Genomic DNA, 144,179 nt, shown 5'->3' on the forward strand with positions numbered 1-144,179 from the left:
ATAGAGTCCACCGCTCATGTGTAGGAGTGGGGAATCAAACCTGGTTCCAAACCACCACTCTTAACCACTCACTACACCACACTGGCTCTCAGCTATGTAACAGCAAGAATGTCAGTGTTTCTTAATTTTCTCTTCCCCCCCCCCCCGAAACTAAGTGACTATTGTAGATGTAGGGAACAACTTGGTAATACTTTTTATCTTCAGGTACAACAGATTTCCCCCTCCTCCCATTTAATTTGGTTTACAGAGGTATTTGATGTGTGTAGCAGTTCTATTAGAATGCGCCAAAAAAGGCATTTTTATAGGAAAAATGAATAAAGCTACACATACTGAGACAGGAACGTCAGTAGCAGATTTCACACTAGGGGAAAACCCTTAACATATTTCTCAAGGTGAAAAAATTCTGCTCAGCTTGGACATATTCCTTTTGCCTGGCTACAAATTATAGAAGTTTTTACCATAACTTGATGCAAATGCTGAATACATATTAGATCATCTCGCAATGTAGCTTAAGCAAATATTTCCTTTGCTATTGCTCATATATGCAAGAGAGAACTTTATAAACCCAAATTTGTGTCTGTGCAAACCCCCCCCCAGTAGAGGAACTCAAAATTACAGCAGTAAAAACAGTTTCCTTTGGCTTAAAAGAACAGCACAAGCCTATCATTTTAGACTACAATTTAATAGGAACAAAACAAATGTTTAGTTTTTCTTTTAAAATTTCAGAGGCTGATGATCCTATATCACTGGTACTACAGAAGCTACTGTACAACAATCGTTTCACACATACTCCTCCAATAAAGTTTTTTAAACCAGGGATACAAAGTAAAGGCACTTTTAATGGAAAGGTAGAAAAATAATGAACAGGAAACCAGTTACATGACATTCTTAAAACATGTATCTCCCAATCTGGAAGAAAACAATCCTGCTTCAGTCACTTCTGTTCAGGAATGTGCTGTCCTACACCAAACCTATGGCCTCATGCACTTACTCAAACCTACCCACTCCCTGATCCACATCACATTAGAACTGAATTTTATTATAAATTGTTTCCCCTTTGTTTTTGCCCAGTGTCCAGGCTCATGCTACCTTTATATTCTACACAGTACTTTGCCCCAGGTATTGCTAGCATGCTTCAATATACCTGTAATTGGTTTGATACATATTTATCCCAAAATAATCATCCATGCAATGGTATACCAGTTGTGAGTTGGTGCTATGACCCTTTCTACTAAGATGCTAAAAGCTTCTTAAGAGATTTTGAGTCTCTTGCTGATAAGGTTAAAGCCTTTAGGGAAGGCAGGAGGCTACACACAGTCAAATCTGTAGTCTACTAAAAACAGTCCTAATTATGACACACTTATCCAGCTACTTACCTCACCTTTTCCCTTCTCAACAACTGTTTATAGCTGCAAGTGCACTGTTGCCCTCGGACCTCTGGACCCCTGCCACTCTGCAACCTAAGTATGGAACTGAAGCTGCACTTGTAGTCTGATAGAACATTTTCACTAGTTATCAATAAATGAACACCCCAATAAATGGGGCTTTTGGCCCCATTACAGATATTTCTGTGTGGGTTTAAACAAATATTTTTGACCACAGGGTGTTTGTGACAGCTATGAGACCTATCAAAACCCTTCTCAAATAGGTTAGACCAGGCCTCTCCAGCTCATGCTGGCTACTGCAGAGTAGCTTGTGCATCCCCTAGAAGACCTAGAAAATGATAATGAAAAGATCTGCTCTAGGCGTTTTCTTTGTGCCGCTTAGCTGACAACTTCATTCCTGGTGCTTTTCTTAGGCCATGCTCTGTTTCTAGGACAAAACAAAAATCGGTAGCATGCTGCAGGGGGTGGGTGGGAGGACATAGCCCTGGAAATTTTTCATTAGGCAGAAATAGCCCTCATTAACAAAAAGGTTGGTGTAACCCTGGGTTACATTTGTCCTAATGAAGAGGTCCCTCACAGATCTTTCAGATACATTTCTATAGGGCTCCTTTCAGTCCTGTCTTCTTCCTATATGAATTCGTAGCTCCTAAGACCATACTGATAATTGAAGAGAGATGCAGTCAGTTCACAGATAGTATAATTCATGTTTCAAGTGAAATTGTCAGAAGTTTCAGTAAGTACATCAAGTCTCCATTGCTAGAGACACTAACATCTGGGCCTCTTTCAAAGCACCCAACTACTGTTAATTTGGGCTGCTTTGGTGATCAGAATTTGGGTTTGTGGATGGTGGTGGATTTTTCCATTAAGCGATAATGTAAATGTCTACATTTTATCCCAAAACATAAGAATAAAGGGCTCATTAAACCCCTCCCATGGTAAGAATGTTCAAGTCTTTTGCAATACAAAATAAGTGTTGGAAAGGGCAGAATATAAAAATTATCAAAGAAAGCTAATTCCTTTAGAAATACTTTAATTATACACAATACTACACAAAAAAACCAAAGAAAAATGACAGCTAAAAATAGAAAAATACACTGTAAAACAATTATATTTTGTTCCTAGACATTTCATGAATATATTCAACAGATTCTTTTCTATTAACAACTTGTGGCATTTTATGGAAGAGGGAAACAGAGCTGGAAAAAAACTTTATTTTGGAATAGTTATTGCCTCACTTTATAATTAATCATGACAACAACAGGCTAAGAGCATTTTGCTTTAAACTCTCTACACGTTGCTGAATTGTAGCAACTGCTGGGAGTGTGGGGGAAAGGGTTCTATAAACTAGATTAGAAAATCAGTCGATATGCACAGAACAGTAGCCAGCTTTCATTATTGGAGACTTTGGGGTTGAAATTAATTCTCAAAATTAAGATAAATTTGGATGAATTTTTCATGGTGCCTAAGCAACTGGGTTAAGTTTTCTTATTCAATCATGTTATCAAAATAAGAAAATTATATTTGTCTAATAAATATTTCAGCAATAAAAACAGAATGCACACCCCACATATTGGTGGTGCAAGTAACTAAATCTCCCATGCCATCCTTTTTCTTCTCACCTGTACCATACAGAAACTGAAGTTTGGGATTCGGACAGTACTGCCATTGACCAGCAGGTGGTGCTGATCTAAAAGGAAATGACAGCCAACAATATCCATTTTCTACTCCACACTTAAAAAAATATAATACAAATCATTATTTGGTCAAAGGTTTGTATTTAAAAAATGTAAATGCAGCATCCCCTCAACACTACTGCCGGAGTACAAAGATTCTTTAGGCAGCCCTTTTCTGAATTAGGTGCAATATGGTCAATTTGCTGTGTAAACAAGCTAAAGAACAGTATCTAATGGCAGGCAATAAACCCTTGGAATTTTCGCACATTCAAGAGTAGTTTTTCCTACTAGACTCATTTATGAATGCCCATTCCAAACTATTGTTGTTATCATCACCAAAGTCACCACATACTTGTATGTATGCAGGGTAACCTTTATACATGTAGCAGATAGGCAGTTCAACTGTAATCTAGCCAAAGGGTTTTTGTAAGATTTTTTTTAAAACCCACAGTTTAGCACTCCACTCCCTCAATCTGGACCTGGAAGTTTTAAAAAATCATATTTACACTTTTTCATGAGTTGCAATAGGTCACACTTTTATGTGTACTTTTGAAACCATCCTTTTCTGGGCAGTAACATGTTTCACGCAAAGGTCCATGAGAATGAAGGTTCCCACTCTTCAACGTGTTGATAGGTTTGATCCAGTTGGCACGTCAGACTAAAGACATATGAATAACGCACTACAGTGTAATCACCGTCCCATCCTCCTCAATGCCACCTTTGGGGAGAACCAAGCTATGACGAGGATCCGTTTTTAAGGAACTTAGAATTTTGTGAATGTTGCCATTGCTTTCTCGTCCCAAGCTGTTGTTGAATACCAGGTCCCTCTGTAGTCTGTGACTAAGGCTGCTGCCGTTAATTCGGGAAAGGCTGCCGGAAGGAAGACTGTGTGATTTTGGAATGTGCTGCGGTTCCAGGCAACCCTCGATTACAATATCGGCCTCCTCATCGCTCTCCATTTCGTCGGGGTGGAAATTCTGCAAGACATGAGAGGAAGGCAAACTGTGGTGGCTCGCAGTGCTGTCTGTGGATTGGCCAGAGCTCCCAGACATCCGACTGCTTCGGATAATATTGTTCCTTTGGTTTGCTGGCTTGACGGTGATGATAAGATTATGGCTGTTTGCGATCATCATGTCTGTTACCTGGTCAAGAGTTTTCCCTGCCACTTCTATGCCATTCACCTCCAGGACTTCATCGTTGACAGCTAGCAAGCCGGTACTCTCTGCTAAGCCACCAGGAACCATCCGCGAGATGAAAATGCCCGGCACCTTTTCCAGCCCGTGAGGAGTTACTCTGACGCTCGTCCCATCACGAATGTAAAATCCTAGCGGCTTTTCGCATCCGTGTCGATATAATCTGACCCTCCTGTGAGTTTCAGGTAAAATGTCCACATCGATGATGGAAGACACTGGCCGGAAGTCGTGCGGCATGCTGATATTAACATGGGGGCGCCTGCGAAGATTGTCATTCCGGAGGGTCACCAGAGCTTTCTTTTTCCTGGTCAAGGTATTTGAACCAAAATTACCATAATCTGCTTCATCTGCAAAGAGAGACAAAAATTCCATTTAGTTCAACAAGACTACAGATTCTTAAGCCATTTCCAATAAGCAATGGAATCTTATCTCTAACTTTTTATGAAATGCAGGCATTCACTTATGCTAAAAACTTTTCTCACTTTTAACACCTCCTACATTTTGATCCAGATAATGCCGTAATAGGCCAGTCAAAGCTCTATTTTGACCAAGCCTCTTAAGAAGCATCTAGAACAGTGGTTGGCAACTGAATTGACTGGGAGACCAGCTGGAAGAACACCGAGCAAAAGGCTGTCAGGTTCCTTCTTTCCTGTACCCATTTGCTGCCAACAAACTTGTTGCTTATTAGAATGAATGATCTAGAATAATATGCTGTGAGGGCGAGAAGCAGAGTAGAGGAAAAGTAGATGCAGTCCACATATTTTTCCCTTTGAAAGCCAGTTGAAAAACTGTTGGCTTGGGAAAAAGCCACCCTATATCTTCCAGAAGGGCAGAGGAAAGTGATTGATCAAGAGGCAGGATCTTTAGGCTGGATTTGACTCAGGAGCTGCAAGTTGCCTTCAACTGGTCAATCATGTATGAATTCCCAGGCTGGACAGTTACTGATACATCTAACTAAACCACTGAATTTTCAACAGCCACTAGCATACCCTTCAAACAAGCATACAGCTGCCAAAGGGCACCTAAAGGGAGACCCATATTTTATTTATTCCTTGTTTTTGCTCTTAAAAATGGTGATTTATTCTCTAACCATCTTGACAGTCATCATTATACCTACCAATAATTTTCTTGTGTAACTCCTAAGAAACATGCAGACTTTATAATAATTGAAAAACCAACAACAGAAACAAGTATTTCTAGCATACACATTCTAGGGTTGCATCATATTTTAAGGGTATCCCTCTAAAGAGTTAATGTGTGCCTACGCAAAAGCATGGTCTTAGCATACTGCTGCTTGATTAAAATTGTGGAAATCACATCATTACTGCTGTGTTATGTGTGATGCAGTCCTTTACTCTGCTGTCTATGTGCCTTTCAGAATGGTGTTGGACAGGAACTGGATGATTCTTACTTTTTTTGGGAGGCAGGTATCACAATCTATTGCACAACTGAATTATTTCCAAACCCAAATCTAGTTCTATGGCATGATGGTGGGATGTTGAGTCATCTTGATGTGGTGCCGGTGGGGAACCTTTTCCTTTTAATAAATATTTTCCCCAAAAGGTAGCGGTTGGAGGCAATCATGGCACAGCAAGCCATGATGATGTATCTTCAAGGAAGCCCATGGCACTGCTTCCTGTGCTAACAGCAGGACTGGCAGAGAGGGCAGACAGGAGTAGGGTATACAAAGATAGGAAAATAGGGTGGAGATGGCGTTCTGTGCCCACGCCATTAACAGAGGGTAGGAGATCAAGTAGATATGCCTGGACCACTTGGAGTCCCAACCATACTAGCCATTCTACAGATGGGCAGTAGATTCAGGATAGACAAAAGGAAACAATTCTTTACACAACAAATGATTAAAATTTGGTATTTGCTGCCAGAGGATATAGTCATGGCCACAGGCACAGGCAACTTTAAAAGGGGATTGGACAGATTCATGGAGGGTAGGTCTATCAGTGGCTACTAGTAATGGCGATTAAAAGGAAGCCTCTGGAATACCAATGCCAAGGAGCAGCATCAGGGGAAGGCCTCGGCCTCTATGACCTGTTGTGAGACCCTCAGAGGAACTGATTGGCCACTGTTTTGAGACAGGATGCTAGACTAGATTGACCACCGGTCTGATCCAGCAGAGCTCTTCTTATGTTCTATTGTGGAAGCCATTTTTACCATAGAGTTTTTGCCCAAACACCACAGCGTACCCATGTCATCTGCAATATGATGACGCCATTTCCGGTGAGTGCCGGAAGTGACATCAATGCGTCACTGACGACAAGGGGGTGAGGCCGCAGTTCGCTGCTGGTAAGACCCCCGCCAGCCAACTGAACAGCGCCGGGGAGGGGGGTATGGCAACCCTATACACATATCATACATGCTTGTACGTAACAAGGGACTGTACCCTCTGTGAAAACTAGAACTGAGAAAGCTAGCTTCTCGTCCCGCAGAGGAGCTTATGATCAGGAAGTCTTTCAATCAGGAGATGGAAGCATGGCAGGGGCTTCTTGTGACTTCCTTTTCTGCCACAATGAGCCACAAGTGCCAGAACAAGCTTTAGCAACTGGTTGGGTGGGTGGGGATGACGAACTGACAACACGTTGCAAGGCTGAATTGATTTATGGCCCAAGTTACACAGCCATGAGGTTACGATGCATCTGTGTGTGGCCATAATGCTCTCTTGACCTCAGCTGCATTCTTCCCATCTCTTGAAACTTTCTTGGGTCTCTGTCTTTAAGACAGACAACTGTTTTAAGTAGCAAAAGAGTCCTTTTATCTATTCAGACCCTTCCCCAATTTCTCTAAACACAGATCAGACAAATGACATGTATTCCAAATTTTCCTGAAGACAACAAATAGTATATTACTTTGAAAACTTTTTTGTTAATTCCTAAAATTAAAATTCTGGTTTGTTGTGCAACAAAGCATTTTTGGGTACTTGTTTATATTGCTGGGGGGTGGGGATTAGATACACTGAATAACCTTAAATGTTCACTTTTATGGTAGCTCCTGAATGCCACCGTAATTCCTAGGACTCCAGTCATTTTCACAAGAGATAAATGAAACATAAACAAATAGATGTGAATAATAGTATCTGTTTTTTTTTGGGGGGGGGAAATACTTCAATAAATTACAAATCTTCAAAAACAACCCCTCCACAACCCAATACCAGAAGCATCGGTTCCTTTGCTTTAACAGCTGCTTTTCATAGGAATTGCCTGCCAGATGAAATACCAAAGTTTAGCCAGATAAGATTATGTAAACAAGCAGGATTCCAGACTGCCAGACTCCTATAGGAAGAATTCATTTTGGACTTTCCATTTTCAGTCTGCACAAACTCCTAGCATATTAATTCCTCTGGGAAACTGTGGAACATTAGTTGACAGCTCTGGAAACTACATCAAAGACAGAATTACTTCCACTAAAGAGAGCAGCACTTTTCAGGCAGCTTTGGGAATAAAGCCAATGACTCATTAAGAGCTATGGGATGCCCCCGAACCTAATAGGTCTCCATTACTGAATTCAAAAGTAAACAGGAAAAACTTCAAAAGTGGCAGGTTTTTAAGACTTCCAGGCCTAACCATGCATCACCTAAATACTATTCAGACCTTTCAGAAAAACTATGTGTTATCTGCATCACCCCCTTCCCTCACAGGGATAAAAACAAGTATATTTGTAAAATGATAAACTTTGGCAGGGGAACTGTTCCATCATTTGTTATGAAGTGATAGAACATTTAGAGACACAGAAAGATGGAAAGGAAGCAGATTAAGAATGAACTTTGACTGGGACCTCCTCCTTTGCCAAGCTCAAATTTGAGCGAGAGCTCAGAATAAGCAACGTCGAAAAACACAAAGTAATATCCATTTGGATTTGAAAATAAATGGAATTTGAAAATAAACTGCAAGTTTAAAGATAAAAATCTTAAACCCGTGGCTTGAAGGGTAGGTATGTTTTCAGTTTACAGCCATACACATAAAATTGCACTTTTGAGTTCAAATAAAAAAAGTTTAGCAAATCAAGTGTCCAAGAACAAAAGATAAACATGATTTTCATGGGAAATATAACAAACTCCCACTGGAAGTACATAAATGCATTTGTAAACAAGATGCACTTAAAACCTCAGAACATGTGTTATTCGAATGCAAACTGTACAATCATATATGCACAAGATCATTGATCCCGTTACTTGTAGATTGTCCTATAGCTTTGAGGAAACAATGTCTTCAGCTTTTATTATCAGATATAATAGATAATTTAACCAACAGAGTTGCCAGATTTGCTTGGCTAGCAATTAAAATAAGGCAGAGCTGGATGAAATCTATGCAATAGCTAAGGAAGCATGGGACTTTACTGCCCAGAACCTTTCAGACTAGTTTTATATTTATTTTATGAATATATATGACTGGATTATTTTTGTAATGTTTGTGTCATTTTTATTGTAATTTTAGCCATATTTTGTCTACATGCTCTACTATTCACTAAGTAATTTTATAATCCTGTTTTATTTGATGGTCTATGACCATAAATAAATATTATTCCTAGCCTAACCTGATTTTCCCAAGGGCAATATGCCAAAAGAATTTAGCAAAGAACAATGAAACTGTAGAGCAGAAGCTTCTCATTAAATCGATGCTGTGGCTCTCAAATGTCCTTGCATAACTTCTGCTTACTTCACCCTTTCCATCGTGCAGTTTCCACCACCAACGAACACCCCTCTCTAATTATTTAGCCCACTCTCCCAAGGAAATAGTCACTCCAGCTCTTCTTTATACCCTCCACGTGATACTTTAGGGGTGTGCACCAATTTTTTAATCAGTATTTTTCAGGTTTGGGTTTATCAAACCCAGAAATTTTCAAAATATCTGGAGACCCCGGATTTAAAAAAAAAAAAAATCAGGTTATTAAACCTGAACCCGAAAAATACAAAACCCAAAATCCATGCAGCCTCCCTTCTCTAGACTCCAGAGAAGATAGGAGGTGTGGATGTCTTTCAGGCGGCAAACATCAAGGATCTGGAAGCTCCAGCCTTCAGATCCTTACTGTTTGCTGCCTGAAAGAAATCTTTTTTGGCCCCCATTTCACCCCCGTAAAACAACAACAACAACAACCCGAAAGGATTTTTTGGGTTTTTTAAAATGTGGAATATTGATATGGACACCCCTAATCTAGTTCATGCTCTTGTGCAGATGAACATCTCTGGAGACAAAGAAGAGAATGGGCAGGTTTTACGTCCATTATAAATTCATCCTCTGCTCATCTGCCATCTTTCTGACTAGGGCACACCACATCAGTACTCTGATTCATACTCATTCCATGAATCTTCAAGTGCTGCTTCTCTACATTCGACACCTACTAAGGCCTAGCCCCACTGCTCCCCAATCATCACTCAACACTTAAGACCCTGGCTTCAATCCAGAGCAACACTTCAATGGACAGAAGGATTTTTACCTGCATAGTGTGACTTTCTCCCCCCCTGCCGCCACTGTAGCACAAAATGCCAAACCCCCCCCCCCCCAATTCTGCTCATGGGAGTATTTCAGACAGCATTTTGGGGGAAAACGGGACAGGGGAAGTGAGAAAGCTTTTGACTCCTTCAGTTACTGGAACTGAAATTATTAACACTGCTGTGTTTACCCCATTCTCATCACTTTTCTCCCCAGGCTATTCAACAATTTGAAAATTCTGTTTTCTCTCTATACTTCTCCCATGCTTTTATTTGACTTTGTCCCCTCCAGAGTCCTGGACTAGTCGCCATCTCTTTGATCATTAACCCTCCTTTCCTCCACATTGTAAACCTACCTCTCTTCACTACCTTTCTGTTGCATTCAAACATACCACTGTCTCAATCCCTCTTAACCCCCCCCCACACCTTGACCTATGGTCACTTCTAAAGGTTATCCAATCTAACCTTTGCCTCCAAACACCTGGACGATTTACTCCAGCAGCCTTAGCTTCCTTTCCTCTTTGACCTCTGCCCTCTGAACAGTGCTGAAAGAGCCCTCACCAAAACCACCAAAGACCTCCTCACTATGAAACCGAAAATGCCTCTAACTTCCTCCTCCTTGTTCCCTCTGCCACCTTGGATACAGTCCATCCTCTTCCCCTACCCAGCTCTCTTTATGTTCTATGTTTCTGTCACTCTGGGCTCAGCTGGTTCTCTTACAACAGTGGGCACTCACTCTGCGGATCATGCAGAGACACAACTGCAGTTTCCATCAACCAGAATAGTTATGTTTATGCCCTGCCCACTACCCCAAACATGCACAAACAATAACATGTTGACTCAGCCCCCCACCCCCACAAAACCCTACATCTGAAGAAGCTTTCTCTACCACTTAAGGGGGAATCAAACTGGCTTACAATCACCTTCCCTTCTGCGCTTGGAGAACTGGATAAGTTAGATAAAGTATTTGTTAGTGAAATACAAGATCTAAACATCTTAGTTCCTATCACAGCACATGACCACTTCACTCTCCCCACAACAGACACCCTGTGAAGTAGGTGGGGCTGAGAGAGCTCTAAGAGAGCATGACTTGCCCAAGGTCACCCAGCTGGCTTAGTATGTAGGAGTGGGGAAACAAATCCAGTTCACCAGATTAGCCTCCGCTGCTCATGTGGAGGAGCGGGGAATCAAACCCGGTTCTCCAGATCAGATTCCACCGCTCTTAACCACTACACCACATGGGCTCTCACACAGCCTTGATATAATCTTCATGGGCAAGTTGTTTTAAAACCATTTTATCGTGGACCCGTAGTAATAATGAAATTATTCCAATTCCTTAAAAAACTGCCCAATTTCCTGGAACCCAGGGTGGGTGCCATGGGGGACAGTGCTCAGAAAGGCCACATGTGGTATGTCAAAGAGCCACCCCTGAGTACCACTGTGTTACAACCTCTGTAATTGCTCTTCTTGAGGGTCCTCAGAGATCCATGCTCAGCCCTTTACTATTATGTCTGTACACACTGTTCTTGAGTAACCTTGTCCCAAAGCTTTTAATGCTGCCCATCTGCTGACGACACTCTGTTATACTTCTCTATCCCAGAACTTCCCACCTCCGTCCAATCCTGCATTTCCAGCTGCCTGCAGTATTTCCACATTTCATCACCGTTTCAAACTTATTAGGGTAGGGCTACGGGGCAAGTTATCGCTGAATATTTTGTTACTCGCACAGAATAGCTGGTTGAGCACAAAAGAACTTCTAGTCAGCAAACCAAGCTTGATAGACAGCATATGTTTGAACGAACAACTGAAATTTTCAACGTTCAGGACATCCCATGAATTCCACATCATGGAAGGACTGGAGCCACCAACTTTATAACTTACACCTGGTAGGTGTAAGTAATCTCATGCATCCTCTTTCATCCATTGAGAACGCCACCTTCAAGAGGCATAAAAGCCTTGGCATTGCCTCTGACTCTTCACATAATCTGTCACCAAGTCACCTGCAGTCCAACAGCAGAAGGTGCCGAAGGTTTCCCCAGCAGCCATCAGACCTGTGTGGAGGCTGCTGTGGTGAGAAGGAAGAGCTTGAAATTGCTGCCTCCTGCATGAGCAGATTTTCAAACATCAGCAAAGGTAGGTATTTCAGATTTGCGTTCAGTGTTTGTCTGATGACCACCAGAGGTCACTGCTCAGCTTGTATAAAGTTTCCTAGGACAGAAAGTTTTATATATCCCCCCCGCCCCCAGAACAGGCCTCTGTAGGGGGGTTTGTGGTTTTTAAATTCTCTTGCCTTCCCAAATATAAGCAAATCCATGTCTGTTTTGCCATGGAACGAGCTGCTGAATAAGGTGCTAATATTTTGGGAATTTTATTAAGGGTTGAAGCCTTGATTCAAATATTCAGAAAAGGTACACGGCCCGGTTTTCCTGGGACTGCCACTGCACAATGTGGAAAGGAAGCTGCATGCTTGGACGCTAGCCCATTCCACAAACTCTTTAAATGTGACAAGCCAAAGAGGTGAACTCTGGTTCCTGAGGCTCCCCCTGCTTGCTATCAAGGGAAGGCTCCTGGAGCCAGAGGAAAGAGCTGCCACTTGCTGAACAGATCAGAGGGCTCCAAAACTCTATATGGAATGGGGAGGCCTTTATTTGTCTATTGCATTCATGTCCCCCACCTTCCTCCCATCATGGAACTTGAAGAAGCACACACAGAGTTTCTAGGTGGTCTCCCACGAGGTGCTGAAGAGACCCAGACCTGCTAAGCTTTATCAAGACAGCTCTATCATGCTTCGTCCAACCCTGTCACACCAATAAACCACAATGTTTCTTTGAAGAAAGCTGCTTCTGCTGTGGGTCTCTCTTCTCCCCATCTCCAGCCCCCCTCCCTATCCCAATGTAGTTTTATGAAGAGACAGAGAAACTAAGAGGGTCACGCTGATGATACTATGGGAGTTGAGGGCGGTGACCCTTTCCCTGCCTGGATTCCAAGCCATCTTTCTTCTGCAACATGGCGTCAACCCACTAGAAAAGGACAAGCAGCAGGTGTTTTATCAGGAGGTGGCCATACAAGCCAAGATAGTCATGAGTGTGTGTGTTTTTTCCAGGAATTAACTATTTCCTTTTCCTGCCAGTTAAACAAAAGGTTCGAAAGCAGCCGTCATTCTTCCTGCTTCTCTGGCAACGGCTTTGGCATATTTGTCACTGTCTCCACAGTGAAAGTACAGCCAAAACAAGCAGGCTGCTGTCGGGGAACCCACAGTTCTGTCCGAGGGGGAGAAAGTCAAATTTCCTAAATTTGGTGGACATCTGACTGCTTCCCAAACAACTACAGCTGCAAGTAGTTTGCTACAGTTAATCAAAATCTGACTAAGGAACTTCCAAATCCTTTCGACTTGCATCATCAAAGCCCCCCCCCCCCAATATTCCCAAGGGTAGTGGCGAAGATTTATTATTGGGGAATTATTGGGAGGAATAATATTGCACCGTCCCTGCTACTGAAACCAAGGAGTGCTACATTTTGTGCACTCTCCATGTAGAAACAGAACATGGGTATTGAAGGTCCCTGGTATAAACCCAACAGAGTATTGTTTGCTTTTGAGAAAACAAATAATATCAATCCGCTTGGCTTGTACAGCACAAGACTAAAACTCTGGGTCAGTTTCCATTGATTTTTGACTTTCAATATAAAATCAAACAGCTTGCTGTCCAAAGGGGCTGTCAGTCACAGGGACCGAGAGAAGACCAAACACTCCTTGCAGACATGAGCATGGAACGAGGCTGCTGACTTCAACCACTGTGAGCTATCTTAGGAAGATGGATGGAGCTGAACTTAAAAATGAAACCATACACACATTGGGACTGAAGCCGCCAAGTTTAGAAAAGGCAATATTAGGTCCTATGAAAAAGTCCCACAACGAAGGGCAGAGAGAATATAACCAACCAAACCGAACAACTTTGGTTGTTTTCCACAGTCAAGATTGGGAAGCTTTCTAGTTTGCAGGTTCTGATGCAATGATAGCTACACACACACACACGTTGAGTGCCGTCAAGTCGCTTCCGACTCATAGTGACCCTATGAATCAATGTCCTCCAAAATGTCCTATCTTTGACTGCCTTGCTCAGCTCTTGCAAATTGAGGGCTGTGGCTTCCTTTATTGAGTCCATCCATCTCTTGTTGGGTCTTCCTCTTTTCCTGCTGCCCTCAACTTTTCCTAGCATGACTGTCTTTTCTAGTGACTCTTGCCTTCTCATAATGTGACCAAAATACGATAACCTCATTTAGTCATTTTAGCTTCTAGGGTCACTTCAGGCTTGATTTGATCTATAACCCACTGATTTGTTTTTTTGCCAGTCCATGGTATCCGTAACACTCTCCTCCAACACCACATTTCAAAGGAGTCTACTTTCTTCCTGTCAGCTTTCTTCATTGTCCAGCTTTCACACTCATACATAGTAATAGGGAATACAATGGCATGAATTAGCCTAATCTTGGTGGCCAGTGACACATCCTTACACTTCAGAATCTTTTCTATCTCCTTCATGGCTACCCTTTCCATATGCACACACACACACACACACACACACACACACACACACACATACACATACTTAAAAGAAAAAGCAATCCTCATGTACCTCAAGCAATTAAAACAGTAATATTATTTTAAGCATCTTTCAGCATCAATAGGTCTAAGTATAATTTCTTAAGTGTATCCTAGGTTTCCGCCTAACAGACCTTTACTAGCTGCATAACACTCATTAGCTAGTTAAGCATGGCTATTTTAACAGATTTTAAATACTATTACTTAAAAGAAAATGTCAAGGTACACATTTGTGCTCTACCAGACAGAAACAGTCTTTAAAGCAGTAGTTCTCTAACGTAAGTTGTACCTTAAGATGAAAATTACTGGAAAAAACACACACACACATATCTTTAGAGAATGAGCTCAACTTTGATGTAGTTATGAAAAAATCTAATCCTAGGCTTCAGGATGTGCACTTAACGCTAGTCACACAAAGAGGCACTAATACCCCGAGACAGATGCCTCTGGGGCTTCTTTTTGGGTCCCTTTTGGCAGTGGTTTCTTGGCCTGAGAGGAATAACACCCAATCTTTATAATTCTAAAACAGTTCCCCTTTGGAGGATAAATGGGCACCTTCTCCCCCCACCCCCGGTCCATACCGCAAAAGGATATCCCAGAACTGAACTGAAATCAGTAAGAAACCCCAGCAACTTTTCCAAGTCATGACCTTTGGGAGACACCCAAGTATCGCTGGATAAAGTTTAGTCAGCCAACAGATAAACACTTCTCAGGGGTCAGAACACAGCTGCAGCTTCTCTTTAATCGCCCCTACACAGTTGCCATCCAGGATACCTCAAGCCTTTCCGAACTGGCAAGCGAACCCGTCCGCCTGTACATCCAAAGGAACAACAGCTCCGTGCGGGCAGAAGGGCCAGTGTCTCATCTGTCTCACGATGGAACCAGGACACAATTCACACGCTTCTGTGCGTCGAGTTCAGTTTCCCAGTTATTTCACAGGGTTGCCGCACAGGCCGGTGGGAGTGCCGCGCAGAGCAACCCTGCAGGGCACAACAAGGAGTGGCGCGGAGTTCCACAGGAGAGTCAGAGGCAGACATCCAGCGTGAGGGAAACGACTGGCACAGCATAGAGTCTTTAAGGCAGGGTGTGTAGGACAGGAAATTAAGAGGGCATAAAAAAACTAGAAACCGCAAAGAGAAAATGGAAAGAGAAACACCAGCACTGATTATAGTACATGGACTCTAAAGTGAAAGCTGTAAGTTACCAAGAAAATTAGCCTTGCTCTACTGGATTGGAGCAGTTTTCTTCTTAAAACCCCCCCCAAAAAAAACTGTCTTTACCATCAATCTTTTCTTGCATTAAAACTGAAAAGCTGAGAGATCACGTGCCTGTTTCCTCTCAAGAGCAAATTCCCCCTTCATGTCAGAACCATTTCTTGCAGGTAAGACTAACTAGGATTCCCACTGGACCAAAACAGGTGCTGCTGGTCAGTGATAACGCTGCTCGAGGACTGAGAAGTCAGGCTGCCCTGGAGGAAGTTGCGCTGTGCCCGAAGGGACAAGCCCATAGCTCAGGAGTACTGTTGGAGCCGAGCCTGCAGTTGGAGGCCTAGGTGACTTTACCAGCTTTGGGTAATTTGCCAACTTCTGTCGTTCCTTGAAAAGAGCAATCTGGCCGCACTGATCCAAGTTCTGATTACATCCAGGTAAGATTACTGCAACGCACTTACATGTGGCTGCCTTTGAAAATGCTCCAGATGCTTCAGCTCATCCAAAATGTAGCAGCCAGGCTACTGGTTTGTGTGTGTGTGTGTATGGATTATATCTCCCCAGTGCTGAAAGTACTAACTGGCTGTCCATTTGTTTCCAGGCACAATGCAAAGTGTTGGTTTTACTGTTAAAGCCCTGAACAGCTTGGGGCCAGGGTACCTGAAGGACCACCTCCTTCCCTATCATTCAGCCCCACCAGTTAAGACCACCCTCACAAGCCCTGCTCGTGAGCCAGCGTGGTGTATTTGTTAAGAACAGTGCTGAGGAGTGGTGGACTCTAATCTGGAGAACCGAGTTTGATTCCCCGCTCCTCCACATGAAGCCAGCTGGGAGACCTAGGGCTAGCTACAGCTCTCTTAGAGCTCTCTCAGCCCAACCTACAACACAGGGTGTCTGTTGTGGGGAAGGGAAGGTGATTGTAAACGGGTTTGATTCTCCCTTAAGTGGTAGAGGAAGTCGGCATGTAAAAACCAACTCTGCTCCTCTTCCTCCTCCTCTGTGCCCTTCCATCACAAGCCCTACTCTCTGTGTTCCAGCCTTCAGGATGAAGCAGGTGGCAACCTGAGACAGGACTTTTTCAGTAGTGATACCTTGCTTATGGAATGCCGCTCCCCTCGAGGTTCACTTGTCATCTAGATTGCTTTCTTTTAGGTGCCAGGTCAAAACCTTTCAGTTCACCCAGGTTTTTAATTAAGAGGCTGCATCTTTTAAGACTACTTTGGTCTGGAAATTGTTTTAAGCGGGTAATGGTCTGTGTTTATCTTCTACGTTTTTATGCTGAGCTGGGCTGTTAATGCTGGATTTTAATTAATATCTTTTAAAGTTTTGTTTTTATTATTTTTGGTTTTGTAAGCTGCCTTGAGCAGGTTTCTGGAGAGGCAGTATTAAAAAGGTCAAAACAAATAAATAATACTATTAATTCTGCTATCTGAAAACCACTGCTGTGGGTGGGGGGAAGAGACAAGTCTTGGTCTTTAATCTCTCAAAACGTTTATACAAGTGTTTCCAGGCAAAGCACAGAACATAGATCTTTGTAGATCATTTGATATTAAATCCCTCCCGCCCCCACAGAAATATTAATCAAGAGGAACAATGAAACATTTTGTGACTCTAATGCCCAGGCAGCCTGGGCACCATTTTGTTTCTTTTGTAGTATTAAATGGTGGTTCTTTTGATCATCCTTAAGGGCGTTGTACATGCACTAGGATCAAGTACACAAAGATCCACATGTAATGCACTAATTTTGTATATCTTATTAATCCCAGCTTTTTTATCAATTTTTGTAATTTGTAACAGTTTTTACAGTTTTATCAAGTTGGACAATATGATAAACTAACTTCTGGCTGGTCAAATAGACCGTATTAATAAACTTGACTTGACAAAGATCCACAGGCAACTGCCCTTTAACCTCAGGAAAATGCCATCAGATGGCAGCCAAGCTGGATGCGATAAGAACAAATGGTCCGCTGACCATGATGGCTAATGCTATCAGTCTGCACATGTGAATGCATCTTGAAACACTACTCTTGTTAGATCTAAAAATAATCATGATGTATACCTACAAGGGATAAAGCTTGACATTAATTTATATTGCACTTTATCAGTGTGCTTTACAACTTCCATGATTCTCACAACCAACCAGATTCCTGGGTCAGTTACTCTATTTTTAAGGATAAATTGACTGTTCAATGTTAAAAACCCCTTCAGCCCACAGCAGAGCTACGTGTTGAAAGTTGTCCATCAAGCCCCAATGCTTTATCCAAACAGACCTTCTAAGTTCTTGAAGCAGGAAACAAAAATCTATTTCATTATAAAAGGTTCTAGAGCTAAGTGTTTTTATTCAATATTTTATTCTGTATCTATTACTTAAAGCAGGGGTGTCAAACTCATTCGTTATGAGGGCTAGATATGACATAAATGTCACTTGGTTGGTCCGGGTCATGACTCGCCAGCCCAGATTGGGATTCGGGAGTGGCTGCCTCGGGTGACTTGCGGGTTGGATAAGAGCTCTCAAGGGGCCATATCTGGCCCACTGGCCATATGTTTCAAACCCCTGACTTAAAGCATTCAAATCTACCATTTAGGGTTGAAGAATCACTGCATTGGAACCAACACCCAACCATCCTTATAGACAGAAAGCATTTGGAACTTCTTGCACAGCCAGATGAAGCTAAGAAAATAAAAGCAGAGACTCATGTCTACTACCTATAATCAAATTTACAAGACAAATTAAATCACTTCTAATTCTGGAAACTATCCGTCACCTCAAGACCCAAGTGCTCCCCCACAGATTTGACATCAAAGTGAGAATCACAACAGAGATAGAAACTGTCACAGTGTTTAAAAAAACCCACCTGATAAGCTGATCAAGGTTGATACAGTTCAAACATTCCTAGGTGGAAAGAGGAAAGCGACTATTGGGGAAACTAAGAAGTCTAGGACAATGAGAACTGACTTACAGAAGGAAGATTTGGGTTAAAAATTAAAGAGATCGCCCAATGGTGAGAAGATCTAGAACAATGGAAATAATGTAGCAGTTCTTCGTATGTTATTTTTTTAAAACAGGAAAAAGATGGGTTCGGAGAGTTTTAGAATAAACTTATCACCTGTCACTGCAGACAGATGCACCATGATTATTACTACAATTTTCACTAATAACATTTGGCCTTTTTGAAGCCCGTTGTCTGCTCTAGAGGTTTCCAACAGATTCCCTATGCTTTAAATACAGCATTTCTCAAATGGAGTCTGGAAATTCTTGGGAGTTCATGAGAGTCCTCTGTGTGTGAGTAAAGTGCTGTCAAGTAGCAGCTGACTTATGGCGAGCCCGTAGGGTTTTCAAGGTAAGAGATTTCAGAGGTGGCTTGCCGTAGCCTGCCTCTGGGTAGCAACTCTAGACTTCCTTGGTGGTCTCCCACCCAAGTACTAACCAGGGCTAACCCTGCTTAGCTTCTCAGATCTGACAAGACTAGGCCAATCTGGGCACCCAGGTAAAGGTATGAGGGTACTACAGGGGGTAAATTTCTCACACTCATCGGGCTAACATAAAAATGAAGCTCTCTGGGAATGGGGGTGAGCAAGGGACTCTAACTCAGGGGAATGTATTAACCAATAAAAGTGCCTTGCTCTTTCTAGTGTAAAATCTCTTCCAATCAAAAGACGAGAGAGTGAATTAGAACTTGGATCAGGGTCTTTTGAAATGTGGCCCTAAACTCTCGAGTATCATCTAAGACCTGATATTTGTAGGCCATGAAAATATTTCTCTCAACTTTGCTATTAAAAGTGTAGCTGACAGTCTCAGTGTATTTTTTTAAGGGTGAAAAGAAGAAGAGTTGGTTTTTATATGCTGACTTTCTCTACCACTCAAGGAAGAATCAAATTGGTTGACAATCTCATTCCCTTCCCCTCCCCACAACAGACACCCTGTGAGGTAGGTGCGGCTGAGAGTGTGTGACTAGCCCAAGGTCACCCAGCTGGCTTCATATGGAGGAGCGGGGAAACAAATCCAGTTCACCAGATTAGCCTCCGCTGCTCATCTGGAGGAGTGGAGAATCAAGCCCGGTTCTCCAGATCAGAGTTTACCACTCTAAACCACCACTCTTAACCACTACACCACACTGGCTCTCCACAGGGCAAACGTGGCTTGACTCATGGACTTTGGAAAGGAGCTGTCTGGCTGCAGTGTGCGCTGGCAAGGGAGAAGGACAGGGTTTGGGGCTCACGTCGCTTAAAAAATCAGAATGGGGGCTTTTGGATCCGTGAAATTTGAGAACTGCTTCTTTAATAGATCCCAGTATAGGGAGTGATCTCTGGATATTTGATTGTTCCCTTGGATGAAGGTAGTCCATGCTCCTGTACAGTATTACTAATCCTCAAACCAGTGTTGGCTCTACTCCCACACACCTCCCAAAGCCAGATGAACAAGCAATCCTACAGGATAGCTTAGCTCAGCACTCTTACGATTTAGCAGGGGAACAGTAGCCTGTATTTCTCTTGGGGGTAGTATTGCCCCAACAATTGTGATCCATCCCCTTTTTAATACACCCATTACATTAAAGAACTCAAAACTATTTTTCACCTGAAACAAGATCACCCATAAGCACACATAATAATAGATGGGAGGCACAGATATGGTTTTATCTGGGATGACGATTTATAAAACTAGCCAAGTATATTTCCAAAGAACACAGTGTACATGTAAGCGCTAGAAATACATGATTTCAACTGACTGGGATAGCCGCAAACTGATTTATACAGAGGAGATCTTCAAACAACCCCAAGAAATAAACTTCTCAGCTGCATTCATGAAAATATCTCTCACAGATAAGATGCTGTCCTGATTATACCATAAAAAGAGCTTCATGTGTTTCATGCTAGTTTTATGCTTGAAGAATCACACTCCCAAACATCTTTGCTACATAAAGGATGAACAGACATTTACAGCCTGATCCTAGGCATATTTACAGCTTAGGGGAGGGGCTGTGGCTCAGTGGTAGAGCATCTGCCTGGCATGCAGAAAGTCCCAGGTTCAATCCCCGGCATCTCCAGTTAAAGGGACTAGGCAAGTAGGTGATGTGAAAGACCTCGGCCTGAGACCCTGGAAAGCTGCTGCCGGTCTGAGAAGACAATACTGACTTTGATGGACCAAGGGTCTGATTCAGTATAAGGCAGCTTCATATGTTCAAAAAGAAAGCCCCACTGGGCTCAGGGGGATTTACTCCTAAGAAAGCAGGTATACGCTTGTGACTACAGTTATCTTCATAGCAGCACCTTTTGATTTTTTATATATCTAATCTGATCAGTCTTCTCTGCTTTATGGCCCTTGCTTCTTCTACTAGTACCCAAGTTTACTGACTAGATAAAACAATATTGCACTGCAAGCTCTCAAACTCACCCTTCCCACTGAGTTGAGTGAAGCTAGCACACTTTATGCATTAGGCTAATGGCTGCCTTCTCTTAGGGCCAAGGAGGCGAGTGCTAAACTCTAAAGTTACAGAAGTTACAGAATAAAGTAAAACTAAATGAAAAAAAGAAAGCATTTCACCATACTGGCTCTCTGGTTTCCCAATTATTGTTTAGACTTAATAAAAACTGCCAAGACATTAATAGACACTATGACCAATAACGTTGTAAGTGTCCGTTGTAGATGCCACACTGGCAGGCTGGCAATCTGCTGGCCTAATTAGACATGTTCTGTTTTTAAAGGAGTTTCACAAAACCCCAAAAGCATTGATGAATAATCATTAATGGCTCCATTCATTTTCTCTTTACAACGTTACTGTGTGTTCGCACCTGGGTTTTTCAAAACATCTTAATTTATACACAAATTTCTAACCATATTTTACATGTGCATCTATTGCAGTTTTAGGGTGTTTTTTTGTTTTGTTTTTTGCAAATGGGTCCAAAATGTTGTTTGCATCTTATAGCAAGTGTATACAATCTATCCGCACTTGAACAATGGGATGATCCAGCCAAAGTACAGCACTTTTAATTCCCATTTATTTCAGTGTCTTCACTAGGGTTGCCAACCTCCAGGTACTAGCTGGAGATCTCCTGCTATTATTACAACTGATCTCCAGCTTATAGAGATCAGTTCCTCTGGAGAAAATGGCTTCTTTGGCAATTGGACTCTATTGCACTGAAGTCCCTCCCCTCCCCAAACCTCACCATCTTCAGGCTCCACCCCAAAAACCTCCCACTGGTGGTGAAGAGGGACCTGGCAACCCTAGGCTTCACATCTGAAAGCTCTGAGCGTGGAAACCAGCATGGGAAGAAGGGTAAACACCCCTGCCCTGGACATCTTCTTTCACTCAGGATTATGTTTTGCACAATTTGGGGTTGGGGGAGAGAATGTATCTACCTGCAATCTGAAATCAAACAGGGCTTCCTGGACTGTACCGTAGGTTTGAATTGACAGTCACAGAGCTGCTGCCTCGGCAAGGGAGGTTGTAAAGCACTGTGCACGCTTTGTATACACACGTGACAAAGAACGATCAGGTTAAAATATACCAATCTGACCCAGTCTTCTAGGAGAACCACACTTAACACTCCTACTCCTCTTGCCCCAGAGAGGCTGAACAATCCTCCTTCAAACCCTTCAGAGGCTGACTCATTTGGCCCTTCCTTCTGACTGCTTTCTTCTCAGGCAATTTGGAAGGCTCCCTCAAACCTGTATAACCTGCCTCAATAAGTTACTCAGAATTGCTATTGACATGGCAATCAAAAACTTACCAAACTAAATTGTTGTAAAGAGTAATTCTGAAATATAAGGAGAAATTGTGTTTTTTGAGCACCATTTGGCAATGGGTACAATCCAGCTCAAAATGGTTGCCTATGAGGATGAGAGCTGATAAGTGGAAGCGTAATCCCATCAAAAGGGAGGTGTTCCTGGTGGTGTTTGTATATGTGTGTGGGTGGGGGAAGGTCTGGCCCAGAAACTGGGATACCTTCTGTTTTGGATGGGGCTTCACGCCCTCTAACAGAGCAGGTTTGTGGCTTGGGGGTGCAGCTGGAGCCAGGCCTCCTGTTGGATAAAAAGGCAGCCTACCAGCTGTGGCTCTTCCTTAAAAAAATGCCTGTGGTGCATGTCTTACAAAATGCCACTGTGGTGCATACCCTGGTAATGCTTAAGATTAGATTACTACAGTGTGGTCTATTTGGGGTTGCCTTTGAAGACTGTCTGGGAAGCTACAGTTGGTACAGAATGCTTACGCCAGAATGCTTCCAAATTCAGTTCCAAAACTGTCTCCAGGAACCGGTTTAGGGTTTCTAAAGCCTCCCTGGAATCTGCTGGAAGTGTGAGATAGAGCTGAGTGACATCCACACATTGGTGGCAACTCAGCCCAAGAAAAGAAGAAGAGTTGGTTTTTATATGCTGAATTTCTCTACTACTTTAGGAAGACTCAAACTGGCTTACAATCACCTCTCCTTCCCCTCCCAACAACAGACACCCTGTGAAGTAGGTGGGGCTGAGAGAGCTTGAAGAGAGCTGTGACTAGCCCAAACTCACCCAGCTGGCTTCATGCGCAGGAGTGGAGAAACCAACCCAGTTCAAAGATTAGCCTCCGCTGCTCATGTGATGGAGTAGGGAATCAAACCTGGTTCTCCAGATTAGAGTCCACCACTCCAAACCACAGCTCTTAACCACCACACCATGCTGGCGAAGCTTTGCATAGAGGTTGAAAAGCACGGAGGGCAAGACGGAACCTTGCGGAACCCCATAAGCCAGAGTCCAAGGGGCAGAGCTGCAGTCCCCCAGCACCACACTGAAGCCTACTTTCAAGGTAGAACTGTTACAGTTAGCAGGGCTGGGACGACCACAGAACAGTGACTTCCAGTGCCAACCCAGAAAGGAGGTCCAGAAGGATACCATGACTGATGGTATCGACAGCCCCTGAGTGGCCCACAACAATTAACAGGGTCACACTCCCTGTCCGTCTTCCAGCATATGTCATCCACCAGGGTGACCAAGGCTGTTCCAATCCCATAACCAGGCCTGAATGTTCATTTGATTTGTGTGCATGCATGTGCATATATATATATTAGTGAGCCCCGTGGTGCAGAGTGGCAAGCTGTAGTACTGCAGTCCAAGCTCTACATTTGATTTGTGTGCATGCATGTGCATATATATATTAGTGAGCCCCGTGGTGCAGAGTGGTAAGCTGTAGTACTGCAGTCCAATCTCTGCTCATGACCTGAGTTCGATCCCAACGGAAGTCAGTTTCAGGTAGCCGGCTCAAGGTTGACTCAGCCTTCTATCCTTCCAAGGTTGGTCAAATGAGTACCCAGCTTGCTGGGGGTAAAGGAAAGATGACTGGGGAAGGCACTGGCAAACCTCCCCGTAAACAAAGTTTGCCTCGTAAACTTCGGGATGTGACGTCACCCCATGGGTCAGGAATGATCCGGTGCTTGCACAGGGGACCTTTACCTTTTTTATGTGCATATATACATTTAAAATGCTCTGAAACATTTTCATCTTTGCTGCCTTGGTGGTGGAAAGTGGCATTAAGTCGCAGCCAACAAATGGTGACCCCGTAGGGTTTTCAAGGCAAGAGACGTTCAGATGTGGTTTGCCATCGCCTGCTTCTGTTGTGACGACCCTGGACTGACCCTGCTTAGCTTCCCAGATCCGATGAGATCAGGCTAGTCTGCTGCCTTGGGGACCATGAATTGGTTGCAAAGGTGGCATAGAAATGCATGAAATAATTTTGTAAAAGTAAGTAAATAAATAAATGCCCTTAGTTCAGCTTGTAGAGTCGCTGCAAGACAGTACGCATACAGGAGGACCTGCAAAAGCCACTTATTACACTGCAAAGATGGACCAAAGAAACGGGTAAATCAAGCATGGTTTGCTAAGTACAGATTTAACCATTACTCAGTTACCCATTAATGCAAAACGCTGCCCACGAAAGTAATAAATGAAACCATTTAGCGTTTAGATAGGGCTCTCAAGCATTCAAAGGCCTCCCAACGCACTGGGCTGGATCCAGAGGTCGTCTTGCAGGATTGCTCAAGAAGGGAGGATATCTGCAATTGCCATGGGTTTTCCAGCTCAGCCCAGGCTAGCTATTGGGTGGTGCACAAATAGGACTGTGGACAGAAAGAGGGGGAAAAAAATCCATTTTATGAGCTCTGGGTTATCTTACTGGAATGCTTACAAGAGCATTCCAGCTTAGCATTTTCTCCATATTGCAGAAAGAGGTGAGCGGGTACTGTCTATGATTGCCTTTCCAGTTAACAGCAGAGGTGAGATCTAAGTAAGATATATCCTGATTTCCAGTTTCTCCAGCCCATCTCCCATAGTTGCCATGCTACAAAACATAGAATCATAGAGTTGGAAGGGACCACCAGGGTCATCTAGCCCAACCCCCTGCCCAATGCAGGAAATTAACAACTACCTCCCCCCCCACATCACTAGTGACCCCAACCCTCCCCCCACCATGCAGGATCCCACAATCAAAGCACTCCCGACAGATGGCCATCCAGCCTCTGCTTAAAGACCTCCAAAGACGGGGACTCCACCACCCTCTGAGGCAGTGCATGGTTTATTGAAGAGGAAACAAATTGTTGTTGAGCATTACATTAGCAGAGCCTGCAACTACATACAAAAAGCATAGACTAGATCAGGAAACTACAACTTTTTATCTCATGGTAGGAAAAAGAGAGTACCTATAATTTTTATGAATAACGTCTAGGCTTCCTGCATCAGACACATCAGATTTATCTAACCCCCACCTCCAAAGTGTGAAGATAATCTACTTACTTGGGCAGAAACCTCTTCTGCCTTCCTGTGTGTGTGTGTTAAGTGCCGTCAAGTCACTTCCGACTCATGGCGACCCTATGAATCAATGTCCTCCAAAATGCCCTATCTTTGCCTTGCTCAGGTCTTGCAAACTGAGGGCTGTGGCTTCCTTTATTGAGTCAATCCATCTCTTGTTGGGTCTTCCTCTTTTCCTGCTGCCCTCAACTTTTCCTAGTCTGACTGTCTTCTCTAGTGACTCTTGCCTTCTCATAATGTGACCAAAGTACAATAGCCTCAGTTTAGTCATTTTAGCTTCTAGGGTCAGGCCAGGCCTGGTTTGATCTATAACCCACTGATTTGTTTTTTTGGCAGTCCATGGTATCCGTAACACTCTCCAACACTCTGCCTTTCTAGAAACTGATTTTTAAAAAGTTCTAGATGCAGGCCACATAAGTTTATGACACAGCCCAGTCATATTATTTCCCGGTAAAGTACACAATGTAAAATACACAGTGTAGTGCATTTCCTCCCCAAAAGAGATTGTGTGCATTTGGGGAAATCTTTGTGTTTGTTTTTATGCTTCTTCAGCCCATGTAATATAAACATCCCAGATGTCCCATTTACTCCTTTCCCCAGTAAATGTGACGGCCTACATGTTTATATTACATGGGCTGATGAAGCATAACAGCAAATATTTTCCCAAGTGCACATATCATACTGTCCTTATACAAATCTATGGTGAGGCCACACTTGGAATACTGCGTACTGGTCACCACACCGAAAAAAGGATATTGCAGAGGTTGAGAAGGTGTGGAAAAGAGCAACCAAAATGATCAGGGGACTAGAGCAACTGCCCTATGAGGAGCGGTTAAAACACTTAGGGCTGTTTAGCTTGGAAAGAAGCGGTTAAGGGGAGACATGACAGAGGTCTATAAAATTATGCATGGTATGGAGAGAGTGGACAGGGAGAAGATTTTCTCCTCTCATAATACCAGAATGTGGAGTCATCTCCTGAAGCTGGAGGGTGAGAGATTCAAAACAGATAAAAGGAAATATTCCTTTACATAATGCATAGTTCAATTGTGGAACTCCCTGCCCCAGGTGTGGTGATGGCTGCTAACTTGGAAGGCTTTTTTTATTTATTTATTTATTCATTTAGATTTGTATCCCACCCTCTAGCCCGGCCGAAGCCAGGCTCAGAGCGACTAACAGCCATTAAAACATAATACAATACGGACATGTTAATGGAGGATAAGGCTATTCATGGCTACTAGTCAAAATGAATACTAGTCATGATGCATAACTAACTCTCTACAGTCTCAGAAAAGCATGCCTATTATATTAGGTGCTCTGGAACACAGGCAGGATGCCGCTGCAGTCATCTTGATTGTGGGCTTCCTAGAGGCACCTGGTTGGCCACTGTGTGAACAGACTGCTGGACTTGATGGGCCTTGGGTCAGATCCAGCATGGCTTTTCTTATGTTCTTTCTTATGTTCGTACATCTCTTTCCAGGCATGTTACCTGAGCACTGCGCTTTATCTCTAATTTTGATCACGGGGTTAATTAAAAATTGTCCATATACTATGCAGTCCACAGGAAATGAGGAGATTCCTAGACTTTTAACAGCCTTAGTCATAGTGATTTGCTCTTGGCATAAGCAATAGCTACATACATTGTTAGTTTGACAAAACATGGGAGGAGGCCTGAGCAGGAGACAAATCAAATTATGCAGTCAACCAATTTGTCTTCATAAAAGAAGCCACCAACAAGTTTGACTTCCAGCACAAAATCACCAGATTAGCCTCTGCCGCTCATGTGGAGGAGTGGGGAATCAATCCCGGTTCTCCAGATCAGAGTCCACCGCTCCAGAGTCCACTGCTTTTAACCACTATACCACGCTGGCTCTCTGAAGCTGCCCAACTCAAGCACTATAATCCCCTCAGCATATGGAAAAGCGAGGCAGCGGTATCCAGTAAGACCACAGCCAAGTTACATGACGGATGACCTCCCAGCTCTCCATCACTAATGGAAACTTAGTAGAAAACTACTGGTGTGATTTCTGCAGCCTTTCAGTGTAATTACGACTACAGCTGAACCTTGTCATGGTGCAGCTGCTGTACCTGCCGGACTGGACCTAATCCCCAGGGAGAGGATGACACAAAGCACCTTTGGATCTAACCCCAAAAGATCAAGCGCATCACGATGGTAGATAGGCATGGCAAATCAAATTGTTCCGCAGTAATACTTCAGTCTCTCCCCCTCTGACCACTATGTTAATGTCCAAACTGATTTGTGTCCCCGATTATACTTTCCCTTTCAAGTCACTTCAGATATAATGATTGATTGATAATGCAGAAATAATACGCATGACATAGCTTGACTGCATACTTTGGGAGGCACTATTGTTCTAAGACAGGAATTGCAAGCATTAAAAGTGTATCTCATTTCCATTCCTCCATCACTGGCATGACACCTGATTTCTCAGGTAGAAGTTTCCCCCCTTCTCCTCTTGAGGTGGAGCCCTCAAACCTGAGGCACTGTAGCCAGTCGTGCCCTGGCATGCCCTAGCCATCTGTGCTTGAGCCGAGCCTGGCAAAGAAGCATCAAAAGTGGAATCAGCTCTATATTTTTCAGACAAACATGTGGGGGGGGGGTTCTTTGTACCAGCAGGAATCCTCCCTAGCACTTCTGCCCTATGCAGAGAAAGCAACTTCCCACATGTTCATGTCACAGTGAACACACATATATCCTTCCTGCACATGCATAAATATCTGTTTCTAAAAAAAGGCCAAAAGATGTTCACTTTACACATGAAACCAGGGACCAGTACCTGGATAACTGTGGGGTTTCAATCACATGTTCAACTGGACATGCATTGAAAGAAGAAGGAGGAGGAACAGGAGGAGGAGGAGTTTGTTTTTATATGCAAACTTTGTCTACCACTTAAGGAAGAATCAAACCGGCTTACAATCACCTTCACTTCTCCTCCCCACAACAGACACCCTCTGAGGTAGGTGAGGCTGAGAGAGCTCGAAGAGAGCTGTGACTAGCCCAAGGTCACCCAGCTGGCTTAATGTGGAGGAGTGGGGAAACCAAGCCGATTCACCCAGTTAGCGTCCGCCGCTCATGTGGAGGAGTGGGGAATCAAACCTGGTGCTCAAGATTAGTCCACTGCTCCAAACCACCGCTCTTAACCACTACACCACACTGGCTTTCCGTACTGTACTGAATTTCTCTCACATGTATGAAGAAAAACCAAGTGTACGCTGTGCACTTGCACTCATTGTAATTTGTGAACAGGGCCAGCGTGCCCTTCCACTCCATGTCCCGCAGACAAGACTGCTGTGGCAAAAGAGGTCAGTGAGGGGCCTTCTCCTGCAACAGAGAAACCAGAAAGAAGAACGCCCACCGGCACTAAGGGAAGACCATGACAGCTACACAGTTCCTAGCAGAGAGGTGGGAGCAGCCCCAGGGGCCCTCCGTTTTGCCATTCTTTGCAAGCTTGGGACAAAGACAGGAGTCATGCCTACTCCTGCCATTGAGGGCATGACAAAGCCATGCTCCTGCGCGAGCCCCTGACAAACCACGTCTGCAGATTCTGAAGCAAAGTTATTGGGCGGTGATAGATACAAGGAAAGCTTAAGAAGGAATTCTTAATTCAAATACAAAGAGCAGTATAAACTTCCAAGAGAAAGCTGGAAATTGTGTCAAAATGATGACTAAATACGTCACCGATTAAAAACATTTGAAGTGACACACACAATTAAAAGCGCTGCATAAAACATGCCCTGGTTTTCCATATTAAGACAGTTCTGTTCCTCCATATGTTAAAACTACTGTACTTATAAGAATCTTCATTTGCATGCAGAAAGAACTCCTAGTAAAATTAATTAATAGTTGTAAGGTCAATTCTGCACATTGCTGCAATTTGCCTCCTCGGCAATCTGTAACACACGAAGTTCAGCTTGAGTAGAAAGTTAGGGGTTTTGCTTTTGGACTTTTTGCAGCTGTAGCAAAAGAGACGCTGCTTTTGATAATAAAACGTTTCATAAAATGGTTGGTTTCTCTCTGTTAAAACTGTATTGAAAGAAGTGGATTTAAAAATATTTGGGGTAGAGGTTTAAAAGGTACTTTCCCCCACCTTTCTAAAGCTTGGGAACCTGTTGCCCCTCTGCACGTGATCCATTTTCATTTGGTTAAGGGCAGGGGGAGATTTTCTGCTTCCCTCTGTGAGGAAAGCTCACATTAACAAATGGCCCTTTTGTTTAAAAAAATGTCTGCAGCCACCACGTCATGCCAAAACATTTTTATGTTTCCCACCAGCAACACTGACCTGTGCCAGCAGAGCTCTGGGAAAATATGGTATATGAAAGAAGAAAAGCTCATTGTTGCTACAGAACCAGCTGAGAGTGCATAAAATGCTAGCTGACCGCACAAAACCCTGTAACTATCTGTACCAGCCGCAAGGAGTTGAAAGCTGGAATAACTTCCCTCTACCAAAACGCAGCATCATTCCAGAAAGAAAAAAGCAAAGAGAATCCAATCATAGCAGATCCTTTCAAGCAGGTCCAAATAAATAAGCCAGAGCTGAGCCTGCAGGCAACCAATGCATGCAGCTGTGAGAGATAACTGCAGATCGGCCCACGGACCCCTCATGGGCCATAAAAGCGTGTTGTAATGCACTGAGCCCGTATTTTTTAAAAATATTTTTTTATTTTAAAATTACAAAAAATAAGCATTAACATAACACACAACTTACACTACACAACATTTAACCCAGTGGTTCCCAAAGTGGGCAGTACCACCCCCTGGGGGTGGTGGGATTACCGGGGGGGCACTAAGAGGCAAGGGGGCAGCAGGGCGGCTGCTAGAGGTGGGCCCCTTCAACTGTGTTGTTCACTAATTTACAATAGATCAAGCTATGGCACCATACTGTCAAATTTGGTAGAAACTATCAGAATTTTTTTCCAGACTTTGAAGAGCTGGTACCACTGGATCAAGAGCTGGTACCACTGAATACATTTCAACTAAAAAGTTTTAATTTGATTTTGAATAGATGTGCAATTAATTGTTACTGTTTTGAAATTTTATTGTTATGATCTTTTTTAGTGAGTCAAGCCAACCCGTATTTTGAATAATGCTTTTATAGAATAAGAGGTGCTGGGGTTGAGTTTGTGGAACCAAGGGGGCAGTGGCCCAAAAAGTTTGGGAACCACTGATTTAACCTATTACCAAATGTGCCTTACTTTTATCTTAACTAACCGTCTGTTATGATTTCTACTTCTACCATCCATTTCACACTATATCTTGTTATCTCCAAGTTTTCTACTTATGATTGGACATTTAGCTTATGTTGTATCTACCTAAAAGTAAAAAAAGAACTTTTAATTATGGTATTCCTAGAGTTATTATATTTCTATATTAACTATCAATATTATTTCTACTTAATATTCACCTGTATATTTTTAACTTGTCTAAAATGAACTATTTATGTTTAACTTGTCTATTCGCTTAACATACATGTTTTTATGTCTACCATTCAAAAACAATAATCAAAGTAAGAAAGATACAAGCCATTCTATCAATTACATATTTGCATAATGCAAAGTCCATATTGATTCTCTAGGAAATATCGGAGCCCAGGAAACTAGAGGATTCCTGCTCCACACTTATTCTGATTTACACCCCCACCACTTTCCTCTGTGGAGAAGAAAATTTTGTTAGGCGCAGCAATGTGCCATGGTGGCGTACTTTCCTACAGAGCACTTCATGCGCATGGGAGCCTGCATTCCAAACACACTCTCTCCTAGAATGTAGGCGGTTCCTAAATTAGATAAGGTGGTCTTGAGACTTAATAGATCACGACGGGTAGCCTCGCTAGTCCGTCTGGAGCAGCCAGAAAAGAGCAAGAGTCCAGTAGCACCTTAAAGACTAACAGAATTTCTGGTAGGGTTGGAGATTTCGTGAGTCACAGCTCACTTCTTCAGATTGAGAATTAATGTTATGTAAGTGAATGGAGCCAGAAAACCATGCATGGGAAACACACACACACACACAAAATGCTTCAACCACTATGGCAACAGAAAATATTATTGTAACCCTTAACTGGGCAATCTGCAAGATCAGGGATCCGCAGCTGGCGATCCTCGGTGTCAAACAGCCTCTTGGAGGGGGCTAGCCTTCCAATTGCCAACCTGGAAGAAAAGAGGCATAACGGAGGGGATGGTAGCTGCAGCAACAGGAGCTGCCGAGGAGACTAGGATTTGGGATCTCAGCCCACCCACCCAGCATTCCTTGCTCAAAGCAGACCTCCAGAAACTCTAGGTGGTGACCAGGGTGTCACATCACAATGTTTATAAATAACCATTGCGCACCCATCAATTGCCTGGCATGAGAACCAATCACTTTGGCATCACCCCACTCCCCCAAAAGCAAGAGGGTCACATCTCACAATGAGTAGAAGGCAGAAGCAAGTGGACGTACAGAATATTTTGTTACCAAGAAAATTCTTCATGCTTTGAAATGCAAATAAATAAATAAATAAATAAATAAATAAATAAATAAAAAGAACAAAACATTTTTACACCTTGCTTTTCTCCCCATGGGGATCCAAAGACTCTTACATCAACTTTCTTCCCTCTATTTTATCCACACAACCACCACCTGTGAGGTAGGTCAGGCTGAGAGTATGGGACTAAGGTTGCCAGCAAACCTACACCAAGGGGAAATGGGGCAGCATCTGGAAGTGACATCAGTGTATTTTGGTGACCCCTCTAAGAACTTTTCTAGTCTCTATGGTTTTTAACCATACAGATGGGGGCGGGATCCTAAAAGATTGCTGTGCTGTGGCAACACCACTACGGAAGTGACGCATGAGTACTATGCAATCTCATTTTTACGTCTTTGCCGCCAAATGTTCCCATCACAGCTTGGAAGCAGGCTAGCAACCCTGTATGTGACTGGCCTAAGGTCACCCTACGAACCTTCATGGAGGAGTGAGGATTCAAACCTGGGCTTCCCACACCCTGCTCCAATATCTTTTATTTTCTTTGGGAAACTAGAAGAATAGCATTTGGCCTGCTGGCTTCACTGGAAAGATCGGTGGTTATTGTAATTGCTGCTTTTCTCTCTGTGAATTGGGTTTAACTTTGTTATTGTTTGCTGTTTCTTAGATTCTGTACCAGTTTCTCTTCTGTGAGCTGCCTTGAATACAGAGAACATGAGGTACAAATTCATTAAATGTTCACAGCAAAGCTGCTTTTCCCTCTCAAATAACCTCCCCCCCTTTTTGCAGCCATATCTATAAAAGAAGAATAAACATTTAGGGAATATTTCAGAAGAAAATGTGCAGGGAAGTACTGAATTCCCTTTGCTTTAATCTGGACTGAACAAGCTTCAACCACTTGGTCACAGAAACACGGGCTTCGGAAACTACTCAAGCCAGGTGTCCTGGTATAGCCGTTATCTAGAAATAAGAAGAGTTGGTTTTCATATGCCAACTTTATCTTTTAAGGAGAATCAAACCGGCTTACAGACACCTTTCCTTCCTCTCCCCACAACAGACACCTTGTGAGGTGGGTGAGACTGAGAGCGTTCAAAGAGAACTGTGACTAGCCCAAGGTCACCCAGCTGGCTTCATGTGTAGAAGTGGGGAAAACAACCCAGTTCACCAGATTAGAGTCCACCGCTCATGTGGAGGTGTGGGGAATCAAACCCGGTTCTCTGGATTAGAGTCCACCGCTCCTAACCACTACACCACACTGAAAAGGACACATGAAACTGAATCAGACCCTTGCTCCATCAGTCAGTATTGTCTACTCACACCGACAGCAGCTCTCCAGGGTCTCAGGTAGAGGTCTTTCACATCACCTACTTGCCTCGTCCCTTTCAGTGGAGATGCCGGGGATTGAACTTGGGACCTTCTGCATGCCAAGCAGACACTCTACCACTGAGCCACGGCCTAGTTCAGGAGTTCATGGCAGTGTGCAAAAGTCCCAAGACCCAGGACAAATGCAACATCCTAAAGCAGAGGTAGGTGAACTTTTTAGCCTGAGGGGCAAATAACTTCCAACAGCTTCTACCTATGGAGTTGTTCGTGTGCCAGCTATTTGGGGTGGGGAGAGAGACAAAGGTTATATTTGGCAAGACAGACCCACTAGAAGCAAGCTGAGCTCCAGTGGCATTGCCAATACATGAGAACATAAGAAAGGCCATGCTGGATCAGACCAAGGTCCATCAAGTCCAGCAGTCTGTTCACACAGTGGCCAACCAGGTGCCTCTAGGAAGCCCACAGACAAGATGACTGCAGCAGCATCCTGCCTGTGTTCCAGAGCACCTAATATAATAGGCATGCTTTTCTGAGACTGTAGAGAGTTAGGTATGCATCATGACTAGTATCCATTTTGACTAGTAGCCATGGATAGCCCTCCATGAACATGTCCACTCCCCTCTTAAAGCCTTCCAAGTTGGCAGCCATCACCACATCCTGGGGCAGGGAGTTCCACAATTGAACTAGGCGTTGTGTGAAGAAATACTTCCTTTTATCTGTTTTGAATCTCTCACCCTCCAGTTTCAGCAGATGACCCCACTTTTTATCATTATGAGAGAGGGTTCACCTTCGTTTCTTGGATGAAGAACTGCAAAAGGTTCCGGAGTGCTAGTGCTTGGCACACGTCAAAGGGGCTGTCTACCCTCTCCTTAGGTTACAGGTAGAGAAACTCTCTGAAGGCATTGTTTTCTGCTACTTCCATATATTTTGCACTTGCACTCAGCATTACACACCAAGACATCATAAATCAGTAACCCCTACCTCAGCAGAGCCAAGAAACTTACTGAGTACTGGAGGCCCCCCAAAGCCACGTTCAGGGCAAAGATTAATCCATAAATGAAGCCCCGAGCATCCTGCTAGGCAACACAACCCATAAAAAGAAAACTAGTAACATATGTTAGCGTAATTAAAACCCATTTTCCCTTAATGGATAAGATTTCAGCTTCCCAGCCTGACGTAAAGCAAATACCCAAGCGGGCAAGACTGTCATTGTGGTTTGCAAGCTGGAGTTGCAGGCTTAGAAGGGATGAAAACTTCACGTTTTCAAGAAAATTGGAGCTTTTGGTGCCAAACCCGGGGGAGGAGAAAAGAGCCACTCTTAGACCTCTGGGCCGCATTCCTGGCCTGGCTGGTGGTTCTTCACCTGGCCTGGCCCAGTAGCTTTTCAAGCCCTGATGGGTTCTCCTTCAGCAATTGCCTCACTAACATGTCCCCACCAACCAAATTCTCATTGCCGGGGCCTTTCACGGAACTGCTGTAGCTTCTTTGCCCTTCGTGCCCTGATATAAGACTTTTAGGGTTGCCAGCTTCAGGTTGGAAAATACCTGCAGATTTTAGGGTGGACCCAAAAATCTCCAGGTATTAATAGCAGGAGATCTCCAGGTAGTACCTGGGAGTTGGCAGCCCTACTCCCCCCCTTAACTATTCAAACCAGGGAGGCTATGTTGTTCTTAAGGAGGATCACAGAACAATCCTTTGGGGAGATTCACCAAAAGAGAACCTTCAGAGACAGTTTATTCCTCACATTAAGATCATCCAGGACGGCTACATCTGCATCAATATCTTGAGATCAGTTGTAATAGTGGGAGATCTCCAGCTACTACCTGGAGGTTGGCAAGCCTAAAGAGCGCCAGCTTGGTGTAGTGGTTAAGAGCGGTGGTTTGGAGCAGCGGACACTAATCTGGTGAACCGGGTTGGTTTCTCCACTCCTACACATGAAGCCAGCTGGGTGACCTTGGGCTAGTCACAATTCTCTTAGCTCTCTCTCAGCCTACCTTACAGGGTGTCTGTTGTGGGGAGGGGAAGGGAAGATGATTATAAGCCAGTTTGATTCTTCCTTAAGTGGTAGAGAAAGTCAGCATATAAAAACCAACTCTCCTCCTCCAGACTATGGTGGTCTCACACTTTCCTAAGACATCATAAACAGAACCAGAGGATATCACAAACAAGCTGGAGTACACCTGGAGAAAGAAGCCAGAATATTAGCAGAAGATAACCCCCCCACATCTTTATGGGGAAACTTGAGTCTCTGTGTGTGGGTTAAGTGCCTTCAAGTTGCTTCTGACTCACGGTGACCCTATGAATCAGTGACCTCCAAAATGTCCTGTTGTTAACAGCCTTGCTCAGGTCTTGCAAACCGAGGGCCGTGGCTTGCTTTACTGAGTCAAATCCACCTCATGTTGGGCCTTCCTCTTTTCCTGCTACCTTCAACTTTTCTAGCATTATTGTCTTTTTCAGTGACTCTTGTCTTCTCATGTGACCAAAGTACAATAGCCTCAGCTTGGTCATTTTAGATTCTAGGGAGAGTTCAGGCTTGATTTGATCTAGAACCCACTTTTTTTTGTTTGGCAGTCCACGGTATCCGTAAAACTCCAACACTACATGTAGCCCATGCTTTTCAATTCCTACAGAAAAAGGAACCCTGATTTTTTCCCAGTGGGCTTGTGGCCAAGAATATGTATCATTCTACTTCCAAATTAAATGGAAAAGCTTAAAGTATCACAAGAGCTTTTTAAAAAGCTGCCCCTGCAGTCCCAGTTGGAAAAATGAAAGCCAGCTTGCGTTGTATCTTGCTCCAAAAATAAGGACTATAAAGACCTTAAAATATCACTAGTTTGAAAAGCTCAATAAACTTGGTGTCTGTGCTCCAGAATAATAAAAAACACCCTTTCTTTAGATATGCAAAGGGTCATGAATTTGGAATGCTACTGTGGTGTTGTGGTCAGACCCTGGAGATCTAGGTTCAAATCCCTACTCTCTTAAGAGGTTCCTTGGAGGGGAGAGTCTGTAGCTCAGTTTGTAGAGTATCTGCTTGGCATGCAGAAGGTCCCAGGTTCAACCCCCAGCATCTCCAGTTAAAGGGACCAGGCAAGTAGGTGATGTGAAAGACAAGAGACCCTGGAGAGCCACTGCTGGTCCGAGTAGTCAATACTGACTTTGATGGACCTTGATGGTGTGATTCAGTGTAAGGCAGCTTCACGTGTTCATATGGATGGTCTTGGGCCAGTCACCTTTTCTAACCTACTTCACAGGATAACTGCAAGGGCAAACGACATAGGCATGAGCACTATCCTGAGCTCCTTAGCAGAATAAAAATTGATAGATAGAATGCTTGAGTAAAACAAGGTCATACTGTGCTGTGAATCAGACTCAATTAGACACAAGAACACTGATAATGTGGTTCCCTTGCACTTTGTTATATTAAGCTTAGCGCAAGCACAGGGAATACCAGACTGGACTGGGGGTATGGCATGAGGTGCTGGGGAGAACCCTTTCCACCCTGCTATTTCCCCCCATGCATCCAATGTTTTTCTTCAAGGGGCCCATAGCAGCTTGGGGGGAGATTTTGTGCCAGAAAGATAATGCTGTCAAAAGAGTTATACTTCTCTTCCCCTGGCATCACAGCCCCAAATCAGAACCCATCTCTTCCTCATGGATGCTTTTGACCCTCTCATGGAAAGCCCCTGCAGAGAGATCCAATCACCCTGTGGCTCAATCTAGTTTGACCCTTAGATAACAAATAAAGCTGGATAGCCAGTGGAAGCTGTAAGAAACCTTGCCCCAAATGAAGACACATGAGTTAGGACTGTTTTCATTGACACTACAATGCCAAAACCTGACTATAGTCTAGGGGTGTGCGTTCGGTAAATCCGAACCGGATTTATGTTCAGCTCTGCACCATTGTATTTTTCGAGTTCAGGTTTAATAAACCCGAAAATTTTCGATCTTTTCAAAAAAACTGATTGAAGTATAGTCGGCTTTTCAGATTTTTCAAAAACTTCTGGATTTATTAAACCCGAACCTGAAAAATACCGAAAATAGTCTTTCTGTATTTACCAAGAAAATATGACTTACAATCGCTTTTGTAGCCCTCTAGTTCTATTCCAAGCAAGTTAGTACTGTCAACCAAGGCAGAATGCCTCAGTAATTCACTTGGGTGGTTCAGTTCAGGAAAAAAAAAAAAGACAGAGCTTTACAAACTATTAGCCCACACAAACGCCTACCAGTCTGCCCATCCACACACACTTGCAAGAGTCATTCGACACACATTACAGGTCTGTAATTAAAACCAAACATATCCTGACTGGCTGTTGGGAGGGGAGAGACCCCACACACTATCAGGCAAGTGGCAGTTCTACAAGCCTATCCTAACATATGTAAAATGTTGGTATTTTTTAAAAAATGAAGCAGGCTATTTTTGTTTGTTGTTGATCAATACAAAACTATTAAGGCAGTGGTACTCATTCGCGGGTCACAAAGAGCCACATTTGCAATTATCAACCAAAAGAACCCCAGTTACTTCCATCCCTGGCATGAGGCCTACACCTCAGGGAGGCCTGCAGCTTTTCTGTTCCTATGGCAGCAGCTGCTTCAAGCTGGGAACTGTTTCTAAGCACTGTCTTCACCAGGTAAGGCCTTGCCTACTTTCCTGAGTCATAAGGTGGGTGCCACATTGGTGAACGGTGTTCAGAGGTGGCGTGCTGAAGAGCCACAGGTGGAGCCACTGAATGTAGGATAACTGTATTAAGGCAAGATTTCTAATAAGAGGGATCCAACTTATGAATCGGCAATTAACTCCCAGGTTAAGCTTCTATTCACAGACAAGCAGTAACAACAGCAAAGGTGCCCATGAGCATGTGTAGAGAACTTTTTTCACCCAAGTAACGAAAGGCACTTCCCCTCAATAAAGAATTATAGAGCAAGACTGCTAGGAAAAGAGTTCTCTTTAACGCTAAGTTTTTATTAAAAGCTTTAATATTATACCGAAAGAGATACATGTACTTGTTGTTCACCACAATGGTGTCAGAACTGAACAACCTCTAGCACTAAACAGCTCTGTTCCTTACATTCTGATGTTACTAACGCTATATAAAGTTAAACTGCGTGGCATATTCTTACAGATTTAGACCATTTTGTTGTAGACAGCACTGAGAATCTTTTCCAAGGCGGAAAAGTGGTTAATGTATTTTAAGTTAATTATTAAATTTGCTTCAAGGCTAAGAATTATTTGCTTTTTGCCCAATAGGCGTCCTCTTTCAGCTTGGACAATTAATTCTCCCACTTTCCCCCTCCCTCATTACTAGAAGGCATCTGTGGCATTAATTTACATGGCTGCTTCACCTGTGGGACCGCACAGTGGAAATAATCACTGAAACTGAAGAGGCACTTCTATGGGTAAAGGGAATAAAAGCATTTCCCCCCTTATAGTCGAGTGAAAAACATCTGCAACCCGTAGAAAACATAACATTGGAAACAGGAAGAAAAGAGAGGAAGTAACCACCAGCTATCTTTTATTGATGGCTGTTACTGTGTTGCAGAAATGCCCTTAAATCTAAAACTCACAGCTTCCATGGAATCATCAATACCTAGATCTGGATCCTACCAGTTTTTCCGCTGGTGAAAAAGCCAAGAGAGGGGCACTTTCAAAGTCCAGAAAGGTGCCGCTGGGGATTGGGGTACCCATATGAACAAAAGCCACAAGGGATGGGCTGCAGTGAAGAGGAGAAGCTAATAGGATTCAACTCCTGTGATTTTTTCCACATTTTAAACAATTTCTAGCCCTCAGGGTTATGTAGGGGGGGGGGGAATCTGGAATTCTGTGGTCAGGATGATTTCCCCTTTAAGCCTGTCCTCTCTGCCTTTAAGCAACTACTACCTACTATGTTCAATCATTTCCCCTTAGTCCTAATTTTTCCAACTGCTGTTGCACTTCCCGTCTCATACCAGTTTTAACAGTTACACATGCTTTTAACTTTATACTGAAGACAAACAGAGTTTCCGAAGCCAGCCTCCCCACCCCTTAACTATTCAAATCAGGGAGGCTATGGTAGTTTATGCATGGGTACTTTCACTCACATTCGCCCCTGATCTGTCTCAATTGTTCCTTGGAGTTATGCATGAGTTTTCCGTCCATTAGAGATGACCTCACTGCCAGCCCTCACAAATGCCGTTTCTCTGTTAACCCGATTCTTCCCTCTTCCCTGAGCTCAGCCCAGGTGAACTCCCCGTGCATAAGGCAAAGTGTGGGACACGCAAGCTGGGTTTCTCTCACAGCCAATTACAAAGCAGCGTGTAAAAAGGCGGGGATTCAAATGCTTCCTACCAGCCAGATGGAAACAAAGCATCATTGTCCCTATCTTTAAGAAGGGGGGAAACTCAGACCCTGCCAATTATCGACCTATCAGCCTCTTAGATGTTGCCTCTAAGCTATGTACTCGCCACCTGTTAAATAAGTTGGTAGATTGGGCAGACCAGGTAAACCTCCTTAACCAGGAACAAGCCAGTTTCCGTAAGGAACATAGCACAATTGATCATTGTCTAGTTCTTAAAGCCCTGATTGAGAAATACTCGGTCAAATTAAAATGCCAACTTTTTGTAGCCTTTGTTGACCTGTCCTCAACTTTCGATTCAATCGACCGAAATAGGCTTTGGCAGAAGTTGGCGGATACCTCTGTTGACCAGAGGCTTTTTAGATTGATAAGGGAATTTGCCAATTACATTGGCAAATGCAATGTAAGGGCATACAGACCTCACAGCTAGAGTCAGAATGAAAGGAACTGGAAGTTTAACGGAACCGATTCCCCTAATGAAAGGAGTGAAACAGGGTTGCCTGCTAGCTCCTCTTCTCTTCAATTTTTACATTAATGATATAGTACAAAAGATGAATGTGTTAACACATTTCTCCCCCGTTTTGGCTGGAAGGAAAATAACAACCTTTATTATATGCTGATGATATGGCTATTTTGGCCCTCACAAAAACTGGGCTAAAGGAAAGGCTGAAAACGCTGGTTGAATACTGCAACAGGGAATCCCTAAAGATTAACTACAATAAAACTAAAATAGTTGTTTTTGGCAATCGTAGGATTGCTCACAGTTGGACAATAGCAAACCAAAAAGTGGAACAGGACCAGTTTTTTAAATACCTAGGCATATTTTTCCAACCCACATTGTCATGGCAAATGCAATGTAAATCTGCTACTCTGTCAGCACATCAAACTATGAGTGCCATTTTAAAATTCTACTATTCCAGAGGAGGCTGTATGGTTGCCCCAGCAATTAAAGCTTTTGTGGGGAAAGTAATACCGCAGTTGTTATATGGAATTGAGATCTGGGGGCAAAAACCGAAAATATTGCACGGTTTGGAGAAAATCCAAAATAGTTTTATTAGGAAGATCTTGGTTTGCCCCAAGGGGTGCCTGCAGCATTCCTTAGAGTGGAGGCAGGCTTGCCGTCAGTTGCCATGAGAGCCCATCTAAGAATTTTACTTTTCTACCTGAAACTGAGAAAATCGACTAACTCAAAATTGGTGTATTACAGCTATATGTTCTATTCAAAGGAAAACCATTGGGATAAGGTCCTTATACCCATCCTACAATTGTATAATTTGCCTTTGCTAGGAATCTTATACACATGGGACCCAAAAGATATCAAAAATGGATTGCTGACAAAAGAAACTGATAATGATATGTGCCTAATACAAAAGTCCAAGTTCTCCCCATGGTATCCGCTATTCAAATTGAATAAATTCTTTTCAAATTATTTAATGGAACTTTTGGACCCAGGGTTAAGGAGAGCATTTACTACGGCACGATTCCAAACAATGCCTTCGGCATTCACCCATGGCAGATATAAAAAAATTCCTCATAACCTAAGGCTATGTCCCTGTTCCTCAGGTTCAATAGAGGATCTCCCACATATTTTGTTTAGTTGCCCATTTTACAACTCCATTCATTTTAAATTAACTTAGCATATCCCAGATGTTTTAGACACAGTTGAGGGCTGAGTTAGATTTTTAATGGTAGACATTAATTCAAAGATCATGCTTAGTGTGGCCTTTTATATCATGTTAGCTTCTAAGCTAAGGAAGAAATTTGTTGAAAATTAGACCCCGAAGTTGACACAGAAAAAATAATTTAGGAGAACTATAACATTCAATTCAGTAACCAATATGTATATATGTGGCTATCTCTAACTTTTAAAAATTTTTATTCATGTAACTCTAGGTGTTGTGGGTTATACATTTTGTATGGTTTTAATCTGAACATTGTTAAGGTCTGTGACTAAAACATTAATAAAACTGATTGACTGAAATGCTTCCTCGGAGCTCTTTCTGAGCAGAAGAAAGGCTTTTTAAAACGAGGCTTGGATTTCTCCCTCCCCCCTTTCAGATTGCTCCATTTTTTGTTGTTCTTAAAATGCTTTTTTATGCAGCAATAGGGTTTTTTTGGGGGGGATTTTCTCACACAGTAAGCTCTACAAAGTTGGCCAATTTCAAAGCAGCATTTAAATGAGTGGGGACTTGATTTGAGCTTGGGGAGTGCTGGTGCGTAGATACCCAACAGGAAAGTGTGGGTCCAGCGAGCAATGAACCTCAGGTAAAACTCCCATGCACAAACAGCCTATGTTGTTCTTAAGGAGGATGACAGAACAATCCTTCAAAGACGGTTTATTCATCACATTAAGATAAACCAGAACGGCCACATCCGCATCAATATCTTGCTCTGCAAACCTGGTTAGCTTCTTCCTACCCGCGGAAAGCACCAAAGCTCATTTCGGGCTGAGCCACTGCGAGATCACAGAAAGGCCTTGCAAAAACATCTTCCAGCCTAAGCTTGTTTAAGAGCTGTTGGGAGACAACAAATCTGCCACTGCGCCCTTCGCAGCAGCAAGAATCCAGTACAGCTACACTCCCAGGGTGGAAAGCGTGTCTGTTCAAGTTCCCAACAGTGAGATACAGCCTACTTAAAACACACACACTAAAAAAAACCATTGTGTATATTTCATTAGACGTCAGATGAATGCCAGCTGGCTGATGTGCTCCAACCCACCAGCCTTACAGTCAGAGGCTGAAGAGTCATCGCTTTCTGCAAATTATTAAGGCTTTCATGTTTTAGTTGCACAAGTTTAATGGTTACACAAGAATCCTGTAAGCCCTGCTGGCAGCACCCAGCACCCATCCATCTCCTTCTCCAGCACAGGACCACAGTTATCCAAACCTCAAGAGCCGCCGCACGGCATAATCTTTTCCAAGCATTTGGTTATATGGATGGTTGGCTTTGATTTCCCTCAAAGCCTTTTGGAAAAAAATCAGATCGCTTTTCATTAGCAGGCTTTTTCTCACATTTGCAAAACAGCATGAATATGCAGAAATTGATTTTAACAAACAGTATGAAAAACGGAACACAGGTCCACATTTTCTGAATTTGCACATACACATAAAACACATGCACATGAAGCCGCCTTATACTGAATCAGACCCGTGGTCCATCAAAGTCAGTATTGTCTACTCAAACTGGCAGCGGCTCTCCAGGGTCTCAGGCTAGAGGTCTTTCACATCAACTACTTGCCTAGTCTCTTTAACTGGAGATGCCAGGGATTGAACCTGGGACCTTCTGCATGCCAAGCAGATGCTCTACTGCTGAGCCTCTCCCTTGAGTTCAATCCCGACAGAAGTCGGTTTCAGGTAGCCGGCTCAAGGTTGACTCAGCCTTCCATTCTTCCGAGGTCGGTAAAATGAGTACCCAGCTTGCTGGGGGTAAAGTGTAGACAAACGAGGCAGGCACTGGAAAACCACCCCATAAACATAGTCTGCCTAGTAAACATCGGGATGTGATGTCTCCCCATGGGTCAGGAATGACCCGGTGCTTGCACAGGGGACTACCTTTACAATAGCTGCCCAGAGGTTTTCACTTAAAGATGACTAATTCCCAACTGAGAACTGCCCTTCTGTATTGAGCCACAGTAGCTGAAAATATTTGAACCGCAAGCCACTGGAGTGGTTTTTCTCTGTTCAAAATGTCTTCTGAAAACACTGATTATTTCATCTTCACAACCCTCTGCAAGGTAGGCCCAAGCTGTGAATTATTACCCTGAGATTTATGGTAGTATGGGGATCTGAACACAAGACTCTCCACCCTAACATTCTAGCCATTACACCAATACTGGCTCTCAAATTTTAACACTTCAAAATCATACCAATCAAATCTCTTGATTATCAGGTGGTCTCTGATTTGAAACCAGTTTTTAAGCCAAACACAACAAAGGTTTATGTGGCACCTTAAAGACTGTAGCACCTTAAAGACAGTGGCATAGAGTTCCTTGAGACAGAGCACAGTGCATTTGAAGAAGTGTGCTCTGCCTTCATAAAAGCTAACACTATGGTAAATGTGTTGATCTTTAAAACTGCTGTAAGGTTTTTGGTTACTTGGGCTGCAGCAGTCTAACATGACTACTCTTCAGTTTTTAAGTCTCCCATGATTCCGTTTGCCAGGTCTCAACAGCCCATAATGCAATCCTGTCCTTCCAAACACGCCTGCATTGTTCAGCAGCTCCTGGAGGCTACTGTGTTGCACTTTCCACCATACAAATAAAGAAGAGAGAATTAATTCAGTAATCCTTATACACAACCCTATAAATGTAGGTCAGTAAGTAATGTCATCCCCATCTTGCAAGTGGGAGTGGGAGGGCTATGGGCAACGGCAGCCGAGCCCCAAGGAAGTGCTTGGCTGAGGTCATGGACTATTTCAACAGAGGGATTTCCTGGCTCACACTTGTTGCCACTAGTCCACACCAGCTATTTACAGGCTGGGATCCGAAGCAGAGAAAGAGATGGCAGGAAGTAGGGAAGATCCTGCAAGCTTGCTTGTAGCTGCTGAGTAAGATCTGGGCTGAGTTTGTTTCTTCACTTCCAGGTACTTGGCCTGGGTGTGGCCAGTGGCACAAGTCCAAGGGCTCTTGGCCAGTGGCTCGCAGTCTGGAACCAGCTCTGGGAATTAGGCCCTGCCCAGCATGTTTTAGTTTTCTTTGCTTGTTTTGTTTGGTTAAATTGTATTGATTGCTAACTGTATTTCAGCATTTTTCTGTAAGCTACTTTAGGGCTTTTGGAGAACAAAAGCAGCATAAAAATGCCCAGATAAATAAATAAATCTTGCCCAGAGCCATACAATTCAGCAGATGCCAAGTGTCTTCTGAGCACTTATCCACTGACTTAGCTCTTCTTAGAAACCACCCCTCCACATCACCCATACAATACAAATTTGTGTTATTGTTTGTGGTTCCCTATGTTAAGGGAATGATTGGAACAAATTGACTTACTCGGTATTTATTTGGTTTGTCAAAGTTTAAAGTTCATTCCACTTTTACTTTTTAAAAAGTGTTTCAGATATTTGTTTTGCAAACCACAGATGTACGCAGACAGCTAAAGCAGTTTCTCTGGATTCACAGACACTCGCTAAGACAAAGCGAGAGAAACCCCTTCCTAGCCATTGCAGCTGAGAATTCTATTGCACACAATTTTGAAAGATTTGAAGAAACAGTATTGATTTGAATCAATGCCTCACGGGAACCAAAACACACATTTTCGTACAAGGTTGTCTTCAATATCACATCCACTATGTTCCTATCTGGGTATCAACACGTAAGCCACAAAGAAAGGTGGGATATAAATATTTAAATAAATAAACCATCGTATTTGCAGGACCGCCTCTTCCACCACCCCCTGCCCCGAGAGGCTTGCACTTTTCTTTGGATAATCTCCTGGCCCAAAGAACATCCGGTTGTCCTCGACCAGGGCCACAGCCCTGACAGACCTCTCTCAGTCCCAAAGGGCCTGTAAGACAGAGCGGCGGACTCTAATCTGGAGAACCGGGTTCGATTCCCCACTTCTCCACGAGAAGCCTGCTGGGTGACCTTGGGCCAGTCACAGTTCTCTCAGATCTCTCTCAGCCCATGTGGAGGCAGGCAAGGTCAAACCACCTCTGAACAACTCTTGCCTTGAAAACCCTACGGGGTCGCCATAAATTACCTGTGACTTGATGGCCCTTTCCCACCACCACCACCACCACCAAGGCAACAAACAAACAAACAAACAAAAATCCTAAATTTGCAAATACTAGGAAAAAAGATCTGACTATTTTCTTTAATGAAATAATACCAGGCCAGCCCAATCTTGTCTGATCTTTCCTGCTGTTTCTGAACAGGTGGCAGAGTTTCTGGCGATTGTTAAAAATAAAAATAAGAGGGTAAAGGAATAAATAAACAATAAAACCTACTGAGACAATACAGACACTGGGAAATAATACATAAAAGGGTATTGGTATTAGCTGTGCCGTGCGATAGGTCCTGGTTCTCATTGTCATTTGGGAGAATGTATTATTACAGCATTTAAAACTGAAGAGTTTTAAACTGATGTATTGTTGTACATGTGACTCTTTTGAGCGAGGATGGAGTTTTATGTATTCCCGTTACTATTATTACTATTATCATGCCAATAAAGGTGACTGGAACTGAACTGTCTGATCTTGGAAGCTAAGCAGGGTCAGCCCTGGTTAGTAGTTGGATGGGAAACCACCAAGTAATATCAGGGTCGCTACGCAGAGGCAGGCAATGGCAAACCGCCTCTGAACATTTCTTGCCTTGAAAACCTGATGGAGTTGCCATACGTCAGCTGCGACTTGACGGTGCAAAAAGAAGAGGAACTACTTTGTTATTCACAATCAAGGAACAGAATGTAGAACTTTCCTTCACCCATTTTTGAAAATTCTTGCAAGCAAATCTCAATTGAGAGCAGACCGGATGACAGATGATAATGGAGAAATGGTGGTACCACAGAGCTGCCCATATTCTGACTAGTTTATCAGTAACATAATGATCACTGGCAGAATATTTCTTTCTTTCTGACCTTCCCGTAAACATCCAAACATCTAGAGGGATTTATTTAAAAGCTTGTTCAACCAGAGTTAAAGTTGGTTCCTCAGTACTGTTAATCCATTTAGCCAGCTAAATTAGACATGCTGCATGGTAGGGTTAAAATACCCTTTCATCCCTTATCTTGAGAAAAGCAAGCTGGACGAAACAGACTACTTATTCTGAGGTGTGCATAGTACTGACATACACAGGCATATGACCACAGAAGGGAAGAAAGAGGTACCAGTTATTAAATCCTGGCTTAGGGATACCATGAAACAACTTAGATGCCTCTGCCTGCCCCTTCACTCTTGTTTGTCCATATATAGTCAGCTACAGAAATGAATTCATTACATTAAGTCTGTATCAGGTATGAATGATGGTGGTGGAATATGCTGTCAAGTCACAGCTGACTTATGGCAACCCCATAGGGTTTTCAAAGCAAGAGATGTTCAGAGATGGTTTTGCCATTCTCTCTGCATGAGCTGAGAGAGTTCTGAGAGAACTGTGACTGGCTCAAGGTCACCCAGCAGGTCTTCATGTGGAGGAGTGGAGAATCAAACCTGGTTCTTCAGATAAGAGTCCACTGCTCTTAACCACTACACACACTGGCACTCATAATATGAATGATACTTTACATTAAAAATGTAAACGGGAGAAGAACATAAGAAGGGCCATGCTGGATCAGACCAACGTCCATCAAGTCCAGCTGTCTGTTCATACAGTGGCCAACCAGGTGCCTCTAGGAAGCCCACAAACAAGATGACTGCAGCAGCATTATCCTGCCCATGTTCCAAAGCACCTAATATAATAGGCATGCTCCTCTGATCATGGAGAGAATAGGCATGCATCATGACTAGTATCCATTTTGACTAGTATAGCTCTCTCCTCCATGAACATATCCAGCCCCCTCTTAAAAGCCTTCCAAGTTGGCAGCCATCACCACATCCTGGGGCAGGGAGTTCCACAGTTGAACTATGCGTTGTGTGAATACTTCCTTTTATCTGTTTTGAATCTCTCACCCTCCAACTTCAGCAGATGACCCTGCGTTCTAGTACTATGAGAGAGGGAGAAAAGCTTCTCCCTGCCCACTCTCTCCATACCATGAATAATTTCATAGACCTCTACCATGTCTCCCCTTGACCGTTTTCTTTCCAAGCTAAACAGCCCTAAGAGTTTTAACCGCTCTTCATAGAGGAGGAGTACCACCATTTTTCAGAATGGCAAGGGGAGACTGTAAGTTTGCATGCACCTCTGCTGCAAAAGGCCTGATATGCCAGATTTGTACATGCAAAGAGATGGAACACCTGAAGCCACAAACATCCTATCCCCAAATCAACTCTCAGTATAAAGTCTGTATAAGGAACTGCTACGTGCAGCTTTTAAGGTAAAGAAACAAGGCTGTTTCCTCTTACACTAGCAAAATATAACCTCTATGGGCAGTTGGGGGCATTTTTCACTGATTCTCCCCTCCCTACCACATATCTTCTCCCACTGTTTGCAATGGTGCCATGACCTTCCCCCAAGAACAAAATTTTAAGGGGTTCGGTGGAGTTCCGTGGAAGGAGGGGAAGTGGGAAGCTCTTTTTAAAAATAATATAATTTTTATTTTTATATATGGGGTACAGAAAAAGAAAACGGGGGGAAAGAAAGGGGGGAAATTGAATGAAAAAAGAAATATGTCTGTGTCCAAGCTGAAATGTAATAATACATACATGCATTCATCATCAACTTTAAACTTACACTATTGGATTCTTGAGCTTTGCTCTGCTTGAATACAACTCCATATCTGTAAAAGCAGCAGTTCAGAGCTGTCATACACTCTCATTTCTTCATATCATCACAGGGACACATCAGGATTTCCTTCAGGCAATTGTCTTTGGAAGTTAGGATAAAACAGAACTACCCACCAGCAGTTGGGAAGGCAGTCGTGTATGTATACTGGGAATAAAACCAGGTTGAACAGCACTGCATTTGCCTCTTACATTCAATGCACACGATTTCGCCCTTTTAAAAGCAGAACCCTCTGATGGTCCGAGGGTGAATGGCTGGCTGCCAGTCTTACAGATATTTTCAAGCAGCTGGCTGAAACATGCATCTGTTTTAAAGTACAGTAGCTCTGCAGATGGTAGGAACCATCAAAATGTGGGCTTCAGATTCTTCAGGCTAAGCGCTCATCACCCTGACCTGGATGGCCCAGCCCAGGTCGCTACGCAGAAGAAGGCAATGGCAAAAAATGGGAGGGGCTGTGGCTCAGTGGTAGAGCATGCAGAAGGTCCCAGGTTCAATCCACGGCATCTCCAGTTAAAGGGACTAGGCAAGCAGGTGATGTAAAAGACCTGCCTGAGACCCTGGAGAGCCGCTGCTGGTCTGAGTAGACAATACTGACTTTGATGGACCAAGGATCTGATTCAGTATAAGGCAAGCTTCATGTGTTCAAACAAACTCTGTTTGGCTCTTCCCTTGAAAACCCTACGGGGTCGCCAGTAAGTCAGGTACAACTTGACAGCACTTTCCACCACCAAGTGCTCATCACCCTATCTATTACCCCCTCCCCCCCAAACATGAGGGAGAAACACAACTCCAGCCAAACACACCAGGGATAGGAATGCATTTAAAAGCAAGCAGCTGTACAAAATAAGAGTTGACTTCTTGCAGAAGAAAGCATTCAGAAGGGGGTGGTACAGAAAGCCAGACAGAGAACTTGCAAGCATTCAACTCCAAAACAGCTTTCTCTTTCCAAGCAGGTTCTGAGACTGGCTATTTTTTATAAAAGAGCTCCCAACCTTACCAAGAACAGACTAAACAGCCCGGGCAATTAGCAGAGAGTCTGCTGTACATTCCTTGAGCCTTAGGTCTGTTGACCTCGGTATGGTGCACTGCAGCATACAACACCCATGCTATCCAGAAGTTCTTAAAAATACACGTAAGAAAGTGGGGGTCAAAAAGAACAACTAATTGCAAACCCAAAAAAAGTTACTAGCAGTCCGAACTCTGATTTTCAAATTTGGGTTTTATGTATTCTGTTTTTTGTATTTTATCTACATTGTAAAGCAGGGGTGTCAAATTCATTTGTTACGAGGGCCGAATATGACGTAAATGTCATTCGGTCAGGCCGGGCCATGCCTCGTCAGCACAGATTAGGACTGGGGGGTGGCTGACTCGGCTGGCAACCCCTTAACGGACTACCCAGCCCAGATCGGGACTGGGGGAGGTGACAGCCTTGGCTGGCGACCCCGCAGCGGGCTCACCAGCCCAGATCAAGGGTTGGAGGGGTGACTCCTATGGCTGGCTCTTGGGACAGGTAAGGGCTCTCAAGGGGCTGGATTCAGCCCTCGGGTCTTATGTTTGACGCTCCTGCTGTAATGCTATCTTGAGCTCTGTAAGGAAGGAAGGTAGCTAATAAACGTTTTAACTAAATAAGTAAGACTCCACACATTTCCCCCAATGTACAACAACATCCCCATGGATTGTGAAGAAGAAGAGTTGGTTTTTATATGCCGACTTTCTCAACCACTTAAGGGAGAATCAAACAGGCTTACAATCACCTTCCTTTCCCCTTTCTTCCTCCTGTGAGGAAGGTGGGACTGAGAGAGCTCTAAAAGAGCTGTGACTAGCCCAGGAGTCGGCAAACTCATTAGTCAAAAGAGCCAAATATCAACAGTACAACGATTGAGATTTCTTTTGAGAGCCAAATTTCTTAAACTTAAACTATATAGGTAGGTACACTGTTTATTAACTTAATAAACTTTAATTAAAGTTTTAAGTCTTAATTAAACTATAGGTACACTGAATAAAACTTGATATCATACTTAATAATGATCTTATGTATTGATAAAAATTAAATTGTAAGTCCCTGCCATTTCCCCCTCCCCGTCCTTGTCTGGAGGCCTGGTCTACCGCCATAAAAGCCTATTGGTAGACCTGGCCTCCAGCTGAGTCCCATTGGGAGGCCAGGTCTACCCATTGGCTTTCTTGGCAGTAGACCTGGCCTCCGGAGGCCTATAGAAGCCAATTAGTGGACCTGGCCTCTGAAGGGGGCCCTTTTCCCCTCCTCAGAGTCCAGGTCTACCTCTAAGAAAGCCAGTGGGTAGACATGGCCTCTGAGGAGGGAAAAAAGTAAGTAAGATATCCAAAAAATTAAATCATGACAATGACTGACAAACACTTAATGTGAACAATGTGAGCAAACTTCTAGATTCACAGACGCAGTAAACACATGAGAACATAACAAAGGCCGAGCTGGATCAGACCAAGGCCCTTCAAGTCCAGCAGTCTGTTCCCACAGTGGCCAACCAGGTGCCTCCAGGAATCCCACCAGCAAGACCAGTGCAGCATCATTGTCCTGCCTGCGTTCCATAGCACCTGATATAATAGGCCTGCTCCTCTGATCCTGGAGAGAATAGGCATGCATCATGACTAGTATCCATTTTGATTAGTAGCCATGGATAGCCCTCTCCTCCATGAACAGGTCCACTCCCCTCTTAAAGCCCTCCAAGTTGGCAGCCATCACCACCTCCTGGGGCAGGGAGTCCCACCATTTAACCACGTGTTGAGTGAAGAAATACTTCCTTTTATCAGTTTTGAATCTCCCACCCTCCAGCTTCAGCAGATGACCCCGAGTTGTAGCATTACATGTGTCCGGGGTCGGGGGGCCCACCCCGCGCCCCGGGGCTTTCCCGCCACCCTCCACTTACCAAACAAGTCCCTGCCCTGGCGCCAAAGTGTGCCTCTTCCCGGCTTACAGGGACCCGCAGGCCCAGAAGATGGGGGGGACCCGCAGGCGCAGAAGACGGGGCGCCGAGGCCCAGCGCCGCTGGCTGGGAACACGCCGCCAAAGGAAGCCCGCCCCACCCAACAGCTGATAGGCGGGCGGGCCCGGGCCAGGAACCGCCCAGCCGCCTGCCCAGCAATCACGCGGCTAGAGGGGAGGCTTTAGCCTCCCAACCATTGAGGGCAAGGGAAAGGGGGACCCAGCCATTCTCCACAGCGGGGGGGGGGGGACAGCGTGCCTGCTCACCTGCTCTCTCGCGCTCGCTGGCTCTCTCCCTCTCAGGCGCGCCGGCTCTGCAGCCCGGCTGCTGGCACGAGCGGGCGCAAGAGCAGGGGCTCCGAACCAAGTCCGGAGAGCCGCACTCAAGGGGCCAAAGAGTCACATGCAGCTCTCGAGCCACAGTTTGCTGACCCCTGGACTAGCCCAAGGTCACCCAGCTGGCTTCATGTGTAGGAGTGGGGAAACCAACCCAGTTCACCAGATTAGCGTCTGCCGCTCATGTGGAGGAGTGGGGAATCAAACCCAGATTAAAGTCCACAACTCTTAACCACTACACCACGCAGAAGGACTGCAGGCCACACAAAAGGACTGCAAGTTTTCTATTATTTAAATTACTTTGCTCTGCCAATCAGAATGAGGGTAAGAAAAGCCAAGTGAACCTAAGAACACAAGGATTCTCCTCACCAGCACCCTACTAGAAAACGGTGTATATGATTTCAGCCCAGGAAAAAGGACAAATCATTTCATTATAAGAACCATGTCCAACAGAAAACCAAACTGTACCTTTCCCCCATCAGCCTTATGTTGTGAAGTACTCATATAATAAAAATTAGCAAGGAAATATTGAAGGTCCCCACCCCCCGCTCCCAGGAGGTGTTTCTCTCAGGAAGAGAAGCCGAGTCCCCTGAGCACCTTTCTCTGGGGAGGGGGCATGGCTCAGTGGTAGAGGATCTGCTTGGCATGCAGAAGGTCCCAGGTTCAATCCCCGGCATCTCCAGTTAAAAGGACTAGGCAGGTAGGTGGTGTGAAAGACCTCTGCCTGAGACCCTGGAGAGCCAGTCTAAGTAGACAATACTGACTTAGATGGACTGAGGGTAGAAGGCAGCTTTGTGTGTTGTGTGTTTGTGTGTGTTCAAAGAATTTGGGAAACAAATTCTCACACAAACGTCATATTAAAACACCCCACGCAGCCAGCAAAATACTAGGAAAGGACTAATCTGAAGAAAGCCAACTAGAAAGGAAATGTGTAGTTTGTGTGTATACATACAAGCGCACACAAAGTGCAAACTCTGCATCAGCCGATTCAATGCCTGGTTGCCAGTTGCCAAGGAGCCAGATAAAAAGATAAGAAGAATTTCGGACAATGGCATCTTTGAGGATCTTTTCTGTTTTTAATGGCCGGTGTAGACGTGGGCAGAGGGAGATGGAATTTGCAATTTACTAGGAGAGGGAGTGCTGACGATTGACTGTTTTCTTATCCTACTCCCTAGACAGCAATTCAAAGTTTGGTATGATGAACACTGTCAACAAGCTGCATGCAATACAAGCGGAAGACAATAAATCCCCCTTCAAAGTTTACATTTTTGCAGTTGCCCTTTGGATGGACAACGGTTTGAAAGGGCAGCTCACAAACGGGAAGCCATTTCAACACATGCAGGGCAGTCTTAGCAGCAGTATAGGCCCCTGAGCAAAGCACTGCACTGGGGCCCCTACCTACACAACCACTCAAAGGAATAAAAATGTAAATGGTGGATAAAATTAAAGATCTATTTATTGGTGCTTCCATAATGAACAAGTCCTTTCTTACATTATACTTCAGTATTTATTCTTTATCCAAACCCAAATTAACTCTCTCCATAATCTGGCAGATGTTAGATATTTGGACTTTCAAAATACTGTGTACAGTTCTGGTCACCACACCTAAAAAAGGATATTGCAGAGCTTGCGAAGGTGCAGAAAAGAGCAACCAAAGAGCAGGGGACTAGAGCAGCGGTCGGCAAACCACGGCTCCCAAGCCGCATGCGGCTCTTTGGCCCCTTGAGTGTGGCTCCCCACCTCCCCACTCCCCTGTCCGTCGGCTCCTCTCCCCCCCTGCCCCACCCCTGGCTGGGGCACCCGGGCTCCTCCTCCTCCACCACGCGGGCCAGCGGAGGCTGTTTCTGTGCCGGGGCCAGGAGATGCGGCGTTTCCCGGGAGGGGCCTGGAGCAGCCACCTCCGAGACTGGCCTCTGACCGGTCAGAGCAGGTCGGTCCCGGCCTCCGTTTGCTCAGGTCAGCTGCATTCCGCTGTGCCTTTCCTCGGGAAAGGTCTCCTTGGCTGGCTGGCTGGCCTGCCGGCCCTTCTTCGCGGGAGGCGCTGACGACTCCCGCCGCCGCTGGCTGGCCGCCCACCCTCCGCCGAGGCCAGAGGCCCAGCAAAGCCCAGAGAGGGAGGGAGGCCTCCCAGGCTGGCCAGGCCTTCCTGGAGGGGGCGGGGGTGCAGCCCCGGGTGGCCCTGATGCCCAGTGGGGAGGGGGCTCTTCCCCCTCCACACCCTCCTGGCCGCAGGGGCCCCAGCTGGACGGGAGGGGGGAAAAGAGCCCGGCACGCCTCACGTCCCAGTCCGGGGGGCCGGGGCCAGCGCACCCTCCCCTCCCGCCAGCGCTGGGCTTGGAGGCACAGGGACCGGCGAGGTTGGGGGCCGCCCCTTCCAGGCAGGCAGGCAGGCAGGCAAGGAGGTTCTCCCCCACCGCCCACTGCGGGCCTGTTTCCGCTGGCCCCTGCCCAAGGAAGGCTCTTGGCAGACCGGTCATTTGCGCCCAGCTGCGCCCTCGGGAGCGGACGCTGAGGCCGGCCAAGCCACAGCCCGCCCACTGCGGCGCCCATCCCCCACGGCAGGACATGCCGTCGGAAGGAGCCGCAGCCCTTTTGCCCGCCCACCAGCCCGCCTGGGGACGCTGCTGCCCCCCTGCCCCGCCCAGGCCAAGGCAGGGGGAGGCCGATCGCCTGCCAATGCCCAGCGCCGGGGGGGCGGAGAGGAACCCCCTTCCTGGAGGTGGCGGCGGCGGGCAGCCAGCCTCGGTTGCCCTTTTATTTGGGGGGGGGGGCTTGGGAACCGGGAAGGGGGGAAGTCTGCACTTGCACAGTTTGGGACGGGCTGTGGGTCAGTGGTGGAGCATCTGCTTTTAGGTGGCTCTCAAGAGAAATCTCAGTCATTGTACTGTTGATATTTGGCTCTGTTGACTAATGAGTTTGTCAACTCATGCGGAGGAGTGGGGAATCAAATCCGGTTCTCAAGATCAGAGTCCACCGCTCCAAACCACCGCTCTTAACCACTACACCATGCTGGCTCCCTCACTGTACCACTGAGCCCCAGACTAGCAACTCTTAGCATATGCAGAGATGGAATTAGACAATTTAAGTTGTTTACTTCTCAAGAAAATAATAATTGTGCGACTGTGCAAAGTATTTCCTAGAAACATCTCCTGAAGAGACTGCAAATCAGTAGCACGTACGATGCTCTGAAACTGTCTGAAAGACATGTAAAAAAATCAAGCTAATAAGCATCCAACAGATGTCCCAGTAGCCCCATATTCCGGCTCAGGGCAATTTACCCTAAGTCAAGGGCGACAGTTTTTTGGTCAGGAGCTGTCTTTGGGCATGATTTACTGAAGATAAGCCCCGGAGAGCTTTTGGGTGCTGAGAAGGATTTTAAAAAGTACTAAGCAAAACAAAGACAATAAACTTTCTTTTTGTCCCACTTTATCATATATCTGCTGTACATTTAGAAGCCATCAACAAATGGAATTGAGGAGGGGTAAAAATGGAAGACCGAGATAATCCTTGCACTGGAAAACCCCAACCTCCTCTGTGCTCTGCAGATGCTGCAGTATTTAGTGAAATGTCATTGTGTAAAAAATACTAATACAACATTATCCTGATAATATTATTATTAAGAACTGTACATCTCAGAAATAGGCTTACATTTAAAATTACAATCGAGTCCAACTGTAAGAAACTTTGGGAGGCCACGTGGCTGAAAAGCATGGAGTAACTTTAGCAAATAAATAAAATAAATTGTGTACACTACAAAATTATAAAAACACACCTCTTAACGTCAAAAATTTAAAGCGGTAAAAGAAAGTGGTATGAACCTGCACTTTGCCATACTTAGGGTGAAAACGCATAGTCACTTTATCCTCCTTTAATCCCTGTTTTAGCCAGGATCGAACGCACATTAGGTGAAACGCATGTGTTCGATCCTGGCTGAATCCTGGCTGAAACAGGGATTAAAGGAGGATAAAGCGACCGTGCGTTTTTACCCATAGTTTAACCTACAGGAGCCACTGTGGAAAAGGCAATGAGGGGAAAGAAAAAGTAAACCAATCCCAGAATAGTGTACAACAACCGTACCTTGTTCCCATGAAAGAGAGATTGTGACTGGACAATAACCTAAGAACAACTGTAGTAGAAAGCATCAGAAGTGACACAAACATATTTTTATTTCAGAAACAATTGTAATCAGAGCTTTCCCTTCATCTACCAAGGAGGGATAAACACAGCATAGTGTTGTCAGAAAAAGAAAATCCCTTACAAATTGGATTAAGGAGCATTAGTCACTCCTGGCTCCCTCTCAAACAGTAGTCAGACGCTGTTGGCTTTGCCATTCACAAAAGAAGTATCATCTCTGAGCCTTATTGGATGAGAAAGACCAGGACACAGGGGGGAAAGGGGCAGCTTGTTTCTCACTGCGTGCTAAAAAGAGGCTCGAAAGCTCTCCTCTTCTTCACCTCCACAGCACCTGCACTGACTGGGACATGAACGGTTGGAACGGAGAATACAAAATACGAGACTCTTAAGAGCACGAAGGAGGGCAAGTTCACCGTCAAACATGTTTCCAGTTTCCCTCTGAGGCAACAGACTAAAAAAGTTCACCATCCATACGCCTCTAAGGGAGCATCTTTCCAAGTGGAACTTCCTGTTGCTCCTCTCAAGTCAAAATATCCCCGACCAAGGATATTTATACGATGTGGAAAGAAGTCAGGGTTCTTGGAGGGAGGGAGGGGTGAAAAGCCCGCTGCAACGTGTCCTCCTCCCCAGACTGGGCTTACTTCCTTAGTGGCTTTGCTATTGCAACTCAGCAGACGTTTACATGACACCAGAGAGGTTGCCAGAGAAAGGGAAGGCTGTAATTGAAGCCACCAAAAATAACCCACTGGCAAAAGGCACTAGCTATTTAGCACGGTCCCCCGCCCCCACCGCTTCAACAATTCTCATGGCCATAATTCAAGAGATGTTTTGCCAGCACACCAAAAAGGAGGGTTCTTTTCTCTGGAACAAGAAAAAAAATAACTGCAGGACGTTACAAAAATGCTAAGGAAAGCAAAAGGGGGGGGGGAAGACAACAGAAGGCTTAGCGGATTTAACACATCCCAATGGAAACAAAAAAGAATAATAAATTGCTTGAGGCTCCACTGAACCCCTTCCAAACGTCCCTTTCCCCATTAGATAATTTAGCTAGTCTGACTCAGCAGACTAATAGGAATAACAGCCTACCAGTTATGAAATACTGGCTTATGCTAAGCAGTGGTTATTTGCCTGGGAGTGCATGAGAGACTTCAAATAATAAGCGACTCCAGATAAAGCATTTTCAAAAGCACTGCCAAAATGAACTGTGAAGGGGCAAGAATAGCCACTCACTTCTCTGAATCCTAAGGTGCAAAGGTGGACTTTAAAAAGAGAAACTCCTTTCTCCCAGTAAGGATCAAACAAAGAGCTGGTTAACATAGAGGCCTATGATCTGAAGATGGTGAAACAGACCAGAACTACTCAAAAGCAAAAGCCAAGTCATATTTTTTATTAGTACCAACGATATCACAAAATAGCATCCAGGCTTTGGAGTTCTCCAGAACTCTTCATTGGGTTTTTAAATATTATGTGTGGGGAAGGAAAGCAGACATTTCCGGCCATATTGTTGAGACCTTCTGTTTGCCTCTTCTGAGGGATGCGTTGAAGACTTTGATTAGATGGCGCTGGGTGGATCTAGTACCCAGCTGCACCTTTAGAGTTCTTGGATGAAGAAGGAAAAAACTGTATCCTTCATTGAAAAAATAAAAAGCAGAACAAAAGAAGACACCAGAAATACATAACAAGAAACCCCAAGACCCTTTTTAGAGCTAGTACCGTGAGCTCTTTTGTGGTAGAGATTAGCAAGGCTACAGATCAACCTATAATAACCCGGAGGAAACACAACCCAGAGCTAAATTGCAACCAAGTTTGTTATACAAAATGTCATTAACTGGCAATGTCGTTAACCTCTTTCTGATACATTCAGCGGAGCTTCACCTCCATCAGAAGCTGAAAAGCCAGTAACTTCTAAAGGAAGTTCTTCCGCCTGTTGTAAGAGACAGGCAAGCCCATAAACTTGCTTGGCCAGAAAAGGAACAAGTTCTACCCCACACACACATTACACCATACTTGCCAATCAACTAACCACGATCTTGCAGATAAGACTACAAAAGTTACTAGCCCACAAAAAGCTATACTAGCCTTCAGTACAGTCAGTCATTTGTGACACATCCCAGCTCCGTGGTGTAAAAAATGTATTCCGCTTTATTTACTCCAATACACAATACACAAATGTTGCTAGACATTTATTATCTATTCACTCAACATTCCTGCTGGCAAGTCATGTATACATTGAAGTATTTGTTTTAAAGATTAATCCATTTTAATTTTCATACCACTCTAATAACGTCCAAGTGCCTAAAAATTGATGCTGCAATACTTTTGCAGCACAGAGAATTGTTTTTAGTACCCATATTCTTTCATTTTAATCAGCCACACCCCTTCAGATATTGCATTTGCAAGGAAGCATTTAGTACAAGTGTCTCATCTCTCTTAAGCAAAGGAATGCCTTCTCATTCTGGGCTCTACAGGCATCTTGCAGACTGTGGTTTTACCATCACGTGCCCAGGGAGGCAGGCTCCGTTTTACTGGTTTTCAAGTACACATACTTTATACCTACAGCCAGAATTGTCATTAAACCGGCTAATTAACAGCCTTCTTTTTGATTTCAGTGACAGAGCAATGCACATGCTTAAATCTCTTCCATGGAATAGGGTTGCCAATCTCTAGGTGGTTAAGCAAAGCAAGAGTAGGCACTTATGGCACAAAAAGCACTACAAAAGAACACTGAACAACATGTTTGTAATGACAAATTAAACAAACAATACAACCAAGAACAGAAGGAAATTCCTGTTACATGTGTAGAAAAGTTACCACATTCCTGCAGTGCAGACAGGTAAGTGAAGTGACTAAATATCAAAGTCCTAGAATGCCATGAGTAGAGAGAAAATAGGCTTCCGGTAATGAGTCCTATTTTGCTGGTGCTTTGTCAATTCAGGCAATCCTGTGACGTTCCGTCAAGGTTCCACGGAACATATGTTTCGGACAAGAAGGCATATAGCCTGACAGTACTAACGGATGGCGAAGGTGGACTCTATGGTATTATACCCCAATGAAGTCCCTCCCCTCCCCAAACCCCGCCCTCCTTAGTCTCCACCCTCAAACCTCCAGGTATTTCCTAACCCGGAGCTGGCAACCCTATCCATGAAGACACAGAAGCACTTCTCACTCACTGGGGCCACACACCACAGATTCAGTCCGTAGAGAATGGCAGAAAAATCTCTTCTGCAGCACTTCTGAACAATCTCGAGAGTGCTTGCCACAGGCATGCTGCTGTAGTGCAGAAAACACACATCTTGGAAGAGCACAAACATATTCTTTCCAGTTGACGTAATTACAGGGTAGGCAAGATAAAAGTCAGGTTGTTTGATTGTAAAGGTGTAGAAGTGATAAACTTCAGCCTTCAGCATTCAATCATTAAGCTGCTACACAAGAAAGATCACAATTTTGTGCAGAGCGCAACCCATCCGATGCTCCTGTTCAATCGACTTCTGAAGCATCTAAAGGAAGGCTATGCAACTAGTCCAGATTTGGGGGACCATCTCTTGGCAGTATTAAAATAACACCACTGGCTACCAAATGGCAAAGTGTGCTGGTTATCTTTAAAGCCGTAAATGGCCAGATACCACCCATAAGAACCTGGCCAGCTATTAAGATCCTCCTCAGAGGCCCTGCTCTGAATACCCCTATGACAGGCCCTTTCTTCCAAATGATGGGACCCACCCAGCCTCTTATGATTTGGGGGGACCAGGTTTGTTTAGAACTGTAAACCTTCCCCTTAGTTACAAGATGTTCTTCGGGGTAGCAAGCATCAAAGCTTTGGGAACATCTTAGTTACAAGATGTTCTTCGGGGTAGCAAGCATCAAAGCTTTGGGAACACTGCTGTGAGGTAAGTTTTATAATGAGCAAGGAGAACAGGGAGATCACTGAGGCAGAAGTAGTACGTAAATAATAACCAAAATGTATTTGTTTACAGATCAGCTACACAGGTTTCCTGACACTCAAAGAAGACGCCTGGCTGAGGCATATACATTTAAACTAGTTATGGCTTCAAAGTGTAGCTGGGATTCTCTGTAATGCTTGCAGGTACAAACAGGCTTTCACAGACTAACCCCTATGTTGGATCCTTTCACACACACAGGATTAGGGTTGCCAACCTCCAGGTACTAGCTGGAGATCTCCTGCTATTACAACTGATCTCCAGCCGATAGAGATCAGTTCACCTGGAGAAAATGGCCCGCTTTGGCAATTGGACTCTATGGCCTTGAAGTCCCTCCCCTCCCCAAACCCCACCCTCCTCAGGTTCTGCCCCAAAAACCTCCCGCTAGTGGCAAAGAGGGACCTGGCAACCCTACACAGGATTCCACCCACACCAGCCTGCCCTTTCCCACCTCTGAAAGGTGACTGGATGCTGGAGCAGCACTCCCATAGGCTCAGGGATGAAACAGCGGAGTGGCTGGTTTTTTCTCCTTCAGGGGCAGGATAGCCTCCTGTCCATCACAATTACCCCTTCTTCAGAAGCAAGAAAGAAGGCTACAAGATGGACCCTTTTTGCTGTGGTGTTGCCTCTTCTATGGAACTGCCTCCGGGCATCCATTTTCCTGCCACCACCTTTTCCCATTTCAGCAAACATTTCCCCAGGCATTTGGCAATAATCAGTATTTTAGCTCGATCTATTATTTCTATTTGCCCTGACCTGGATAAACCACACTAGCCTATCTCGCCAAATCTCGGAAGCTAAGCAGGGTCGGCCCTGGTTAGTATTTGTATAGGAGACCACCAAGGAATAGCAGAGATGCTGTGCAGAGGCAGTCAATAGCTAACCATTTCTGAACATTTGTTGCCTTGAAAACCCTATGGGGTCACCATAAGTCAGCTGTGAATATGGGGGGGAGGAGAATCTCACAATTTATTTGCTTCATTTACAGTTTGCCTTTCTTCCAGATATTCAAGCCGAATTACAGAAATTAAAAATCAACAACACAATCAAAATGCATACAATGAAAAATCTAGGACATTTCCACAGTCGTCAAAACTTATTAAAAACCTTATGAAAAGTCAGTCTGTATAAAAATGGCCCCTGACAGTTCCATTTTGCACAGTCTATAGAATAACTGCAGAGTGGAAGCCTTTCTGACCCCTTCAGGAAGGTATTTCCAGCAAGTGGGGGCCACAACAGAGAAGGCTTAGATATTAAGTGCTATTGGCCCTACCTGGTTGCACAACAGCATCTTCAAAACACCTGATTCAGATAAGTGAAACTGTTGTAGCTGAGCACATTGGGAGGTGTTGATTTTAACTGCTGCAGTTTTACTTTGTGATTATATTTACATTGTGGTTACATTTTTAGTCCCTTATTACCGTTACAATCATTTGGTAGAGTTACTAAAGATTTTACAAATGCTGTTAAATCTCAGGGTTTTACTGATTTTATTGTTTTACAGTGCTTCTTTTCTGAGCCATTTCAACACCCTCAGTTCTGTCACAGACTAAAAAATCCTAAATAGATGAATCAAACAGTGGTCCTGTAGATATTGCAGCGGCACAACAGACTTTTCAGAACAAGGATTGTGCTGAATTCTTATAAGGGAGTAGGTGGGAGAGAGATAAAGTATAACAGGGGTAAGGGATATTTAAATACTTGAGTCTGTCCCCCAAACTGCCTTGCTCTAGGTGTTTCTCCCAGAAAGAGTTACTCTACCCTCAGAGCCTAGGGTTGCCAGCTCTGGGTTGGGAAATCTGGAGATTTAGGGGGCGGAGCCTGGGGAGGGCAGGGTTTGCGGAGAGGAGGGACATCATCAGGGTATAATGCTTAGATGGTACATAACCCCAATACTGCTTAGTAAAATGAAGAAGGATGGTATGGGTTTATGTTGGAAGTGTGGAACCGAAAACAGTACATATATGCATGTATGGTGGTACTGTCAGAAAATTAGGAAGTTTTGGAGATTAATAATAAAAGAAACTAATAATTTGATTAGTACAAAATAAAAAAAAGATCCTGCATTTTGTCTATTAGGAATTCCTAAAACGAATATGGATAAATATGATAGAGTTATATGTCAATATAGTTTTGCAGCAGCCAGAATTACAATAGCAAAAAATTGGAAACAAGTGAATAAACCTTCAATTAAAGACTGGAGAGAGAAATTGTGGTTGTATATGCGGATGGCCAAACTTACAGATTCTTTACACGGTAAAGATATGGAAGATTTTTAAAACTTGGTTAAGAGCCATCACATTTTGGGATGAAATGGCAAAAATGAATTTTACAAGTATAGTTAATGAATTATAGATAAAGTATGTAGCTTATATATAAATAGTATAAAGTAATTTTAAATACTGTCAGAACACTTCTCCGGAAGTCCAGTGGTGGTGGGATACACATGTAAGGTGGGTGGTGGGTGCACGGGCACTGTTTATTTTACGATATTATAGTAGAAGATGAAAAATTGTAGTTTAAGTGCTCTTTTTGTAATTTTTGTATTTTTTGTATTTTTTTCTTTTCAGTTGTTTATGAAATTTACAATTTGTTATGTTTTCTTTTTTGCTTAAAACTAATATACATTTATATATATAAAAAAGGGTATAATGCTATAGAATCCACCCACCAAAGAAGCCATTTTCTCCAGGGGAACTGATCTTGATCGTCTGGAGCTCAATTGTAATTGGCAGGCTGGCAACGCTATCAGAGCCCCACTAGGGGACCAACAACTGGGATGGAGAAGGTAGGTTTTATTTTGAGGGGGAAACACCAGCAAGGAAAGGAGCACATCTCTTCCACTACCCACCCTGTCCTTTAAAAGTACCCCATACTCCTTTATAAGAAGTCAGTGACACCGCGATTGTCACAGCCTGCCGGTTTTACATACTGACACCACACTACCCTTATTGTTTCACTCTGCTGAGTTATTGATTGAACAAAAAAAAACCACACACACACAAAAAAACCCCAGTCAGTTCAGTGAAAGCACAAGAGGCAAGCACACAAAACAAGTTGACAAAAAACAAAACATAAAAAGTGGAATACATACACCCACACAGAGCTGGGCTGTTTAGGATCAGCCAGCATGCGTTTGTGCATTTCTCTAGTCAATAGTGGCCTGTATTTTAAAGATGGAAAATGAAATTCCTGAATAATAATAACCTTGGCCAGGGGTAGGAAAATAGTCTATGGCTATAATTTGAAAATGCAGATGAAGTCCAATAAGACAACTGCGTTCCACTGAGATGTACCCACTTGTGAATCTGCTCTGAGAACAGCTACAATAAGAAAACCGCCAAACTGAGAGCGCCGTACCAGAGGTTGCAAATCTCCCCAGCTGTACGGAAAACAGGATCCTGGATATAGCCGCCGGGAGAAATGATCTGCACAAAGCAGCACTACGGCTAGTTTAGCTGTAGAATTATCGAAGCAAACATATCCAAATGCTTTTGAAAACTGGACAAGCGAAATCCTCAGGGTGGAAAAAGGACACATTACTACAGAAGGGAAGAATAGCTCTACTGCCTGAAAAGCTGTCGTCAAATCTCTGGCAGCAGGGCTCTCTTTTACAGCCCAGACCACAAACTGTTTGTGCGAAAGGACTTGCATCTAGGCAAGGTCGATGGCTTTACTACTAACTTAGACCAGGGCTTGGGGGCTAAGGTAAATTGGAGGTACCTGAAGTTATTTGAAATATGGAAATGAGCTTGGTCTAAAGATATTAATAAGCCTACAATGACTGGGTGTAATTTTTCTTTAGGGCGGTTGTATCCAGCATGTGTTGATATACCTGCTGAAGTTTTCCCTTCTACCTATTAAACAGCAGAATTGTTTCCCCTGGCAAGCTCAGTTAGCTCTCATTATTAACTAGTGTGTGCCCGTTTTTAACTGTTTATGGCAGTCTTCTATATATTTTTGACATATTCTGAAGCGTACTCATGGAAGCCCATGACATTGCTGTTCTGGGAATGTTCTACTTTGGACTGCAAGTAAGAGCGTCACAAGTCTGATATTCGCAATAATCATGAATTCCCTTCCCACAGAAAGCTAGCATGTGAGATTCTAGCCTAGCCTTCTCGTCATATTAGGTTTCCATGGCCAGGGATGTTCACATCGCAGAGCACTGAGACATATGATCCTCTTCTGAATATTACCCTGGGCAACCCACTCCCTCCACCAAAGGCCAGTAGAAGGTCATTAAATTCACTATTCTTTGCATGGTGCCCGCCAAAAGATCCATTACTAGTTGGCCAAGGATCATCAAGCGATGTACCCTTCTCTCGCCTCTTCAGTGTTCAAAGCAATCTCCAGCATACAGGACACCAAGCATCCCACAGTGAATTAGATTTTTATAAAGTATGTTTAATTTAAAATCATCTCTACAGTGAGAGCCCTAAGATTATAAGTAAGGCATGGTAATACATACACTGCTTGGTCATACTGGAAGTCTGTGGTCACTTGGGAAGAGTCCATTCTGCCACAGCATCACACACCATCATCCCCCCCTTCTAAAGACCAGTCTACTCACCTGTATGGAAAGGGGCCACGGCAGGAGAAGGTTTCTGCCTCTCATGCAGCTGATACAGAGCTGCCATCAGGTTGACAAGAAGGTGGCAATCTTATCCTGAAACTCCACATGTGATAATTCTTAAATATATGGCAGCATTATGATGAAAAGACACTCTTCACATGTTGTCTGAATTATTTATTCCAAGGATATTGTTAGTACGTGGTAAAGGTTTTTACCAGATTTCCTGTTTAAATTTGCTAATTTTAGCACTTAAAAAAGAGCTAAATTACTATGTCTGAAGTTTACCTTCCAGCACAAACCATAACTGTCTTCTAAGATCTAGCAAGTTTCCAGGTCTCTCAGGAACCGTTTAGAGAGAGATAGTTACATTATGATGACTCAGCTATACCATCTCATTCATTCATTCATTCATTCTGCTTAGGTGCCATTAAATTAATCCCACTTCTAATTTGTGTACACAGACAAGTCATACTAGAATAATTGCAAGGACGCATTCTCTGCACAAGCATGTGGGATAACAAGGCGTTCCTCCGCCTTGAAAGGAAGGCACTTCCCTCATCAAAGGCTTCGGGATCAGATGGAAACGCCTCGCCCCATGCCAGATTCACCACCCTTTGCCAATGACAACACTCACTCAACCAGCTCAGGTATTTAAACAATTGCCTTTAGTCCGATGAGATCCCCAAAAGTAAGTTAAGAACAAAACCTCTTTAAGACACATCACGTTCCCCGAGCTTAAAAATTAACTGAAAGACCAACTCTAGAATTACAAGCTTTATTTTTGTTTAATGCCGCTAACCCCTTAAACATTCTGCTTGGTCCTTTCAGCTCTTGTAAATCTCATCTTGATGACAGCCAACAAAGCCTACTTTGGATCAAGCACATCAGACTGATCAGTAAAGCCTACATTACAGAAATTGCAGCCTACATTACAGAAATTGCAGATATGAAGCTGCTTTATGTAGAATCAGATCTAGCTTGGTATGGTTTACCATGACCACCACTGGCTCTCCAGTGTCTCAGGTACAGAAAAGTCTTTTGCTAAGATCTCTTACCGAAGATCCTTGAACTAGAAATGCCAGGAACTGAACCTGGGGCCCTTCCTGTACTTTAAAGTAGAACAGGAAGCAAAACAAGTCTCTTCCCCTGTCTTCTCCAGGAGGTCACCTCTATCTTAAGTTTCCCATATCACTTTCCCAATTTAGAGGCCATAATTTTTCATGCAGGAGACTCCTACTAGTCTACTACTGAAAGGGTTTCAGGTTAAATGGTTAGATTCCAGCCCAGGAGCACCTTCTAGACCAATACGATTTTCAGGTTATAAGCTTTCGAGAATCAGTTCCCTTCGTCAGGCATGTGGGGATGCCAGCTTCCAGATGGGACCTAGGGATCCCCCGGAATTACAGCTCATCTCCAGACTACAGAGATCAGTTCCCTTGGAGAAAACGGATGCTTTGGAGGGTGGACTCTGTGGCATTGTACCTCACAGAGGTCCCTGTCCTCCCCAGGCTCCACCTCCAAGTCTCCCTGAGTTTCCCAACCTGGAGCTGCCAACCCTACCCCCCCATGCCCCGTTGGTGGCTGGGGGGACTTGGCAACCCTACAACACGACTACCCTCTGAAACTATCTTCAGGTTAAATGGATATTCATTGCTGAGGAACAGTCATGAGGAAAAAACTTCAGCTTGTCTATGAGTGACACAGTGACATGTTCAGTATACAGATATTACGCCTTTGAAAGGGTTCCTTTAAAAAAAAAAGATGGACGCATCCTCTTACTTCAGCTGAGGGAAAGAAGGTCAATAACATAAACACTCTGTGTAACTAAACACTGAGTAGTCAATAAAAGGCAAACATTCCCCTAAAACTGGTCAACCACATCTCTCCTCCGGGTTCCAATTAAAAACCCCTTTAAGTGACTATCAGTGTTTGAAATAGGTTTCTGGAAAAACTAAATTAGGCTGGTAAATAGCTGCCAGAACACATTATTGAAACTCTGTAACGTGCTTTGCTCAGCTCTTCTGTTCCTGTCATACAGCCCAGCACTCACCGGACATCTACTTTGTACATACCCATAATGCAGCCTGGGCACCCAGTAATAAAGGCTCGGTCTGTTATAATATTGAAATTGCCCCTGCTGCTCTCAGGAATGATCCGGTGCTTGCACAGGGGACCTTTACCTTTTTAAAGTACTGTAATAGTATACTGTAAAGGTATACTATTAATGACCCATGGGGTGACGTCACATCCCGACGTTTCCAAGGCAGACTTTTGTTTGTGGGGTGGTTTGCCAGTGCCTTCCCTAGTCATCTTCCCTTTACTCCCAGCAAGCTGGGTACTCATTTTACAGACCTCGGAAGGATGGAAGGCTGAGTCAACCTTGAGCTGGCTACTTGAAACCGACTTCCGTCGGGATTGAACTCTGGTCGTGAGCAGAGCTTGGACTGCAGTACTGCAGCTTACCACTCTGCGCCACGGGGCATTTTGGACATAGTTAAACAGGATATGAAAAGGTTATGACATATAATCGAATATTCTTAGTGTTTTGTAGCTCTGCTTTAACTGTTTTATATGGAGATCCTATCATTAGCTGACTCTTGAAGTGATTAACTGCTCACTGACTTGCAAGAGTGTCATTTAGGGTTGCCAACCTCCAGATGTTGCCAACCTCTAGACACACACATGCTTTTATTCAGCTGTACCTCCTGTACCAAGGCAGGTAATATTTCCTTATTTATCACAGCAGCGAGGGAAGGCATCATCCCACTCTGCAGCTAAGGGATAAGTATATGGAAAGGGACCAAGCAGCCCACCCTATCAGATGAGAGTTAAACTCAGGGCCTTCTGCGGTATTGACTACTCCACCTTTGCGGGGGGGGGAAGTCTGTCCCTATCACTTAGTGCAGTGTAACTCAATGGCTCAGCACGCTTAGCAGAAAGAACCCTAGCGCAGAGCATCTGTGCCCTTGCCTTCATGTAGGAATGAGGGAGGAATATTGGGCCGAGATGGTAATCTAGCCACAACCTGTTCAACCAGAATGCCAAGTGACAAAGGTACATTTCAGAGGAACTCCCATTTATTACTTTAAAACTCTTGAGGGCTTTGGTCCACGCTGGAAAAACAACAACAACAACAACATTGCAAACCAATCACTTAAACACAGCTGCATGCAGAATGCACACACATCTATTATTTCCCTCACATCTATAGCTTTTATGTTTGAAGAAACAAAGTTGAACACTGCAGCTGTAAAGTTATAATGGCTGGTAAGGGAATAGGCAAGGGGAACAGAAGAAGAAGATAAAGCTTATTTTTTTCTCCAACGGCCAGATTTAATGTTGGCTATCACTTTCAGTGCAATCGTCCATCTTGTCCAAACTAGAAATGAGTTAAGGACATCAATGTGTTTACTTCACATTAAGTTTCCTGCCACTCCTCTTTTCGTTCTACATTTTTGAGTACAGAAACCCCACAATGGGAGATCAAAGGGCCTGACTTTCCAGCACCGCATCCAAGCTAAATTAAGACATGTAGCCCCACACACCCCAGCCCCAAAGGACTGACCTGGAGAAAGACAAATGAACTGAAACTGGGACTGGTGTAACAAAATAAAATGCTGATCTTTATGATTAAGGTTGCCAGGTCCCTCTTCGCCACTGGCGGGAAGTTTTTGGGGCACAGCCTGAGAAGGGTGGGGTTTGGGAAGGGATTTCAGTGCCATAGAGTCCAGTTGCCAAAGATCTCTATCGGCTGGAGATCAGTTGTAATAGCAGGAGATCTCCAGTTACTACCTGGATGTTGGCAACCCTATTTACGATCCAAGGCAAAAAGTTACTAGCCCACTTTTCAGCATATACCAATATTGGTCATATGACCAGGAAAAATAATCCAGGACAGATCTATGCCAGAGGGGTGGAACTACAAAGACCAGTTCATGAAACAGTAACATTTTTGCACTGAAGCACATATTTGTACACTTCAGTTTTGAAAAATCAGAGAATGGTGAACATACTAATTGGTCTAAATTAACCCACATTAAAAAGAGGAATGCACACCAAGTCTGGCACATGGTACAATATTAATCTCTTCCACACAGCAAAGAAAGTCCACACTGGCTTGTTTGTTATGCCCACTAATTTCTGTGCAATTCTGTCTGAAAGAGCTAATTCTTATTTGTGTTGCTTCACATCGTCTATTCTAGATTAGTTAACTTGGACTGACCATTCCCCTTTTGTTCTGTTTACACAGTTGCGGCTCCTCAAACAGGCTTTGGAATACAACAGCTTGAACTTGCTTTAGTAAACCTGCTCCAGATTGCTAACATGCTTTAAATGATCGAGAGAACAAATAATTAGGCAAGTAAACCATGGCTGTAGTCCTAAGTACACTTACTGGGGAGTAAGTCCCACTGAACTCAATGAGGTTTACTTGCATACTTAGCATTCCATGAGCAGAGGGAACGGTGTAATGCCGAAGGCCACAAATTTTGTTCTTTTCTGCAGCCAACAGGTACCGTATATACTCAGGTATAAGCCGACCCGAGTATAAGCCGACCCCCCAAATTAGAGGCCAGAAAAGGGAATGTCTTATTGACCCGCGTATAAGCCGAAGGGCAATAAGAAATTTCCTTTACCCGCAATGCTGCGCTCTAAAATGGCGGCCGCCATTTTAGAGCGCAGGGCCCCTGCCCCAGGTCGCCCTCCCGCCGCCTCCCAGGCCCTCCCGACCCACCCCGACCCCAGTGCCATCCAAGGGGGGGAGGGGGAAAAGCCCCTGAACCCACTACTTACCTGGAGAGGCGGCGAAGCGGCAGCGGCGCGTCCTTCCTGGGCCGGCAGGAGGCCCCTCCAGGCCGCTGCCGGCCGGAGAAAGGAGCCCAGGCGCGTGGGCGGTAGCGGCGCGACGGGCAGGGGCCTCCCATGGCCCCTCCCGGCGGGGAAAATGCGGCGGGGGCCGGGGAGGGCCGGGGCAGCCTTCCTGCGACTGCAGAGAGGCTGCCCAGGGCCCCTCCCGGCGGGGGAAAATGGCGGGGGCCGGGGGGGGCCAGGGCAGCTTCCCTGCGGCTGCAGAGAGGATGCCCAGGGCCCCTCCCGGCGGGGGAAAATGGCGGGGGCCGGGGGGGCCAGGGCAGCTTCCCTGCGGCTGCAGAGAGGATGCCCAGGGCTCCTCCCGGCGGGGGAAAATGGTGGGGGCCGGGGGGGCCAGGGCAGCTTCCCTGTGGCTGCAGAGAGGATGCCCAGGGCCCCTCCCGGCGGGGGGAAATGGCGGGGGCCGGCGGGGGCCAGGGCAGCTTCCCTGCAGCTGCAGAGAGGCTGCCCAGGGCCCCTCCCGGCGGGGGGAAATGGCGGCGGGGGCCTGGGGGGGCCAGGGCAGTCTCTCTGCGGCTGCAGAGAGGCTGCCCAAGACCCCTCCCGGCGGGAGAAAATGGCGGTGGCTCGGCGGCGGCGGTAAGTTCCCCCCTCCCTCCTCCCTCCTTCTCCCTCCTCCCTCCTTCTACCGTATTGACCCGTGTATAAGCCGAGGCCGGCTTTTTCAGCCCTTTTTTTGGGCTGAAAAACTCGGCTTATACACGAGTATATACGGTACTTGTTAGAATCTAAAGAACCCTAGCATCCATTGTTTTCAAGAAGTTTCTAGATTTCACACCTGCAGAGAGATTTTTCGAGTACTAGAGGGTTCAAACAATGCCAATGGCTGTATTGACTGGGCGTTACTGCCGAATTCCAAACGATCAACGTTTTTGCATCTGTGGAACGTCTGCTTTGGAGGACTTATACCACTACTTATTTGAATGCCCTCTATATGTGGAACCCAGGGCTAAATTTCTTGCCGGGTTGGTTTCTGGTCTTAGCACTTGTCCTAGTGCTGAGAAATTAGTATTTTTGTTAAAAGACACTGATGGGTTTGTTTCTTATAGGACTTCCCTGTATGCTTTGGCGGCAAAGAAAATAAGGTCCAATATGGTTGCTAAGGGAGCTGATCCTTTGGGTTGATTTTAATGGTTGCTAGGTCCCATTGGCTGACTGGGACACCACTGCAACTTTTAGTTATTATTTCTCTGTATAGTTTTTAGCTATAGTTTTATTATGTACATCTATTATTGATCCAGCATTTTATTAACCTTGTATTTCCTTTTATTACATATCTGTGGTATCCTGGACATGTTTGTAATGGCCTATGGCTAAATGCAAATAAAGCTTTGACATACTTTGATGAGTACTAGAGGGCCAGAACTCTGAGTCAACCCTCATGGGGGGAGATGTATTGGGAAAATGAGGAAAACATAAACCTCATTGGTTCTCAACTTAGCATTCTATAGACTACTGCAATTATATTATGCCAATAAAGGTTATCTGATTCTGATTCTGACTACTGCAATAATTTCCAAGTCCATGTATGAAGATTTCTTAGAAGAGTTTTCCACATATTGAGAGGAACTTCAGAAGAAGAATAGTGAATGATTGCAACACCTCGAATAATAGTAGCTCGGCAACTGCCATGTTAATGAAAGGAAAATGCAAATGGTTCTATTAAATGCTATTAAAATATTATTCACTACAGGCTTTTGTCTCACAATATATTTATTGCTTACCTCAATACTAATAGCTTACCCACTTTAACCCAGCATGCTGACCAAAGACCAAACACAACAGGACTCTACTGTCAAGCGATGCTTTTCAAAACTGGAAGCTGGACAAACTAGGACTCGAAACGTTCAGGAGAATGCTTCGTCTTACCTTGTTTTTGTATAAAAATCCTTAGCAACGGGTTTGCGCTTGAGACAGCCTTGAAGAAGTTGTCATCATTATTAATAGGAAGAAGATCCCCATGTATATCTGCATATCCAATCATAACCTCCATGTTGGATATGTGGTGGATGTGAAGAATAAGTTTGTAGAAGTCTTCAAATTTCCCTGGCTTGTAACGATCCAGAGAAAATCTTCGAAATTCTGCACCAAACTGCAATCAAGGAAGAAGGCACACGTGAGCAGATGCCAGTTTGTTAAAAAAAAAAAAACACATACACACAAATTCTCAGGTTTGATGCATACCTTTTGGAAGACCATATGTTCCACATAATACCACATACTACAACTCCATTCTTCCATATGACTGATTTTAAGTCAGCTTTAAAGAATTTCCAGCCACTAGCTTCACATCCTTTAGACAACACAAGTGTGCCCCTTGTCTGCGGATAGTTAAATCCATAGATCAGGGCCACACTTACCCCAAACAAATGTTTCTGCAGACTTGGGGGACCCCCTAGGTCTGCAGAGAAATCTGGCATTGAAAAAACACTTGGAGGGAATTAAAATTTAAAAAGTGCACTCATTCCAGGCTGGCGCAAGCAGCACAACCTGGGAGCTATGCTGGGCCTGGCAGCTCCCAGTGGGGGCCTCGGCGTGCCCACCTGGTCCAGTCCTGGGCTGTGCATGCCAAGGCCCTGCCGGGAATAGGGGTTAAGGTGAAATGAAACGGGTGGTTCAGCAAGTTTCTTTTTTGTGTGTTTGTATAAATTAGCTTCATCATTAACACTGGCTTCATAATCAATCACTGTGCACAACTTAAACAAAAAGAGATACTCCTCCACCAAAAGCAGAACTGGCATTGTTATAGTTGGCTTGTATACATAAAACGCTAAAAAATCAAAGAAACTAAACTGGACTTCTCTCATTATTTCCTATTTACTGGGCCTAAGAAGTTAGCAACTGTAGCCACATTTTCTTGCAAGGTCTCCCAGAATGTATTCTAAAAGAGCAGCTTCATGTTCCCTTTCCCTAATCCGTGGGAGGTTCAGGGTCACCCTCTGGAAGGAGTTTCCTTTGGCTGAAGGCACTTTGTAGATTTCTCATGCCTTTGTAAAGGCCTGTTTACAAATGAACTGGTTTTGAAGGACACTTGTTCTTCTCTACTGTGATGGAGCACAGATTGATGAGTATGGGAGCATAGCTAGGGTTGCCAGCTCCAGGTTGGGAAATACCTGGGGATTTTGGGGTGGAGCTTGAAGAGGGCAGGGTTTGGGGAAGGGAGGGTATAATGGCATAGGGGTATAATGGCATAGGGTCCAACATCTGAAGTGGCCATTTTCTCCAGGGAAACTGATCTCTGTCACTTGGAGATCAGCTGCAATAGCGGGAGATCTCCAGTCACTACCTGGAGTTTGGCAACTCTAAGCATAGCTGAGAGAGGCGCCCATTTTTCAAAAGGCTCTTAAAGGTCCTTGCAGATGGTAAAGCACATTGAAAGCCCTGACCATTTTCTTCCCTCTCTTACCTTCATTCTCCTTGTTTACAAAATTTGGGAGGAAAACCATCATTTTACCTACTCTTCCTTTCTGCCTTGCACTGTGATCCTACTCACACAACTTAAGTTATTCCATTCAAATCAGTGGGTAACAACTGAGCCTTTCCCCCCTGAAGCATTATTCCTAATTTAGAATGTATGTGCTGCCTCTCCAGGTACCTCCCGGTCAAAAAATTAAACATCATAAAACTATAAGAAAGCAGAATAAAAGTAATTTAACTTAACAAACACAGATAAAAACAACTTGAGTATAAAAACCACGCAAAATATTTAGCTGACTAAAATGATCCTAATAAGGGAGTCCTCACATCAGTGCAAACAATTTTAAAAGACCAAACCACTAAAATAAAAGCCTGGGTAAAAAATAATGCTTTGCCCAAGCACCTAAAACTGAGCAGGGTAGGCACCCCATTATAGCTAGTCAATCAACACAGACTCCCCAAATACCAGCTTTTCCCTAAGACCAGATCCAGATGAGAGAGTTTGGATAAAATGATCGTATAAACCACTCTTTGGAAAAACCAACATTGCAGTTCAAGGTGCTTTAATATAGAAGTGGCACAAAACAACTTGTAGGAAATCTAGAAAAAAACCTTTCTGTGTTTTTACTCTTGTAGATGATTGAAACTGAACAGGGCAGCTGATAAGCACCCGCCACTCATGGTACAAGTAGGTTTGTTCACAGAAGTTAAGTGATTGGTCAAGTACGAGTGAGTTATTGTACCAGTCAGTCAGAGCTAGAGAGGTGTATTGGTGATAAGAGTTGAAGATCACTAAGCACAAGATGTTTAGGAGACAATCTGGCCATTAATGTAGAATGGGTGATGGTCCAGAGAGATATTATTTATTTTGGGGAGGGGGAAGCATTCAGTGCTCTTAATGAATTTAGAAACTGAATGTAGCATTTACAGTGTTTTGAAGGTCCTTTTCTGTAATAAACGTATAGAAGTTGTTGAAAGCATCTCTCTTTACAATCCTCAACTACGTTACAGAACTATCAAAGGGAGTAATTCTTATTGCATAAAACTACAGTGATAAGGTAGCTTTGATGGCTTATGTCAAGCATTTAGATAACCCTGATCACAGAAGGATTTTCACCTTATAAAGGTATGATATGATGCCCTCAGCAATTCTTGAGGGTAGATATAGAGGATTACCATCTACAGAATGTGCATGCTTATGTGGAGATGGAAATATCGAGACCCTGTAGCATATCTTTTTTGATTGTAAGATCTATAGTCATATTAGGGAAACTCTGATTGCCCCCTTAATTTCCCACCATCCCAATAAAAATAGGAGGTCTCTTCTCTCAGTTATGCTAGCAGATAAGAATCAAGAGATCACTTTTAAAGTCGCCAAATTTGGATACATAGCCTATAAGACTAGGAAAACTTGGGTAAGCCATATACAGGCTTTTTAGCTATAATTTTTATAAAGGCAATGTACAATTCTGTGAATTTATAGTTTTAAATGTTTCTTCTCAAAAGTTATTTGATATACTGAAGTCTGAATTATTATAATTATTCTATTTTTATTGGTCTTGGACCATATCAAATAAATATTTATTTATTTACAGTGATACAAAATATTTCCAGACATAAGCAACAAAAGCTTTTAACTGGCATGAAACTCGGCACGTCCAAAGAAGAGCTCTGTGCAGCCTCGCACACCACGAGAACAATGAAGGTACGTATAAATACTTGCTTAATTTTGAGAATAAAATCTCCGGGCAAACTCAACAGCAACTCCTCCCAAGAAATTACAAAGCCAAGTCGGCTGGCAGAGCAGTTTCGGAGAACACATATGGAAACGCGCATGAAAGATCAGAGAGGTCTCTCGCACAGCTCGCCATCCAGAGTGCGTGGAACTAAAACATACAAGGAATTGTGCAGCTTGAAGCATTTTCACATAAGCTGCAAGTATTCATTTAGGTCATGCCACAGCCACAAAAAAAGATTTGGTAGACTCAGTTGGCCATCCCCGCCTTTAAGCCACATCCATTACCAATTGTTTCGCCATTCAACGAGAAGGCTATTTCCATTCTCCTAATTAAAGGCTGATGGGCAGCAACGTTTCATTTCCCAGCACCACCTGGGACTGACACAGGGAATATTCGCCTCTACCGCTATTTCAAAATGTTCTCCATTGCTGCTTTGAATGTCCCCACCATATGAAAGAGCTAAATGGCTTCAGGAGACTGTATGTTTGATGAGTTGCTTTAGGAGACTGTATGTTTGATTAGTCGCCTATCAGGCAGACTACAGCAAGACGCCCGCCAGAACAATCCTTCATTATGGGAATCTAATCTACTTATTAGGGCAGTGGTTGAACAATGAAGTACAGTAATCTACTTCGACCTACTTACCTAATGCAAACATCCCAAAGGACACTGCAAAGCCAAAGCAAAAAGAGAAAGGGCAAAAAAGGGGTTGAGGGTAATTTAGGTTGACAGTGCTAGGAAACGGGAGTAGCAGAACAGAATTACACGTTTGCTTTTTTCAGACAATGGCCCCGCTCCTCAGAATCTTCTGAACCTTAAACATTAGTCACTGTCTGGTTGATTTACAAATCCAGGCAACACAAGTCGGCCAAGAAACCAAACAACCCCAATACAACAGAAATCCTTGCCTGTTCCCATACTAAATCTAAACCCAAGAACAATAAAAAGGGTCAACCAGAATGTTCAGAGACAAATGCTCTGGATAAGTTCAAGAGATGTAAACAACTATTAACTGAATGAAGACTGGTTTTCATCAAAAGCTATGGACTCATCCCGATTAGAGAGAATATGGGTAAACTTGGGGGTCATAATGGATAGCCCAATGAAAATGTCAACCTAGTGAGCAGCAGCAGTGAAAAAGACAAACTGGGGATTATTACGAAAGAGACTGAAAATAAAACAGCCAATATTATAACACCCTTGAATAGATCTAGGCTGCAGCAAGGCTGAAGAGTCTGGGACTTTTCAGTTTAGAAAAGAAACAACTGAGGGGGTGCATGATAGAGGCTTTCTCCCTTTCCCAAAATAGTAGAACTAGAGGGCATCCAATGATGTCGAAGGGCAGTAGATTTAGGATGGACAAAAGGAAATACTTCTTTAAAGTAAGTAAGTAAAGGTCCCCTGTGCAAGCACCAGGTCATTTCTGACCCATGGGGTGACATCACATCCTGACGTTTACTAGGCAGACTTTGTTTGCGGGGTGGTTTGCCAGTGCCTTCCCCAGTCATCTTCCCTTTACCCCCAGTAGGCTGGGTACTCATTTTACCGACCTTGGAAGGATGGAAGGCTGAGTCAACCTTTAGCTGGCTACCTGAAACCCACTTCCATTGGGATGGAACTCAGGTCATGAGCAGAGCTTGGACTGCAGGACTACAGCTTACCACTCTGCACCATGGGGCTCCTGTAAATACTTCTTTACTCAACAAATAATTAACATGTGGAATTCAGTGCCAGATGATGTGGGCCACAGGCATTTTTTGTGTGTCGGCAAGTCACAGCTGACATATGGTGACCCTATAGGGTTTTCAAGGCAAGAAACGTTCAGAGGTGGCTTGCCATTGCCTGTCAACACGTCACAACCCTGGTGTTCCTTGGAGGTCTCCCATCCAAATACTGGCCAGGGCTGACCCTGCTTAGCTTCTCTGATCTGACAAGATCAGGCTAGCCAGGGTCAATCCAAGGCAGGGTAGGCCACAGGCACAGTCAGCTTTAAAAGTGGATTCGTGGAGGATAGGTCTATCTGAGGCTACTGGCCATAGTGACTAAAAGTGTGAATTAGCCTTCTCTAGCTTTTGAGAATCTTGGAGGAGGTAGACTGAAGTTAGGATTTTCACATACTTGTCCCTCCATGATTTCTCATAAGTGCCAACATTTTGTTTACTAAATGTCAGTAAAATTCTGTGGTGGAGCGATCTGAGAATGGAGAAAGGAGTCAGTCAGTCCAATCCTCTGAAAGGTACAAAACACAAAAACAGCAACTAAAACATTGGTTAGGTAGGAGGGATCACTGAGGGAATGCCAAATGAAACAAAAAAAACTTCATCTACTGGCAGAAGGCCCTGACCTGGATGGCCCAGGCTAGCCTGATCTCGTCAGATCTCAGAAGCTAAGCAGGGTCAGCCCTGGTTAGTATTTGGGTGGGAGACCACCAAGGAATACCAGGGTTGCTGTGCAGAGGAAGGCACTGGCAAAACCACCTCTGTTAGTCTCTTGCCATGAAAACCCCAAAAGGGGTGCCATAAGTCGGCTGCGACTTGATGGCACTTTACACACACACACTGGCAGAAGACGGCAACAGACGAATCTTCCTGGGGAGAGAGTTCCACGACCCTCTCCTGGGTTGCCACCAACCTAGTCTCAGAAGGTGAGGGCACCCAAAACGGCCTCCAGAAATGACCATAGTGGTCCGGTAAGTTCATAAGGGAGTAGATATGTTGGTCCCAAATCATATAGGCCTTTGAAGGTACTACCTGCACCTTGAACTGTGCCTAGAAAAAAATTGGGAGCCAATACTGGAGTGATATGGTCCCTACAACCCACTCCAGTTCACACTTTGTTGCACTACCCACCATTATTTTGACAGCATTTGCTTTTAAAAGTCTGTTTAAATTATGCAACATGGGATTTGTTCCCAGTAAAGGTATGCAAACGGTTTGTATCTATCCAATGAGAGCCTGGTTTCTTTTTCTTTCTCCTAGTCTATTTTGCATTTTAACAGCGTGCTTAATTATCAAATTGTTCTCTGGTCTTAATCCTTTTATACTACATGTGCATTTTTTTATCCTTCGCTTTATTTTAAAACAACCCAAGACAAATTTCATTAGTTGCTAGGAAACGAATGTCAATATGGTCACAACTAAGGCAGAAAAAGGTAGCACCCCAAAGCTGTTGTAGAAAAGGAGAGTTCAACTCTTCTTAAAAACATGTTGAGGTCAGATCTTCATTCAGGATGACAGTCCAAATTGTTCTCCTTCGGCATTTCTTTTGAGCAGCAAGTAATGTATATGAAATGTTTACCCATTGTGAACAGACAGGGAAGCTAATCTGTCTACCTCTCTTGGCTTGACTTAATCTGCATATAGCACAACAGGAAAACAGGGATCTTGTGCCATTCGCCTTCTGCCTGTTCCAAAACTCAAGCGCAAATGCCTTGCATTGCCTTTGCTTGCTCTATCACAGCAAACTACAGTTAAGGAAGCTTAATTTTAATGAGACATCCCCCCTTCCCATTCATGATTAGAACAGGGGGAGAAGATAGGGTTGCAAACCTCCAGGTACTAGCTGGAGATCTCCTGCTATTACAGCATGATGAGAGCCAGCGTGGTGTAGAGGGGGTTTGGAGAGGGGGACTCTGATTTGGAGAACCAGGTTTGATTCCCCACTTCTCCACATGAAGCCAGCTAGGTGTTCGTGGGCTAGTCACACTCTCTCAGCTCCACCTACCTCACAGGGTGTCTGTTATGAGGAGGGGAGGGGAAGGTGATTGTAAGCTGGTTTGATTCTTCCTATGTGGTAGAGAAAGTTGGCATATAAAAAAACAATTCTTCTTCTACAACTGATCTCCAGCTGAAAGAGATCAGTTCACCTGGAGAAAATGGCCACTTTGGCATTGAAGTCCCTCCCCATACCCTGCCCTCCTCAGGTTCTGCCTCAAAAACCTCCCGCCGGTGGGTAAGAGGGACCTGGCAACCCTTGGAGAAGAACATCACACGCAGAAGAAGGACCTTTGTGAAAGGCATGTACAGCTAGCGAGTAGATCAGCGGCATCGTAATATTAAGCAAATGTTAAAAACTGTGCATTGACATTTGAAGTTCTCAGATCTGTAGCTGAATTAGGGATTGTTATAGCTAATGGAGAAGAAGTCTAGCCCAGAATTTGTAGTGGTTTTCATCTTGACAAAATGAGTTAGGGTAAGTTCTCCAGGAATTCTTTTTGAAGATGGAGGTTTGATACATGGGATTGAGCCGAGTGTCAGAACAGTTGTTAGCAGAAGGGAGTTATTTTATCTTCTTCCAGTAACTGATGCACAGCAGGCTTTTCGGAAGGACACCCAGTCAATTGATTTTATAACAAGCAAAAAAAACCTGACAGTTAAAAAAAAAATCCCTAAAGAAATTCAGTCTGCCAACATGTCTCTGTGCCATTCAGGAGGGAAAGGGCCCCTTTCTCTACCAGAAAAAAAACTCATATCAAGGGCTCATTTGGATACAAATTGCAATGACAAATCAAAACAGGAACGTTGGTAATTTGCTGTCAAACAGAAGACAAATTGGGTTACACTCTTCCATAATATTCTTCTCTGTTTGGTTTGAAGACTTAATCAAGTGGAATCGGACATATAATCATGGTTGAGAAGATTGCTATGCTAAATTCCTCAGTTAAAGGCACCTCCACTGAGCTGGTTTTTGCAATTCGAAAAGCAGAATGTGAGGTCTACCTGCTGCCATGAGTTCAGCTGGTAAAATTAGCCCAGTTAACATGCTACAGCGAACACATGTTCATCCTGCACATACATGCATAATCTGTTTATAAGAAAGAGCCAGCAAGCACTCACTTTACAAATGAAACCAGGGACCAATGAGGAGTTTAAATCACATGTTCACTCGTATACATGTTGAACGTAACGTGAGAATTACTGAACACATGTATAAAGAAAAATCAAGTGTACGCTATACACAGATGGTACTTTTGTTCACTGTTGACTTTAACAGGGCTACTACATATTTTCATTGCAGGAATATACAATGGATGAGGTTGCCAACCTCTAGGTACAAGCTATTACAACTGACCTCCAGCAGATAGAAGAAGAGTTGGTTTTTATATGATAACTTTCTCTACCACTTAAGGAAGAATCAAACCGGCTTACAATCACCTTCCCTTCCCCACAACAGACACCCTGTGAGGTAGGTTGGGCTGAGAGATCTCTAAGAGAGCTGTGACTAACCCAAGGTCACCCAGCTGGCTTCATGTGCAGGAGTTCTCCTGATAAGTGTCCACCACTCATGTGGAGGAGTGGGGAATTAAACCTGGAGTACACCACTCTTAACCACTACACCATGCTGCCTAGAGATCACCAGGAGAAAAAGGCCACTTTAGCAATTGGACTCTATGGCATTGAAGTCCCTCCCCGCCCCAAACCCCACCCTCCTTAGGCTCCGCTCCAAAAACCTCCCGCCGGTGGTGAAGAGGGACCTGGAAACCCTAGCAAGGCCCCCCACCTCCGCCAAGCAAGCCAGAAACTGATGGATGCTTCTCCACGTTCAGTTCTGTCAGCAGCAACCAAGGGTTCCCAGACAAAGAGTCTCTCTGGGCTTCCCCCCACCCACACCATCTCACCCAACCCAAACCCAATTTGCTCACAACCTTTAGGATGCCTGCATAATGCTTTGCATGGCACAGGTTATGGGTAGCTGGTATCAGATTGCACCCCTGGCATGCTGGGAAGGTGAAACAACAATGGAAGCCTTGTGCATTCCATTTGGAATCAGAGAGACATTTTTGTTCAACTGTTGGTTGGTAAATTTTCCACTGGATACTTTCAATTTTTTGCTGTTTCTGCCCAAAATCCCACACCAGCTGGCCATATCCGGTGCCCATTAAAGCCCTACAGGCCATGGTATTTTCTCCTACTCTCCCCTTTTCATTGTTAACATCCAAGCCCGATGAAGAGTTCTAGAGAACTCAAAAGCTTGCACATGTGTCGTCTCATTTTAGTTGGCCTGAACAAAAGGTATTACATGGCATTTGGTTATGGACTTTGCTGTGGACCAAATATAGCTGCTTTTTTTTAAAAAAAAGTGTTCTGTTGCAGTAGTTGCAATAACAAAAGGTAAAAATCTATCCTGTGCACATTATTTGCTATGAGAGACAGATATTTACCCGAGTTAACATACTTGCTATTAAATCAAGTTAAATGTGCCACATAATTGAATGGTGAGATTTGCAACAGCTACACAGAAACTGAGGATGAAGTTATATCAGTTAAAACGCTATGAGCTGTACCAACGATACTGCAGAGGTGATACTGCTGAATTACTATAAAGATGTTATCTGTATAATGCCAAACTACTCGCTTGAAACTACTATTACAACTATTTTAATAATTACTAGCCATGGGTTTTATAATTACCATGTTGGCTAAACAATAAAAACACGATTTAATTTGACTCGATCTTAAAAGTATAGGCATAAGACTGAATTTCATTGTTGGCTCCCTTACCTCAGAATTACAAAAAGCTGTGACGCAGGGCAGAAACTTTCAAAAGGTTTAAAGGCATCATGGATACAGCACCATCCTGTACACTATACCATACAAAACCAGCTGCTGGAACTGGCAGCTGAGGTACCACTCTAACAGTGCACTCCTAAAGAGCGTTACTCTAGGCTAAGCCCGTTCATTTCAATGGGCTTAGACTGGAGTAACTCTCCTTAGGAATGCACTGTAAGGGCACTTTCACACATGCCAAATAATGCACTTTCAACCCACTTTCGGTGCACTTTAATGATCGTTTGCAAGTGGATTTTGCCAAGCCACACAGTAAAATCCAGCTTCAAAGTGCATTGAAAGTGGATTGAAAGTGCCCTAAGAGAAGATTAAATCAACAAGTGAGAATATGTGCACTGCTTACTCAGCGGTGCTGCCAAAACTCAGGAATTCCCCCTTCACAGAGACCCTTGGGATACAACTCTTTGTTGTTGTCAAGGCATTTCAACACTCTTAGTCCATTATATTTACTTTGTTCCTAGGCCATTGGGAGTGAAAGCATGCTGTCTCTGGTTGATGGAGATGGCAGAGGATTGTGTGAGCGCACGGAACCACCTGGGCAAACTAAAGCAGGGGTCATAGTGTGCCCCTACACTTTATTTATCCTTCCTGAGCTGAGTTCAGCACAAGGAGTTTTAACCTGGATATACGACACACACTCTACTTAGAGCCGATTCATATTTATTAGTTTCCTACATGGATATTATCTTCCTGTAGTGACACTGGGTATACAGAAGTGCAGTCAGCTTCAGTTAAAGAGCCCTAGTTGACTATCACACGTACACGCAGCTGGGAAGATACGGGCACGGTTGTTGCAAAGTGGATTTTTTCCACATGACGTGGTAGCTGCACAGGAAACTGCCACATAAGCACCTTAGGGAAGCCAAGAGTTTAAGACACATTGGTAGCATAGGCATACCTTAATTGTCAGATGTAGTTCTACTACTCAGTCAGGCTTTGTGTATATGGTACATGTACATAAAAATCTTTACAAACTACTTAATCAGAAAGATGTTCATGATAATACATTGCAGGGTGGATTTGATATAAATCATGATTTAAATCACAAGTCAGTAAGATTAGATTTAAATCATGGTTTTCTACACTCTTTTACAGCCTGCTTGCCATTATAGGTTTTCTCCTCCAAGGAGAATGATGTGATAAAACTCAGGCTGTTCACAAAAAGAACTCAATTCTGTAAGTTTATTTTATAACATTTTTGCTGTGAAGAAGAGGCATGTTATCTCTGCAGACAAAAATTCTCAGTTTTGAGAACTGCAAAACCAAGCACCTGTGATAATATCTTCTAGATAGAAAAAAATGCCTAAAATAATCTTACAGAAACTTCTGGAAGAGCATGACACTGAACGGATTAATGGAATTCATTTACCAAAAAAATTATGCATTGCATGAATATACAGCCTCATGCTACTTAATTAAAAACTAATCCTTATTTCATGATGGATAACCTTTGGACTATAATGTATCTTAAATATATTTTTCCTCAAAAACCATTTTATTTAAAATGTCCAATTTAAATTTTTAAAATTTGACTTAAATTTTTTAAAAAATTATTTTTTATTTAAAAAGATTGTTTTTTTACCCACCCTGGTACACTGTAATTATTTTACTGGGAAGAAAAGAACACTGATAAAAAAGACATTACTACTTTTACATTAGAGGTTCCCAAACTGTGCTCCAAAGAGCATTTAGTGCTCCGCAAAGCATCTCCTAGTGCTCCGTGAAGAGATTGGAAAGAAAAATACTACCGTCATTCGGTTTAGCATACATGTGCTAGGTGAAAATTAGTGCTCCGTGACGAGTTTCTCTCCTGAAAAGTGCTCCTTGACTCAAAAAGTTTGGGAACCTCTGCTTTACATCATCAATTCATTATTCCTTCTGTAGCACAGGTGGTCCATTTTTGTGGCAAGCGTGCTGCGAGTCACATCATGAAGGACAGCCTACTTCACATCTGCGGGGGCCTTTGCACCTTAATGTAATCTACTGAGCAGGGGGAAAGGCAGCAATGCAGCATGGAACACACCAATCAGTGCAAGCCTGCGCATGCCATCATCAGGTCCATGGATTCACCCACTCCCGCCCAGGAGTACCACAGACCCTCACCGGCTCTACCCCTTTGGTGCTGTGCCTGTGTTTATTAGTGCCGTGCGTTCTGCAGAGCTGTTCATTAAAAGAGTCAAGCCTAGTAAACAGGATGACCCAGGGCAGAAAGGTCAACCCTTCCCTACATCTAGGGTTGCCAGCCTCCAGGTACTAGCTGGACATCTCCCACTGTTACAACTGATCTCCAGCCGATAGAGTTCACCTGGAGAGAAAAAATGGCCGCTTTGGCAATTGGACTCTATGGCATTGAAGTCCCTCCCCTCCCAAACTTCGCCCTCCTCAGGCTCCGCCCCAAAAACCTCCCACCGGGGAAGAAGGACGTGGCAACCCCACCTACTTCCCAAACAGTACACGGAAACAGTAAGAAGTGGAGAATTACATACTGGAGACGGAACACGATGACAAGCGCCATGCAGAACTTGGCGGGCAGGTCTGATCAGTTGTTTCTCTGCCCGTGTGCTTAATTTGATCCCAAGCCTCTCGCACAGTTGAGTAACAGGCAAAGCGCCACCATGATCCTGTGTAAGCAGCCAGAGAGGACAGTGGTGATTTCTACCTAAACCCCAAGAACTGCTTCCTACCTCCTGAAGCAGAGACAGTGTTCCATCTCAGGTCGGAAAACCTGTACAAATAAGCAAGCTGTAATCACTCGGGCCAAAGATTGTCTCAGTCCTGTTACAGGTGTGGTTACTATATACTGAATTAGGCATTTCACAGCAGCCAAATTAAAGGATTTACGGTTGGGTCAGATCTAACATACAATGAGCACTGCTCACAGTAGAAGTTGTGAACGTAAACCTGCACACAGCCGTTTCAGCAGCCTTTCTCAAGCAATACAACCAATACAAAGCAACTCGAGTTATCAACTGAAAACTGGAACCTTGTCTTTTATGCAAGACTAGCAACAAAAGTATAAACATAAAAGAACAAACCAAGCTGCACTATATTTAACCTGGATGCTACCACATATGAGTTCAATGCTAACCACAAGAAACTAAATCAAACATTTTTTTAAAACTTAGATTAGATTTTCATCAATTACACAGAAAAATGGAATTGAGCTGAGGATGATAATTGAGCTGAGGATGATAAAGATTTATTTTAAGCCATTCTGCTAGCCAGTGGTTTCATATTTCTGATAGCCCCCACTATGAACTAGTGGATACAAAAAGTTACAAGGTACTTCTTCATTTATGGAGGGAAAATATTTAGAGTATTGTTGCTGTATTGTTAGAGTATTGTTTAATTTTTTGCCATTCAATTCATACACCAACTTTAAAAATGATTCATGCCTACTAAACAGGACTGGTTAGGACTTAATGGAATTCTAAAGGTAACAGGGTGGGTATTTGCAACACCTAACCCCTTTTCAGAGAGGTAAAGGTACAGGAAGGCATACTGCAAATGTACCTGCAGAGAAGTGACAGGAGCTGGAAAAGAAGAGACGCTTAAAATAGTACCTTTGGCACAATCAAGTTTCCAAAATGAAGTTAAAAAATAGCAGATTCTATTAGCATATTCACAACATACTGGCAAGGAAGACAAACCACAAGCTGTTTCAATGGTGCCCCACCCTAGTAGCTGTTGTTTGCAGAGCAGAACTGCATAAGACACTGGTTGCCCTTCCACACATAGTAGAGAAATTCAAGTCATGGCATTCTCCCCCTCCCCGCCAAGTACTTTCTACAACAACATCCACACAGTAAAAACCATAGCAATCTAGACACTGACACAAAGGAGATATCTCACTACCCTTGTATTCCACACAAATTCATCTGCACAATTATCCTGGGACAGAATCCCGTAAGGTTACATGGTAAATGTGCCCCTTTAAAAAAGTGGTCTTCAATCATGTGTTGGGACCTTCAGGTGGGTCATGGGGCATCACCGCATGGATGGCTAGCCCCTACGGAACCACCATTCTTTAGAATTCTGCTTTAGGAAGAGGGTTGTAAAAGTTTTGAGAGTTCTCTCTTCACATTTTGCATCCTCAGTAATAGCCCAATATAGCAAACAACTTGCTAAACCAAATACTAGCAAAACCAGCAGAGATGTGGCAATATCCCGTTACACTTAAACATCATTAAAGGTTATCTGTCACAAGATCTTTATACTTAAAAGGCTAGATTTTATCGAGTATACCTAACAATTATTTCTTTTGAAGATATTCAATCATTTTTTTAGGGAAAAGAATCAAAACAGAGACCTACCTTGGAAAAGCCAACAACGTTTGTATGGAAGTGTTCATCTTTTTTAAAAAACAACAACATTCCAAGGTTGGAAAAAGGCATAGTGACCAAGAAATGGCGGGGGGGGGGGGAGAAAGATGCTACTGTACAATATGATACAGGTACTAGATCTGGATGTTGTTTCAAACACAAGGAACACTGAGTATGTAATGTCTGAAAAACAGAATATTCTGTCATCCTGAAGCCCAGGATATGTCTTATGCAGAAGTGCAGAATAATAGCAAGTGGCCCTTTCAGAAGGCAAAAAACTGCTTCTGCAGGGGACTATCTGAAGGGCAGGACCCCCCTCCCTCATAGGGTTTCAAATACTACAAACAATCTATGGGACCCAATTGGGGGCAATATGATGCAGGGTGCCAGCAGACTGAGAAAAAGATCAACCACAACTCTGCCCAAGCAACCCCAGGACTAGCACTACTGCCGGGGCCCGTAGCATATGCCCATCACCATCCCCCCAAACCAGCACAGCCACCAGTCAAATCCAAGGCGAATCCATTCCACTGGCCGTTAGAATACTCCAAGCACATCTGTCCAAGGACAACCCTCTTCCGACTGCTAGCACGTCAGCATCTTCACAGGTACACACTGCATTTTGGGGCACCTGGACATCACTCTGGGGTACAGTTACAGTGTATGCCTGAAACACATTGTCTGGCCAGAAGAGATAACTGCTACTCACAGACTTCACAAGTTTTGGAGAGTGGGCTTTTCTCTTAAAATAAAGCAAAACCCAAAAGACGAAGGAAGAGCCACACTCAGTCTATTTAAGATTGACCTTGTACAAACAGCACAGAGATTCCTTTACTGAAGCACTCTGTCACTCCCTATTTCAGCAGATTATGTTTTAGGTAAACCAATATGTGAAGTATCTGAAGGATATCAGTGTCTTATATGACAATATACTCCAAGTGTCACTTAAAACCATTTCTCTGGGTCTACCTTTATATCACGTTTTCTTGGTGCCCTTCTTGTGACCAATCAGCCGTGCACCTGGATTTTCATGCCCGGGACTCACAATTTATAGTTGTCTACAATGTTAAGAGCATAAGAAAGAGCAACCTCCATCAAGTCCAGCAGTCTCATCACACAGTAGCCAACCAGGTGCCCACAAACAAGATGACTGCAGCAGCATTGTCCTGCCTGTGTTCCAAAGCACCTGATATAATAGGCATGCACATCTGATCCTGGAGAGAATAGGTATGCGTCATGACTAGTATCCATTTTTACTAGCAGCCATGAATAGCCCTCTATTTCCCCTTATCTGTTTTGAATCTGTCACCCCCCAGCTTCAGCAGATGACCCCATGTTCTAGTATTAGGAGAAAGAAAAGCTTCTCCCTGTCCATTCTCTCCATACCAAGCATGATTTTATAGACCTCTATCATGTCTCCCCTTAACCGCCTTCTTTCCAAGCTAAACAGCCCTAAGCGGTTTAACCGCTCCTCATAGGGCAGTTGCTCTAGTCCCCTGATCATTTTGGCTGCTTTTTTCTGCACCTTCTCAAGCTCTGCAATATCCTTTTTTAGGTATGGAGACCAGAACTGTACACAGTATTCCAAGTGTGGTCTCACCATAGATTTGTACAAGGGCAGTACGATAGCCGCAGTTTTATTCTCTGTTCGTCGAATTATGGACAGCATGATTTGCCTTTTCCACAGCAGCTGCACACTGGGTTGATGTCCTCATCGAGCAATCCACTGTCACTGAAAGGGATCTTGGGGTGGTAGTGGATCACTCAGACTGACCTAGACTGAGGCATGTGGGGAAGAGGGGGCTTAAGCCTCCCTACAATGCTGTTTTCCCAATCCAAAACATCCCTGGGGAGCTGCTGTTAGTGTAACTATTTGTACATACAAAACTGAAGCACTCTTTCTTCCACAGCTAGCCATTGTGTTGTGTCTTGTGTGCTAATGTTTGATATAGTCTTAAGATAGTTCAAGGTGTTTTGCTAAGCCAGCGTCATGTAATGGTTAAAAGTGGTGGTTTGGAGTCTGATCTGGAGAACTGGGTTCAATTCCCTACTCCTCCACATGAGCGGCAGATGCCAATCTGGTGAACCAGGTTGGTTTCCCCACTCCTACACATAAAGCCAGCTGGGAGCCTTGGGCTAGTCACAGCTCTCTCAGCCTCACCTACCTCACAGGGTGTGTGTTGTGGGGAGGGGAAGGGAAGGTGATTGAAAGCTGATTTGATTCTTCCTTAAGTGGTAGAGAAAGTCGGCATATAAAAAACAACTCTTCTTAACATGCCTTAACTAACCAGTTTTTTCCCCTTCCAGACATTAATATGGACCTCTGAAATTTTCCACAGCTGAAGAATCCTTAGGATATTTTCCACTTATTTCATGCATGAGTAAACAGAGCTGTTCCTGTTTTGTTTTGCACATTAAAACCCCTGCTGGGTGCCCATGGAGAAAAAGACCATGCAATGGTCATCCCTCTTCCTTTGGGCACAGATTAGTCAAACAAGATCGGGAGTCAGGACACTGGAAAATCAACAGGCAAACAGCCAGCATGGATCAGTCGCTCTAGGCCCGTGTTGGCGAACCTATGGCACGGGTGCCACTTCCGGCACGCGTAGCCCTTTCTGCCGGCACTCACGGTTCCTCCAATCCGCTGGCCTTTCCGGCTCTGCCCCACCCCGGATGGGGGAGGCTGTAGCCCAGGGGTGGGGAACCTCTGACATCATTGGCGGTGGCCCCCGGACTCTCCCACAGAAGCTGCCGCCATTGCTGCCGCTGGAGCGTGCGCGGCCAGCCAGGCGGGTGGGAGAGCGGGGAACAGAAGCCGAGCGCCCACACTCGGCATGGCTGGCGGCTTCTCCGGCGCCCTCTGGGCCTGTGCGGGCGGAGGGGCATGGCTGGTCGGTGGGTGCGAAGGAGGCACCCTCTGCCCCACCCTGCTCGCCTCTCACAAGCCTGCCGCCGCGCCCCACCGAGTGGCAAATCCATGGCCGCTTTCTTTTTCTGTCTCCCTCTGTCCTTTTCTTTCTCTCCCTTGCTCCATTTCTTTCTCCCTTTCTCTCTCTTTTTCTTTCTTTCTTTCTCTCCCTCCCTTCCTTCCCTTTCCCCCTCCATTCCCTTCTTTCCTTCCTTCCTTCTTTCCCTCCAGCGGCTTCTCCAGCACCCTCTGGGTCTGTGCAGGCGGAGGGGCGTGCAGTCCTATTCCACCTTTGAAGTGCCCACAAGCTATCCTCCAAACACCTTTCCATTTGTCTTGATATGTAGAGAGAAAACACTAAGGAACTAGTTGCCAATCTCCAGGTACTAGCTGGAGATCTGCTATTACAGGTGATCTCCAACCAATAGCGATCAGTTCCCCTGGAAAAAATTGCCACTTTGGCAATTGGACTCTATGGCACTGAAGTCCTTCCCCAAACCCTGCCCTCCTCAGGCGCCACCCCAAAAACCTCCCACTCATGGCGAAGAGGAACTTGGCAACCCTAGCCTCTCCCTCTGGGCCCCCTCTGGGGGTGGTATTCAGGTTAAATTGCCGCATTGGCACTCGGCAATAAATAAGTGGGTTTTTGGTTGCAGTTTGGGCACTCGGTCTCTAAAAGGTTCGCCATCACTGCTCTAGGCCCTGAGAACGGGCTGGAATTAATGCAATGTGAACACAATTCACTGCATAAGTTTTGAGCAAGGAGGATTGTCCAGGTCTGGTGAGAAGGCCCTTGTGTCTCTTCTGGACAGGATGGTCAATGTACGGCTCTCCACTAGATCAAGAAACAAAAAAAAGGGGGGGGGGGAAAGAAACCCAACCTAAAAAACTGAAAGCTGGGTACCCAAGGTTGGGTGGAGAAGATAAAATGCTATAATAGAGAAATATTTTTATTTGAAAATGCTCATATCAGGGTTAAAAACATTAAAAATGATAAAACAAGGCACAATGGCAACTCTTAAGGTTGATAGACTTAAACCACACACCATACGTGTTTCGGCCAATAGGCCTTCATCAGTGGTCAAATAAAAACCCATACAATGCAGCACACTAAAATAATATACAAATGTATCACCATATATAGATAACTTAATACAAGCCCAGGCATGTGTGTGGGGTGTATAATAAATTTCAAATTAGAAATTCCGCCTTCTAGGTGGAATACCTGTAAGTTGTTCTACTCTGGGATGTATTAAGTCTCTCATACAAAGTGTGCGTGCTAGCATCAACCTGGTAAAAAAAGGCTCTCCACTAGATTCAAGTTGTCAATACAGCTGTTGCATATCAAAAGCATTTCTCACTGTCAGGCTTCTTGGTGCAAAGCAAATGAGCGGGTGCCTATTATGTTGTCACCAAAGGGTTTGCTTCCTTCCACAAACCATTTCAGCTCTACTGATTACAAGCTTCCCCAGATTACCTCTCACTAAGAACCCAAGAGATCCATAGCACAGAATACGAGAACCAGCCATCGCTTAACCCAGATACAGTTCTAGCAAGTACCTCAACAGTCTCTGTGTTACTGATGCAGCCTTCCTTCCAGCAGCAGATTAAGGGGTTCCCAGTGTAAAACAGTATCTATCTCCATGCTGAAGTACAAAAAGAAATGCTTAAAACCAGCGTTTATTTTGCATTTTGAAAGCTTTCCTCTTTTAAAACCACCTTTTGTTGAAATGCACTATGGAATTCAACTATGGAATTGTATCACCTTATCCTTCCAAGGTCTGTCATATCCTTTAAAAAACAAAACACACGCCTTTATTGGCATATTAAAAAGAGGAACATACATTAGGATAAATCTGAGTGCCAATAAATAAAATTGGGTATAACAATCCCAAATCAGCCATTAAGGAATACACAATAGCTCATTGCTAACTGCAAAAACCTTGCAACTGATTCAATTATTTTTGGGTTTTGTGTAGTCATAAGATAGGATGTCCTGATTTCATCAGAAAGCCATTCCCTGTTTATAAACAGCAGGTCAATGAATTGGGATCGACTACAAGCATAAAAGGAACGATTAAAAAGGAGATGCACAAGTGATTCTGTTTCACCATTTCCACAAGGGCAAACTCTGTTCATAAATGGGATCTTATGAAATCTTCCATATAAGAAGGCAGAGGGTAGTGCATTTAGCCTGGCAAGCATATATGCTCTACCCTGTTGTGGTGCAGTTAGACAAGTAAAGTACAGTGCTATATACTGTCTATTTGGCCAAGGCTCCCAACTCAAGGGGGAATATCTACTACTTGCATGGCTTCTAAGCTCCTGCATTTCTATGCCTAAAAGTCTACATCTGATCACATCAAATACTGACTTTTCTGTGAGGCAATACAGGGAATCTAAAGAAATTCCTATTGATCTAATTTTTTTCTCAATATATCTTATCCATTTCAAAAACCAACAGGAACACTATTATCCCAACTCCATCGCCCCTCAAGGCCCAAGAAGGTGGACAACACCCACTCCTACCTCTTCTTACAAGTTCAAGCACCGGAGGATAAGAAAGAAAGCAAAAACCACACCATCAACTCTTCATCTCAACTTTCTAGTTCTCAAACAGGTCTTGACAAGTTGGCGCTTACAACAGAGAGATGAGTCAATCTTTCTTTAAAATGACAGATGACTAGAAGAACATTTGCCAGGAAGAGAATCACAGGCCGGATGGTGTTTCAACCTGCCTGCTTCAGATCTAGAATAGTCCAGCCAGGCCAAGACCATGTTTGTCAATAGCCACTTGTCTGCTGCAAGCAAACATGGCTATCAAGCAAGGAAGCACATGTAAACTACAAGTCCAGGGTGCCCCTCCTTTCAAGTCATCTGTGCAAGAGTTATAATCAAGAGGATTTATGTTTGCAAGAATAGGCTGAGACCCTTGCTTATAAAGGGGTAGGTTTGGGGCGAATCAGACTGAAACAACAGAGTCCCAGCTAATTTGTCAGAACCACCCAAAAAAACACTAGATTAAAAACTACAAGCCAAACAGTTACATTGAGAGATATTCTATACAGAGCCCCCCACCCCAGGTTTTGCGTGTGCCCATCCAGCATATGTTCTTCCACATGGGAACCATGCTGTCTCCACTAGTTTGAATGTTGGGCTGAGACGGGCCAGACAAGAAAAGGATCTGAGGATGCCATAGTACATTATAGTGACTTTGGAGAGCCAGCGTGGTGTAGTGGTTAAAAGCGGTGGTTTGGAGTGGTGGAGTCTGATCTGGAGAACCGGGTTTGATTCCCCACTCCTCCATATGAGCGGTGGAGGCTAATCTGGTGAACTGGATTTGTTTCCCCACTCCTACACATGAAGCCAGCTGGGTGACCTTGGGCTAGTCACAGCTGTCTTAGAGCTCTCTCAGCCCACCTACCTCACAGGGTGACTGTTGTGGGGAGGGGAAGGAAAGACGATTGTAAGCCGGTTTGATTCTTCCTTAAGTAGCAGAGAAAGTCGGCATATAAAAACCAACTCCTCTTCTTTAGCACAACTCTTTCCCCCAGTAATTCTCTCCTAAGATAAAATAACTAACCCCCCTCCCCATCCCCCAAAAATAGAGTTTGGCTAACAAAATATTCATTTGAGAGTTACCAGCTTTCAGGAAAGAGGTGTGCCAACACCATTGGCCTTTATAATGTCTTCCCCACCAACCCACAATCAGTGGTATATACTGACCAAGTTACTTTGACTAAAAGGAATATAGGACTCAGCAAACACTGTATTTCATCACCCAATTTTTGTCCCTCTCTTGGCTGGTTTGAGTGTGACAGCAGAGACCATTTTTCTTTAGGGATATCTGACCCATACTTTGAAAGCTACCTAGACTGTCTCTAAGGACCATAACACATCATAAATACTGCCATTAAAAGTACAATATCCAGCACAACAAATCATAAGTACTACCGTTAGAAGTACAACATCCAGCCATTTCGTAGATAACTTCAAGTACGTTAGCGCAACGGTTCTAGAACTATGTTTTAAAATAGACATAAGAAGAGATTATCAGTGCTGTAGATCCACTCAGTTCTACCTCCTGACCAAGTCAAGTCACAGTATACTCCCACACAATTTAATGAATATCGACTTATCAGAATTCAGATCGCTTATAGCCCACGACACTTAAGTTTAATAGACTAAGAATTCTGGCAACCTTAAACCTAAGTGAAGGTGTTTACGTTAAATAAAAAAAAATTAATTGTGTAAAGTTTTTGACTACTATGGAAAGCCTTGAAACATTGCACTAATTATAAATAAAAACAAATTAAAACAGCCTGTATTTTTTAACGACAGCGTATTTTCCCAACTAAATAAGCCAGTCCAGTGACCACTCTTTCTCCAAGCACTAGCTTAATCGATTATAGATTAGAGAAAGACACAGGCCTGGTTCACACATGTATGTTCACTTGATGACTGGAACATCCAGTGATGGCTTGAATGTGGGAATGGTGAAAAACCGATGCAACATAATAAATAAGTTTCACGTCAAGTAGTTTCAAACGCTCTACTTTTCAATGGAACCATTTCAGCCTAACCATCATAGGATGCTGCTAACCATCATAGGATACATGCGTGAATCATCTAGTAACAAACACCACCTGCCGGGGTTGATGCACACGTTGCACGATCAGGCAGGAACTGCTGAAACGGTTTGCCACTGAGGAGGAAGAAGTTACTTACCATGAGCAATGTCACCTATATAAAAAGCACTGACTTGCATATAACACTTAGCGTGATGTATTGAAGCGGCTTTGCTACTATTCAAATATTAGGCAGGTATATCTAGCAGAAGAAGCTTTACTTGGAAAGGCGGCGAGTCTAACGCATTGAAGCTGACACCTTGAATTTACACACAAATAGTTCTGGAGTACAAAGGCAGGATGCCTCCAGACACTTTATAATCTCTGAAGCTGCTACAATTCACGGTAGCTCCCCAAATCCAAGCGGGGGGGGGGGGGACACACTAGGGTCGTTTATGCATGGGTACTTTCACTCACGTTCGGCCCCGGTCCATCTCAGTTGTCCCTTGGAGTTATGCATGAGTTTTCCCTCCATTAGGGATGACCTCGCTGCCAACCTTCACAAATCCCGGGTCTTCCCATTCCTCCGAATCTTCCACCTCCCCTGAGCATAGCTCCCCATGCATAAGGCAAAGTGCAGGGCAAGCTTGATTTCTGTCACAGCCAATTACAAAGCAGTGTGTAAAGAGGCAGGGACTTTTAAAACGAGGCTTGGGTTCCCCCCCCTTCCTTTAAGGGTGCTCCATTTTGTTTTTGCCTTTGAAAATGCATTTTGGCTGGGCACTTGGATTTCCGCGGTGGGGGGAGGGGGGGCTTCTCTCACGAAGAAAACTATAGCCGATCACAAAGCAGCATTTCAAGGGGCGGGCTTCTTGTTTTGAGCTTGGAGACTGCTGGTGTATAGCTTCTAATAAATAAAGTGTGGGTCCAGCGAGAGCAATGAACCGCCGGTAAAATTCCCATGCATAAATGACCTAGGAATTTCAGACACATTCTTTGCCACAGCCTAGTTCCTACAGGCAGCACCTTGGCTCAAATATTTCCCAAGATACCAGTACAGAACATTACCACTGCCTGGAGAAAGACAAGAGAGCAGGACATACTAATCATCATAATCTGGAGTCCATTTACTAGGAATGCAGTTGAGTGGAGTTAATTGCCCAGAAGTATGTTGCTCTTGATCAAAACAATTTTTTTTTTGCTGTACCTGCCACTGCCCTGCCTTCCAGGTAAATCACACAGACCCAGTGTCCCAACCTCATACCAGTAGTAATAAAGGAACACTATCAGTAGCCCTCTTTCCTCATCAAAGCTCTATGGCACACACCATCATTTAAAAAGTACAAATTTCAGTAAGCCCACATTACTGTCACGACCCCTTGAGTGATACAGAGTATTTAGAAAATGTCTGTGCTGCCTCTCCAGAGAACCTGTCTATATTGTTACTACTATTTACAGTATATCATTGGTAGCCCCGTGGCACAGAGTGGTAAGCTGCAGTACTGCAGTAGAAAGCTCTGCTCACGACCTGAGTTCAATCCTGACGGAAGTCAATTTCAGGTAACCGGCTCAAGGTTGACTCAGCCTTCCATCCTTCCGAGGTCGGTAAAATGAGTACCCAGCTTGCCGGGGGTAGATGACTGGGGAAGGCAATGGCAAACCACCCCGTAAACATGGTCTGCCTAGGAAGTGTCATGATGTGAAGTCACCCCATGGGTCAGGAATGACCCAGTGCTTGCACAGGGGACTACCTTTACAGTATACTATTACAGTATTTAAAAAAAGTAGTCCCCTGTGCAAGCACCGGGTCATTCCTGACCCCTGGGGTGATGTCACATCCTGACGTTTACTAGGCAGACTTTGTTTACGGGGTGGTTTGCCATTGCCTTCCCCAGTCATCTACCCCCGGCAAGCTGGGTACTCATTTTACCGACCTCGGAAGGATGGAAGGCTGAGTTAACCTCGAGCCGGCTACCTGAAACCGACTTCCGTCAGGATCGAACTCAGGTCGTGAGCAGAGCTTTCTACTGCAGTACTGCAGCTTACCACTCTGTGCCACTGGGTTCCTCATTACAGTACTTACTAACTGGTTATAATCAGAAGTAGGACTCACAAACTCATACATTCTTAGGAATCTCTACCACCAGTGATAAAACTATCAAAGTAACCAAGTGTGTATTGTGTACAGTTCTCTTACTACAGTAGGTATGTGAGTACTTTTGAATACCAAACACACTATTGTGAATCACAGTAAGCTACATTGACTGCTAACAACCACATCTGGTGCGTGATCAAACAGATACTCTTGAAAAGAGTGTACACTAGCGGGACGCCACCAGTGCCACCATTGCTATGAAATCAGTCCTATAAGGATCTAGAGGATGAACGGCAGAGATTCAGTTTTACTTGCTCCCACCTTAAGTTTGTCCTCAGAGAGAGAGTGCCATAAGCAAGCCAAGCCACTAGCCATCATGTTGAACACATGAAGCTGCCTTATACTGAATCAGATCCTTGGTCCATCAAAGTCAGTATTGTCTACTTAGACCGGCAGCAGCTCTCCAGGGTCTCAGGTGGAGGTCTTTCACATCACCTACTTGCCTAATCCCTTTAACTGGAGATGCCGGGGATTGAACCTGGGACCTTCGGCATGCCAATCAGAGGGTCTACTAATGAGCCACAGCCCCTTCGCTAATATATGTTCATACATATGGGACTGTCTATATAAATCCCAGTGAGCCAACTGGCATACTGGTGTTAAGGATAAATTAACTAAAGGGGCAGTACTTATGTATACAGCTCAATTCCTTTCTCTAGAACTGTAGCCAATTATTTAAAGGATGCTTAATACAGCACCGATTTCTGACACATGGCCTTTATATGCCCTTTTATCATAACTTGCACTGTGTCTTCGAGGTCAATTATCTAACTATACAGAGAGGCTGCAAAGAGAAAAACATATTGTATTATTGAACACAGGAGTACACTGAATATGAAGGAAAAAAGCAAGTCAGCTGCATTGCATCGTTTTGCTTAAATCAGCATTTTCAAAACAGGAGAAGCACCTAACCTCTAAGACAGAACATGGAATACAACTGCATCTAGACACCCCTGAAAACCATTTATTTATATACAAGGCCTACAAAACAAGTAAATAAGTACAAATCTTTATGTCTGTTATAGGTATAGATGTATGTTTGCTGTCCATGTTTTCAGACAGCTAAACTAAGATATCAAGGAACTTTCCCAAATTAACAAACCGGTGACAGAACACAGACTAGAACCCACATCTTTCTAACTTTGGTTGTCTGAGGACTATCACTGTTACATCATATTTACTTAAGTCTCAACACTGTACTTACTTCATTTATAACCCACCTTCCCCCCCCCAATGAGGACCCAAAGTAGTCTACATTGTTCACCTCTGCTCCGTTTTATCCTCACAACAACCCTGTGGGGTAGGTTAGGCTGAGAGTGGGTGATTGACCCAAGAGAGCCAGTGTGGTGCCGTGGTTAAGAGCGGTGGTTTGGAGCAGTGGACTCTGATCCGGAGAACTGGGTTTGATTCCCCACTCCTCCACATGAAGCCAGCTGGGTGACCTTGGTCTAGTCACAGCTCTCTCAGCCCCACCTACCTCATAGGGTGTCTGTTGTGGGGAGGGGAAGGTGATTGTAAGCCGGTTTCATTCTTCCTTAAGTGGTAGAGAAAGTCGGCATATAAAAACCAACTACTATTCCTTCTTCTATGGCAGAGTCAGGATTTGAACCTAGGTCTCCTGGATCCTAGTCTGACTCTAGCCATTACACCACCCTGCACACTGTACTAAGAGCAGCAGAGAACACAGAAGCAATTTTGTACAAGGGACTTGCAGCAAACCTTCGTAGGACAAGGCGGGGATTAAAGGAAGCTGGCATGAGCCAATAAGGAATACCAACAAGAAAATGGTACCTCCCATCTTTTTGTTTCAAACCCCTTGAGAGATGGCGCCAGTAAAAAAAAAAACTAAGTTACTCTCTTCTCTGGGGATTGTCAAATGAAGAATAGCAGCGAAACAGGGAAAAATTAGGTGTCAGGGGGAAATGAAGGGGAAGTCCCAGTGGTTCAGGTAAGGCTTTGACAGAAGAGCCGATCATAAACGGAGCATTCTTCGCCATGCTGGCTGACTGGACAGTGACCTACTGGTACACAATCTAAAGCAGGGGTCCCCCATCCTTTTCGAGCCTGTGGGCACCTTTGGAATTCTGACACCTGGGAGTGGGCGCAACCTGCAGGAGGCAGAGTCAACCACACAGGAAGCCCAAGTGCAGGACAGAAGAGGGGGGATTAAAAAAAAAATACACTGGGAAAGAACGAAAGAAAATAAAAGCAACACTTCAAGGCCTCTGAAACAGTGCTATTTTAATCTGCGCAGCCAATCAGATCTCCGGGGCCAATCAGAAGCCTTGCTGGGCAAGAGCCCTACCTGGAAAAAAAACCCCCCATTCTAAAATGTGTGCACCAAGAAAGGCTTCTGTGGATATCATGGCGCCCATGGACACTGTGTTGGGGACCCCCGATCTAAAGGATACCTGACCTGTCATGTCAAAGGCAGTGAGCAGGTCGGGTCTGGTAGAACTGGTTCCCTGCACGAGGTGAGCAAGAGCTCCAGACTCTTCTGTGATGTAATATCGCAATGTATCGCACGCCTGAACTGTAGCCACACCATGGAAGCGCGCCAGAATCCATGCGCACAAAGCATGAGCCTTCCCGAGGACTGCAGCGTGATCCAGGGTTGCAGCATCATCTTTATGGGGAAAGGCCAAAGTGCTCGGGTCTTTTTAGTTGCAAAGGGGTTCACAACAGACGCTCATAAAAGGATGAGTGGCATGGAGAAAGATCTTGCTCCCTCCCTTATAATATTCAGGATCACCCCATGAAGTTGGCCATTCAGGACAGACGGAAGAAACATTCCATGCAACACATGCTTAGCTTATGGAATTCACTGCCATAGGATGTGGAAATAGGCACTACGTAGTACCAGCTTTTTAAAAAAAACACGGAAAGTTACAGTGCAATCCTGAGCACAGGGGAGGGGCTGTGGCTCAGTGGTAGAGCATCTGCTTGGCATGCAGAAGATCCCAGGTTCAGTCCCCGGCATCTCCAGTTAAAGGGACTTGGCAAGTAGGTGATGTGAAAGACCTCTGCCTGAGACCCTGGAAAGCCACTGCCGGTCTGAGTAGACAATACTGACTTTGATGGACCAAGGTCTGATTCAGTATAAGGCAGTTAGACTCTAAGTTCACTGAAGCCAACGGCCTTCGAAGGATGCAGCTCTGCTTAAGACTGCACTACTCCGTCTACTAATGGCTATTAGCGATGATCATAAGATGGAGGCAATATATCTCAGAACAACAGATACTGGGAACAAGGGAGGCCCTGGACCACATGCCTTTATTGTTATTATTTCCAGAAGGCATCTGGCTGGCCACTGCTGGAAACCATTTCATGAGCTAGATAGATCCTTAGCCAGATCCATCAGGACTCTTGCGTTCTCTTATCCCCCACCCCCCTTTGATTTATCTGAAAACCGGAAGCACTTAAAAAACTGGAGACCAGAGTTCTAAGGCTATACTTAAAAAGATGAATGTAATTGAGGTCTCCTTCCAAACCCACACGCTGTCTGTCATTGGTCAGGCTGGGTCCCAGGGCAGGCCAGGCAGCAGAGTTCAGCCTTTTCCTAGAGGGCTTTTGACTAAGCCTCCTTACAAGCAGAGCATGCCTTCCAACAAAGAAGCTGCAGAAGAGTTGTTTCGCCAGATAGATAATCGGGGAGGGGGGGAGGGAGGAGGAAACGCAGCCCAACAAGCTGAGACAGGATTAGCCAGCCTTGAGTTCGCAGCTGTACCAGGCAATATGGGCCATTGGTGCATGGGAGCTTTCGCCTTGGATTGGCCGCTCTCTAGATGCACATTTCCCCCATATCCCAGTTCTCAAAACTTTGCATGGGGGTTTTATTTTTGAGTAATTCGGCTGGGGAAAACACGTGCATCTAGAAAGCGGCCAATCCCAGGTGAAGATCGCCTGCAAGGGCCAAGCTGGGATTTACTTGCAGAACGGCTGCCGGGATGAAGGAGCAGGTCGGAATTCATGCAGTTGCTGCCCCTACAAGAAAGAGAGAAAGGGGAGGAAGAACGAGAAGGCGTGTTCTCAGTTCTTCCTCGGAATCCTAAGCCATTTACGCATGGGAGATTTTGGCTTGGATTTGCCCCTCTCTCGATGCACATTTCCCCCATCCAAATTCCCCAAACTCAACAATAAGCCCCCATGCAGAGTTTTGAGGACTCAGATGGGGAAAATGTGCATCCAGAGAGAGGCAAACAGCCCATGCGTAAATGGCCCTACGCGCCTTCCCAGGTTTACACTCACCAGCACCGTCCCAGAAAACTTCGGCAGTCCTCCGCTAGGGCCATTTACAGGAATGGGAGGTTTTGCCTTGGATTCGCCACTCTCTAGATGCACATTTTCCCCCCATCCGAATTCTCAAAACTCTGCTTTGGGGCTTACTGTTGAGTTTGGAGAATTTGGATGGGGGAAAAATGTGCATCCAGAAGAGCGGCAAATCCAAGGCAAAACCTCCCCTGCATAAATGGCCACCGACATCCCACAAACCCCGGTGTAAAACAAAGGGGAGAGACGGGGAAAGGCGGCGGGTCAGGAGAAACAACCCCCCCACCTCGCAAACGTCTTAAAGCAGGGGATCTCAACAAGGGGGGGATTCCCCCCTGGGGGGAATTTTAGAGTGGGGGTGATTGGGACCACTGTTCAGCAAAGCATGATGCCCTGTAGATTATATGTGCGCCTTCAAGTCGCAGCCGACTCATGGCGACCCCTTTTGGGGTTTTCATGGCAAGAGACGAACAGAGAGGTGCCTTCCTCTGTATAGCAACCCTGGGCTTCCTTGGTGGTCTCCCATCCAAATACTAACCAGGGCTGACCCTGCTTAGCTTCTGAGATCTGACGAGATCAGGCTAGCCTGGGCTCATACAATCTGTAAACTTGTAGGCTTTTCTTTTTAAAGTTAGACTATCTTTGGAAGGGGGGGGGGATTATAGTCTGAACAATGGTGAAAGGGGGGGGGATGAAGCAAAAAAGGGTGAGAGCCACTGTCTCGAGGGGTCCTGGAGCAAGTTGCTAAGGGATTCCCCCCCCCGCTCCCCCAGACAGCCGGAGGCAAAGAAAACAGACCCCGGGGCGAGGGCAGCCCACGCTTAAAACGAAAGCAATCGCGGGTGGGCGAAAACGCACGGTCGCTTGAGCCTCCTTTCTTCCCTGTTCCAGCCAGGATGCAGCCAGGATCGAACGCACGAACGTTCGAAGAACGTTCAGCCAGGATCGAACGCACGAACGTTCTTCCCTGCTCCAGCCAGGATCGAACGCACGAACGTTCGAAGAACGTTCGTGCGTTCGATCCTGGCTGAATCCTAGCTGGAACAGGGAAGAACGTTCGTGCGTTCGATCCTGGCTGGAACAGGGAAGAAAGGAGGCTCAAGCGCCCGTGCGTTTTCGCCCTTAAAGTCGGGGGGGGGGGCAAACGTCTGCCCCCTCCGACCCAAACTTCAAAACAAACCACCGTTTTCTCAAAAAAGTAGCAACCATCGGGAAAGGGGAGGGAGCGGAGGAAGGGGGAGGGTCCTTCCATTCATTTCAAACACAACGAATTCAGGGGAGGGGGGAGCAAGGGGAGGGGGGAAGGGAGGGCGGAGAAGGGCTGCCATCCAGCCTGTAAAAAAAAAAAAACAGCCCCCCCCCCCCCCACGGCCGGGTCCTTACCTTACTCTTGACTTCCACCGCGCTGTAACCAAAATACCGCAGACTCTGAGATTTATTAAAGCTCCGATTCATTTTCTCGGCCCCCCAGTCGAAGCTTTCCTGCCCCTCCTCCTCCTCCTCCTCCTCCTCCTCCTCCTCCCCCCCTTGTTCTTGCTGCTGCCCCGGCCCTGGAATGCAACTTCTCCTGGGAAACGCTGCAGCCGCCCGGGGAGCGCCTCTCCCACTTTGCCCCGGCGCGCTGCTCCAGGACGCCTTCCTCGCGCCGGGCTCCCCGTTTGTTACGCTCGCTCGCCAGCGCGCCTCTGACTCAAGGGGGGGGGGGCGGAGCGCGTCCCCGCCCGCCCGGGCCCCGCCTCCGCGCGCGCCTCCCACTTGGGAGCCCGGCCAGGTTGCAAACCCATAAGCGCCTCCTCGCGCCCCCCCCGCGCGCGCGCGCCCGCCCCCGGCCCCCAGAGGGCGCGCGCGTCCCGGATTCTGATTGATTGGCGGCGACGGGTGGGGGAGTCCCCGGCGCTGTGTCACCAAAAGGTCTGCAGCCGTCATAAAGCGAGAGGCACCTTCAAGGCTGGCGACGTTTCTTTCCGCGGGAGCTTTCAGGGAGTCTCTGCTTCAGATATAGGGTTGCCAACTGCCAGGTCGTACCGGGAAAAAAAAGGCTCTTGTGCTGTGTAGTATGAAGAAGACAAAAACAGCACAAATTTCCAATGCAATTAAATATATGAAGTGCACAGTGAAAACACATACAACAAACAATAAACAAAATACAAACGATCCAAAAGATAAGGTACGTACTAAATGTTGTTGCTTAACAATAACTTGACAATTTCTTTTACAAGTTATTGATAAGCAACAACATTTAGTACTTACCTTATCTTTTGGATCCTTTGTATTTTGTTTATTGTTTGTTGTATGTGTTTTCACTGTACACCTTTTGCACTTCATATATTTAATTGCATTGGAAATTTGTGCTGTTTTTGTCTTCTTCAAACTGCCAGGTAGTAAGCACAGGAGCGACACAACAATATTATTAATTCACAGTGGGTAGCCGTGTTAGTCTGTCTGTAGTAGTAGAAAAGAGCAAGAGTCCAGTAGCACCTTAAAGACTAACAAAAAGTCTTTAAGGTGCTACTGGACTCTTGCTCTTTTCTACACAATATTATTAACAAAGTGCAAAAAAGTTCTATTAATAAAGCTACAAGTAGTACCGGTAAGCAACATCAATGCAAAAACAAATTGTCTAACATGATCCTATAGCTACAAAGTCCAATAGTCACTGATGTATGTATCTTCAAAGTAATAAAGCAGCAGGAACATTGCTTTGAGAGATGACGCGGGGATACGGCCGTTTCAAATTTCTTCAATTCAATTCTTCATCAGTCCCCAAACTCGTAGGAGTATGCACTGCTGCACTGGCTGTATCCTAAGTGGAACATGGTGACTATCCTGTATCATTAACTGCAGTCAAAAAACTTCTAAAATCAAGTTTTCTTGATGTTTGGGGACTGATGGGGACTGTGTCATCTCTCAAAACAATGTTGCTGCTGCTTTATTACTTTGAAGATACATACATCAGTGGCTATTGGACTTCGTAGCTATAGGATCATGTTAGACAATTGGTTTTTGTATTGATGTTGCTTACTACTTGTAGCTTTCTTAATTGAACTTTTTTGCACTTTGTAATAATACTGTTGTGTCGCTCCTGTGCTTATTTCCTAACTATTCAGTATTAGTACAATGGTGTCTTCTTTTTCTATTAACTGCCAGGTAGTAGCAGGAGATCTCCTGCTAATACAATTTATCTCCAGCCGATAGAGATCAGTTCACCTGGAGAAAAATGGCCGCTTTGGCAATTGGCCTCTATGGCATTGAAGTCCCTCCCCGAACTACGCCCTCATCAGGGTCCGCATCAAAAATCTCCCGCTGGTGGTGAAGAGGGACCTGGCAACCCTATTCAGATATGTGAAGATCAAACTTGGAATTCTTATTGGGAAACCGTGGACATTAAAACTAGGGTTGCCAGGTCCCCCTTTGCCACCGGCGGGAGGTTTTTGGGGCGGAGCCTGAGGAGGACGGGGTTTGGGGAGTGGAAGGTCTTCAATGCCGTAGAGTCCAATTGCCAAAGCGGCCATTTTCTCCAGCTGAACTGAGATCAGTTGTAATAGTAGGAGATCTCCAGCTAGTACTTGGAGGTTGGCAACCCTACTTTTGGCACACGTTCCAGATTATGATTGGTGATGGGCTTTGGCGACGAGTTGGTGGTTAACGGCCTATGTCACCAAAAGGTCCGAAACCGTCATAAAGCAAGAGTCCAGTGGCACCTTGAAGACTAATAACATTTATTTCCACAGGAGCTGTCAGTGGGTCTCCCCTTCAGATATGTGAAGATCAAACTTGGAATTCTTATGGGGAAACCATGGACATTAAAACTAGGGTTGCCAGGTCCCCCTTCGCCACCGGCGGGAGGTTTTTGGGGTGGAGCCTGAGGAGGGTGGGGTTTGGGGAGGGGAGTGACTTCAATGCCATAGAGTCCAATTGCCAAAGCCGTCCACCAGAAATGAAATGCTGTACGCGCAGTTCCAGAACAAATGTTTCGTAAATGACTCCACATCATAGGATTGCAAGTATTGATGAAGCCTGAGTGAAATGGGAATTAATACTGGAAACCCATCTTATTATTGGTATCTATGAACTTTGATATATGTATCAAACATTGTGCTACAGAGCTTGAATTTTTTCTTCAATTGTATTCTAATCCAATGTTTACTGTTCTTTACAACTGCAAACATATGCTGTCTGTTTAAGTGGTTGTTGCAATACACTCACTTTTGTGCATAAGTATGCTTATTATTGCTTTATTGTGCCATAAGTGCCACGGTGTGTTATATATATCACCTGGAGGTTGGCAACCCTCCTTATGGGGAAACCGTAGACATTAAAACAAAGAACAACCTCTAGGTCTAAAAACTGGCTTCTGAATTATTACAAATACTCATGTGGTTTTTGTAGTCCCACAAACAGTTTTTTAACACCACTCCAAACATATAAATAGATACAAATTATATTTTTGTCACCAGTTTAAAAAAACAAAAACAAATGTTACCTGTAATCTATTTGAGCGGCAGATTGTGTAAATCCATTCCTGCTTAACAAGAGAGAGAAATGAAATAATTTACACTGTATTCCTGTACAAAATGACACAAACATCTCTTCAACAGAGATGGTGTTGACACGGGATCAAGACAATGCCTTTTTGTGGAAAAATATTTTCAGTCATGAATATGTACTCAGAAGTAAATCCTGTTGAGTCCAGCAGCACTTACCTCCAAGTAAATCTGCATAGGACTGCAACTTAATACTGGGTGCATGTAGAGATCATGTTTACATAAACTGTGTACCTTGCACATGTGGACTACCATCCCTTCCAGATGTCAAGGTTCAACTGGGACAGTCCTAATTTTCTGGCTGTCACCTCAGGTGAATCATTGCCTTGGGAAAAGAGACCATCTCTTGGCAAGACTCCTTTTTTTACTGAAACTCACCCAGTTGGTGGGGTTGGGGCGGTGGGGGGGGAGGGAGCTACTAGCAAATTTGCAAAGTGATCCATCAAGACTTTTTGCATAACATTAGGTGTTACTTGTGAATTGGTGGTATATTGTAAATTGTCAGACAGAAGGGTAATCAAGAACAAAAGAACAATTTATAACAGATTACCCTTACTCAGGCTTCACTGCATCAACCACCCACCCATGCAGCTCCTAGGTGTGCCACATGCAGAGATCAGGTACACTGAAAGGGTTTCAGCAAAGAGAAAGTAGCCTTGACGAGTCAAGCAAGTGAGTCAAGCTATACAATTGCAAAGGAAACAGACCTCCTTTCACCACTGACCATTAGCCAACAGGAATAGGGGATGGGATTCCTTCCTGATCCAGTATCTACCAGTTGCCCTCTAGAGCAGTGTTTCACATGAACACATGAAGCTGCTTTATACTGAATCCAACCCTTGGTCCATCAAAGACAGTACTGTCTACTCAGATCGGCAGCAGCTCTCCAGGGTCTCAGGCAGGGGTCTTTCACATCACCTACTTGCCTAGTCCCTTTAACTGGAGACGCCGGGGATTGAACCCTGGACCTTCTGCACGCCAAGCAGATGCTCTACCACTGAGCCACAGCCCCTTCCCAACCTGTGGTATGCGTATCCATGGAGTACGCACCAGGACATTTAGGGGTATGCGAAAAAATTGGGTAATGGCTGGAAAAACCACATGCGCCGTAGAAGAATGGGCCTGAGGAGGTGACTTCAGCAGGTCCCAGTGCACTCTGGGACGATGGGCAGCCATGACAAAGGGAGAGCCCAGGCAAGCCTTGTGGTTGGCTTCTTTTGCCTGGTATCCAGGGAGGGGTGAAGTGGAGGAGCCTGCTGCTGGAGCCACTCCTTGGACTCTGAGGAGGAGATTGCTGGTCACCCTTGCTGGCTGGCTTTGAGTGGAGGCACAAGGGTGCCTGTGCAAGCCCGCCAAAGGCCGGCTGGGACGTTTCGTGACTGCAGCAAGCCAGGCATCTCAGTCATGAGCCACACGTGTGGCATCTAAAGCCTGCCATTGCTGCTGCTGCCACCGGCTGAGAAGCGTGCTCTGTTCACAGCATGGCTTTCGTCAGGGAAGGCGCCTGCATGACGGCCGCTCTGCTTCCTCATGCTCTCGCCTGGCCCTGCCAGGAACACCCCCCCCCCCAAATCATCATCGCTGCCTTTCTCTCCAGATGAAAGCCAAAAGGTGGGAGCTGCAACAGACTCTTGGCCAAAGTGGGTGGGGCTGGTTCCTTCTTCTCTGGAGCACCCTCCCCACACTTCTGGGTTTGGGGGCCATTCTAGGTGTTATGAAATGTTTCCCTGTTTTTAAAAAATAATTGCAGCCCAGTGTAGGTTATATGTCAGGGGAGGGGGTGTAGTTTCCAACTCCTCCCCTGGCACTAGTGACAAATAGGATGCAGCATCTTTGGACACTTGGCACACCTCTGCCCATTCTGGTGGAGGGTGCGTTTTCTTCATATTCAGCATCTGGGTTGGATTTGGTGTTTGTAGCTCTTGGGCTGCCAGTGTGAGCCAGCAAAAAAAAGGTATCATTAAAACATATAAATTTGAAATAACAGCAACTACATTAATTATAAAAAAATTTGTAATATGAGGGGTACAATTTATGGAAATAGGTTGCCAAGGGGGTATGCAAGTGAAAAAAGGTTGGGTATAGGGTCAAGGGGAAAAAATCGGTACATTTCAGGTTTATTGGGCCCAATTTTTTCGGTAAAACTGGAATAAGCTGAATACCCATTCTGGTAAATATGGGTATTCAGCTTATTTCCGGGTTTACCGAAAAAATCGGGCCCCATGGGGGAGGGAATCTCCTTGGGAAGCCTGGTGGTGTGAGCAGCTGTTGAAGCTGGTTCTTTTTAGTTGGAGGGTATATCCCTCCAGACAGGACTGGGTGCTCCCCATCTTTTAAAAAACCCTTATGCTTTATCCATCTGAATAGTTGGTCAGACCAAGTTGGCTCTGATTACACAACCCCTACCTCAAAAGGGCCTCAACTTATGGGGCCCTAACAAAACCAGTAAAAAAAGAGAGAGAAATGGGAGAAAGCACAGAGCTGTGCATCTGAGCAAAGGCAAATAGCCGAACCTGAAAAAAGCTGAATAATTATTTGGTTTTTTCGGGAATCACCTATTCGGCTTCGGGGGGGGGACTTTCAGGTTTTGGTATTTGGTAAAACCGAAACCTGAATATTGCCGAAACAGCTAATTTCAGGTTTATTTTCAATTTGGGTATATCTATATGCACAACCCTGGTTGGGAACCAATACTATAAACAGAACCCACATGCCAGAGGACATTTTATGGGATTCAGTTCCAAGGCGTTCAAAATGGTGTCTTTTTTATAGCGACTGAGGCTCCAGAGCAAAAACAACAACTCCCAAATCATACAGATTTGGCACCTGGACTCAAAACATCTCTTATCAGCATTACTGTCTCAAGTGACAATACAATGTCATGTGTTGCGATGCTGTTCTGGTGTAGCTGTTGTGGACATAGTCCACCATGAATGGGCATATCAGCAACCAGCTATAAACTTGTTAACTGAAACATTGCTAATATTAGATTTTATAAGTTTATTCCTGTGAGAAACAATGGCGTGAGCAGAGAGAAAGAGAGAGAGACCTGTTTTCTGCCTCTATGCCCTCTTGGATGCACTTTGTGAGCGCACCTTCCTGATCAAGTTGTGGCATAGATCCCTCCCACATCTATGTTCTCAGGATTAAGTTAGAAGACTCCAATGCCAATTTTTGAATCACCAGATGTCTCAGTTGCCCTGCAGGATCAAATTCATATGCAGTTATGTTACAACGATCCCAAGGTTTGTCTGTGTTAGAGAGAGGTCACATGACCGGGCTTTTACATGACTAGGTTGTGGATATGTGGAGGAGCAGCTATAGACAAGGAAAAGAAGACAAACATGTACAGGGTGACCTTAAGCCTGCAGCTTCCATACAGCTGAATCTGCAACACAGTTGATTTACATCCCAATGACTAAGGGTATGTTTGCACCTCCCTGTTTCTTTCCAAGAGAAGGAGGGCAAGATCTCTCTCTGTTGTTTTTCTTTACCCGGAACACAGGACTGCTGAGAGCAACTGCAGGTCCCCAGACAAAGATTCCCTACAGGTTCCCCTTACTCCACCCAGATGCAACCCAAACATCATACAGGAAGTAGATCACATGACTTGTCCAATTCATTGGGCTCCCAGGGTGACCAGGACCTCTGAAACTTTATCCCCTTTGTCCCTCACCTCTGGGCAGCTCTGCTGGAATAAGCTTGGTGGTATAGTGGTTAGGAGCGGTGGTTTAGAGCGGTGGACTCTAATATGGAGAACTGGGTTTGATTCCCCATTCCTCCACATGAGTGGCGGATGCTAATCTGGTGAACCGGGTTGGTTTCCCCACTCCTCCACATGAAGCCAGCTGGGTGACCTTGGGCTAGTCACAGTTCTCTTAGAGCTTTCTCAGCCCCACCTATCTCACAGGGTGTCTGTTGTGGGGAAGGGAAGGTGACTGTAAGCCAGTTTGATTCTTCCTTAAGTGGTAGAGCATACAAAAACCAGCTCTTCTCCTCCTCCAGTTTCCACCTGGAAAGAATAATAGAAGCATTACTTGTGAATAAGAACCTATGGCCTGACCTGGGTGGTCCATGCCAGCCCAATCTCATCAGACAATGGAAGCTAAGTAGTGTTGGCCCTAGTTATTACTTGCATGAGAGACCTCCAAGGAAGTCCAGGGTTGCTACACAGTCTCAGGCAATGGCAAAGCACCTTTGCCTCTTGCCTTGGGGTCACCATAAGTCTGCTGTGTCTTAAGGGTGGTCAACACACAAGCATCTATGCCTTAGAGATTAGTAGATTCACTGGTCGGGATGGGGCAAAGGTTTGCAGCCCACTGCTTATAATGGCAGGCTGGAACTAAGGTTGCCTCTTCGCCACTGGCAGGAGGTTTTTGGGGCAGAGCCTGAGGAGAGCGGGGTTTAGGGAGGGGAGGAACTTCAATGCCATAGAGTCCAATTGCCAAAGTGGCCATTTTCTCCAGGTGAACTGATCTCTATTGGCTGGAGATCAGTTGTAATAGCAGGAGATCTCCAGCTAGTATCTGGTGGTTGGAAAAATAGACACCACTGTCTAGGGCCAACACTACTTAGCTTCCACTGTACTGGTATCAAATGGATTAGGAATTCAGTACAGGAGGGAACAAAGAAGTAGCAAAGTGCAAAATATTTAATGATGATGCTAACATACTAATCCAATCATACTTATGTATAAAACTAACAAACATTCACAGTAACAGGTGAAACCTACAGGAAAAATCCCATACAGGAAAATTCAAGAAAAAATATGTCTTGTAAAATCTCCAGTGGAGTATATAGATGGTTGTCACGTAGTTATAATTATATTCTTATGTAGAAGAAGCATTCTTATGTAGCTGGAGCCCATCCCAGATAGTTTGTGTGATCTCAAGAAAGTGGTGAATGTTTTATTTTTTAATTTTCAATTTATACCCTGCCCTCTATCTCTGGCCGAGGCCAGGCTCATGGCAGCTAACATCATGTAATTACATGTTCCATTTAATGTTTCTTAAAGTCATGTAGAACGATGTGGGGGGAGGGGTAATTACTTCCTCGTCAACATGGGAGTCACTTTCCTCCAAGAAAACCCAGAAGTGGAGAGGACGAATCAATTACTCCACCCAGGGTGTAGTGCAAACTGCAGTAGTGTTCCCCTAGGACATATGCAAGGAGAGCCAATGGCATAAACATACCCTAAGGCTTTCTGTGCCAGTACAAAAAAATTTATGATGGAACTTATGAACAGCTATACTAAAGTATTAGAAGACACGAGGGCACTGCAGTTAATATATCTCAACAATGCAGAGGAATATGTAATTGCCAATATGCAGGACTTTGGAGGGATGCTACTTACACTACAGAAACCTTCTTCTAAATTAATTGAAGTCAGTGGGCTTATAAAGGTGTAATGCTGTTTAGGACTGCTCTGTAAACAACCTTAACTCACCCCCGAATTCATCATTGAGTCCCTTTTTAGCCTAGATTTATTTATGTCTGTTTATTTGCATGCTCCATTTTATCAAACAGAAGTGTGCCCTGTTTTAATGCCCCATGGTGCAAAGTGGTAAGCTGCAGTACTGCAGTCCAAGCTCTGCTCACGACCTGAGTTCGATCCCAACAGAAGTCGGTTCCAGGTAGCCGGTTCCAGGTAGCCGGCTCAAGGTTGACTCAGCCTTCCATCCTTCCGAGGTCGGTAAAATGAGTACCCAGCTTGCTGGGGGTAAAGGGAAGATGACTGGGGAAGGCACTGGCAAACCACCCCATAAATAAAGTCTGCCTAGTAAGCATCGGGATGTGACGTCACCCCATGAGTCAGGAATGACCCGGTGCTTGCACAGGGGACCTTTACATTTTAAACCTACTGGACTCTTGCCCTTTTCTACTACTGCAGACAGACTAACACGGCTACCCACTGTGAATTATCTTTTAAACCTTTTAAAGGTTAGCTAAGCAGTTGCCATCTTTTCTCTTATCAAGTTGAATACTGCAGTTCTCTTGACTATATCAAAGCATTAATCATCAAAGGACTGCAGTCTTTACAGCCATTACATAAACCAGTGATGGCGAACCTTTTAGAGACCGAGTGCCCAAACTGCGACCCAAAACCCACTTATTTATCGCTGAGTGCCAATGCGGCAATTTAACCTGAATACTGAGGTTTTAGTTTAGAAAAAACAACTCATACGTTAACATCTTCTGCCTTAAAAGAAAAACACAATAACAGAGCTTTCAATGATACAAACAACTTTTTATTGAAAGGTAAAAGTTTGCATTTGGCATGCTTTTGAACAATTAATGTGATTTTTGCTGTTGTGTGCATGCTGATAATTTGTCCACCCTTGGCTCATACTTTGTAAGTTTGAGAGCAACACATGCAGCACTCAGGTCATCTATTAGTCTGTTTCTGGTGTCAGATTTGATATAATTCAAAGCTGAAAACAGCTGCTCACAAGCATAAGATGATCCAAACAAAGTAATGAAAGCAATCCCAAGTGCTTTCATTGACTTAAAATTATTTGGCAGAGAATTCCACACTTTAAGGATTTCATTTTCAGAACTAACTGTGCTGTCCTTTGGCATCCCTTCTATCTTCTCAAGTGTTTCATCCAGGTCATAGAATTTATTTTTCCAGATAGAGCTTTCTTGAAATTCTATTAGCTCCATTTCCAGATTTTCTAAATCTAACCAGTGTAGGCAGGAAAGATCTTCTTCAAATGTGGCTTTATCTGGAGAAGTAAGAAAACACAGGGTTGTCTCCATCTTACGGAACTGTAAAAATCTGTTGCTAAAATTCACCTGTGCAGCTGCTACAATACTAGAAAATTCCTTGTAGATTTCCTGATGGCTTGTAGGATTGTCTGCAAATGTTGTAGAATTTTCTAAATGCATTTTTAGTTTTGGAAAATATTTCAGCTGCCCACTTTCAAGGTCTCTTTCAAAAATCTGCAGTTTTCTCTCAAATGTTTTGATATCACAAAACATCCTTTCTGCTGTTTTCCCTATGCCTTGTAGTTGTTTGTTCAGTACATTGAAGTGTTGTGTAAAATCTGTAAAAAACATGAGGTTGGTAAGCCAGGCCATATCAGTGAGCTGTGGATATTCCTGCCATTTTTCATTCATAAACAGCCTAATTTCATCCAAGCAGGCTACAAATCTCTCCAGGACTCGTCCTCTGCTCAGCCACCGGACATTATTGTACATAAGTAGACAATTATACTGTGCCTGAACCTCCTGAAGAAGTGCTTGAAACTGTCGACAATTCAGAGCACGAGCCATGATGTAATTCACCATTTTTGTGACATCTTTGAGGACATCATCAAATTTTTTGCTGCTGTCCCTGGCACAAAGAGCTTCTTGATGTATAATGCAATGGAACTGAATGACTTGATGTTTTGTTTCTTTAACAAAGAATCATATGAAACCAGATGTTGCCCCCACCATAGAAGGTGCCCCATCACTAGTAATTGAAACCACTTTTTCTGGTCTTATGTCTTGTGACAAAAAAGCCTCCATCACAGCATTGTAGATATCTATCCCTTGTGTTCTTTTAGGCAAAGACACCAGTTTCACCAGCTCTTCTCTCATGATGTCACCAACAGCATAACGCAAAATTACTGCTAGCCTTGCATGATTATTTATATCTGTGCTTTCATCCAAGCACATGGAGTAACAGGCTGCCTTTTGTAAGTCAGTGGTGAGCTGCTGACTAACATCACTTGCCATGCGCTGGACTCAATCTTTAACAGTATTTCTGCTAAGTGGCATCTCAGAGATGCGTTGAATAATTTTATCCTTGTTTGGGAAATCATGAAAAAGGGAATTACTCCCAGACAACATGGCTGTTTTGATAATATCCCCATCAGAGAGGGGCTTACCATGTTTGCTATGCACAGTGAAATTTGAAAACTGGCAGCTGTCAGATGATTTGTTCTAGAAAGAGTTGGAAATTTCTTCTAGAAATGAGGCTTGGGCGAAGCTAGGTAGACAGACAGAGATACATCCTGGCATGACAGGAGGGTCAAAGATATGGCCCACGTTTGAGAACAAAGCCACATGGGACACCTGAAGCTTCATGGACCTTTGTCTATCAAGGTCAGTACTGTCTACTCACTGCAAAGCAGGTGTTTTACCGTTGAACCATGTCCCCCACCCCCAGCTCCTCAAGTACTTCTGATTTCCACAGATTTCAAGGGGAGAAAAGTATTTTCTTCTATTTAGCTCTCAGACTGAAACCAAGAGAACTAAAAGCCAAACCACACATTAAGTTGAAGATCCATTACTAGATCTCCACATGGTTTTTTCACCCTAAAATGCAGCCAAAGGCCAGACCACACTGGGCTGGGAGGATATTAACTTTCTTCATTTTCCCAATTAAAAATGTCCTCCCCAACTGGGTGGCTATTGTTCCTGGTAGACAAATCTTTTTCTGTCTTCTTTCCTTGCTAGGAGATGATTGTACCTGGTGTGGAGGGGAGGGTTCAGCTGAGAAGTTAGTACCTTGTTGTCTCTGTAAAGGGCCTTTTTAAAGCAGCTGCACCCTGGGACCAAGTTCAGAATTAGATATATAGGTGAGTCAGCACGGCACTTAACATTCTGTAAGGGGAAAAAAACAATGTTGATGTTTGAAAAGGCAGTTGGAATGGGGTGAAGAGAGTCAGTTGGATGGTAAGGGATGATGAGAAGCTGACAGAGTAAGCAGGGATAAAAAGAAAAAAGGCAGAGCAATCAATGTGGTAATACCTACCTAGGAAAGCAGAATGGAAGAAACTGAAGACGGGCGGGGGCCCCAAACTGAAGACCGGCGGGCCCCCGACAAACAGCTGAGCTGCAGCTCAGCTGAGAGGAGGGGGGCATGGCAAGGTGCTCAGCCACAGCCTCCCTGTCCAAACTGAAGACAGGTGGGGCTGCAACAAACACCTGAGCTGCGGCCGACAAATAGCTGAGCTGCAGCCCGCAGCTCAGCTGAGAGAGAGGGAGGGGCTTGCCTGGGTGCAAGGAGAAGGAGGGCACCAGTGCAGGCTTGGGGAGCATGGGCTTGGGGAGAAGGAGCACCGCACAACGGCAACACGGCACAGCCCTAGGCAGACGCGACGGCTCCACGAGTGCCCACAGAGAGGGCTCGACGTGCAGCTCGTGCCATACGTTCACCAACACGGACATAAACTAATGATAAACTAAGATAGCCTGATATCTTGGCCCTAAATTCTATCAGCAGTGGGGATTATCACCAGCTCACTGCCTGGATGGTTTGTTTCTTCTCTACATGCTTGTCTTTAATGCCTACGGTTTATTTATTCAATTTCCCTGTCATGTGTTTTTAAATCAGCTGTCAGAAATTTTGCATTCTGTTTAGAGGTAGCCAGCTGTCTTTATCTGTGTGGGCTATTAAAGGAAGCTATTACCCCTGTGGCCTTGGTCCTGGGCAAAGAGGAGGAACAAAGAGGTGTTACCTATTGAAAGTATGAGGACTCTGATGGTTCACAGAACTCTTTCTGTTGGCCCTGTAAAGGCCTTCTTCGTCTTTCTCTTGATTATAAGCCATCGTTGCAATTGCCACACACCAGGTGGGTGCTTTTCTCCCACGATTCCTTATAAAAGTCCCCTGTGAATTTTGGTGGACCATAAAATTAAACAGAGGTCTGGATGGGGGAGAAACGTTCTAATCTCTTTGTACAACAGGACAGAATCATTCAGTGCATTGCCTAGGAGTGTAACAAAACAGAACCACACCCATGTAGGGCTGTAACATCAGTCCTTTAATGTGTTTCCATTTAAGGTATCCAAACTTTGTAAATTATTTGGTGGACCAATAAATCGTGTACCATTAGCTGTTCTGGTCTAGAGATTGTGGGCTTTTATGCACAAGTTGACTCAATACTTTCATTTTATATATTGTGCTGTGAGCTTTTTACAGTCAAGATCAAGGGGTATAAAGATTCTTAATAAATAAAATACATATTTTTGGAACTAGGAGGACAATTACTCTGTATTTTTTAAGGTGGAACTACATATGGCATGTAAAGCCGTGGTTCTTTTTCAGATTTCCCCCCCACAGAATGCAGCTGGTGGGCGGAAAGCCTCCACCGTTCTCTTCCTTGCTACAAAAAGGGGAGGGGTGTGGCTCAGTGGTAGAGTATCTGCTTGGCATGCAGAAGGTCCCAGGTTCATGTCCAGTTGAAAGGACAGGGAGTAGGTGATGTGAAAGACCTCTGTCTGAGATCCTGGGATGCTGCTGTCAGTCTGAGTAGACCACACTGTTGACCTTGATGGACCAATGGTCTAATTCAGTATACGGCAGCTTCCATGTGTACCTGGGCATTCCACACATTGGCTAAATGATGAGATTCATTCCTTCTTGATGGCAGGGGCAGGCTGGCCTCTTAATTTACAGGGAAATTTCCTGGTTGGCCGCTGCCCAAGAGGGCCAATAGTGGCCAGGAGCAAGCAAAGCTAAGCCCCATCAACTCTGGTAGCACTTCAGGATCCATTTGGCTCAGATCCCGCAGCACCAATCCTGACCAGTGTCAGCTCACCCATCACCTCTTCCTGCACTGCCCTGACTTGGATAGCCCAAGCTAGCCCGATCTCATCAGATCTCAGAAGCTAAGCAGGGTCGGCCTTGGTTAGCATTTGAATGGGAGACCACTAAGGAATACCAGGGTCCCGACACAGGCAGGCAACGGTAAACCACCTCTGAAAGTCTCTTGCCTTGAAAACCCAACAGGGTTACCATAAGTCAGCTGTGACTTGTTGTGACTTTCCACCACCACCATACGGCCATTAGTTTGCAGGAAGAGGCCATGGACGAGCCCCTGAGGTGCCACGTAGTTTGGCTGGCTCCAAGTGCATTTTTCACATTTGGTTCTGCTTAATGGTTCTCTTCTTGTAGGTGCTGGTAGAACTGGATTATGACAGAGCCGAGTATAACATCAGTTTCCCCTCCTTAGTTCCCACCCATTCTCCCTCTGTGTGCCTGCCATGTGAACCTCCTTCTCCTGGAATGTCTGTTTCTGGCAAGATGAGGAAGATCTTCAGATATACTAGACTGCTATGAGGCAATGGCCTTAGGCATTCTCTTATTGCTTTGGAACGACCAATGTAGAGCTGGGTGGAAATGGAGACCGGGGAACAAGAGGAAATAGGATTCCTATATACCAGGGGTGGGGAACCTTTTTTCCACCAAGGGCCATTTGGATATTTATAACATCATTTGTGGGCATACAAAATTATCAATTTAAAAATTAGCCGACCAAGCCCCATGGCCCGGGTAGGAAAGGGATAACATAGTTTCTTGGGCGGTCCTAGCAGCTGCATAGCTAATGACTCTTCTGCAAGGGGGAAAAAGGGTTCCTTTTCACGGCAAAACAAACTCACATCCGCCTTGAATAGAGGCTATTCCTGTCCATGGGAGGGGGCGGATCGCCAGTCTTAGATCCTTCTGAGCTAGAGATCTGCCAGGACCCACGAAGGGCCAGACCAAATGATTTCTCAGGCCTTAATCGGCCCCCGGGCCTGACGTTCCCCACCCCTGCTATATACAAACAATACAAGTTAGGGGCAAGGCTCGTTCTCTGGCTAAAGGCCAATTCACATGTCATAAAGTCAGGTTTTCCTTTCAAAACCCCAACAATTTAGCACAGGATTCTTGGTATTGAGCCTCAGGTTCACCAGGAGAGAAATAAGCCAGAGATTCAGTGTTCAAGAGAGCAATGCTGCAGCTTGATCGAAAACAATGCATTGCAAATCAATGCTCCAAGCTATATACAATCCAGAGGTCACACACGGCTTGCCAATCACATTGAAAAGTTCCTGATTTCATTGTAGACAGATTTCTTGTACCTGTTCTTGTTAGAAGTTTGCACACAAATCTGAATCTCTTTTAAAACTGGACCCTTGGGCTGCTACTGGAACCTCTGAAAATCCTAAGTGCTTAGCCTCCAAAGATTTTCAGCCAATGAGCTTCAAGCCTTGTTAGCGATAAGTATGTGCAAATGTAGAAATTAAGACGACATATTTGGCATTTCCCCCTTTAATTCATATCTACTAAATCGTTTTGCTTGCTGATATTATTTTAAAATAAGATCTGATTAGGGATGCAAAGGGAGGGAAGGCGGCATGGTATAGCCCGATCTCATCAGATCTTGAAAGCTAAGCAGGGTCAGTACGTAGTTGGGAGACAACCAAGTAAGGCTCTGTAGAGGAAGGGGATGCAAATCGCTTCTGAATCTCACTTGCCTTGAAAGCCTCTCTCTGGGGTTGTCATTAACCAACTGCAACTTGACGGCAACGTTGCACACACGCACAGAGGGATGCAAAGATTTAGCTCCCAAATAATTAACATAAAATGGCACATTGACGTCTCATAAAGACCCAGTTCTTTTGGGGGTGGGTGGGAGGGAGACAAAGGAAATCTCTCATGCTTACCAAAGAACTACTTGTATGAGAAGGCCTGATTTGTCAAACCTGCACAATCAATAGTTTATATTATGTTCCCCGGGAGTGTGTGGAATCAAACCAAAGACTCGGCCTTTTCCATTTGACTGGCAGCCACATATTCCCAGAAGCACCACTAGGATATTTTCTCAGCACAAATTTCTCCAGTCTAAGCAGATTCCTGTAACTTGTTTTTAAATATAATTATTTCAGGCACTTCCAGGGAGGGGAGTCAATATTAATCACAGGAGAACCCACGGTTCTGCTGTATATGTGGGAGTAAAAGTAATCGCCCACGGTTCTGCTGTATATGTGGGAGTAAAAGTAATCGCCGTGATGGGAGAAAATGGGTTGCAACAGAGGATCGTCCTCTTTAACTAGGAATTTGGTGGTACAGGACAATCCCAAACGGGTACTACTTGTGCAGCATTGAGATGACGAGGACGTGGTAATTGCCACAGTGAGCAACGCAGAAAGGTGACAGGCAGAGCAGACTCTGCCAGAGCTCACCAAATGCACATCATACCAATCCACAGATGCAGATGTGGTCTGAGGGCCATTTCACGTATGACATTTTGCTGTGAGGAATCTCTGTTAAGGAAAAGGAAGCACTTTTCAACCCTTGTACATTTTGTGTGAGATCAGAAAGCCATTGTGTGCACTTTCTTTATAAAGCATGCAATCACCGTGAGAGAAAAGTTGCGCCACACATAGCATGTGTTTAATGTTCCATTTTTTTTTTGCTCACATGAAGATTATTTATGAAACAACTTGTGAGTAGCACCTAGATTTGTGCGGTTTGAGTTTGTAGCCTAGAGGTCATCCCATTTCAGTAGAATATGTTTCTTAAAGCCCTCCAACATGGGGAGCAGTCCTTAATAGGTCTACTTGGAAGTAAGCCATGTTATTCAATAGGGCTCATTCCCAGGAAAGCATCCTTAGGACTGCAGCCCTAGTGCTCTAACTTTTGTTACAGAGTATGGCCCAGAGAATTGTCCAAAAGCCCATGAGACACGTATACTAGGGTTGCCAACCTCCAGGTGGTGGCTGGAAGTCTCCTGCTATTACAATTGATCTCCAGCTGATAGAAATCAGTTCACCTGGAGAAAATGGCTGCTTTGGCGATTTCACTCTATGGTATTAAAGTCCCTCCCCTCCACAAACCCCGCCCTCCTCTGGCTCCACCCCAAAAACCTCCCGACTGTGCCAAAGAAAGACCAGGCAACCATAGCGTGTACTGCTGAAGTTCACTGTGTCTGGCCTTATTCTTTTTTTTTTTTTAAGAAGACCATTTGAAAACCATAAAGAAGGTGCTCTGAGCTCTTTGGATGAAAATTGGAGGCATGAATTTAATCAATAAATTGCTTTTTATTCCAATTAACCTCTCTGGATGATCGAGAAATGTGGCCCTTCCTATTTATGACAGCAGGGCCTACATCCTGTTCTCACAGATACTCAGTCCGGGTAGCGTCTGCCTCCTCATCTCCAAACCTAGATCTGGGGGAAGACACTGTACCCCTGCCAGGCCAATGCTTGCCCTTCTGTTGATACCATCGAGCCAAAGGGCTGGCCCTGACCTTAACTCTCCTGTGATGGCACCACAGCAACAAGGCGGCGCTCTTTAAGGTTTTACCAGCAAGAGATGCTAATACTCCACATCTAGGGAGAAGTAGCCAAATTTTGTCCTCGGTCTTGTGGGATTCATAAATGGCTGACTAAAAATCTCACCCCATAGATGACTTTTCCTCCCCCTCTACAAACCATCTTTCCCAGAATCATCAACCTATTTTATTATTTGTACTTTTTAATTTTTATTCAGAGCTGATCTTGTATAGAAATAAAGAATTGATTTGATTTGACCTAGGGGGAAGGGAGCATCCTCCAAGGGAAGGGTTGCCAGCTCTAGGTTGGGAAATACTTGGAGATTTTGGGGGTGGAGCCTGAGGACAGGGTTTGGGAAGGGGGGGGGGACTTAAATCGGGTATAATACCACACAGTTTACCTTCCAATGTGGCCATTTTCTCCAGGTGAACTGATCTCCCTAGTCTGGAGATCAGTTGTAATAGTGGGAGGTCTCCAGCCACCACCTAGAGATTGGCAACCCTATCCAAGGGAAGGAGCTATGAAAGTGCAAAAAACCTGAGGGATGGGGGAAGAAGGAGGAGCAAGAGTTCAATCTTGCTCCAGAGGCAGCTAGCCTGACCGCCAGGCTTGGCAGTCCTCCTGGTTGGGAATTACCTGGAGATTTTGGGGGTGGAGCCTGAGGAGGGCGGGGTTTGGAGAGGGGAGGGACTTCAATGCCATAGAGTCCAATGGTCAAAGCGGCCATTTTCTCCAGGGGAACTGATCTCTATCACCTGGAGGCCAGTTGTAATAGCGGGAGATCTCCAGCCCCCGTCTGGGGGTTGGCAACCCTACCTTCTTGTCCTTCACCAGGCTAACCGCAGGGAATGAGGCTTCAGTGCCATTAACTGTGGCCCTAGTTGCCTGGAGTCCCATTCCCATGGCTGAGGGCATAACTCTACAATATGCCCAACACAAGCAGGGTCATGGGGGCATGACCAAACTCACAGTCAGATGCAGATCGGGGAAACTCACTTTAGAAAGGGCTTGTATTATCAGTGTTGTGAGGGAGTGCAGGGGGGTGGGGAGCGTTCGGTTTCCCTGCAACCCTGCTTTTGCCAGTGGAAAGGGTGAGGGGCAATTTTCATCTCCTTATTCTGAGGAGGGGCTTTTCTTCTCTTTTCTCTGGCTCCACACCAGAGAAAAAAGATGAAACAAAATAATGAACTCTGAAACCCATTATAACTGCCCTTCCCTTTTATACTTTTGTATTTCTTCTAAACTTATATGGGTATAATCTGACATTTGGAAAAAAAATATTGTTTTCTAATTGGGTTAGAAACTTTTTTAAAAAAAGAGAGGCAAGATTATTATAGTTCCAATAAGTGCATAAAAACACCTTCAGAGGAAAGCTTTAGATATGTAAAAAATATAAAGCTAAGCTACTAAATATAAACAAGGCAAGAGACTGCATCCAATTCGCCAGGGCAATAGAGTGTTGAATTAACTGTTGCATTTTATAGCCAAAGGGGGGGGGGGATATGTTCATTCTACTTTTTTTGTTATAACAATTCAAACCCTGTAATTTTGTTAACCTTTCTCTGCAAGCAAGTTCCTTTCTTTATGGCTGCATCATAAGTTAATTGTATTGCTTCTTCTGTCCTGCTTGTGTAGATATTGTTTCCCTGAACAAGATCAGGCCTACAGTTCTAGTCAGTGGTATAAGTGAAGACAAAATATTTCCCCAGAACAGCCTCATTTTATTGCATTCCACAGTTGTGTGCATGTCGGGGTTACCATCTGCTCAGCAGCAGTTCATGCAAATATGATTCCGTTGACATTCCATTTGGGTATCCAGCTGAGCCCAAGGCCTGCATTTTGTATCCTGAAGATACGTCAGGTAGGGAAAAATCCATACTTCTGTGTTTCTCTGGGGAAGAGAGATTGTATGGTCTCCAACTTCCCTGACAGGTAGGCAGCAGAGTCTGAATAGAAACATCTATAAGAAGTTCTGGGAACTGAACTGAATTTGTGAACTGAATCTAAGAATTGCAATACTGTACCAAATAAGCCGTCTAAGATCTATGCCTTCTCTGAAGTTAAACTTATAAAATAGCTCTGGTTCTATGCTTCTCCTAACCAAGATTTCCCCTCCAAATCCATCCCTTGTACTGTGTTTAATAAAGCTCTATTATTTGTGTGTTGATTTGAAAAAGCCTCTGGTGTCTCATTTCTTCTGCGGTAAAATAAATAAAGGGGACTAAGAAGGAGAAAAATTAAAACTCCAAATAAACATTCTGGCAAACAAACAAACAAACAATCTCTCTCTCTCTCTCTCCTCCCCCTCCCTCCCTCATCACGGGATGGGGACAAGGGGAATCGTGATAGCTAGCAATGCCATCCTAAGAAGAGCTACCCCTTTCTAATCCCATCAGTTTCTAAGTGGAGTTAGAAGGGAGCAACTGTGCTTCCTATGGTGCTGTCAACCACCTTTAGGACTGTGTGTAGGTGTGCCATTCTACAGATCCACTGTGCACCACTTCACCACTGTGGTATGCAAAAGCATTAATTGATGCTACTAGGCTGCATACAGCAATACTGGCTGAGGCCTGCATAGAAGTGTGGACTTGATTTACTGCACTGGCACAGTGACCTGGATCAGCGCACAACACCAGGGGGGATATCACATGGTGTAACAGTTATTGCACCAATACTAAATGCTTGTTTATCAGTGTGGCAGCTCAGAAGAGGGAGGTATAAAATAGCTTAATTCCTAGTACTGCAGTTTAGGTGGGTTGTGCTATAAAATTATTGGGGATGGAATGGTGTCCCAGAAAGAAAAATGGCATTCTTGTAATCTCTCTGTAGAATCAATTCTTAATACAAAAAGATTTCCATTTTGGGTATTATATAATACACACACACACATTTCAGTGATTTACTGCTGACTTACTTTTAAATAAATTAGTGTTATCACATACAACTGTTTCCTGTACTTTCCACAGCCTTTCTATTAATTTTCTTTGTAATCTCTCTATTTTTCTGCCTATCTCATTCTTATCCCACCCTTCTTCCAAGTGGGCAGAATTCCTCCATGCTGCCCACACAACAACCTTGTGAGTTTGGTTAGGGTAAAGGAGAACAATTGGCCTGAGGTTTGCCAGTGACCTTCATCATGGCAAAAAGCTAACAACGCAAGAACTCCTGATGCGTACTGGCTGTACCCTCCTTAGCCAGTTGATTTATATTATCTAGTGAAAGTATTTCGTGCTTTTGCTGTGTCAATAAATCCCCAGTGAATAGAATCATAGAGTTGGAAGGGGCTATACAGGCCATCTAGTCCAACCCCCTGATCAATGCAGAGTCAGCCTAGAGCATCCCTGACAAGCATAGAATCTTAGAAATCATTTCAAATCAAAGAATCATAACAATTACTGTAACCTCAAAACACAGTCTAATTTAAATTCCTCTTTAAATTTGTTTCCCTCACTTTTCTAGGATCTCTGTATGGTTATACAAGCAGAGTTCAAATGGAACAGGCACAGGCATGTCAGGAATGACCACATTGACAAAATGGAGAACAGCAACAGGTTTAAACATCTGCAGAGAAATAGGTCTTGAAGAGCCAAATATCTCAAGGAAGTTGGGGTATGAAGACAACAAGTCTACCTGTTAAGTTATATAGGAAATTTTTATGCTGCCTCTCGAGTCCTGCTCAAGGTGGTTTACAAGTGAAAACATTATAAAATAATAAAATCACCATCAATTATCAATATAAAAAAAACAAGCCATTAAAACAAGACAGGGACATAAAAACAGCACAAAGATATTCATAAAATAGACCCCAGACCAGAAACAAATAATAAAGAAGCTAAACAGATAAACCCTTTGCAAGAGTAAAAGGAAATATTTTGGCCCAGCACCTAAAAGACAATATGATAGGCACCAGGAAGGCCTCAAAGAAGAGGGCATTCCAAGGTGCCACAACTGAAAAAGTCCTGTCTCTAGTCACTTCTGAAGGTGAGGCAGAGAAAGAAGGCTTAGGAAACAGATGGACTGTAAAGAAGTAGACACTCCTGTTGATTGTCCCCAGCATCTGGTATGCTGCTTTTAAACATAGAGGTTCACTGAACTATCATTGCTAGGAGCCATCGATAGATCTACACATTTTTACAACCCCCCCCCCCCTTTTAAGAATAAACCTATATTGAGCAGTGGTGCCTTAGCTGCAGGAACCATCCCTCTAAGGCCCACCACTCAGAGACAAGAACAGCATTGCAGATCATCCTCATCTAGGTGGCTGCTACCTGACTTCTCTGATGCTGGGAAGAGAAGAAGAAGTTCAGCATATTTGGCTGAGGAAAGGTATGTGCCCCTAGGTCAGATTGTTTTGAGATTCTGGGTTTCCCGCTCTCTCTTGCATCATGGGTGTGTTTAAATGGTATCCATTTAAAGGTGTTTTCTCAGCTGGAAATATACAGATTTTGTAATGTACACACAGAGGCATTATAGGATCAAGAATAAAGAACTCGTTTCTAAGAAGGATCATACCTGTGTTCCAGGAGACCGCAAGCAAAGCTATTCCCTAAGAATATACAGTTCATTCTTTCAGTTTTCTGTTTCAGGATTAGCAGGAAAAGACATCAAGCATTATTCAAGAATGTCTATTGGTTCCTGTATAATTTCCCAAAGACTTCCTGTTGAAATTCCTCCTTTTCCAGAATTACCAGCCTTTGAAAGTAACATGCGCATTGTGTGTGAACTCCTTCACATCTGACTGCACAAGATACAGAAATCCTAGAAACCAATGTCTTCCTGTCATTCAAATGTTCAGCTATACATAGTTCATACATAGCAGAGAGCCAGTAGTGGTTAAGAGCGGTGGACTGTAATCTGGAGAGCCGGGTTGGTTTCCCCACTCCTTCACATGAAACTTGCTGGGTGACCTTGGGGCTAGTCACAGTTCTCTTAGAGCTCTCTCAGCCTCACCTGCCTCACGTGTCTGTTATGGGGAGAGGAAGGGAAGGAGATTGTAAGCCGGTTTAATTCTCCTTAAAAGGTAGAGAAAATCGGCATATAAAAACCAACTCCTCCTCCTCCTCCATTAACCCCTAATGCACTGCATACAAAGGTATTTTGGGGATCCAGAAATCCTGCAGTTTTAGGAATTACCAACCAGACATTGTTTATACTGTTGTTAATCATTGGTTGTACCATTGTTTCCTGTTGTAAACCAACTTGGGCAAATTAGTTTAGAGAGGTAGTCAGAAATGTTCCAAATAAATAAATTCAATTTGACTGATAAGCAAAACAGGCTACTTTGCTAGAGGAATACTGAATTACAGAGTTGCAGGAGCGGATGTGTAGTGTTCTCTGTTAAACCACAAATATTCTGTTCATTATCAGTGTTTCTCCCAGGGTATGGAGCAAGAGGACTCGAGCAAAGTGTGGGTGTGTGGAACCTAACTTGTGAGGGAGATTGTACAATGTCTTTACTGATGACGCAGTCCTTAAAAGAAGAGTTGGTTTTTACATGCTGATTTTCTCTACCATTTAAGGAGAATCAAACCGGCTTCCAATCTCCTTCCACTCATGTGGAGGAGTGGGGAAACCAACCCAGTTCTCCAGATTAGAGTCCACTGCTCATGTAGAGGAGTGGGGAATCAAACCCAGTTCACCAGATTAGAGTCCACCACTCCAAACCACCACTCTTAACCACCACACCATGCTGGTTCTCCGCAGCCCAAGGCCACAGGAAGCTGACACCCTTACCACTCTATACCCACTTCTGTCACCTACTGGGCATGTGTGACTTGTGTTGTGTTTAAAGGCCCCCGGAGAAGCAAGGAGAAATGGATCATTAACTGTTCCAGTCTGAGGGTGGGGGGCCGAGGTGGAGAAAGAGGAGGCAGCAGTGAGGGAAGAGCTGGCAATGGATTCCCCTCAAACCTTGCCTTACTTCACCTCAAAGCATGAGCAGAGAGGCAAAGAGACATTCTTGCAAAGCTTTAAATTCACTCCAATGCATCAGATCCTCAAAGGTCTTTTATGCATGGCTGTTTCCCTCACCGTCACCCCTCCGAAGGCATCAGTTCTTTGTTTTGATTATGCAGGCCCTTTCCGACCGCCAGAAGTTGCCTCGCTCTCTCCCTGCCTTTCCCCGCATTTTGCCTGCGTTTTCAAATTTGAGATAAAACAGGTTTCTGAAAATGTAGGCAAAACACAGGGAAAGGCGGGGGGAGAGCGAGGCGACCTCTGACGGTGGGAAACGGCACACATAACCAACACAAAGACCTGAAGTCATCGGAAGGGTGACATGCGAGTGAAACTACCAGGCATAAAAAAAGCAAAGATGGAAAGGGAAAGAGAAAAAGATGCTCCCCTTTCAGCAGTATAGGTTTCTCCTTCCCTCCTTCTTGGTCTACACATTCAAATATGCCAAATGCTCCTTTCTGTCACACAATCTCCCATCCCAAGCTCTTGAGGATGGGATGTGGCTCAGAGGAAGAGCCTCTACTTTGCATGCGGAAAGTCCCGGGTTCAATCCCCAGCATCACCAGTTAAAAGGATCAGGCAGTAGGTGACGTGAAAGACCTCTGCCTGAGACCCTGGAGGTCTCAGGGAAGCTGCCAGTCCCTGGAGGTCTCAGGGAAGCTGGAAGCTGCCAGTCCGAGTAGACAATGCTGACCTTGATGGGCTGATGACCTGATTCAGTATAAGGCAGCTTCCTCTGTGTTCATTTGTGTACTCATATCAGACAGTACCTCTGCAGGTGACTTGCCCAATCAGGAAACATCAGCAGATATGAAAGGAACATTCAGGCTCTTTTTTCAAATCCCGGTCTCTTCTCCTGAGTCAGGTCAAGCAAAACCATAATGACAGATTTAAAAAACCTGTGATTGTGCTAATGTTGGACACTTTACCAACAACATATTATTGACCATGTTTTCATTTGTTACATCCCACCACTATTTTCAATATTAAACGGTTTATGAACTTTAGCTTGTCAGATTGGTTCAGTCCAAGTCTGGATTTATCTCTCACAGGACCAAACCTAAAGGAACACCACTATTGTATGGTGTTATATAGGGCCAGAGACTCAGGGGAGGGCCTGATGGGAGGCTGACTGTCTCAGGGATATTGCTGTCTCTTTCCCTAAAATTTCAGCTTCATTAAAAAAACAAACAAACACCTGCCCCTTTTCTTATTTGAATTACTCAGTAAGGGAAATTTGCTTCTGACTTGTAGAGTTCTGGATCACAAGAACAAATGTTCTCGTCGCTTGATTAGCACTTGGCTGTTTTTTAAAAAAAATATTTAAAATAAAGTTTATTTGATTAATTAAAGCATTAAACGAATCCATTGACTTCAGTAGACTTAGAAGATTGTAAGTCTGTTTCGGATTGTTACAAGTAAGCCTCTTTGATTAAATAGGACTTACTTCTGAGCAGACCCATCTAAGATTGCTCCCTGTGTTATTGTTTTCTTCTGTTTCCCAATGTTATGATACTCTCCTCTTTGTTGCCTTAAGCTCTGCCTTGCAAAATGTAACTCATGGGCCTGGTTTTATGAAAAGACTTGTAATCGTACAATATCATCTCTCTCTTCTTGCTGCAGCCAAGCTTTACTTAAGATCATAGTAAACTGCAAAGGTTTACTATGGCATTTATACTCCATTTGACCACACACACTAGGGGACTGGATTTGTTTTGGTCTCCATTGAAAGGCTACAGCAGAAATTAAAGAGAGTGAATTGCAAAGATGGCTAGTAACCAATGCCTTATCTTCTGGAAACAAAGGTAAAGAGAGGGGGAAGTGAGTTAAAGCAGACTATGGAGTTGATTGTAATGTCTGGACAAAAGGAATTATTCCATTTGCTAGTACCACCCAACATAGTTTCCTTCTAAACGTCATGCAGCATAGTTTCCATCATACTTCTTGACATTAACAATTTTACCAGTATTCCAGTAGATATTTACATGGCTATCAATTTTGTGTTGGAAATCATGTGATAGATCTACATTATTGTGCATTTTATATATGATGTGTATAATTCCTATTTCAAAACAATTTGGAACAATGAATCATTAATTTACCAGGCACTGAAAAGAAAGTTCTGTTTTGCAAATAATATGCTACAACTCCCTTCCAAAATTACATCTAGTAATTTGACTCCTGTAGTTATTGGTACATGTGCTGTAATAGTTACATGTCCTAATCCAACAGTGATTTACACACACACACACACAGAGCTTCTATACTTGCAAGGATCCTCCCAATAATTTTAGTGGAGGAAGCATAAAATGGATCCATTACTAGCACAAATGTCTGGATCCAATAGTTTCTTTCCACTAAGCAAGGAATACACCAGCTGAAAAATTCTTCTAGCACATATTCCTCATTTAATAGAAGAAACCATCAGATTCAACCCAATTAGTGCAACTTTCTGACATGTCCTTATCCATGAATCTTCCTTGTTATAATTTAAGTATAGGGTTGCCAGGTCCCTCTTCACCACCAGCGAAGGGTTTTTGGGGTGGAGCCTGAGGAGGGCAGGGTTTGGGGAGGGGAAGGACTTCAATGACATAGAGGCCAATTGCCAAAGCGGCCATTTTCTCCAGGTGAACTGATCTGTATCGGCTGGAGATCATTTGTAATAGCAGGAGATCTCCAGCTAGTACCTGGAGGTTGGCAACCTTAATGAAGTATAATACCATACAATTGTGCATAACTTGGGTAGGGCATCAATGTACTTCATATATCCGAGACACCTTACACAGCCATGCGGCTCTAGCTGGAGTATTGTATCAGGTTTAAGGTGCTGGTTTTGACCTTTAAAGCCTTACGTAGTCTGGGACCCTCGTATCTTCGGGATCGCCTCTCCTGGTACACCCCCCGTAGGACATTATGTTCTGCTGGTAATAACTTGTTGGTGAACCAAAAAATGCAAAAAGAAATCGAATAGATAATAGGATTTTGGGAAGGACCAGTGTGGTGTAGTGGTTAGGAGTGGTGGACTCTAATCTGAAGAACCGGATTTGATTCTCCACTCCTCCTCATGAGCGACGGACTCTAATCTGGTGATCTGGGTTGGTTTCCCACTTCTACACATGAAGCCAACTAGGTGACCTTGTGCTACTCACAGCTATCTTAGAGCTCTCTCAGCCTCACCTACCTCCCAGGGTGTTTCCCAATGTTATGATACTGTCCTCTTTGTTACCTTAAGCTCTGGTTTGCAAAATGTTAACCCACATGCCTGGTTTTATGAAAAGACATGTGATCGTACCTCACAGGGTGTCTGTTGTGGGGAGGGGAAGGGAAGGAGATTGTAAGCCAGTTTGATTCTTCCTTAAGTGGTAGAGGAAGTCGGCATATAAAAACCAACTCTTCTTCTCTATCAATGGGGGACAAGAAGAATAAGAAGAGTTTGTTTTTATATGCCAACTTTCTCTATCACTTAAGGAAGAATCAAACCTTCCCTTCCCCTCCCCACAACAGACAGAGAGAGCTCTAAGAGAGCTGTGACTAGCCCAAGGTCACCAGCTGGCTTCATGTGTAGGAGTGGGGGGGGGGGAAATCCAGTTCACCAGATTAGCCTCTGCCACTCATGTTGAAGAATGGGGAATCAAACCCAGTTCTCCAGATCAGAGTGAACCACTCCAAACCACCACTCTTAGCCACTACACCACGCTGGCTCTCAAGCTGTGGCTCAGTTTGGTAATGGGACCTTTATGCCAGATCCTCAGTACACAAAGATATCATGCATATTTTTAAAGATATGAATCTTCCGTAGACTGAATGAGACCACTGGCCAAACTAGCTCAGTACTGTCTGCCGAGAACCTGATCCTTTCAACTGGAGATGCTGGAGATTGAACCTGGGACCTGCTGCATGCCAAGCAGATGCTCTACTACTGAGGCGCGACCCCTCCCCGATGGTAATTCATCAGCTAGAAAATCCATCAAAGGAATGAGGGAGGGGAAGGGAAGAAGAGATGGTCATCAGATGATTACGAGCCAAGCTGTACACAGCTGCAAAGAAGCAGCGGAGCTGATTATTGATTGCCTCGCCAAACAAAGGGGTGCCTGCTCTTGAAAGGCAACAGTTTACATGGCAACTGGGACAGCTTTCCAGTCATCTCCAGCCTGCTTTCTGCCTCTTGATGAGCACACGCTGGCTTCTCTGCCAGAACGCAAGCTCCGTATATAGTAGCACACCATTCATCACTCTTACGACTGCCTGGATCATCTCTGTTTCCAACAAAGCTGAGAGAGAGAGAGAGAGAGAGAGAGAGAGAGAGAGAGAGAGAGAGAGAGAGAGAGAGAGAGAGAGAGAGAGAGAGAGAGAATATTTCACATCTGGAGCCCTCTTATTCCAGCTCTGTTGGGAAACCCGCCAAGTGGGCAGATGAACTGAAGCTGCCAGAAGCGCTTTGAACGCCAGCTCTCGGGCAGCCAAATTGATAGCTCCCTCGATCTCCAGGTCAGGGTTCTGCATCTAGCCTAAAGTAAACAACAAACAGCCCAGGACCAAAGCTTAAAATCCCTCGGTGCCCTGTTCTCCTTCTGTGGAATGCGACTTCTTTCCCAGGCCACGTGCCCAGAGCTCAGTTTACTGCCTCAGCGCAAATCTTAAACTTTGCGGGTTGGGCAGCAGTATGATAAAGCATGAGCGCATGATGACAAATTGGGCTCCGGATGTTTGGTGAAGCAATCGCTTCACAAGGAGCCATGCCAGAACACAACATTTCTCAGAGGGAGTGCAATGTGTCCGTAAGCTGCAGTTTGGCATCCACCCTTGTTTGTGCAAATGATATCAATCTGCACATTGCAGAAATAAAGTAGTGGGTTACAACCCTTTGAATCTCGCTAGGTTTTCAAGGTGGCACAAAGAAGAAGAAGAAGAAGACTTGGTTTTTATATGCCAATTTTCTCTACTTTTTGGGTTTGATATGCCAATTTTCTCTACCTTTTGGGTTTTATATGCCAATTTTCTCTACCGTTAAGGAGTCTTAGAGTGGCCTACAATCACTTTCCCTTCCCCTCCCCACAACAAACACCTTGTGAGGTAGGTGGGGCTGAGAGAGTTCTGAGAGAGCTGTGACTACGGTTTTCAACCTCCAGGTACTAGCTGGAGATCTCCTGCTATTACAGCTCATCTCCAGCCGATAGAGACCAGTTCACATGGAGAAAATGGCCACTTGGGCAATTGAACTCTATGGCATTGAAGTCCCTCCCCTCCCCAAACCCCACCCTCCTCAGGCTCCGCCACAAAAACCTCCTGCTGGTGGTGAAGAGGGACCTGGCAACCCTAGCTGTGACTGGCCCAAGGTCACCCAGCTGGCTTCATGTGGAGGAGTGGGGAAACCAACCCAGTTCTCCAGATTAGAGTCCGTCGCTCATGTGGAGGAGTAGGGAATCAAACCCAGTTCTCCAGATCAGAGTCCACCGCTCTTAACCACGCTGGCTCTCAATGATAACACTGTGATAACATAACGAAAGATTATTTAATTTTTTAAAAACATTTTAAAGTCATTTTTATAAAAGAATAATTGGAGAAACTGATTAGCTAAATGTTTGGGTTTGGCCTTGTCACGTACAAAGTTGTATTTGAGAGCCATTCGTTTCAGGAGTCAGCATGTACTTTGATGACTAGAACAAAGAAGCTGCTCAGAGGAAGAGAGAACTGCCCTAACAGCTAGTATCAACCTGCTTCAGAATTTCACATCTTCACCCTCCCTTCCCTCTTGGTTTACCCAAGACTAACCTGTTTGCTTACTTTTCGCACGGGACACAGCCATTCACAGTAAGTGAGAAAGAAAACAAAGTGTGGCTGCCATCTACAGACTAGTTGGGTATTTAGTTGGTTCTTGAGAGGCTTCTCGGAAAAGGCAGTGACTGGATTTACCTCACTTATACCTCAACAGGCCCTGACCTGAGTAGCCCCAGGCTAGACTGATCTTATCAGATCTCAGAAGCGAGTATTTGGATGGGAGACCTCCACGGAATACCAGGGTTGTGACACAGAGGCAGGCAATGGCAAAACACCTCTGAACCTCTCTTGCCTTGAAAACCCTACTGGGTCACCATAAGTCAGTTGAGACTTGACGGCAAGCCCCCCAAAAAAAACCTCAACAGGCAAGTCATGTGGGGGGGGGGAACCCAAAACCTTAACAGGGAAGAAGAAGAGTTGGTTTTTATATGCCGATTTTCTCTACCTTTCTGGGAGAATCAAACTGACTACAATTTCCTTCCCTTCCTCTCCCCACAACAGACACCTTGTGAGGTAGGTGGGACTGCAAGAGCTCTAAGAGAACTGTGACTAGCCCAAGGTCACCCAGCTGGCTTCATGTGGAGGAGTGGGGAATCAAACCCGGCTCTCCAGATTAGAGTCCACCGCTCTTAACCACTACACCATGCCGGCAAGTCATCTCATCACTTGCAAGATGTACTTCTGTGTTCTTGGATCCCATAGAACAGTCAAAGAATTCATGGGAGAGCCTCAGAGAGCTAGTGTGGTTAGAGTGTTGGGCTGGGAACAAGCCAGGAGACCTGGTTCCGAGTCCCCCATGGAGGCTCACTTGGTAATCTTGGGCTGATCAACTCTCGCTCAGCTTGTCTCACAGGATTTTTATGAGGATAAAATGGAGAAGGAGAAATCCATGAATGCTGCCTTGAGACCCTTGGCGAGAGCAGGGCATACAATCACAAATAAAACTTGCTGAACCTAGACAGGCATCAGTCTGGCCAGTGGCTGGGTGGGAGATCTTGAAATGCTATGTTAGCAGTCTTAAGAACATAAGATCATAAGAAAGGCCCTGCGGGATCAGGCCCATCAAGTCCAACAGTCTGTTCACACAGTGGCCAAACCAGGTGCCTCTAGGAAGCCACAAACAAGACGACTGCAGCAGCACCATCCTTCCTTTGTTCCACAGCACCTAATATAATAGGCATGCTCCTCTGATACTAGAGAGAATAGGTATGCAGCATGACTAGTATCCATTCTAACTAATAGCCATGAATACCCCTTTCCTCCATGAATATGTCCACTCCCCTCTTAAAGCCTTCCAAGTTGGCAGCCATCACCACATCCTGGGGCAGGGAGTTCCACAATTGAACTATGCATTGTGTGAAAAAAATACTTCCTTTTATCTGTTTTGAATCTGTCCTCCAGCTTCAACAGATGAACTCGTGTTCTAGTATTATGGGAGAGGGAGAAAAAACTTCTATGAAGGGAGCAAGTGGAATAGAAATGCAATGAAAAAGTCATCCTTGCAGCTTGGAAAAAGCTACAGGCAAAAGCCTGTTTTAGAGTTCAGAGTGTGACTGAAAAGATGCTCAGAACATGAGCTTATTTTGTATGAACCGGCATATCATGAAGAAGAAGAGTTGGTTTTTATATGCCGACTTTCTCTACCACTTAAGGAAGAATCAAACCGGCTTACAATCTCCTTCCCTTCCCCTCCCCACAACAGACACCCTGTGAGGTAGGTGGGGCTGAGAGAGCTCTAAAAGAGCTGTGACCAGCCCAAGGATACCCAGCTGGCTTCATGTGTAGGAGTGGGGAAACAAATCCAGTTCACCAAATTAGTGTCCACTGCTCATGTGGAGGAGTGGGGAGTCAAACCCGGTTCTCCAGATCAGAGTCCACCACTCCAAACCACCACTCTTAACCACTACACCATGCCGGCTAACCTCCACAGCTTTAAAAATGGTTGGGGCACGCACTGGAGACTGCCACAGGCAACCAAGGTTGGCAGGGCTTCCCCATCACTATGCGCCTTTTTAACCCTTTAAAACTGTACACAATGGATTTTTAAAGCATGTATTACTTAGAACATTGAAGGGTCTTCCCCACATCTCTCAATGCCATTCTGATGACAGCTCATGGTGTCTATTGTAGATAAGTGGCTCAAGAGGAACATAGGTTTGCTCAACAATAAAGCATGCTTGAGATCAGAAGCACAAAGCCCTCCTCAGACTAAGTATGCTTTGCATCTTATATTTCCTCTGGATGACAATTAAAACATATTGATGGCTATTTTTCTGTTCCCTATGAGTAGTGGTGCTTGACCCTGGTTGCTAGGTAGAACATTTCTGAAAGGGATTATTCCCCAGATGGCTATCAAGACCCTTTAAAGAACAGCTGTTGGAGCAGCAACTGCAAAAACATCTGCGGAGAGGACATTCCACAACATTGTCCCCCACCCCACCCCACCCGGTGACTTCATCAGTCACTACTGCCTTATGCTTTTAACCTTATTGTGTTTGTTGGCTTCTTATTGTCAGGCAGGAAGGTGGTTGTAAATATACTTATAAAATATCCACAGCTTCCTCAGTTGTCCACGCATTCCTTACTTCTGCCCTGTATTTTGCTTTATGAGCGGAAGTGTCATGAAAATATTGCAGATCTTGGCTGCAGTCCTAGACAGCCATATGCGCAGGTGAGGAACCAGGGCACCCACAGCTGGAGGCATTTAGAGAGTTTTCTTTCAGCCCATTGTCTGGCAGAATGGCTGACCTGTTTTCTGTTTAAAATCAACTTTGCCTGTGCATCTAAGCAACTGGATGCAGTAATGCTTTCCAAAACACCTTCTGCTGCACATGTGCTTCTCATCCACCTGTCTAGGATTTCAGTGACAATTTTGTCTGATCTAAGTAGCCGGGCCAAAATAGTTGCAGCCAGCTTTTTGAAAATTATAAATAATCAAGATGACATTCTAACCCCAGGGCTATGCCCAGGGATTCTTCGCTAGAGGCCTTCTCAGAGTATTACAGGAAAGAAGGGTTTAAACCCAAGCTCAGTGCTTTTTCTTCATCCTCCTCTGGCAATGCCCACCAAAAAAAAAAAAAAATGCAGCTGCTTCAACAATTAATCTTTCCTGTCAAACATTCACTGGACCAAAAACATCTTCTCAGCAACAATGGCTAATTTGTGTTTGAAGAATGTTAGGAATATTTTGAGCATTTCATGGTAGTAGAATACTGCTTAGTTCTGCTCCTCAGTAAACCTTGCACAACAAAGGGATATTCTTACCAAATATGATTCCAGCGAGCACAAAGAAGATGATGAAACAGGGCTGCAGCAATCCCACTCCAAAACCAAAGAAGCATGACTGTGTAGTCCACATCCAGTCTGACTGTTAACATGGTCATTACCCTAGGTTGAATTTCCCTGGGATCAAAATCCACAAATGAATTCCAGAAGATATTCGATCATCAGAATAAGAAGCTAAAAGGCCAAGAATAAAATGGGTTGGGGAAGAACAGATCAAAGCTATCAGTAAACTGGTCTGCTATATGAAGATGATGATGAAGAAGATGAAGAGGAGTTGGTTTTCATATGTCAACTTTGTCTATCTTTTAAGGAGTCTCAAACTGGCTTACAATCACAATCCCTTCCTCTGCTCACAACAGACACCTTGTGAGGTAGGTGGAGCTGAGAGAGTTCTGAGATAACTTTGACTAGCCCGAGGTAACCCAGCAGGCTTCATGTGTAGGAGAGGGGAAACCAACCCCACCGCTCATGTGGAGGAGTGGGGAATCAAACCTGGTTCACCAGATTAGAGTCCTCTGCTCCTAACCACTATACCACTAACCACTAATCCACAGCCCTCCCCTGTACACGCACAAATACATAGTGTCCTGACAGTGAGAGACACCCCTGCAGGGGACCACTGCGGATCAACAGGAACAGCTTTCCAACAAAGCCCTGAATGTTCAAGAGACTGCCCCTTGAAGAGAGATCCTTGGTACTCCTGACTCAGCCCTGGTTGACCTGTATAATGGAGAGAAGACCCAGGTGGTGGACATGACCATTCCCACCAGGATGTGGTGATGGCTGCCAACTTGGAAGGCTTTAAGAGGGAAGTGGACATGTTCATGGAGGAGAGGGCTATCCGTGGCTGCTAGTCAAAATGGATACTGGTCATGATGCACACCTATTCTCTCCAGGATCTGAGGATCATGCCTGTTATATTAGGTGCTGTGGAACACGGGCAGGATGGTCCTGCTGCAGTCGTCTTGTTTGGGGGCTTTCTGGAGGCACCTGTTTGGCCACTGTGTGAAAAGACTGCTGGACTGGATGGGCCTTGGTCTGATCCAGCAGGGCCTTTCTTATGATCTTATGACAGTGCCTCTTGCTTTGATCATGAATCCAAAAAGTGTGGGCCACAAATTGACAAGAATCAATGGCAAAAAGCAAAACCAAAAAAGTCAGCCCGTACTCGTCGCAGTTATGGAGAGAGACCCCTAACATATCAGTGGATCTCACCACTAATCTATATGATTAAATTACACACAAAAGATTCTGGTCTAGGACCCTAATCCTAAAGCAGACCCACCATTTGCTGTCTAGCCTTAAAGGGGGAAAAGAATCTCCAGAATTTTTTTTACAGAGTCCCAGCCCCAACGCTTCTTGTATTGAACTTTCTATTTCACATAGGGAACAGACACTAAAATAAAGAAGTTAACGCTAAGCAGGATTTCATGGATTGAAGAACAGGCATCTCCAAATCACACTTATGAGGGAATTCAGTTGTTACAAAAAAAGCAATCCTCCCTCTTTCCTGTAGGTGGCACACTTCAACTACCTGTGTTCCTGAAAGCAGCGGCTGGAAAAAAAATGCAAGAAGATATAAAGATGGGATAAATAAGATGAAACTGAACGTCTTCCTACTAGACACGAAAGAATACAAGCTTCATCTCCAAAATTCAAAAGGCAAAATGTTCACTGGGGAGAATGATAACAGCTTTCAGATGGGACCTGCTGAACGCCAACAATGGCATCTAACCAATTACAGCCTGTCCCAAGGGTACAACTAAATAAAACCCAACCCCCTGAATATTAGACTTTCTGGCTTCCTAAGGAAAAACAATAAACGACTCTGGGAAATGAAACATAAAATGCAAAGCAGATGGGAAGTCCAAATAAAACCAACATTTTCCAGAAAAATATATATAGCAAGAATGTAAAAGTATTACTGTGTTATATTTTGGTGCTTCTGGCAACACAGGTGTTTTTGTATCAGACAAAACGGACAGTCAGTCTGCATCCTTCTGCTGACTACTCTTACCATGTGTCTGGATTGCAAGAAGAAAGAGCCATCCTGCAATCCATTTCATATTAGGCCCGACGTGGATGAGTCTCTCAAGTTCAGGGTTGCCAACCTTCAGGTGGTGGCTGGAGATCTCCTGCAATTACAACTGATCTCCAGGTGATAGAGATCAGTTCACCTGGAGAAAACTGCCACTTTGGAAGGTGGACTCTATGGCATTATACTCCATTGAAGTCCCTCCCCTCCCCAAATCCTGCCCTCCTCAGGCTCCACCCCCAAGATCTACAGGTATTTCCCAACCTGGAGCTGGCAACCAAGTCTGTGGCAGACGCAAAGGGTGGTCAATCTGTGGGCAATGGGCAGTACATTGCCCTGAACTCGTTGGTTGTTGTAACCACTGGCCAAATATTCTGAAGTCACCATAGATCAGCTTTTGGTACCTCAATGCAATTACAGCCCTTCAGATGATTGTTTCTCAGTTGCAAAAGCTAATCTGTGCTGTGTGGCAATTCTCATCCCCTGGCCAAAATATGTCACAGACACAGACTCAAGAAGGATTTGTGAATAAGCCCTTTAAGGTTTTTGCCAGCTCCAAGGATTGCATTAGCTGTAATCCAACAAATCAAACAGAAGAACGATAATTGCTTGATTTACTACAACAGGAATTGCAGAAACTGCATACGTAACTTCATTTAAACATACTGTAATAGTTTGCTGTCTGAATAGCGTAAATGGGCTCATTCCTATGGTTTTGCCTGAAGTGTCACTTGATGGCCTGTGGATAGTTCCTCAACGGGAGATAATTGTTAGGTGATTCAGGATGCCAAATAACCACTTATTTGGCTCACTTCTGGCCACCAGTAGCAAGCAAGGAGCCAGTTCTTCAATGGGCTGTTTAGCTTTTCATGAGCAGCTTGAACCTGTTTCATTATGTTACTTTTCATATATTCAAACAGTGCTGTACAATACAGTGCAACTAGAATAGGGTTGCCGATTGGCCTGGAGAAAAATTCCCTTTCCCTTGAACAGACACTTAACGTGTGCAAATGGACAGCTGAAGCTTTTCATGGAACAGAGGCAAATAAACATCACCTGTAAGTTATATCCCATTAAGCCTCTATTAAAGGAATAGGTGGGAGGGAAGGCAGCATGGTATAGCCCAATCTTGTCAGAAGCTAAGCAGGGTCAGCCCTGCTTAATATTTGGATGTGAGACAACCAAGGAATACCAGGGTTGCTGTGCAGAGGAAGGCACTGGCAAACCACCTCTGTTAGTCTCTTGCTTTGAAAACCTCATAAGGGGTCATCTTATAAGTCAGCTGCAACTTGACAGCACTTTACACACAGAGACACAAAGGAATAGGGTATTTTTTCTCCAGGCTGTCGGCAACCCTAAATTAACTATTTCATGCATTCACATTGTTATACAGTTGGATTGGAGTTCTAGTTTCTTCTCCCCCACAAACCTGTTGTTGCTGCTTGCTACTCAGCTGACAATTAGAATCATAGAATCATAGAGTTGGAAGGGACCACTAGGGCCATCTAGTTCAACCCCCTGCACAATGCAGGAAATTCACAACCACCTCCCCCCCACACCCCCAGTGACCCCCACTACATGCCCAGAAGATGGCCAAGGTGCCCTCCCTTTCATCATCTGCCTAAGGTCATAGAATCAGCATTGCTGACAGATGGCCATCTAGCCTCTGCTTAAAAACCTCCAGGGAAGGAGAGCTTACCACCTCCCGAGGAAGCCTGTTCCACTGAGGAACCGCTCTAACTGTTAGAAAATTCTTCCTAATGTCTAGACGGAAACTCTTTTGATTTAATTTCAACCCGTTGTTTCTGGTCCAACCTTCTGGGGCAACAGAAAACAACTCGGCACCCTCCTCTATATGACAGCCCTTCAAGTACTTGAAGATGGTTATCATATCCCCTTCTCAGTCTTCTCCCCTCTCAGTTTGTTATTGTAAAAACAAACAGTGAGGGAATTAATAGGTCAAGCAGTGATTAACAATTTTTTAAAATCTATATTTTCAAAGCCTTACAGTTTGCTGTTAAGTTCATATAATTTCACATACATATGCAAGGGCAGGTTGGAGGAGTAACAACCCAGGAAAAGGGCCTGCCCCCCCCCCCCGCTCAAGTCCTGCCCTCACAAAGGAGGGAGGGAGAAGGAGCCAACAGCCCTGTGGTGCTGTTGGGCTCCAAACCTGGCTAACACCAGCCAGGAGCTGCCTTTACTGGATTAAAACATCTGGACTCCTTGTTGTGTGTGTGTTAAGTGCCGTCAAGTCACTTCCGACTCATAGCGACCCTATGAATCAATGTCCTCCAAAACGTCAAATCCTTAACAGCCTTGCTCAGGTCTTGCAAACTGAAGGCTGAGACTTCCTTTAGAGAGTCCATCCATCTCCTGTTGGGTCTTCCTCTTTTCCTGCTGCCCTCAACGTTTCCGAGCATGGTTGTCTTTTCCAGTGACTCTTGTCTTCTCATAATATGACCAAAGTATGACAGCCTCAGTGTAATCATTGGACACCTTGTTAGTGATGCTCAAGTTGGGACTGGGGACGTGGGTTGAAAATGGAGTGACATCTGCCCTCACCAGCCTCTGTTTCATATGTTCCAGCAGGCTTCGGCCCATCGCAGCCAGGGCATGCTCAGGTAACGTCTGTGTCTCTAAAGCAGTGGTTCCCAACCTTTTTTTGACCAGGGACCACTAGGACTTTTTTGTTCGGTGCAGGGACCCCAAGGTTCAAAATAAAAATTCCGAGAATTTGAAAATAAACTTTAATCGTAACTGTTAGTTAAACATTAAGCTTAGAATAATATTTGAATATATATTTTTCTAATAGAGAACTTTTAATTGAAAATATTAATTTATTATGGGTTTATAACTTTGTTTCGCGGACCTTAATTTAGTTCTCGCAGACCCCTGGTTGGGAACCAGTGCTCTAAAGCTTAGATTAGCCTCAGACATTTTATTTCCTCTCTCTGTTCTGCACTAACCCTTTAGAACTGTGATATGCTTTTCCTGTGTACTTGTGCTCTAAAGTTATGCTACAGCAGTTCTTTCAAGAGCTCAGACTGTATTCCAAGAGCCTCACCTTTGCACCTGGCTCCTTCTTTGGCACATAGTTTAGAAATTCCTGGCTAAGCTAGGCTGAAGAGTGAACAGGAGAAAGAGGGGTGGGAGCTAGAAGTGCTCAGATCCCTCGCATGTGCATGAAACCCCTCCTGCATCCCAAACCACAGGTAGACAGATAAAAAAGGCAGAGCTTGGGTGGCAGCGTGTACCCCATATACCTGGTGGGAAAGAGAGTAAGTGGGGCCAACCTGGGTTGCCCGGTCCCCCCCTGGCCACTGGCAGGGGATGGGTGGGCAGAGTTGCTCAATTCAGGTTGGGGAATTCCCGGAGATTTGGGGATAGATCCTGGGAAGGATAGGGACCTCAGTGGGGTACAATGTCATAAATCTCACCATCCACAGCCCCCATTTTCTGCAGAGGAATTGATCTCTGTCATTCGGAGATAAGATGTTATTCCGGGGGATCTCCAGGTCCCACCTGGAGGCTGGCATCCCTAGGCCAGTCCTCTCTCACAAGCACACATGTTCCTCCCCCCACTGTGACAAGATTGGGCCTTGGAAGAAAGTCTCTTTACATTAACTCATGTTACATTTATATATTTGGCAGTAAACCATATATGATAAAGATGCCCTGTGTTGGTTCCCACTGGTCCACTTCACTGACACAAGCCTGTTCCTCTGGTTCGAGGAACGTTCTGCCAATGGAAGAGCCTCATCTACCAGCAAAAGAGCTTCTTCTAAGCCTATGAATGAACCAGTACTAGTGGAACAGACTGGTAGGATCCAACCCTGTAAGTCTCCTCCAAAGGAAGCCAAACCTGGTGGCACTGGTGCTGGAACTTCTCATTGCTCAGGGATAGGGTTGCCAGGTCCCTCTTTGCCACCGGTGGGAGGTTTTGGGGTGGAACCTAAGGAGGCAGGGTTTGGGGAGGGGAGGGGCTTCAATGCCATAAGCCCAATTGCCAAAGCGGCCATTTTCTCCTGGTGAACTGATCTCTATCGGCTGGAGATCAGTTGTAATAGCAGGAGCTCTCCAGCCACCACCTACAGGTTGGCACGAGGGCTCAAATACAAAACCACACTGGAAATTAAGCAGAAGTCATATATTATGCTGAACAGCATTACCTCATGCGAAAACAATACAAAAAAGAAACATGCTCAGCACAGACATTCAATATAAACAAACAATATAAACATAAACCAAAAAAGCAAGGACGCAAACGGGGTGAAATGCTCCCAATGTTCTCAGTCAAAAGTGAACGGGAAACTCTCGTTATCAAGGTCCAAGTCTCAAGTCCTAAAAGTCCGTAGTAACAAATAATATCCAAAGGAAAGAAACAAAGGAGAACGTGTGGCTAGTCGTTGGTGCACGTTTCAAAGGCTTTCTTCAGCTCCAAAGATTATAAGGCAACTATGGCTTTTAATCCAAAATTTTGTGTAAGCCAGTTGTCCCGAAGACCGTCAGCTGTGAAGTAAAGGATTGAATAATAAAGTTCATATATACACACAATATATACATAATCATAAGAATAGGTTTGAAGATTGAGCTTACCCAAAAGCAATCATCTTAGAACATTGTCTTAAAGTTTGCGGTAAAGGTAAGCGTGGGGTGGGGCTTAAATCTAAGAAGCGACCTGACGTACAGGAACATTTAAAGGGACATGACATAGAAGGAAGTTAAGCAAGGAAACCAGCAGCGTCATGATGTAACCATTCACACAAAACATGATAGGTCGAACTCGTTATTCAGACCCTTAGGAATAAGGGTTTGGAAAGCGTAAATTAAGCGGGATTCTTGTTGTAATAATATTTTCTTAGCATCCTGTGTGCAATAAGGTTTGGATTTGAACTGCCAGAGAACAAAAAATAATAAATCCGTGTCAGAATGGTGTGCTTGGATATAATGTTGTACGAGCGGGGCCTCAAGATTCCGTGCCCTGATCCGTGCCCTATGCTCACCGATCCTAAGTCTGATGGGGCGAGAGGAGCAGCCAACGTACATCAAACGGCACGGGCAGAGGACCGCGTACACGGTCATGGGTGTGCCGCAATTACTAAACTGGCGTAAGGTATAAGAAAATTTAGAAGCAGTGGAATGAACCTCTTTGATAGGTAAGCTGTAGGGGCACATGGAACAATGCCCACATTTATGATGACCCGTAATCGAAGGTGTTTCCTTGGTTCGAAGCACGTCAGTTTTTATGAGCATATCACGAATGGAGGCAGTCTTCCTCATAACCAATAATGGCGGCTGATTACAATCAGGAATATTGTGAAGTAAATGCCAATGGCGCAACAGGATCTTTTTTATATCATAAGTTAGATGTGAAAATTGGAAGGAGGCTACTACCCTAGAGTGATGAGTTCCAGTGGGAGAGACAGAAGAGTCTTTAACAAGAAGTTGCCTACGAGATTTTTGAAGGGTCTTGTCAAAAGACCGTTGAACGATTGTAGGAGGGTAGCCTCTTCTGTAAAACCTTGATGTTAATGCCTCTGCAGCCGCAACAAAATCCTGTTCTCTAGAAGAGTTCCTTTTAATGCGCAGGAACTGACTAAAGGGTAAATTGGAGCGCAAATGTAGGGGATGGAACGAGGAAAAATGAAGATTGGAACCAGAATCAGTGGGTTTGGTATAAGGTTTGACAGCTAATGTATTGTTGTGAAGTCTAAAAATAGTGACATCCAAAAAGGCAATCTCTTGAGTGTTGGTATTGCCTGAAAAGGTTAAAGATTTATGTAGAGAATTCAGCCAAGAAGAAAATTCTTGGTACACTTCCAAACTGGAAAGTATAGTGAAGATGTCATCAATGTACCATTTGTACCAAAACACATGATTAGAGAAAATGGAGGAAGAAAACAAATGAGTTTTTTCAAAATGGGCCATAAAAATATTGGCAATCGAGGGGGCGCAGGCTGCCCCCATGGAAACACCACTGATTTGAAGAAAAAATGTATCTTGATAACGAAAAAAATTGTTCTCAAAAAGAATGTCAAGCAAACTCATAAGAAAATGGGTGGGAGGAGATGGTTCTGATCTGGAGTCTAATAAATCTTCAGTGATGCGGCGGACCTCATCTAACCGGATATTGGTGTAGAGTGCGGCGACATCAAAGGTGGTAAGAGTAGCCTGTGCAGAAATTGCAAGTCCTTCTACCTCTCGAATAAGATGCCGAGTATCAGAGAGAAAGGAAGGGGTATCTGTGGCATAGATCTGGAGAAATGAGTCTAGGTATTTAGAAATGGGTTCTAGGAGAGATCCAACCAAACTAATAATAGGTCTTCCAGGTGGTTGAGACAGCGATTTGTGAATCTTGGGAAGCGTGTAAAAGATGGGCACACGAGGGTACTCAACTACCAAAAAATCCGCAGTATGCTTGTCAATGTAGTTGAGTACAGAAGCTTCAAAAACAGTGGTCCTGATGATATTATAGACGCATTTGGTGGGATCTCCAGGAAGTTTTTTATAGTATGAGGTATTATTGAGTTGTCTCCAATTCTCCCGATCATAGTCATCAAAATTTTGAATAACCAAGCTTCCGCCTTTATCAGCTGGCCAAAAAATGAGACAGGAATCTTGAGTTAAGTCCTGAATAATATCAAGTTGAGATGCAGAGATGTTTCCTGTGGGACAGTGATTTGCTTTGTGGCTTTCCAATTTTTGTAAGTCGCGGAGCACCAGGGATTGAAAAGTGGAAAGGAAATGGCTGCAATTTTTAGGGATGTAAGTGGATTTGGGTTTAAAAACCCCCTTGGGTTTTGGGAGAGGAGCCGAGGTGCCAAATTGTTCTTTCAACTTGTTCTTTCAGGGCAAGGAATCTTGAGGCCCCGCTCGTACAACATTATATCCAAGCACACCATTCTGACACGGATTTATTTTTTGTTCTCTGGCAGTTCAAATCCAAACCTTATTGCACACAGGACGCTAAGAAAATATTATTACAACAAGAATCCCGCTTAATTTACGCTTTCCAAACCCTTATTCCTAAGGGTCTGAATAACGAGTTCGACCTATCATGTTTTGTGTGAATGGTTACATCATGACGCTGCTGGTTTCCTTGCTTAACTTCCTTCTATGTCATGTCCCTTTAAATGTTCCTGTACGTCAGGTCGCTTCTTAGATTTAAGCCCCACCCCACGCTTACCTTTACCGCAAACTTTAAGACAATGTTCTAAGATGATTGCTTTTGGGTAAGCTCAATCTTCAAACCTATTCTTATGATTATGTATATATTGTGTGTATATATGAACTTTATTATTCAATCCTTTACTTCACAGCTGACGGTCTTCGGGACAACTGGCTTACACAAAATTTTGGATTAAAAGCCATAGTTGCCTTATAATCTTTGGAGCTGAAGAAAGCCTTTGAAACGTGCACCAACGACTAGCCACACGTTCTCCTTTGTTTCTTTCCTTTGGATATTATTTGTTACTACGGACTTTTAGGACTTGAGACTTGGACCTTGATAACGGGTTTTTCCCGTTCACTTTTGACTGAGAACATTGGGAGCATTTCGCCCCGTTTGCGTCCTTGCTTTTTTGGTTTATGTTTATATTGTTTGTTTATATTGAATGTCTGTGCTGAGCATGTTTCTTTTTTGTATTGTTTTCGCATGAGGTAATGCTGTTCAGCATAATATATGACTTCTGCTTAATTTCCAGTGTGGTTTTGTATTTGAGCCCTCGTGCCGCCATTTTCTTTAATGTAGTTAAATACGGCACAGGTGTATTCGTAATTGTAACCACCTACAGGTTGGCAACCCTACTCAGGGAAGTGGGCAGTGTGTAACAGTATGCAATTTTCAAATTGCTCACTGGCTTACTCAGGGTCTGAGCAGCACCTCTCCCCTGCCAGTATGTGGAAAGCACTTCCCACCCCCAAGGCTAGTTTAAAACTTGCTAAATGAAAATCCTGTTCTTCTTTGCTTCCTGCCTTTGAATCAGGGCAAATTCAAATGTATTCTTCGATTAATAATGATTTTTTTTTTAAAGATGCAAAAGCAAGTTTAAAAACCAGATATAATTTCTGTGCACATCACTATGATCTTCGCCTAGGGTAGCCAATGTCCAGGGGGAGCCTGGAGATTTCCCAGAATTACAACTGATCTCCAGACTGTAGAGATCATTTCCCCTGGAGAAAATGGCTGCTTTGTAGGGTGGACGGTATGGCATTATACCGATGTCCCTCCCTTTCCCAAACCCTGTCCTCCCCAGGCTTCACCCCCAAATCTCCAGACATTTCACAACCTGGAGTTGGCAACCCTACCTTTGTCTCGATCAAAGAATTCAGTTTGTTTTGCTGACGGCTAGAATGTATTTTATATTTTAGCAATATAGTCAGCCAATCCATTTTGTCTACCGTTTTCATAAAAGGAGGCATACTGACAAATAATAGCCAGTTCTATGATATTTTGATTTCACAGTTCAACAGTCTTTTTATTTGCAAGTTGATAGGATTCTGGAGTGTAAAGTGTTCTTTGACTTGTCATATATCTTCTTGTGGATTTTGGCATCTTGAATTAAAGAAGTGCTTTTATACAGGCCCAGGATTTGCAGTTGGCAGAATTAGAGCTACCTTTGTAATCTAAACTTCAGTCCATCTGGATATCTGCAACAAAGCTCCACAAAGCTAATAAAATAAACAGCACTTGGGGCAGGAAATGATATCAGTGCAAGCCTGAAGAAGTCATGCCTCGTGCAGGGTTTCTGGGAGTTCATCTGAAATACCGGAGATCTTTGAACAACAGCAAAAGCTTGCTCCCTTTTTTGCTTTAGTAACATATGAAACGGTGAAGTCCTCAGTGACAGCAAGAGATGGGTGGGGAAAGGGGTGGCAGAACAAAATGAGGAGTGGAGAATGCACTGGAAAATGTTGGAAGGCAACAAGGGGAACTAAACCGGGTGGGCTTTTATGCGGAGCAGAAGTATCTCCGCATTCCACCAGAAGAGAACGTTGGAGGCCTCTCAGAAAACAACGAGGGAGCAAATGCATTTAATTGGTTTTAAAGCAGGAACACCCTTCTCCCAAAGTCTTTTTTTGGGGGGGGAAGAAAAAAACTTTAAAATGTCTTATCAATGGATTTTGATAAAAAGCCCAGCTAAAGACAAATATCTACTTAAGAATGAAAGAGAAAATCATGATCTCAGTTTAAATTATATTAAAATAATAACTGCAAATGTTGGTAGATTTATACTCTATCTTCTATTTTAGTAATTAATCTCTCTCTTTCCCCCCTGTTCTTAGACGAGGTCTTGAACAATAAAACCATAAAACTTGAATAAGACCCATCTCTAAAAACACCTCCCTTCGACTCTTCTCTGCAGCCTCCAAAAAATGAGCAACAAAATAAGTACGCTGAGGCTCAGAATCCTCTAAGAGGAACTGAACCTTTGGCTCCAAAGTTGTTCAAGAAAACGCAGACCATTTGTTAAAACATGGTATAATCCATTTTATCCTAAACTGGTACATGTAAGGACAATGCAAAAGGATAGGTACCAAGGAGTCCACTGACTGAAGAGGGCAGGGACACAGCCAGTCTGAAAAAAGGATCCTTAGCATATGACCGAGCAAAACCACTGAAAAAGGACAATTAAATCTTGAATGAATAAAGATTCTACATAACTTTGGACTAACCAGAGAATCCAGATAGAAAGGAAAATTACCCTTAGATAACAGGCCCAGGGCAGGCGGAGAACTAGTAATTAATCAATGCAGACCATCTTTCGGTCCCTTAAATTGATGCAGTTCTACCATTTTACCCCTTTTACAGTATTCTACCACTGTAGTCTTCATTTCTCCAAATTTGGGGAATTTGCCTATGTTTGCTTATAATTCAGTCCTTGGTGAATACAGTGACATAGTCCTTTGGAGTAGGTTGTTTAGGTATTACTTAAGTATCATACACACATGTATGTGTGTTAAGTGCTGTCAAGTCACTTCCGACTCATGGCGACCCTATGAATGAAAGTCCTCCAAAATGTCCT

At 44.2% G+C, this 144,179-nt stretch overlaps 1 protein-coding gene across 1 annotated transcript; it reads right to left on the minus strand.

The window, feature by feature from the left end:
- Positions 1-3,738: 3,738 nt before the first annotated feature.
- PARD6G (par-6 family cell polarity regulator gamma) lies at positions 3,739-99,982 on the minus strand. The gene is made up of 3 exons (XM_056854311.1): positions 99,904-99,982; positions 70,446-70,668; positions 3,739-4,598 (listed from the first exon to the last, which is right to left on the minus strand). Exons 1-3 carry the CDS (start codon positions 99,973-99,975, stop codon positions 3,739-3,741), a joined length of 1,155 nt encoding a protein of 384 aa, XP_056710289.1. The 5' UTR covers positions 99,976-99,982.
- Positions 99,983-144,179: the final 44,197 nt, after the last annotated feature.

Source organism: Euleptes europaea, chromosome 8, assembly GCF_029931775.1.
Source record: "Euleptes europaea isolate rEulEur1 chromosome 8, rEulEur1.hap1, whole genome shotgun sequence".
Taxonomy (NCBI): Eukaryota; Metazoa; Chordata; class Lepidosauria; order Squamata; family Sphaerodactylidae; genus Euleptes; species Euleptes europaea.

Excerpts from the sequence above, each read along its gene's own strand:
- PARD6G (XM_056854311.1), bottom strand. The coding sequence starts at position 99,975 with ATGAATCGGAGCTTTAATAAATCTCAGAGTCTGCGGTATTTTGGTTAC. Across the intron at positions 70,669-99,903 it reads CGGTGGAAGTCAAGAGTAAG|TTTGGTGCAGAATTTCGAAG; the intron begins GTAAGGACCCGG and ends CCTTGATTGCAG. Across the intron at positions 4,599-70,445 it reads GATTTTTATACAAAAACAAG|ATGAAGCAGATTATGGTAAT; the intron begins GTAAGACGAAGC and ends CTCTCTTTGCAG.